Source organism: Aedes aegypti, chromosome 2 (assembly GCF_002204515.2).
Source record: "Aedes aegypti strain LVP_AGWG chromosome 2, AaegL5.0 Primary Assembly, whole genome shotgun sequence".
NCBI lineage: Eukaryota > Metazoa > Arthropoda > Insecta > Diptera > Culicidae > Aedes > Aedes aegypti.
In genome coordinates this window covers 24,454,082-24,571,454 of record NC_035108.1, presented here as the reverse complement: position 1 = coordinate 24,571,454, position 117,373 = coordinate 24,454,082, and the positions used below count along the sequence as shown (strand labels likewise).

Genomic DNA, 117,373 nt, shown 5'->3' with positions numbered 1-117,373 from the left:
AATCATTTCAACTAACATAACTGAACAGAAGAAAATTCAAATGAAAAGAATAACATTTTCTTTGTTTACATGTTATTTATGTTATTGTTCATTGGGAAGCCTTAACAAATGTTAAAGCTAATAGAAATCGTGAATATAACTGTTTGTTTTTGAATTTATTGTTCAAAACGGTAAACTTTTCACTTGCCCCACTTTTGGAGCTCCGAGGCTCTAACTCCGAAACTGTTGATTTTAAAGAAAAATGTTCTATGGAGAAGTTGTAGTGAACCGTTTGGACTATAAGAAAAAAATATACACTGAAAAAATATTTTACTTATTTTCATAGAAAAATTAAAAAAAATGAATTTTTTATTACACACAAACCCCATTTTTATTATTTTTTCAATTTTCACCATAGAATCTTTATAATAAAATGATGGAGAAATTTTTAATATTTTTTTTTTCTAAGAACAACTTTTGGTCGATTTTTAAAATTTTGATTTTTTTTTTGTCAAAATAAATACGTTCTGATGATACTATAACAATCTTGATAGGATTATCGGTCATAATGATTATATGAATAATCTCTCTAGAAGTAGCCATTTTCGAATTATATCAAGTTTAATGCAAAAAATATTGTTTAATTATTAAAATAGGCCATTATCATTATTTATTCGCGTTTCTTCATTATTAATAATACGTTTACGAGAGTAAGGACCATATTTCTTACCATTTATTTGTTTTCCTTGATGGAGAATCACGAATAACTGAAAATGGCCTATTCTAATATTTAAACAATATTTTTTGCATTAAACTCGATATAATTCGAAAATGGCTACTTATAGAGAAATTATTCTTATAATCATTGTGGCTTAGAATCATTTCAAGATGCTTACTGTATCATCAGAACGTATTTATTTTGAAAAAAAAAAACAAAATTTTGAAAATCGATCAAAAGTTGTTCCACAGAGAAACAGACGTAACACTTAGAAAAAATCGCGATCAAAATCATAGTCGCGAAAACATGTACGCTCAATGCTAAAACCACTGTAGTTGGCCGATGGACCAACAGGTGGCGGTAGTGTGTAAACGTCAAACACGAACAAAAACGACGCGAGCGCTGCGGGTGGTCGATTAACCACCTACTATTTATTCGAATCGATCGTTCAAAAGTTGGTCGATGGACAGCGATGAGAGTGTGACGTCTGTTTGTCTGTGGTTGTTCATAGAAATACTTTTTTATTAAAAATTTCTCCATCATGAAACTTTGTTTCAAACATCTTTTTACTATCAAGATTCTATGGTGAAAATTAAAAAAATATTAAAAATGGGGTTTTTGTGTAATTTAAAATTCAAGTTTTATTTTTGATTTTTCTATGAGAATAAATAAAAAAAATGTTTCAGTGCATATTTTTTTCTTACACGCAAAAAAATTGTGCGGTAAAAACTACCATTTTAGGGGGTTAACTCAAGCGCTCGTACCGGCAATTTTCAGCATACCAGAAATGCGCTTGATTTTACCATGTCTGTAGTCGAAATCAGATTGTTTTAAATTATTTCTGTCAAATGTGCCAGTAATGTGGTGGGATGTACCGTAAACATAGTAAATTGGTCTGAAATTCCATGGTAGTTTCAAGAATGGGCATAGTCAGCTAAAATAGTAATTTTTACTACAGATTTTTTTTCCGTGTATTGTCCAAACGGCTCGCTACAACTTTTGAATAGAACATGTTTCTCTAAAATCAACAGTATTGGAGTTAGAATTTTTCAAATAAGGCCGGAACAAATTTGAAATTTTACTTTTGTCAAAAACCCCCCCACCCCACCCTTCAAATTTGACAAAAAGTCAGAGGGGGAAATAAATAAAATGTCTTATTTTCAGTACCGTAATTCGGGGTTCGTCTCTAAACAATCGACTTTTACTGAGCCCATATAAATACACCATTCAAATAAACTTTATCATAAATTCCAGATTTCTTTTCTGAACCCACTTTCGAATTTGAATTGAGTATAAAAATTTATTTCTAGAGAAAAACTATGTTCTTTTCGTGAGCAAGTCGCCAATTTCAAATAAAATTGCCTACACTTAGGCGTTCAATATGCTTCGTTCATTAATTCATGAACATCGATTCCAAAATTTACCGATTAATCAACAAGTTGTAAGATTTTTGAGAGTCGATTCGAATTCAGTGACCTCATATTTAATGAACAGCATGTCTTTTAATTTTTGGAAACCTATCAGAGTAAATGATCAACTTCACCCCAGAATCAAAAACTTCAGTTTTTGATTTCTAAAAATTATTTTTGTTATTTTTACAGCATTTGGTAAAAACTTACTCTACATAATTTGATGAACTTTCAACCAGTACTGGTTTTAAAAATATTTGGATGATAATATATGCATCCCACCAGATCTTATTGATTAAAATCGCTCAAAAGTGATCAACTTCACCCCATTTTACGGTATTGGATTTCATTTTCAGTAATTTGATTCAATAATTGGCTCTTAAAATTTATTTAAATTTAATACATGTTTTCCTAGTAGATTTTTCTTCTTCTGGATGTATAAATATTGAAAACGTAATCATCATCCACAGGCTGCGTATCAAATATCCTTGTCCGTGTCTTCATTGTGTTTGAATAAACTTTATGATTCATTTTTTTTTCGAAATTCAGGAAAACCCGCGAAATTCGTTTGATCGTTTTAATTCATATGAAAAGGCAGTAGTTTTCAGTTTCTTGCCTATGAAAGTGGTTTATTTATTTTGGGATTAGTGTCGCGGATCGCGAAGCAGGTTAGTTGTGTTTGATCCTTTGCTCGCGTCGCTTGCTCCTGCGGGGGCGGGTGATGTGAGCAGGATCAATCGTGTCGCGCGTCGCTCGCGTGGCATGATTTATTAGTGTCGCGGATCGCGAAGCAGGTTAGTTGTGTTTGATCCTTTGCTCGCGTCGCAGGATCAATCGTGTCGCGCGTCGCTCGCGTGGCATGATCTATTAGTGGCGCGGATCGCGAAGCAGGTTAGTTGTGTTTGATCCTTTGCTCGCGTCGCTTGCTCCTGCGGGGGCGGGTGATGTGAGCAGGATCAATCGTGTCGCGCGTCGCTCGCGTGGCATGATTTATTAGTGTCGCGGATCGCGAAGCAGGTTAGTTGTGTTTGATCCTTTGCTCGCGTCGCTTGCTCCTGCGGGGGCGGGTGATGTGAGCAGGATCAATCGTGTCGCGCGTCGCTCGCGTGGCATGATCTATTAGTGGCGCGGATCGCGAAGCAGGTTAGTTGTGTTTGATCCTTTGCTCGCGTCGCTTGCTCCTGCGGGGGCGGGTGATGTGAGCAGGATCAATCGTGTCGCGCGTCGCTCGCGTGGCATGATTTATTAGTGTCGCGGATCGCGAAGCAGGTTAGTTGTGTTTGATCCTTTGCTCGCGTCGCTTGCTCCTGCGGGGGCGGGTGATGTGAGCAGGATCAATCGTGTCGCGCGTCGCTCGCGTGGCATGATTTATTAGTGTCGCGGATCGCGAAGCAGGTTAGTAGTGTTTGATCCTTTGCTCGCGTCACTTGCTCCTGCGGGGGCGGGTGATGTGAGCAGGATCAATCGTGTCGCGCGTCGCTCGCGTGGCATGATCTATTAGTGGCGCGGTTCGCGAAGCAGGTTAGTTGTGTTTGATCCTTTGCTCGCGTCGCTTGCTCCTGCGGGGGCGGGTGATGTGAGCAGGATCAATCGTGTCGCGCGTCGCTCGCGTGGCATGATTTATTAGTGGCGCGGTTCGCGAAGCAGGTTGGTATTGTTCGATCCTTAGCTCGCGTCAAATAATTTATCATGGTCTAATCGCTTATCAAAGTGAACCCTGTGACCCAACGATCCTCCCCATTAACAAACATCCCTCCCAGTAACCTTTGTGGAGATGCAGAGGTAAACACGGTCTCCATATAGCAAAGGTTACACACTAACATTCCTTCCTCCAATCCCACCTGACTGCAAGGACGTGGCCGGCGCCGTTATTGACCCTGTATAAATAGAGTCACTGAATTATGCACACTGAAGAAGATTATGGCCAATCCCAGCCGAACTTCTAGTTGATTCTTTGTGCATTTTCACTGACTTCGGTCAATCACGGAATAGCAACCATTGATATGTGTAGTCAGTCTAAGCTAAGCTAAGCTATGAAAGTGGTTTATTTATTTTGGAGTCAAGGTTCCTCCAACAATTTTCGTATCTTTCAGATAATCTTGAACTTCTTCTGATTGCTTGTTTTGTTTTAAATTTTAAATTGCCACTCTGGTAATAAACTTATTATCTTGATCTGTAAAATACAAATTACAATTATTAATACACCGCTAGTTTAAATATTTAAAATGTATTTTTACTGTGTGCAAAATTGGACCAAAAGTATGGGGCCACGACAAAGCCGACAAATTTTAGTTTCATCACCTTCGTTACCCGTGAAATTTCAAGAATTATACTTCGAATTTCCATTGTCCCTACTTTTATGTTATTATCCTATGCATATGCGCTAAGGTATGCAAAGAACATGGCACAAGAGGGCATCGAAGGGCATTTCACAGAGCCAATTTTCTTCAAATTTATTCAAATCTAGTGGAATATATTTGTAAACAAAATGTTACATATATGTTAAATCGAATAAATATAATCTAAGGGGACTATTTTATAAGTCGAGTCAATCAAAATGACTCGACTGGAGTCACTGTCGACTGAAAAAATCGCTCAACTCAGCTTTGTCACTCGAGTTTTTCGACAGTTGTCACTCTATGTGACTGGAATCGACGGGTGACGTCTGAAATATGCATGCTTGCTTTGATCGACAATGAATACAGACGAGTCACATGAATCTGCTCGATTTACAAATTCAATTCAAAGTGCAACATTTCTGCAATGTTCCTAAAATTCTGATTAGCTTTAACCACAGACAAACAGACGTATCACTTAGAATAAATCTCGATCGAAATCATAGTCACGAGGACATGTACGCCCAATGCTAAAATCGGTTTGTTTGGCCGACAGGCCAACAGATGGCGGTAGTGCGTAAACGTCAAACGTGAACAAAAACGATGCAAGCGCTGCAGGTGGTGGATTGGCCACCTACCATATTTTTGAATCGACCGTTAAAAAGACGGTCGATGCACTATGATGAGAGTGTGACGTCTGTTTGTCTGTGCTTTAACCCAATTTAAAGGTTTAATATTTAAATTCAAGAAAAAAGACGGCAAGAAACCTGAGATTGTTGTTACGAAAAATGAAATAATGTTAGGCAAGATAGACAAATTGACATGATTATTGTTCAAAACATTTTGGTTTGACGGTTATATGTGGTAAAAACATGGTTTTGCAGCATATGAGTATAAAATAATGCTAAATTCACCTTAATTTCCATTTTATTATTTATTGTCCCCCCTTGACACATTTTGATGGAAGGTGACAAAAGAAGATTTTAAGATTTGTTTCGGCCTAAGTTGCAAGCAAAAATTTATAGGCCATTTTTAAAAGTTACACTTGAGTCAAAATGATTAATTTTTCTATGGAAAACACTTATTCTACCATACCAAAAACATGTGCAAAATTTAATTCAAATCGAAGACTATCGAGCACCTTTTTTTTGTAGCCTCGATTATTTTGGTCGAAACACAGACAAACAGACGTCACACTCTCACCGATGTCCATCGACCACCTTTTTAACGGCCGATTCAAATGTATGGTAGTTGGCCAATCCACCACCCGCAGCGCTCGCATCGTTTTTGTTCGCGTTTGACGTTTACACACTACCGCCATCTGTTGGTCCATCGGCCAAACACACCGATTTTAGCATTGGGCGTACATGCCATCGTGACTATGATTTTGATCAGGATTTGTCCTAAGTGTTACGTCTGTTTGTCTGTGGTCGAAATATTCAGCTGCTTGAAAACCAATCCTTTAGGCACAGCTATTAGTACACCTCCTTCTCTGCCGTCTTCATCACTTGATGGCCGATCGAGACGAACACAGGAGAAATTTGGATGAAGGAATGAAGTATACTTCAATTTGGGCGCAACCAGATTTCGGTGACTACAGCTACATCTATGCCATGACGTTGTACAAAATCAAAAAATTCTAGCAATTTGCTGTGAATGGATCTTCCGTTCCAATTAACTACGCGCAGGCAGGGTGGGCTAGCCATTATACACGCATTTGATAACTAGCTCGGATAGAGCTAGAAATTGTTGCTCCTTAGAACGGCAGCCTTGCAACCGATGAAAAAGATCCCTCGCCAGGTAAAGAAACTCGGTGATGGAAAAAAGATTTGCACATCGCTCTGGTTGGCCGGAACATTGCAGTACTTGCGAGAAAGAAAGTCCTTCAACGACGCTAGGATTGTTCAAACGATTTTGAACGCTGAAATTGATCCTAGGGGGAGAGGTCGGAGGTGCGCGGGTGTTCGGCATCGTAGTTTTCTTGGAGGCACGCTGACGATTTTCTTCGAGTTGCTGGATATACTTCAGCCGGCTGGGGCAACCTCGGAAGTTGGCTGTGTGATTACTAGAGTGTCCATCCCGGGACATCCCGGGACAAAAAATCCCGGGATTTGACAAATTTCGGGATTTCCCTTTTCCCGGGACTTTAGTTCTGACATCCCGGGAATCCCGGTATTCCCGAAATGTATGTGAAATTTGAAGAAAACCACTAAATTTTATTGGAAATAATGACATTTTTCCACACTATCAAGCCTTATTTGATAACATAGAAGAACATCATGAAATAGAGAATAAACGAGTAATTATTTTCATGAAAAGACCAATTTACCTAGTAAGAAACACATATTTTTATTTGTCTAGTTGCAAAGTTTCAATGCTTTTCTCTTCAACATTAGACGGTTTTATAATCTTAGGCTGACAAAGCAAATTTCAGTCAATAGTTTTGGATAGTTAACTTTTTGCATGATCTTCTACAATACCTTCAACCCAGTAAACCACGTGTCGTATAAGAATGTGCATCCAATATCACATATTCGTATGTCAAAAATCAGAATCGCACAAGATGCCAGATTAAGCGTTATCAATGTCAACATAATTTGTATATAAATCCCCAATACGATTCATAAACGACAATCTGTGTTGACAGCAAAACATGTCGTAAAATAAACATAATATCATGTTAAGTTGCTTAAACAGACAGATCATGTATCAATCCAGAAAGTATCATTTGAAATCGCAATAACTTAACAAAAATTGACACCCAAACTTGGTATCTGCTGACGATGGGCCAACAAACCAACCACAAAGCAAATGGTACATGAAACATGTGTTAATATTGGCAAATAATCAAGTATATGTTAAGTTGCCCTTGATGGTACAGTGTTAAGATGCCAGATTCCTAATCCAGAGGTCCTTCGTTCGAGGCTTGCTGGAAGCTATTTTTTAAATTTTCATCCAAATTTTGTGGCATCGTAATTCTGATCGCACAAAGTCTGAAAAACTCGTGTTAAGTATACATATAGCCTCCACTTTGGTAGGTATATAGCCTTTTCATGCATTCTATACGATTGAATCCATTCGTATATAATGATGTATAACAAAAGTTATACCACCCAAAATGTTGACTGGGAATGATCTTTAATCGTTTATTTAGAATAGTTCTGATGATTTTTCAAATGTTCTACCATACTTCTATTAATAAGTGATGTAGAGAATTTGAAAAATCCTTGCAATACCGTAATTAATCATGCTTAGTTTTGTTAAGTGACTTCATCAGAATAAGAAAGTCATACATAAAATGTGATTTGTTATAATTCACATATTATATTGGAAAGTTACATTATCTTTCTACCATTGGAAAAACATTGTATTTTTGAATTTTTACTTTTATTTCGATCAAAATATTAGTTTTATTGAAAATTTGAGAAATCCCGGGATCCCGGGATTTCCCGGGATAAGCTTACATTTTTGTCCCGAATCCCGGGATGAGCAAAATGACCGGGAAATGGACACTCTAGTGATTACCACTGCAGTTAGCGCATCAAATAAGACGAGACGGCAGCATCCTTGAGGTTGGCCTTCACAGTACCGTAGCTAGGGGGGTGCGGTCCGCACCGGGCCCCGAGTTTTTAGGGGCCCCGAAATCATGGTGAAAATTTCTCATATCACACAAAATTAATAAAATGTATAGAGGCAAGGTAAATCAGGTTTCAAGGGGACCTAAATTTGTAACAGGATAGGGCCCCTATATCTACAGTCTGTGTAGCTAAATGGCTGAAGACTATTTTTATCGCCTTAATCGATGAAATATGTAATCTGAATATGTTATTTGACGTTTTTGTTGTTTCAGAAGGGGTTATTCACAAATTACGTAACTTAAAAAAAAGATTTTTAAAAAAATATAATTGTTATCAAACTGTGCTGAAAGCACAAATTTTGTTTAAATTTGATCGAGTTTGATCTAAATGTGTATAAATAGTGGATAAATATATTTTAAATAAACTTTGTATGAAAAATATCGTTAAAATATATGTAAAATATTGAGTTATTCAAATAGCTCTAATTTGCAAATCAGCGAATTTCTGCAAACATTTTAAAGGTTTTTTGTAAGATCTAAGGATGCTTTTTGATGTGCAATATTCGAAATGGCGGCGATATGACACGACAAGAGTTGTTTTTCATGTTCAAAATCATCAAAATTACTAAAGTGTAATATTGAATAGTATTAAAACTTCTACCAAATATTTTTTTTCCATCCTCATGTTCGATAAAAGTGTTGAACCACAAGCTTTCAGATAGTGGGTAACTTTGGGGAAATATTGCATTCCTTAATTATAAATTTTGTGCTTTATTTTATTCTTACATTTTTCAATTTTTTGATTTCAGCCGGTTTGCCGTCATAGAAGTCATAGAAAATTTAAATTTTAGTTCAATTTTAATTAAGGATCATAATAATATAACAAATGAGGTATATTTATAAATTAAAAAAATCATAAAAATCTCAAAAAAGTTTTTGGTAGTTTTGGCCGCCCCTTTATATGAAGCCCGACCTTTGTGCGGTGTCCGTGTCTTTTTTTATATATTGATAAAGGTAGCGTATATCAATACTATAAAACAGTTCTTTTTAACAGAACTTCATGGTTTCAAATTCAAAATACATTGTTCTGTTAATCATCCTGTATCTGGGGGCACTCTATAACTTGAGCCTGAGAAGGCCAGAAGCTGGTTTGGGAACATTTTGTTATGAGCTATATCCTGAACCAAGTTGATGATGATGAATGAATGTTTGTACACAATATTTGATACATTCTTGAAAAGTATTAAAGCATTTTTCGATAATAAGACCAAAGGTCAAGGGTCTCCAAAGTATATTTTTTTGCATTGCTATAGATTTTGATGTCAATTCTTGGGTTCCAGAGTTTACTAAGCTTTTACTTTATAAGTTCATAGATTTTCATCTTTAGGGATTCTTCTAGGTTTTTTTTTCAGGAATAGGTACGAAAACTTCTCCTGGGATCACTTCAGAAATTGATATAAGCATGTCTCTAGCAGTTCTTCCATGAATTGGTCTCAAAAATCTATATAAATTAAAATGGATTGGTGTTTGCATGTCACGAAATGGTATGATAACGGGTTCATGGATTTTCACAATTCTTTCACTGTTATATTCGTCTCAGACTCCGATTCATCTTCCGTGTTTGTAAAGAAAAAAGAAAACACTCCCATAAATTCTTACAGGATTTCCTAAAAAGGTTTCTTCAGAAAATTTTATACCGATTTCTCCGAATATTACTCTGAGTTATGTAGAAAAATGAAATCTACACAAGTTCTTCCAGGAATATAACAAAGGTTTGTTTAGCATTGAAGAAATTCGTGTGAAAATGATTTCTAGAAATCATATAGGAATTACTCGAAAAGCTCTCATGGCAATTTTTCAGTAATACTTCCTGTTGTTTTCAGAGCCAATCTTTCGCAACTTTCTCCGCAGATTATCCCAGGAATTGCCTCATAAATGTTGTTAGGAATTATTCCACAAACAGATTGGAAATTCTTCCAGAAATTACACAGAAAATTCAACCAGGGATTCCTTTTTTTGGATTTTTTGTAAAGATTTCTGAATTTTTCTAAGTGCATTCTATATGCATTGTTTAAAATCACAAAATGTTACATCAATTATCAATTCCTCCAGGAGTTCCACTCAAGTTTTTCTGGAAACTCATCCAAGACTTTCTCAAGAATACAGAAGCGATCTGGAGATTTTTTTAAAGACTTCTCTCTGGTAGGCATTTATCATATATTTCATCAATGATATTTAGGATATCGTTTGGAAATATTTTCCGGATTTTTCTTTCCGGAATTTCCTCAAATAATTTCTAAAAAAAATCCTTGGCATTTTCTTGGAAAGAGAGAAATCTAGTAAGAATGCTTTTAAGACTTCTTTGGGTATCATTAGAAAAAAAACTGAGGGAATCGTTGGAAAAAAATCTGGTTGAATTCTTAAAGGAACCTCAAATGAGAGAATGTCATGAATTCTTTGGAAAGTATTTCTGAAGAAATCTTCTAATTAGTAGCTGAAGGAAATTTTAAGCAAATACCTGTTTTACATTCTGATGAAATTTATGAAGAAAATCATTAAATCCCACAGAAACTTTTGGGAACACGCTTTGAGAGATGTCTGGTCATATTATTTGAGGAATCCTAATTTTTGAGAAATCCTTATTTTTAAGGCTTGAGGTCTTTCAGAACCCTTGGCCGCTGTCAGCCTTGAAGTAGTGTGATCGGCATATTACTCTTCAATGACATTTAGATCACTGAACAAAAAAAAACGACTTCTACAATACATGAACACAAGGTCCATTATTCGATAGGTCCATTCAGTCACAAATTTTCATGTTGATTTTAAGTATATTCACCTTCCAGTCGTCACGTGGTTGGCCACCGTCAGAACCACCACGCTGCTTTTTTAAACGAAAAGCGAGCTTTTTCCATTATGTTGTACAAAATACAACAGCGCGACGACTGAAGTGTTAGGGTTTCGTTCTACTTCGTCGTAAGCGCTATTATTCGTCCTATAAAACTTAAAATGTTCCACGACGGCGGATATTCCAGCTTATTGGCAACATAGATTCATTTTCCAAGTGTATTTTTGTGAAAGTTGTTATGGTTTGTACACTTGTACACCAGAAATGCAATAAAACTACTGTATTTCGTTAAATAACTTCAGTTCAACTATCCACTTTGCACTTTTTTACCGAAATCGCGTGGACGAACACGATTTAAGAGAAATACTTAACGCTCCACACCAGTCACACCACTTTATGATACAAGTTTATTTCCGCACCATGTGTTACTTACTTTGCCGGGGACTTATTTTCACTATGGAAATCCTTCGTACTTCATCACTGAAGGATTTCATTCCAATCACACGCCGTAAAAGCTCTAAAATTCACGAAATTTTATGAAATTTTCTCACCGACCGCGGAAAATTGAGAATGTAAACAAAGTTCAATCAGTCGTACTGAGAAAAAAAGCTTGTGCGCATCAATGTGTGCGCGATGCTCGACGTAAAAATACGGTTTCTTTGATTGTGTTGTTTTCGCTGCACTGTGAGCAAATGCCATAATTATATGGTCGGAAGGAATTGTGTTCATATGTATGGGCTGAATTTTGATGACGAACCATGAATTTTAAAGATACATATCTTTAATGATGGCGATACAGACATAGATCTATATATTCTAGTAAAACATTTTAAAACATTACCGGTCGTTTGAGAACGTCGCGACCCATTGGAAGCCCACACAATAGAAACCTCAGCCAGCGCAGTTGCTGGCTAGTGTAGTGTGCTATTCCTATACCTAAAAAACAATGCGCTCTCGGGCTAGGCATTGGATATATATAGAAAGCGTTGTGTTTGGATGGGCATCTAATTCTTCCGAAAGAGGTGCACTTTGCGAAAGAGGACCACGTGATTATTGAGCTGAAATCGAATTCAGGTTAACTTCTGCGTTCATGAGTCCTCTCATGGCGTAGTGGTTAACGCGCCCCAACTAGAGATCGGGGAGTCGTGAGTTCGATTCTCACTGAGAAGACGTGTAACTTTTTCGCAAATCTTCACATCAATTTGTCCATCTAATCCAATTGCAAATTATATGTAATGTTTAGTTTTTCGGTAGTTGTTAAACTTCCACTCGGCTGGTTGGCCGTAAACCACGATTCATAATTAAAACAAGTATTTATCGAGCAACGGACTCATGTTCCGTAACCGGTCGTTTGAGAACGTCGCGACCCATTGGAAGCCCACACAATAGAAACCTCAGCCAGCGCAGTTGCTGGCTAGTGTAGTGTGCTATTCCTATACCTAAAAAACAATGCGCTCTCGGGCTAGGCATTGGATATATATAGAAAGCGTTGTGTTTGGATGGGCATCTAATTCTTCCGAAAGAGGTGCACTTTGCGAAAGAGGACCACGTGATTATTGAGCTGAAATCGAATTCAGGTTAACTTCTGCGTTCATGAGTCCTCTCATGGCGTAGTGGTTAACGCGCCCCAACTAGAGATCGGGGAGTCGTGAGTTCGATTCTCACTGAGAAGACGTGTAACTTTTTCGCAAATCTTCACATCAATTTGTCCATCTAATCCAATTGCAAATTATATGTAATGTTTAGTTTTTCGGTAGTTGTTAAACTTCCACTCGGCTGGTTGGCCGTAAACCACGATTCATAATTAAAACAAGTATTTATCGAGCAACGGACTCATGTTCCGTAACCGGTCGTTTGAGAACGTCGCGACCCATTGGAAGCCCACACAATAGAAACCTCAGCCAGCGCAGTTGCTGGCTAGTGTAGTGTGCTATTCCTATACCTAAAAAACAATGCGCTCTCGGGCTAGGCATTGGATATATATAGAAAGCGTTGTGTTTGGATGGGCATCTAATTCTTCCGAAAGAGGTGCACTTTGCGAAAGAGGACCACGTGATTATTGAGCTGAAATCGAATTCAGGTTAACTTCTGCGTTCATGAGTCCTCTCATGGCGTAGTGGTTAACGCGCCCCAACTAGAGATCGGGGAGTCGTGAGTTCGATTCTCACTGAGAAGACGTGTAACTTTTTCGCAAATCTTCACATCAATTTGTCCATCTAATCCAATTGCAAATTATATGTAATGTTTAGTTTTTCGGTAGTTGTTAAACTTCCACTCGGCTGGTTGGCCGTAAACCACGATTCATAATTAAAACAAGTATTTTAAAACATATTAAAATAATTTCAAACCTGTTTTTCCGTTAATTACAAGAAAAAATAAAAAAAAACAGAAAAAAAATTAGAAATTTATTATATTTAAAAGTACTGTATAAACTTAAATTTTTATTACTGCTAAAAATCAGTAACTAGAAGAGGCTTCAAGAAAAAATGAAAAAGGATAGGGATGTCCAAAAATAAAAATTGTAAAAAACCACAACCAATTTCATAGATTTGCGAAAAAAAATTCAATCATTGCCCAAAACGTGTTTAGAACGATTTCAAATACTTGAAAATGATATTTAGATCGAAAATAAAAAATTGGATATTAGAGGGATAATTGACTGGTCAATTGGCACCAATTTTTTGAAGGGTCCCCGAATTTGACTCCGCACTGGGCCCCGAAAACTCTGGCTACGCCACTGGGCCTTCACCGGGAGCTTGCAGTTTGCTGTGAGATGTTTCTTCCCGCATTTCACACAGGATGGAGAGATGTTACAAAAGCGCATTCCATGGCCGAAGCGTTGACATCGATGGAACTGGAACGAATCGTCAGGTTTTCTGGAGAAAAATCAGGATATCGCCAGATTCATCAGCTCGCGAGAGTGTTTGGTACCTTTGCTTTCGATTATGATGGGAGGAGGACGGCGATTCTTCTTCGGGGCATTGGGTGGCGATTGCGATTTGTTGTTTACGTTTCCATCTGGGTCGTCAGTGGACAGCGTTTCGAAGAGGTTCTGTGTAGCAACCATCGGTTGAATTGATTGTCCGATTTCCATCTGGAGAGAATTGTGGCCGTCGGCTGGGAAAGGCTGATAGTGGGTACGTTTTAGCCGCTTGGCATTGTTATGATCACCGGAGTCAACGATTGAGGTTACCGACGGAGTTTTTTCGTAGTCACGGCGAATAATTATATTGGATTGCGAACTTTGCACATTATTGCGTGGAGTATTACGGCCCAAGGTGTGATTATCCACTTTAGTGGCACAAAGTTATTTAATCGGCGAAAAAAATTAGCGGAATCAACGAAAAACAACGCATTAAATTTTGCTGCTTGTACATCAATTGCTTTGACAGCTCGAAACTGAATACGTTATTTTGAATACAGATTTTGCGATTGTTATCATTGGCACGGTAGATAGCTGGGCATGGCGTAGCATTGGTACCTCGCGTAACTGAAGGAATAAGATAGATTCCTTTGGTCCTTAGCCTCCTGCCAAGCAACTGCTATCACTACCTCCTCGTGGTACTGGCCGGAATACGAGTAACCTTAGGGAAGATCGCGCAACCAACCCCAATGGGAACTTTGATCGTATGCTGACAGGGAAAAGGGAAGCTTTTTGTACTTCACGTTAGGAGCGGCTCACAACAGCGTCTGTTCCCCATGTCAAGGGCGGCTGATCATAGTCCGAGTGCCAGAGAAGGACTGTGCATTATGGCCTTCCGAACATTAACGGGGAATGGTCCTCGGAAATCTAGGAGGTTGGTGTCAGGAGGAGCAAGCCAACCGAAAAATACACCAGCGCAGGAACGTTAACGAGAGAATACGGACCGGAACAATCAGCAAAAACCACAGCGACGGAAATCTCTCAACTTCATCGGAGGAACACGCATACTCTCCGATGTACTGAAGATTCACGGGTTCGACATCGTAGTGCTGCAGGCGGTGTACTGGATAGGATCAATGGTGCGAACGTTTAGAGGTAATTATACCATCTACCAGAGCTGTGGCATCACACGTGAGCTGGGAACAGCTTTCATAGTGATGGGTAATACACGGAGGCGCGTTATCGGCTGGTGCAAAAGAATGCAAGTTGAGGATCAAAGGCCGGTTCTCTAACTTCAGCATCATAATCGTGCGTAGCCCTCACTCCGGAAGCATTGATGATGACAAGGGCGCATTTTATGCGCAGCTCGAACGCGAGTACGACCGCTGCCCAAGCCACGAATCCAAGTTCATCATAGAAGATTTGAGCGCTCAGGTTCGCCAGGAGGAGAAGTTCAGACCGACGATTGGGAAGTTCAGCGCCCACCGGGTGACGAACGAGAACGGCCTACGACTGATAGATTTTGCCGCCTCCAAGAACATGGCCATTCGTTTCACCTACTTTCAGCACAGCCTCCCGTATCGGTACAACTGGAGATCACCGCAGCAGGCGGAATCCCACCACGTTTTGATAGATGAACGGCACTTCTCCGATATAACCGCCGTCAGAACCTATCATGGCGCTGACATTGACTTTGACCACTATCTAGTGATGGTTAAACTGCGCCCAAAACTATCCGTCATCAACAATGTACGGTACCGTCGCCCGCTTCGGTACAATCTAGCGTGACTGAAACAACCGGATGTCGCCAATGCGTACGCGCAGCATCTCGAGGTAGCGTTGCCTGAAGAGGGCGAGTATGACGAAGCCCCGCTTGAGGACTGCTGGAGTACCATGAAAGCAGCCATCAACAACGCAGCCGAGAGCATCTGTCGGGTACGTGAAAAGGAGGACTTGTAACGATTGATTCGACGAAGAATGCAAGCAGGTTTTGGAGGAGAAGCATGCAGCTCAGGCTGCAATGCTGCAGCAAGGAACGCGATAAAACATGGAGCGATATAAATTGAAACGAAGGCAGCAAACCCGTCTATTCCAGAATAAAAAGCTCCGCCTGGAAGAAGCGGAATGAGAAGAAATGGAGCAGCTGCATCGTTCACAAGAAACGCGAAAGTTCTACAAGAAGCTTAACGCATCCCGAAAAGGCTCGGAATGTGTAGAGATAAGGATGAAAGCATCTTGACGGACGGACATGAGGTGATTGAAAGGTGGAAGTAGCACTACGACGAACACCTGAATAACACGGAAAACACAGGTGCAGAGGGTCACGACAGCGGAGGAAGTGGCTATGTCAGCACGGCGGATGAAGGAAACCATTGAGCAAAATAGCGTGAAGATATCGGGCGAACATTCCAGTTCGTTCGAACCCGCCGGAGACTTTGACAGGGTGATGGACTTTCATGCCTGCTGTTCAACATCGCGCTAGTAGGTGTCATGCAGAGAGCCGGGTTTAATAAACAAAGAACGATTTTCACAAGATCAAGCCAATTGGTTTGGTTTGCGGATGATATGGACATTGCCGGCAGAACATTTGGAACAGTGGCAGATCTGTACACCCGCCGGAAACATGAAGCGACAAAAGTCGGTTTGGTGGTGAATGCGCCAAAAACAAAGTACATGCTGATAGGCGGAACCGAGCGCGACAAAGCCCGCCTAGGAAGCAGTGTTACGATAGACAGGGATACGAGGTGGTTGATGAGTTCGTCTACCTCGGATCCTTATTAACGGCTGATAACAGCGCCAGTCGTGAAATACGAAGACGCATCATCAGTGGAAGTCGCGCGTACTATGAGTTCCACAAGAAGCTGCGATAGAGAAAGATTCATTCCCGCACCAAATATACCATGTACGAAACGCTAATAAGACCGGTGGTCCTCTATGTACATGAAGCGTGGACCATGCTGGAAGAGCACCTGCAAGCACTTGTACTGTTAGATCTACGGGTGCTTAGGACTTTGGCGGTGTGCAGGAGAACGGTGTGTGGCGGCGGAGAATGAACCACAAGCTTACTAGGCTCTACGGCGAACCCTGTATCCAGAAGGTGACGAAAGCCAGAAGGGTGCGTTGGGCAGGGCATGTTGCAACTGTTTGGGCACGGCTGTTTGGGCACGTCAGGAGTTAATCATCAATGTTAACTTCCTTTTCCCGATCAGCCTAGATAGCCGCGTAGTGTCGGTAGCGGTTGTTTCAATTGGCTAAGAATTAACACTACGGACTGCCTGTTCCGGTGGTAAAAGTCCACCTAACAGGTGGCCCCTAATTCATGTGGCTTTAAGCTTACCGTGCCTAAGAATGAATGGTTAGGGGGGTCTAAATAAAACCTAACCGCAAACGGAGCCTGTGGAGTACCAGGGCGCCCTCTACAGTATTATGCCCTTCCTGTGCTACCCGGAGCAATGGTGCAGGTGACCTTGTGTTTCTCCGAGATAATCGGCTGCCCTTCTTCAGTCTCAAGCCTGAGGCTAAATAAGAGTGGGATTATTAATACGTTGTAACTTAGTTTAAATTTTCACCTCTATGGTTTCGCATTATGCGTATTACACAGTGTGTTCTGTGCTTTTCGCCTTTGGCGACTTTTAAGAGATACCGAAATGGTTTTTTTTCGCTGCTGGTCTTTTTCGTTCTGAGATTGCGAAAAGCTTAATCCTGCCTAGTTTGGGTAGTGGCTACGGTTAGGATAGCTTTGTTAGACCAATCTTCAGCATAAAATATCAGCAATGATCAATCTTTGTAGACTCATGCAAATGCTACAGCTCAAATGGCGCTTGTTCAAAAACCTTACTTTTGTGAACTTTTATCTAGGTAACCTTGTGGACCCAGTTTTTGCTACTTTCAGAAACATGAAATGGCAAACTCGCGTGCCATGCCTCGTGCATGCGTGCTCGTAAATAGCGCTATCGTTGCTACACTCATTTCTGAGTTAACAACCAGAGATGTATGTGCTGTCACAATTGATATTTCTGTTGGTGACCTCAATAGGAAATACGTCTTTCGTTATGATGTGTATTTACCACATGATGAACCATCCCCAATGGATGATTTCAAACGAGTTGTCGTTCACTGCCTATGAAAAGGCCTTCTGCTCATTGTGGGCAGTGATGCTGATACTCATCACATCATCTGGAGCAGTTCAGCTATCAATTTGAGAAGCTCCAGTCTGATAATGTGCTTAAGTAGTTCAAATCTTGGATTACTTATTTTAGGGAATCGCCCAACCTTCATGGTATCTGCTAGAGAAGAAGTGTTAGACATGATGCTCTGCTCGAACAGTCAGTCACAAGTTGACGAATTGGCATGTATCAGATGATGAATCATTATCTGATCATCGCTACATACACTGGGAATTGGTTGTGACCAAATTCCATGGATTCTCTCCGTTCATTGGAAATCCTAGTTTTTCGGATGTTTCCACTTCCGGTGAGTTGGGACATAATTGTCCTTGCTTCGAGTGATCTCATAATTGCTTGTCACTTTGCTCATAGGTAAATTTTCTACACAACTCCCTTCACAGGAGAAGTGGACGTCTGGCTGTTTGTAAAGTATGTCTGATAGTCAGGCTGCTATAAAAGCTCTTGCTTCGGCCAACTCAAGGTCGAAGCTTGTTATCGCATGTCGAACTCAAATTGAGGAACTGAATTCAGTCAACTCTGTAAACCTTGTATGGGTACCTGGCCATTCTTCCATCGCTGGAAATGAATTGGCTGATAACTAGCTCGCGATGGAGCATCGCATGATTTCATTGGCCCTGAGCCGGCAATTTCAATTTCGAAGTGCTGGGTGAAGCTTCAGATTAATTCTAGGGCGGCAACTCAGCACAAGCAATATTGGAATAGTTTGGAGTCGTGTCGTCAAACAAAATTGTACATAACTGAGCCACCTCCAAGGGTGGCGAAGTATTTAACAAATCTGTCAAAGCAGAATTGCAGTCTCTTGGTCAGAGCGTTGACAGGCCACTGCCGACTCAACTATCACATGGCAAATATTCAGCGTGTTGACTCATTTGTGTGTGATAGTTGTGACTCCGATTATGGAACTTCGTATCACCTGATATGTAACTGTCCAGTTTTTGCGCAAATGCGATTCCAATTACTTAGTAAACACTTATTAAGTGAAACTGAATTCAGAAGCCTGAATCTTCAGGACATTCTGTTATTCTTAACCCGCTGTGGCAATGAGCTATAGGCTCTCTTTACGCTCATGCGTTTTGCAGTGCCCTTTTTAGGGCGCTGTTCGTACCCATTGTGGTATGGAGCTACATGCTCTCCATTCGCTTATGCGATTTTCCCTCTTCAAGGGACCCCACTCCTATTTCCTCCCATCTTTCCCTTCCCTTTCCTCTCCCATCGGGTAGATGATGAAATAGGCTCAAATATGGCGACGGCACAAATCTCCCAAATGGCGGGGAACGTGCCTTTGGAGCCGGCCTTCTGATACCTGATACTAGGCTCTACGGCGAACCCTGTATCCAGAAGGTGACGAAAGCCAGAAGGGTGCGTTGGGCAGGGCATGTTGCAACACTACCGGACAACAACCCTGCGAAGATGGTATTCGCGTCGAATCCGGTTGGTACAAGAAGGCGTGGAGCACAGCGAGCGAGGTGGCATGATCAGATGCAACAAGATCTGGACCAAGCGTGGACCAAAATCGAACTTGGAGGGATTCAGCCATGGACCGAGTAAATTGACGTAACATCGTTAACGTGGGTTTATCAAAAAAATTGATGTAACACCAACTAAATGAATAAATAAGTACCGTTTTGATTCATATTACAGACAGCTTCAAATTCCGGACACTCTACTTTGTATGGGAAACATTTCACACGAAATGTTACAATTTTTTCCGTTCAAAAGTTCTCACTTTCGAGGCTTGTTCTAATAAGCATTTTCTATAGATATATATTTGAATTTATAATGTCCAACTGCCTTAGAGGTCTTTTTAGTGATTTGACCCATTCAATTGATCATTTGGCTTTTCTATCTATGATTCACTTGACCTGTCCGGAATGTGAATCAAAGTGTCCGGAATATGAGGCAAAAGTGAGGTGGCGTCCAGAATAAGAATCATGAAAGGTCCACAGATTTCTATTTATTTAAAATTATTCATGTGGCGGAATCAAAATCTTCACCCACCATTCAAAAGTTAAGTATTTCGAAGGATCGATAACGTGGAGGAATCGTACAGAATGATTTATTTTATATGCTTTATGATGAGTTTTACTTCACTGAGGCCTTAAATGTCCGTAATATGAATCAAAACAGTACATTCGCGTGCATATCAAATGGGAATCGCTTTTTCTTTTCTTATTACGAGTAACATTTCGTACATTTCCTCTGTGTTGTTCTTTTACGTCAGTTAAACGTACTGATTTTAACACTTGTTCTGTATTAGATACCATGAAGGTTGGACGATTTGCTATAATAAGTAATCCAAGATTTGAACTACTGAAGTATTCCATTAGACTGGAGCTTCTCAAATTGATATCTAAACTGCTCCAAATGATGTGATGAGTATTGGCATCACTGCCCACAATCAGCAGAAAGCCTTTTCATAGGCAGTTTACGACAACTCGTTTGAAATCATCCGTTGGGGATGGTTAATCATGTGGTAAATACTCCATAAAACGAAAGACGTATTTCCTATTGCAGTCACCAATCAATTGTGACAGCACATACATCTCTGGTAGTTAACTCAGAAATAAGTGTAGCAACGATTGCTTTATTAACGAGCACGCATCCGCGGGGCATGGAGCGCGAATTTGCCATTTCAAGTTTGCTGAAAGTATCAAAAACTGGGTCCACAAGGTTACCTAGATAAAAGTTCCCCTCACAAAGCTAAGGTTTTAGAACTAGCGCCACTTGAGCTGTACCATTTTTCATGAGTCTACAAAGATTGATCGTTGCTGATGTTTTATGCTGAAGTTGATCTGAGCTACCCTAACCGCTGCCGCTTCCCAAACTAGGCAGGATTAAGCTTTTCGCAATCTCAGCACGAAAAAGAGCAGCAGCGAAAAAACCAGACCTGTATCTCTTAAAAGTCACCAAAGGCGAAAAGCACAGAATACACTGTAGCGGGCGCCCTTGTACTCCACAGGCTCCGTTTGCAATTAGGTTTTATTTAGACCCCCCTAACCATTACTTCTTGGGCACGGTAAACTTTTTTTTTTGTTGTTGGGCACTCCGTGCACTTGGCCACTACTATGCCGAGTATCATATCTATTTATATACTAGTTCTTATTGCTATTTCTCTCATACCGAGCAGGTAGAGGAGAGTGCTGTCGTTGGCCCAATCCATATCCATATCGAAGTCCATTGGTGTGCGGTGGTTCATTTTGCCGTGTTTGTGTATCGTGTGAGGCAACAGCCTACAAAGAGGGTCAGTGTGTCTTAGTCACCATCTGATACTGACGAAGGATGGATGTGTTCCCCAACACACGGTCCTTCGTACGGCGTCTTCTGGTGGCTGGATGGAGTTTTTTGTGTGGGGGGGCTGGGAATCGAATCCATGACCTTCCGCTTACGAAGTGGAAGCGTTACCTCGAGGCTACGGGACCCCCCTCACGGTAAGCTTAAAGCCACATGAATTAGGGGTCACCTGTGAGGTGGACTTTTACTACCGGAACAGGCAGTCCGTAGTGTTAATTCTTAGCCAATTGAAACAACCGCTACCGACACTACGCGGCTATCTAGGTTGTTCGGAAAAGGGCAGTTAACATTGATGATTGATAGTGTGGGACAAAATTTATATCCTCGCTCCAGTCCACTTTTAAGATTGCATTTAGGTCCCATACCAACTGTGCAAAATTTCAGCTCGATCGGAGAAACTATATTTTAGCGCCAGCCGTTCAAAGTTTGTATGGGATTTACTATGAGAAAATTTACTATTGCAAAGAAAAATCGCCAGAGGTCGCCCATTGACCTCTATAAAACTTCTGAACACAGACCTCGATAATTATTTCTACGATGAAGAATATTGTTGAAGACCGCGAAACATTCCGACACTTGTAAAAAAAGTTAGTCTAGGAAAACCTATTGTCAAGGCGACGTTGATTAACACGTAAAGGAATATCAATAATAACAAAATCAGGCAAAATTTCCGAATAGCCTATGCTTAATAACTTTTTTCACAAGCTTTGCGATCTTCGGCAATGTTGTTCATCGTAGAAATACCAGCCTCCTGACACCGCCTATACAACCCCATTGGAAAATAACGAGCAAACATCTCTGGTTCCTACTGGGAAGTGGTTCCCACTGATAGCTCAATGTTTGTAAACAAATAACCGTTTGAGGAATAACAATCTATGATGGCGAAATCTTTTTCTCCGAAAAAATTCTTTTCCCGCATAACAAGGGTTGGGAAAAAATCTGAAATTCATTCTACAGTAGCCAAACAAAGCCAATCGCAGTCAACGAAGCCAGTAAAACTCACGCCTATCGCTGCTGTAGGCAAAGAGCCTTGAAAATCGCAAAACACCCGTTGCTAAGGGCAACCCAAAATTACTGTAGAAAAATGTTCTATTTCCCGCTGCATTTCCCGCATTTTAAGCCTTCAATGACACTAACGATTTAGAAAAATCATGCACCCAACATAGGCTACTTGATGAGATTCACTTTTTTGAACTACTGTACTGGGAAAGCCACGTGATTTTCGCGAAATTCAAGCCTACTACTATTACCATTCCCAGCACTGCGCATAACAACAGCTGTTCGAACAAACAAACGGTTGCAAACTATTGGATTGCAGTACAGCAAGTCAATTTGGGTTGATGTGATTAGCTAGAAACACATTTTAGTATTGGAGGAAAAAATCCCTAATACGATTAGGCCAATGTACGTTGTTGCTCTTGAGTTTGATGCTGACCACGAAAACATGGCTGCCTAGCACCGGGTTGAGAAATACCCATCGAGATCTGTGTTCAGAATTTTTATCCAGCTTTTTACGAGCGCTAATGGCTGCCGCCAATAGGCTCGCTTTCTGGTAGGGATCGGTCGATTTGACGTTTGGCTTGGGTCCGCTCAATATAAAACGACCCAAGCCAAACGTCAAATTGACTGATCCCTACTAGACAGCGAGCCTGTTTGCGGCAGCCATTAGCGCTTTTAAAAAGCTGGATAGAGATCAATGGGCGAGCTCTGGTGATTTTTCTTTGCAAAAGTAAGTTTTCCCATAGTAAATCCCATACAAACTTTGAACGGCTGGCGCTAAAATATAGTTTCTCCAATCGAGCTGAAATTTTGCACAATTGGTATGGGACCTAAATACAGCTTAGCTTAGCTTAGCTTAGCTTAGACTGACTACACATATCAATGGTTGCTATTCCGTGATTGACCGAAGTCAGTGAAAATGCACAAAGAATCAACTAGAAGTTCAGCTGGGATTGGCCATAATCTTCTTCAGTGTGCATAATTCAGTGCCTCTATTTATACAAGGTCAATAACGGCGCCGGCCACGTCCTTGCAGTCAGGTGGGATTGAGGGAAGGAATGTTAGTGTGTAACTTTTGCTATTTGGAGACCGTGTTTGCCTCTGCATCTCCACAAAGGTTACTGGGAGGGATGTTTGTCAATGGGGAGGATCGTTGGGTCAAAGGATTCACTTTGATAAGCGATTAGACCATGATAAACAATGATTTGTGAGATATATACATGCTTATACGTAAATATAATTGTTCATATAATTTCTATGTAGAGGAAAATTATGCCGACACTTGAGGTGACGAACCATTCAAAGTTTGTTGGACAAATACCTAAATGTAACATTGCTACAGCTGTCAGTACGAAAGCATGTGTTATTATATTTTACTCATTTGAAAAGAAACAAAAAACTTGATTGGGTGGGACATCATCAGAAGGCCGGCTCCAAAGGCACGTTCCCCACCAGTTGGGAGATTTGTGAATAAAGTGAACCTTTCGCAAGTCTACACTTGTAGTGTCGAACCATTCAAAGTTTTTTTAATTACAAAAATAAAGGTATATAAGGGGTGTTCTGACAAAAAAATGTTAAACATAAATAAATCATGAATCAGAGTTTGTGTCGACACTCACAGTGACGAACCATCCATAGTTTGTTGAAACATCATATTTACATCCCACCATTGTAACGATTAAATGTGCAGTCATACATTTTATAGATTAGAAATAGTAGCATGAAACGAGCTCACCAATTGATCCGTTATCCTTGACTGAGCAGCCACAATCCACTTTCAGCTTCACTCGTTTGCTCGGCTAGCACTCAGAAAAAAAAAAAAATAAAAAAATAGGCGCGTGACCCGAAAAAAAACACGGACGACAGCTCGGGCTTTCTTGACGCACTGCCCAGGAGCAAGCGTCAAGGTCGTCGAAAGATCAAAATGAACGAACCGATCGCGGCACTTTTTAACTTACTCCAACCGAACTCCCCGATCACGCCACTTTTTCACTTACGAGATCGACGCGCGACATGTTTGATCCTGCCCTCGTCGCTCGCTCCGGCAAAAGCAAGCGTCAATGTCGAAAGATCAAACAGAACTCCCCAGCAAAACGCGCGAAAACGAAACACAAACCCCGGCGTCCCGAGAACAAACTGTCTTGCTTGGGCTTTCCGAAACACTGCCCAGCAAAACGCGCGAGAACGAAATACAAACTCCCGGCGTCCCGCAAACGCGCGAAACTAAAAACAAAAACAAACTCCTGGCGTCCTGAAAACAAACTGTCTTGCTTTGGCTCTTCCAAGCACTGCCCAGCAAAACGTGCGAGAACGAAACACAAACTCCCGGCGTCCCGAAAACAAACTGTCTTGCTTGGGCTTTCCGAAACACTGCCCAGCAAAACGCGCGAGAACGAAATACAAACTCCCGGCGTCCCGCAAACGCGCGAAACTAAAAACAAAAACAAACTCCTGGCGTCCTGAAAACAAACTCAAGGACAATTGGTATGGGACCTAAATACAATCCAAAAAGTGGACTGGAGCGAGAATCTAAATTTTTCATATTACTGTGTCCCAGGCTAATGATTAACTCCTGACGTGCCCAAACAGCCCTGAATTGGGCACGTCAGGAAAGTGGTTCAGAAAGCAGTTTTATGCGGGAACATGCATTTTGAGCTTTGGAATGAAACATTAGATGAAAATGGTCTTCCATAAAGACCAGTCAGGTATATTTACAATCAAAGTAAATAATCAACAACTCCCAAATGGAAAAAGATAGAGAGTTTCTTCATTCCCTAAATTTTCAAAGCTCTAAAAGAGTTTTATAGTCTCACTTTGATGATTAGCTGAAGCCAAAAAATCAGTTTTCTTTGGATCACACTACGTCACCATAGGAAAAAAAGCTCTAAATCGGTCAATTCAAGAGCTATAAAAAACATTTCTGGCAAAGTTCCTTGAAATTGGATAGTCTACAACTTTGCTAAAGAATTCATAGGGTAGATGTACCAATGGTGGAGGTACTAAGCACTACTGAAGTTCATTAAACCGCCAAAATTCACGAAGCCCAATTAATGTACATGTTAATGTTGTAACGAGAAGTAACGACCAATGACTTAATGAGAAAAATGATTTCATCGCAGTTACCCATGGCATGTTAGTGAAAAATAATACCTCCACTATTGGTACACTGTTCCTTTAGTTGCGGTATATTTTTAATTTGTGTTCCTATAGTTGCGGTATCCAATGTTTTCTTATGGGATCCTCTACTAGGACCACTTTACCGCAACTATTGGTACAAGTAAGCAAAGTTTAAGCAATTTTAGTGTTATTTCATCAGTTTTAAGGAAATTTGAAAGCTTTTTTCAACTATTCCATGAATCAACAAGCCAATACATCGATTGACAGTGTCGGTTCTGTGGCTAGTTAAATTAAATCAGTGAAAAAGGCACTACCGCAACTATAAGAGCACCCACAACCAATGGATCACTTACCCTACTATAATTTCAAAAAAAAAAAAAAAAAAGAAAAATGTACCATCTCAAAGAAAATGTCGACCACCTCAATTTTCAATAACATCAAACATAGGGCCTAACTAAACAAACAACTTTGTGGAATTCCGTTTTCGTCTAATGTTTCATTCTGAAGCTCACAATATCTTTCCACGTGAAACTGCTTTCTGTGACATAGCGCATTTTTAGTATACGCATCCTACATCAAGATCTGTAGCTTCATTTATGAGTTAACGAAACGCTAAACTTTCGAATTTATTTCACGTTGCATTCTAAGAAACATTTCCAAATTTCGAGACTTATTTTACAAAACAATTCGAAAGGGAACTATATTACCAGTCTTAATAATCGCTAGGTGTGTAGCCCGAGCAGGCGTAGAAAGCTTAGCAATAGCAAATTTTGATATTGATAGCTAAAAGAGATATTGACTTGATAGATATAAGAGATAAAAGTTCTGGAAATGATATCTAAAATTTACTTCTGAAATACCATGAGCATTAATTTTTATCTCAAAATGAGCGAGCTTTCAGATCTGCGAATATCAAATTTTGCCATGGCTTGAAAATTCCACTATTACAATTTTGATATTATCATTAAATCTTTTGTCTCTCATGTCAATCATGTCAATAACACGTTTTGATTGTCAATACTTCACATCTGCTCGGGAATGCTTTCTATTGCGCTGGCGCGTGCTTCGTGTGTACGTACGATATCCTTTTGCTATCAGAATCAGAATCTGTCACCTATCAGCCGTTTTTCGCAGTTTCCTTCGTCATCTATTCCCGTCAGGAAGGAAGAAACTTTTACCACCCCTTCCAACCTCAGCAGGTTTTCCTTCTTATGCTGCTCTATGTTAGATTAATAATGCACAATTCGCGTAAAGTACCTGTAAGCAATGTTGTGACAGTCGCAACAGATTGTCATCAGTCACGATATCGCTCAGTAGAGAAACTGTTTTTCCGTCCCCAATAAGTAAGTGGTTCTTAACACATGGAATGTACGCAGGAAGGCAATTAGTAATAAAGTGTGCAATTAACACGTGCAGAAGAAAAACAAATCCGAATATACGCAGCGAGAAGAAAAAGTAGCACGCAGCGAGTTTGATTTGATTGATGTAGGTATAATAACTGGAAACAGAAAGCTGGCAAAACGTTTAGGTGAAACCGATGCATCGGAATATCGGAACCGTGTGTTATGTTTACGGCAGCGGTCGAAATCGTGATGGGAAACGTCGGCCAGGAAGGGTCCAGTTAGGAGCACAGTAGCTGTAGGTAGCAGATGCAAAGCGGAAGTTCTTGTTTTAGGCCCCATTCAAATGATGCAATACGGCTTCCCACGGCAGACGGCAAGGAATGCGTGATTGAGCGGTAAGTTGGATAAAACTGGCCGAAACGATCGGTACTCTGGCAAACACATATTTTTGATTCGAATCTTTATTTCATAATATGTAATAAAGGTTTCGAAAATATTTGTTTGGTGTATACATCAATGCTTTTTTTATTATTTATTTTTTATCTTCAGGAATCAAAGAAATTGTGTAAAAATTTTAGAGTAATTTGTGGTAAATCATTTGAAAACATAAAAATCCCAGCCAAAACAAGGCCTCATTTCATCACATCTTGTCAATACTTGTTAATACTTCGCGTCAAAGCTAATTTGTTACGAATCGAGAATATTTGAAGCTATAAATTTTGTATAAACTGTAACATCTTAATGACATCTACCTACGCCCTTCAGCGTTATGAAATTTGTGAATGGGCCCTTATATTCAAATATTGAAAATTGATGGGATTTTAGCATTTTTGCAACGCTTACAAACAATCGGTTCTACAATAAGTTTTTGATGAAATTTTAAAGAGTGTTTTTTATACATGACAGCCCAGTTATAGTAGAACTTGAATTCGGTCTAAAATCTTTTGGCGAATTACATTTTAACAGGAGCCATTTTTGTAATCACAGCCAGAAATTCACACATAACGTTAAACCCCTCCCCTGCAACTCTCATACTCTATGTACCGTAAAATGATTGAACTATTTCATAGAAACGTTGAACGTCAAGGAATCTGATACACTAAAACCTCAATTTAAGTCACTTTTTTTACGCAGTAAACTCAATTTACGTCACTTTTTTTTACGCAGTGCGTAAATTGAGTTTTGATAATTCTGTGGGAAATTATTGACCTCCGGTTGGGGAAAACCGTTGGAAACCCATACAATATGGGTATTTTCAGAATGGGCACGATAAGGGGATGACGAAAATCGATGTCCGACGCCTATTTGGAATTGAATCAACAAGGCTACAAAAACGAATGACGGGCTACTTAGCCTTAAGAGTTTAGATTTTATGCTATAAATAAGTATCATCAATGTACAACTACTTAAGTTTGTAGATACTCAGGCCCATATATCGTGGTTCTCGGAAGTACAAAAACATCGACACAACTCAATACAACACTTTGTTTGCAAATATGGACAGTAAGAGGCCTTTGTAATATTGAAGAACTATCTATTGATGATTGATTACGCTTGTATATCCTAATGCCCATATTCGATAGAAATCTTAGAGGACCCAGGACATCCGCACAAATTCATACAATACACCGTTTACCCACAGGAATGGTAAGGAGCCTTTGGAGTATTTGAAAATTATCTTCTAATCACTTATGATGGTCGTAGATCCAAAGGCTTTTATTCAATGGAGTCCTTGGAGCATCAAAAACATCCGTATAAATCAATAAATATTCCGTTGACTTGAATGAATGGTTAAAAAACTGTGCTATATTTGAAAAGTACCTGTAGACCATTGATCACGTTTGTAGATTCAAAGGCCTATATTCAATGAAGTCCTTGGAGGACCTAGGATTTCGGTACGAATTATAACAATACTCATTTTTCTGCTATATATAGATAAGGGCCTGTGCCGTATCGAAAAAAGCATCTATTGATAATTGGTTACGCTTGTAGATCCTAAGGCCTATTTTCGATATAGATTTTGGAGGACTTAGGACATCCGCACAAATTATTACATTACACCATTTACTCACATGAATGGTTGGGGGCCTGCGGAGTATTTGAAAAGTAACCTCTAATCTCTTATTACGGCTGTAGATTCCAAGGCTTATATTCAATGGGGTCCTTGGAAGACCTAGGACATCCACACATATTATTACAATACACCGTTTACTCACATGAATGGTTAGGGGCCTGTGGAGTAATTGCAAACTAACCTCTAATCTCTTATTACGGCCGTAGATCCCAAGGCCTATATTCAATGGGGTCCTTGGAGGACCTAGGACATCCACACATATTACTACAATACACCGTTTACTTACATGAATGGTTAGGGGCCTGCGGAGTATTCGAAAACTAACCTCTAATCTTTTATTACGGCCGTAGATCCCAAGGCCTTTATTCAATGGAGTCCTTGGAGGGCTTAGGACATCCGCACAAATTATTACATTACACTGTTTACTTACATTAATGGTTGGGGGACTGTGGAGTAATTGAAAACTACCCTCTAATCTCTTATTACGGCCGTAGATCCCAAGGCCTATATTCAATGAAGTCCTTGGAGGATCTAGGATATCGGCACAAATTATAAAAATACTCATTTTACTACTATGAATAGATAAGGGCCTGTGCCATATCAAAAAAACATCAAAGGATCGCTAAATATGCCAGTACATTGCAGGTATATATTCCAGGAAGTTTTGGATGAACTAGAAAACCTGTTGTACTCACTTAGTTACCAACACTTGGATCTGACAATACAAACACTTCTTAAAAATATAACAATCTTCTAGGGTTCAGTATTGTGACACATTCTTCTACATAGAAATGATAAATTGATCTCCATTAACTCATGTAGAATCATATGCCCAAACTCCAAAGAGTTCTTGGAAGACCTTAACTGCACACATTCTAGCCTGATTTAGAACCCAATGTATTAACTCTCAAACCCCCAACGTCTGACTTTTCATTAAAAATGAACTTTAAAAAATCATAACTTGGCCAATTATTAATCAATTTTGGATCTTTTGGTCTCAAACAAACCGCATACTCCTCAAGATTTATTGTGTTCCGGAAGAAATGGGATTGGCCACCTGATTCCGGAGTTATTCCGGATTCGAATGGGGTATATTCGTACCGGAAGTGATAGTTCCCTTAGATTTTTAAAGATTAGCGGTAAGAAAATTATTCATTGTGTACTTTCTATAAGTAAAAAGCTGCCAGAAGGTCGAATGACATTGGTTCTCATTGATTCTGGCCATTTCGGATACCCGGTCACCTGGCACCGGTTCCTGAATGTACCCAGAGAGGACATTCACTGAAACTCAAAGAATACTACCGTGCAACGGCTCAAAATTCCTGATTTTTTATCCTCAACATCATAGATATAATGCCAAAGACCAATATGAGGTTCTGGCCACATCCGGATACCCCGGAATCGGTTCCGGGAGGGCCTCAGTAGGACACTTTCGTATCGTTCTGGCCAAAGCCGTATAAATCTTCTCCTTCATATCGTGCGACGGCTCAAAATTCATGATATTTATGCTGCACATCATAGCTATTATGCCATGGATCAATATAATGTTCTGGTGACATGCGATTACTCCAGAATTGTTCTGATAAGACTCATATGCACTCTGTGTAATCTTCGTTGAACCCATTGAGATAGCTTTGGATCCATATCGATAAGTCCATGAGACATTTCTAGCTAACCGTTTTTGTCAACATAAAAAAACACGATAAAAACCGTGTTTTTATTTTATTTCTTTTATCGCGGATTTAAATATTGTTTTAGCGATCCGATTATCGAGTCCGACCTGTATTTGAATCTACAGACATATTAAGATTAGTTTGTTTTTCATTACACAATGCAACTATATTATCTATTGGTACTACAGATCAGACTCGAGTATCGATTGTTTTTCACTCCGGATAATCAAATCCTCCGGATAATCGAATCACAAAAAAAAGTTGAAATCAAATATTTTTCATTTGTTATTATATTTATATGATGCAGTGGCGTAGCAAGATATTATTTCTAGCAACATTTGGGGGTCTTGAGAAGAAAAAACATTTTTTGACCAACGTACACAAAAAACAAACATTTTCAAACCCCCTTTTCTTACCTACGTCCAAAACTGCTAAACCATTCATATTGTATAGTGCAATACTAAATTATCTCAAATTTGTGCACAAATACTGAAAAACAAAAATATCAAATATCGTACTCCGGATAATCGAGTCTAAAATTCCGGATAATCGAGTCCGACTTGTACTGAAATTTATATACAAAAAAAATACATCATGGGTTAGTCCCTTATCTTGGTTATCTTAATGTTTCTTTGTGTCTTTTTTTTATCTATGATGTTCCGGATAAAAAATCATGAATTTTAAGCCGTCGCACGATATGAGTGAGTAGGATTACGAAAGTGTCCTACTGAGGCCCTTCCGGAACCGATTCCAGCGTATCCGGATGTAGCCAGAACCTCATATTGGTCTTTGGCATTATATCTATGATGTTGAGGATAAAAAATCATGAATTTTGAGCCGTCGCACGGTACTATTCTTTGAGTTTCAGAAAATGTCCTCTCTGGGTACATTCAGGAACCGGTGCCAGGTGACCGGGTGGCCAGAATCAATGAGAACCAATGTCATTCGACCTTCTGGCAGCTTTTTACTTATAGAAAGTACACAATGAATAATTTTCTTACCGCTAATCTTTAAAAATCTAAGGGAACTATCACTTCCGGTACGAATATACCCCATTCGAATCCGGAATAACTCCGGAATCAGGTGGCCAATCCCATTTCTTCCGGAACACAATAAATCTTGAGGAGTATTGTTTGGATAAATTGTTTGGAAATAGGAATGATTCTCTTATTTTGAAACAGTTTTGGAAGTATTGATCGTATTAAGCACTACCTAGATAAACGATAATGATGCCATGTTATTTCTGAGATCTTTTTGACAAACATTTTACGCTTCGTAGCCATGTGTTTAGTGTTGCCGGGTAAGACTCCGTCATTGCACAGCGCGCATCGTACCTTCATGCTGTGCGTACACGAATTCTTTCTGCTCTTGGAAGTTTTCTTAAAAACTACCTAAAGAAATAAAACAGTACTTTTCAGTGTTACTAAAACATTACTTTTCAGTACAACTTTTTCTACTATTGATCCTTTGACGACCCATGTTTGGACCCATGGCTTCGATTTTGCGTTGGACCCGTTGGCGAAAGCTAGCGGTGGTAATCCTTCTTGGACACCGTCTTGGAAAAAAAAACTGTCGAAGGTCATGTCTTCTTTCGTTTATTCATTAAACATGATATCAACAAAAACAAAAGGAAGGGTGATTCTCTGAATTCACAACTTCCTTCCAAAAAAGTGGGATTTAAAACTGACACTAAACGTGTCAAGAATGGAAGAAAGGACGTTTCTCCGGAATGCGAACTTTCTTCCAAGAATGAAATGGATAATGTTGATAATTGCATCGAAATGAGCAATCAGTTTTCAATTTCCAAACACCAAATCAAAGCAGTATCTGGCCCAGGCTCTTTGATTCAAGTGAGGAAGCAAAGAGTGTCGCCTATCGTGGTCAGTTGTTCCGAATTTTGCGGGATTTAGGCAGGAGGTCTTGAACTCCATTAGGGGAATCAAGGTCTCACGCTATGTCTGAACCAAACGATTATAAAAATCGAATGTACATCGGATTTTTTCTCGCTAGAGTTTAGTATTTGGGTTATATTTTCATAATCGGAAAGTTTTAAAATATTCCATCGGTGAAATTTTGATTTTTTTTTTTCAATTTTTAGCCATTTTTCATACTAAATCCCATGAAAATCAAGTTTTCGACGCATTTCCGCCCATTCAAATTGTATGGAAACAAATTTACCGATAGAATATTTTGAAACCTTCCGATTATGAAAACATAGACCAAATACTGATCTTTAGCGAGAAAAAATCCGATGTACATAGCGTGGGTCTCCTTCCAAATAGCAAAGAAAGGAGACTGTCGCGTTTTGCCGGAAACTCTTAAAGATCGCGAACTTCTTCTCAAAAATCTTGAAGAGAAGAAGCACAAGTTTTTTACTTATGACGACAAAACTGAACGTTTGTTCAAAGTCGTCTTGAAAGGTCTCTCAAGTGGCTATAAGTCACCTGAAGCGATCAAAAATGGAATAAATGATTTACTTGGATTTTCCCCAGTCCAAGTAATCATTATGAAAAAGAGAATATTATTTAGTTCACTTGAACAAAAAAAGATCTAAATAATATCAAAGCTTTAGAAAAAGCTAGAGTTATGTTCGATGTCCATGTGACATGGGAACATTTCCAGAAACCTGGAGGAAATTAACAGTGCCGTCGGTGCCAAAAGTGGGGTCATGGTACAAAAAATTGTCGCATGGATGCTAAATGCATGATTTGCGGAGGTTCTTCTCACGCCAAGGACGTCTGTCCAGTGAAGGAAGATACCGATAATTTCTTATGCACCAATTGCAAGGGCAAACATAAGTCATATTTTTGGGCTTGCACTTCGCGCAAGAGAGTCGTTGAGGCTCGTGCCAGGCAGATGAAAGATAATATCCGTTACGATAACGGTCGTTTCGGGAATTTGCCTGGTAGAGTATCGAACAATCCTCTTTTTTCAGTTAACGATCACTTGATTAGGAATCATACCCATCAGGAAGATCATAATCATGCTCATTCACATATTAATTTCAATCCGTTGGGTAGCCGTTCGAATCTTTTAATTTTGAATGTATCTACCCACGGAAAATCCTTTGTCGACATCGTAGCAGGTAATTTGAACTCCTCCCCTATTCGTACTAAGAATACCCATTCTACTTGTTTCAAATCAAATGGAAAAAACCCTACCGCCACAGGTAACATCTACTCCGCCTCTTCGTCTACCGAAAATTCGTACGAATAATCATCAAATGTACCAACTTCAAGTGATATGTCTGCCTCTGATTTTAGTTTTGTAACTGAACAATTGAATTTAATGATTGATGCAATGTTCAAAGCCACCACTATGACTGAAGCAGTCCAAGTAGGTGTAAAATTTAGAAATCAAATTGTTATTGGATTACATTTTTCTAATGGATCCAAATAATAATTTAAATATTTTCAATTGGAATGATCGTTCTCTGAATAATAAAGAGAACGAGCTGTTTAATTTTCTTACAGTTAATAACGTGCATTAAGCAGTTATTACCGAAACCTTATTACCTTATTTGAAACCTTAATCCAAACTCAAAAGAGATCCTAACTTTTATGTTTATCGTAATGATCGACTTGATGGGGCATGTGGGGGAGTTGCAATTATTATTCATAGGCGTATAAAACATCAACTGTTTTCGTCATTTGAAACTAAAGTTTTTGAAACTGTAGGTGTTGCAGTTGAAACTCAGCTTGGTAAATATACTTTCATAGCTGCCTATTTGCCTTTTCAGTGCTCTGGGCAGCAAGTTAATTTGCTCCAAACTGACTTGCGAAAATTGACTCGCAATAAGTCAAAATTTTTTGTCATTGGTGACTTTAATGCCAAACATCGGTCATGGAATAATTCTCAAAGTAATTCCAACGACAGAATTTTATTTGATGAGTGCTCTTCAGGATATTTCTCCATTCAATACCCTGATAGCCCTACATGTTTTTCCTCTTCTAGAAATCCATCTACGATTGACTTGGTCTTAACCGACTCTAGTCATCTTTGTAGCCAACTGATTACTCATGCTGGTTTTGATTCTGATCATGTCCCTGTTACGTTTCAAATATCCCATGAAGCGATTCTCAATCGTATCAGCTCCACTTTCAATTATTTTCGAGCCGACTGGAATATATATTGACTCTAACCTTAATGTTAACATTTCTTTATAAACAAACAAATATGTTGACAATGCTCTTGAAACTTTAACAAATTCCATTGTTGAAGCCAGGAGCATTGCAATTCCAAAATTTGAATCCGTATTTATAGACGATGATCTTAAACTCTTGATCCGTCTCAAAAACGTGAGGAGAAGGCAATTTGAACGCACTCGCGATCCTGCTATGAAAATTATTTGGCAGGATTTGCAGAAATAAATCAAGAAACGTTTTGCTTAATTAGGAAACAATAATTTTGAAAATAAAATTTCTCAATTGAACCGTGGCTCTAAGCCCTTTTGGAAATTATCTAAAATTTTGAAAAACAATTTATTACTAACTAATTGCGAAAAAGCTCAAAAACTTGCTATGCAGTTTGAAAGCAAGCACAATTTTAATTTAGGACTTACTAGTCTAATTGAGAATAAAGTTTCTCAGGACTTCGAAAATATTCTCAATCAAGAGAATGTTTTCGAAAATTTCTGGGAGACTGATTTGGAAGAAGTGAGAACTATTATTTAAAAAATTCAAAAATATGAAAGCTTCTGGCGATGATGGAATTTTCTACATCCTCATCAAGAAACTTCCAGAAAGTAGCTTATCATTTTTAGTTGATATATTTAACACATGTTTTCAATTAGCATATTTTCCTGTCAAATGAAAAAATGCTAAGGTTGTTCCAATTTTAAAACCAGACAAAAGTCCTGCAGAAGCTCCTAGCTATCGTCCAATCAGTTTGCTTTCCTCCATCAGTAAACTTTTTGAAAAAGTCATTTTGAACAGAATGATGGCCCACATTAACGAAAATTCAATTTTTGCCAATGAACAGTTCGGCCATGGACATTCGACCACTCATCAACTTTTACGTGTAACAAATTTAATCCGTTCCAAAAAATCTGAAGGCTACTCTACTGGTCTTGCTCTTCTAGACATAGAAAAAGCATTCGACAGTGTTCGGCATGAAGGTTTGACTGTAAAATTAAAGAACTTTAATTTTCCAACATACATTGTTGGAATGATTCAAAGTTATCTGTCAAATCGTACACTTCAGGTTAATTATCAGAACTACAGGTCTGAAAGACTTCCTGTAAGAGCTGGTGTTGCTCATGGCAGCATTTTTGGACCAATATTGTACAATATTTTCCCATCTAACTTACCTGAGTTACCTCAGGGATGTCAAAAATCTTTGTTTGCGTATGACACAGGCCTCTCCGCCAAAGGACGAAGCATGCGTGTCATCTGTAGTCGATTACAAAAACAGTTTGGATATTTTTTCTTCATACTTGCAAAAATGGAAGATTTCTCCTAATGCTTCCAAAACTCAACTAATAATATTCCCACATAAACCAAAAGCTCTTTATTTGAAACCTTCAAGTAGACATGTTGTCACGATGAGAGGGGTTCCAATAAATTGGTCAGATGAGTTAAGTATCTAGGGCTCATGCTAGATAAGAATTTAACTTTCAAAAATCACATTGAGGGCATTCAAGCCAAATGTAATAAATATGTAAAATGTCTCTATCCCCTTATTAATAGAAAATCAAAACTTTGTCTTAAGATCAAACTTTTCATATTCAAACAAATTTTCAGGCCAGCCATGTTGTATGCTGTACCAATATGGACTAGCTGTTGTAATACCAGGAAGAAAGCTCTGCAGAGAATTCAAAATAAAATTTTGAAAATGATTCTGAGACTTCCTCCCTGGTATACATAGTACCAATGAGTTACATAGAATATCCAATGTTGAAACATTGGAACAAATGTCAAATAAAATGAATAATAATTTCAGGCAAAAATCGTTACAATCTTCTATTGCCACAATTAATGCGTTATATATTTAGGTTAAGTAAATTAAAAACGTGTTTTTTTCTCTTATAAGCAGGTGAAATCAACTCACCTTAGCTTAGCTTAGCTTAGCTTAGCTTAGACTGACTACACATATCAATGGTTGCTATTCCGTGATTGACCGAAGTCAGTGAAATTGCACAAAGAATCAACTAGAAGTTCGGCTGGGATTGGCCATAATCTTCTTCAGTGTGCATAATTCAGTGCCTCTATTTATACAGGGTCAATAACGGCGCCGGCCACGTCCTTGCAGTCAGGTGGGATTGGGGGAAGGAATGTTAGTGTGTAACCTTTGCTTTTTGGAGACCGTGTTTGCCTCTGCATCTCCACAAAGGCTACTGGGAGGGATGTTTGTTAATGGGGAGGATCGTTGGGTCATAGGATTCACTTTGATAAGCGATTAGACCATGATAAACAATGATTTGTGAGATATATACATACTTATACGTAAATATAATATTTTCATTTGATATGAACAATTTCTATGTAGAGGAAAATAATGCCGACACTTGAGGTGACGAACCATTCAAAGTTTGTTGAACAAATACCTAAATGTAACATTCCTACAGCTGTCAGGACGAAAGCATGTGTTATTATATTTTACTCATTTGAAAAGAAACAAAAAACTCGATTGGTTGGGACATCATAGAACACTCTTATTATTATGCCGACACTTACAGTGGCGAACCATCCAAAGTTTGTTGAATAAAGTGAACCTTTCGCAAGTCTACACTTGTAGTGTCGAACCATTCAAAGTTTTTTTAATTACAAAAATAAAGGTATATAAAAGGTGTTCTGAAAAAAAAAAAAATGTTAAACATAAATAAATCATGAATCAGAGTTTGTGTCGACACTCACAGTGACGAACCATCCATAGTTTGTTGATAAATCATATATTTTATAGATTAGAAATAGTAGCATGAAACGAGCTCACCAATTGATCCGTTATCCTTGACTGAGCAGCCACAATCCACTTTCGGCTTCACTCGTTTGCTCGGCTATAAAAAAGCACTCAGGAAAAAAAATAAGCGCGCGACCCAAAAAGAATAAAAAAAAACTGTTCGGGCTTTCTTGACGCACTGCCCAGGAGCAAGCGTCAAGGTCGAAGGATCAAACAGAACTAACCGATCGCGGCACTTTTTCAGTTACTCCAACCGAACTCACCGATCACGCCACTTTTTCACTTACGAGACCGACGCGCGACATGTTTGATCCTGCCCTCGTCGCTTGCCCCGGGAAAAGCAAGTGTCAAGGTCGAAAGATCAAACAGAACTAACCGATCGCAGCACTTTTTCACTTTCTTCAACCGAACTCCCGATCACGCCACTTTTTCACTTACGAGACCGACGCGCGACATGTTTGATCCTGCCCTCGTCGCTTGCCCCGGGAAAAGCAAGTGTCAAGGTCGAAAGATCAAACAGAACTAACCGATCGCGGCACTTTTTCACTTACGAGACCGACGCGCGACATGTTTGATCCTGCCCTCGTCGCTCGCCCCGGCAAAAGCAAGTGTCAAGGTCGAAAGATCAAACAGAACTAACCGATCGCGGCACTTTTTCACTTTCTTCAACCGAACTCACCGATCACGCCACTTTTTCACTTACGAGACCGACGCGCGACATGTTTGATCCTGCCCTCGTCGCTCGCCCCGGCAAAAGCAAGTGTCAAGGTCGAAAGATCAAACAGAACTAACCGATCGCGGCACTTTTTCACTTTCTTCAACCGAACTCACCGATCACGCCACTTTTTCACTTACGAGACCGACGCGCGACATGTTTGATCCTGCCCTCGTCGCTCGCCCCGGCAAAAGCAAGTGTCAAGGTCGAAAGATCAAACAGAACTAACCGATCGCAGCACTTTTTCACTTACGAGACCGACGCGCGACATGTTTGATCCTGCCCTCGTCGCTCGCCCCGGCAAAAGCAAGTGTCAAGGTCGAAAGATCAAACAGAACTAACCGATCGCGGCACTTTTTCACTTTCTTCAACCGAACTCACCGATCACGCCACTTTTTCACTTACGAGACCGACGCGCGACATGTTTGATCCTGCCCTCGTCGCTCGCCCCGGCAAAAGCAAGTGTCAAGGTCGAAAGATCAAACAGAACTAACCGATCGCGGCACTTTTTCACTTACGAGACCGACGCGCGACATGTTTGATCCTGCCCTCGTCGCTCGCCCCGGCAAAAGCAAGTGTCAAGGTCGAAAGATCAAACAGAACTAACCGATCGCGGCACTTTTTCACTTTCTTCAACCGAACTCACCGATCACGCCACTTTTTCACTTACGAGACCGACGCGCGACATGTTTGATCCTGCCCTCGTCGCTCGCCCCGGCAAAAGCAAGTGTCAAGGTCGAAAGATCAAACAGAACTAACCGATCGCAGCACTTTTTCACTTTCTTCAACCGAACTCCCGATCACGCCACTTTTTCACTTACGAGACCGACGCGCGACATGTTTGATCCTGCCCTCGTCGCTTGCCCCGGGAAAAGCAAGTGTCAAGGTCGAAAGATCAAACAGAACTAACCGATCGCGGCACTTTTTCACTTACGAGACCGACGCGCGACATGTTTGATCCTGCCCTCGTCGCTCGCCCCGGCAAAAGCAAGTGTCAAGGTCGAAAGATCAAACAGAACTAACCGATCGCGGCACTTTTTCACTTTCTTCAACCGAACTCACCGATCACGCCACTTTTTCACTTACGAGACCGACGCGCGACATGTTTGATCCTGCCCTCGTCGCTCGCCCCGGCAAAAGCAAGTGTCAAGGTCGAAAGATCAAACAGAACTAACCGATCGCGGCACTTTTTCACTTTCTTCAACCGAACTCACCGATCACGCCACTTTTTCACTTACGAGACCGACGCGCGACATGTTTGATCCTGCCCTCGTCGCTTGCCCCGGGAAAAGCAAGTGTCAAGGTCGAAAGATCAAACAGAACTCTATAAGCAGGTGAAATCAACTCACCTGTATAAAAACTGAACAAATGAAATGTAATGTGTTGTTAACAAAATGGTTATAAAATCTTAAATTTGTTTTACCAAATTAGGAGGATTGTTTTGTTTAATAACACAGAACACCTTGATAAAAGAAATCAATGTAATGTTTGGTATTTATTAAAAATAAGAATACTTGGGCAAATTCCTGTTTTTTTGTTGTTGAAAGATTCATAAAGGGATTCTAGTGAATACCTGATAAAATCGTGGAAAACAAATTTGTTTAGTGACTTTCCTATGGTCTTGTTGGATAAATTTATGATTCTTGTAAGCATTTTTCCGGAAAATTCCATGTTCAAAAGAGTTTTAAAAGAGCAATCTTTGCAATTCCCTGATGTAGTTTTTAAATTTGGAAATAACACTTAAAAAACAAAAAAAAAACAATTTTGAAGGGATTCTTCGAGGACTGAAGAAATTTATGCTAGGCGAAATCTTTGGAGGGTTGCATTTCCTGTTAACGCTTGGCTAAGTGCAGCTACGAATTCCATATGAATCAGAATCAAAATCACCTCGTAAATAAATTTTGTCCACCATTTGACACATTTGTTCCCTCCGTGCTTTCCGAGCGGCTCTTAATAACTTCTGTCGTGGTGGCCACACTTTCTTCCACTGATAAGCCGATTTCTCTGCTAGTGTGTGCCAATGTCCAAAACACTAGAACCACCGTCATCACGAACAGCACCAATTCTGAGTTGGTGAGTGAGCTCATCACGTCGTTTGGTCTACCGGCTAGTTCAATAACTCGTCTCTGTGACAGCCTAGAAACGTGTATAGTAGCTCACCCAACCTGATAAGATAGGAAGTAGCGAGAGTTCCTTTCGTTAACCTTCTCTTCCTGCTGTTGACACGTCTACTATAGCTACCTATACTTGCAACGCATTCGTAGATAACCGTGGAACTCACAGCTTATCCGCTGAACAGGATGGATGGTGATGACTCAAATGAGGGAAAAAAATCCTCCAAAAACGGTGGAAACGCGGCGAGTTCCCGGCTCTTATCAACCTCATCCATGCTGCTCATAGGTCTCCGGTCAGAGGTAGTTCGCGGTTCTCAGTTTGAGTAGTCAGTATTGCTAGTAAACGTATGCTTTCGCTGCTTATGTTGCTGCACTGGACCGCGGCTCGGGTCGTCCTCTTCTGTGTGTTCGTTGCATTTCATCCCAGTGTGTTTACCGAAAGAAACAGCTTTTCCCGTGTGTAGAGTGAAAAATATCGAGCATTGTTTATCGCTCTGTGTTCAAATAGTAGTAGGCTGGTGCGGAAAGCTAAGCAGGCTACGAGAGCGAAGTGTCGTCGTTAAAGATAAAGGAGAGCAGCAGGCGGTGGGGAAGCTAAATAAACGAGTTGAAGCGTTGCTGGCAGTAGGCGACGGCTGAGGTGGCGGCAAGAAGTAAGTTAAACATTCAAGATTGACTGATAAAAATTGTTGCACTAGGCAGCGCACGGCTTGCTCCCGAAGCTCTCCGGGCGCATTATTTATTACAACGACTGAAGAATCACACTCGGAGCATGGGGCCGGGAGCAGCCTTCAGTTACGTGTGAAATGTCCTCGCGGTATAATTCAATCTGAGATTTTTTTTTGAGTGTGGTCAAACAAAACGAAATTAAGAGTGCCATCGAGGGCAGAGAAGGATGACATTGTATAGTTGCACTTATCTGCCATCATAGTCGTAGTCTTCTGATTCGGGTAGCGATGGTCACAAGAGTTATCACGGTTGTGTCTTCGGTGGCCTCACGTACAAACGGTGGTGCAACAAGTGATCTGGAACTGGATCTGGGATCGGTGAAAAGTGCTGATATCAGTGGAACGCTTCGTAGGCGGTCGTCAATTTTGCGCGGTTGGATCAAACGGGGCGCGGAAAGTCGTGGCGGCAGTGTGACACATCAGCGGCAGCATCTGCAGCAGGGAAGAACAATGACTAAGGTACTGTAGTGTCAACAATCTGCAGTGTATTTCTGCTGATAGGGTGGTTGAAATGCAGAAATGCAAGAGATAAAATATATCGTTTTTTTTAAACGTTTGTTTCGCCATAGAAATCAAAGCAACCGAGATCACTGAAAAACTTTGTTTTAAACCTTGAGCAAAAACTTTTAGTGTTGATAATGACGCAATTATGATTTGAAAATCATGACATTCTTACCTAGAGAAAACTTCTCCATAACTCGATATTGAAGGGGCTATCGCGTTAGGGAGGTATCGAGTTACAGAACACAAAACCAGTGCAACTTCGATCCACGCGACCATCGAGGTAGTCATGAAAACCAACTGTTAATATGATTCAATAACTCGATATCGATATTCTAAATAACGAGTAAGGGAGAGTTGACTGTACAATTATTCATTAACTCATTATTATTCGTCCAAGGCATACCTTTTAAAGTTCTTGAATCAAACGTTAGCATTTTGAAGGAATGTATGGTTGATTGCATTATAGTGTTTGTTTTGATTTCTCAAACACTGTAAAAAATCAATTTCAATGTGAAGCTCTTGCTTTTACAACGGGATTAGTAGAATCATTTAAAAACTGAATTTCCAACGCAATTAATTTTTAAAATTCTGAATTGATTTTATTTTTTGGTACCATTCGTTTTGATTATAGAGTCGCCTCTCCACATTTCAATATCGAAGGGACCATCGAGATAGGGAGTGATCGAGACAAAGAACACATTTTTGTTGAATACTAGATTGAAAAACACTCCGTTGCCAAGACAGTAATACACAAACAGACGTCATTTTGCGCTCCTAATTTGTTTTGAATCCCAAAACTTTGGTCTAGTAACCTTCGATAGTGCTCATATCGACATACGGAAAGAAAATTTAGACCGAAAAATCAACAGAAACACATCGAGATATGGAGAGTGAAAATGTATGCAGACTGAAGGGACTTGATCGACATAGGGAGAGATATCAAGATGTAGAACATCGAGATGTGAAGAGTCGACTGTTTACAATTTTCCAACATTAACATGTTGCCAAAATTGAACGAATACTTAATTAGTGTTTGTTTATTTCAAGATTTTTATTTAATCGCGACAACAGCAGCATAAACCATACTGATCTAATCTAGTCAAGATATACTGTTACAACTCAAAATATTTACTGTAGATGTACGCAGTAATAGGGCACCGGAACCTATTCTTAAAGGTATCTTTTTGTTATCTACTGAGCTCATGTTTAGCTACAATTTGCATTGTATTAAAATGCTTCTATTTGCGAAATTTCAGATATTTTTGGCATGGAAAATGAACCCCATGCCAAAGTAAATGAAATGCCCAAAACTTTCTTAGAATAGAAATGCCGAAAAAGTTCTTTACCCTATAATGTAAGTTAATTATTTCCGACAACTCATTCTATCGTACTTGTTGATTAATCATTTATACAGTCAAAAGTTAATGAGTTTAAACTTTTGAAGGGACCATCGACTCATGGAAATATTGGGTAATGGAACAGAAATGCTTTGGAAAGCGTTTTGCTGCGACCAATTTTGTTTTAAGTGTGGTTCCTTGAGTCGATATCAAGTCATGGAACAGTCTTTTCAGTTACCCTTTGATCCATTTTTTTTTGTAATGTTAGAGTATATGGTTGAGGATTGTCTATTTTATAAAATGGACAACTTGGTAATGCTTGAAATTGCAATCAGTTTTCTATACGTTGTTCGATGTTATGTAGATATAAGAAAATGCTTTGGGTTGAAGACACTGTATGTTTGTGTGACTTAGAGCATTTCTTTATAGAAAACGATTTAATGAATCTATGACACAATTCGAAAACGAAACAACAGAATCAAATGATTTTTTTTTGCTGTTTTTGTCTCCTTGTCCGTCGTAGTTGGACAATGTTTATCTTTGGAAACAGACTAGTGTTTTTCATCTGAGAATACTAGCACAGCGTAATGAACATGACATTTTTGCGTGTCTCAAAAATACGTGCCTCTAGTAGATTTGGAGTAGCTGGATCTGATACCCTTCTCAGAAATGTTCTAGTACGTCACAATTTTGAGCCAAAGTTCAGGTCCCCAAAGTTGTATGAAACACTGGTTTCATAGTTGTTCACATGAAATTAAAAATGTGATATATTAAACTTTTTAGTGATCTTAGCATACAGAATACGACTTTTAGTACGAAACTATTAAATTGCACGAATAAACTTACGTTAAATAAAATTTTCCAACATACTAGCAGCCTTCATGCGGAATTCTACGCATCTCTTATATGGCATCATTAGGGCAGTTCCAAATTTTAAAGTGTTACCTTAAAAACATACATAAAAATTACCTTAAAAACATACATAAAAATAGTGCTCTGTGTAATTTTCAGCTTTCTAGGTGGTGATTTAAAGGTGGCCCAATAACAATGTAGGTTTATATGGAAATTAGTATGGAGAAATTTTGAGAAAAGTTCCAAGCATGCTAGTACAGTACAGTACAGTGTAATTACAAACTTATCATCCCATAGTATTTCTCATTCTTCAAACCATAACAAAAAAAAATGCTGAAGAGAGAAATTAAATCCAACGGATAGCAAAAGAGCTATTCATGAGTTTGTTTGCTATTATTTAGCTTAATATGGGATTATAGTCCTGCAAACATGTACAAAAATCCCAAACATAATTAGCTCAAAAGGGATTTGTTTCTTCAGCAACATCCTTCATTGAAGTTTGGACAATGAGTTTTCAATATGAAATAATAAGTTTGGATTTTCAAACATTTTTGAAATTAGAATCGCCCTAGGCATCATACAATACTGTTCTAAACCATAAAAAATAGCTTTTGCGTATCGAAAACATTATGAACTTTGTTTATAAGTAATGTTCGACACATGAAATTTGAATTCAGTGGCAAATTTAGCAAAACCATACAAGCTGTCAAACTTGCATGTAAGTTCACTGAAATCGTCATATTCTGCATTTTCAACAATCAATATCTTAAAAACTAGAAGTGCTATTATATTTTTAAATGCAAGAATTAAGTAAGTAGTGGTATTTTGGTTCTGTTGTTCAAACGAATTTTTGTCATGCTAACCGTAGTTCAAATAGTTTTAGCGATTTGTAGTTGAAAGATTGTATTTTTTTAAATGCATTTGCAAATATAAAAAAGCAGACAAAAACATAAACAGAAATCTTCTGTTATGAATAATTGTATGACTGAGTCAAAGTATTGTTACAAAATAGTATTAAAGTGATGTTTAAAATATTGCTTTGAATCACATTTATTATGACTTTTAAAATATCGATTTTTTTAATGTGATTTACCTACAGATACTTTACAAGACACTACCCCGAACGCCATTACCCCGAAAGTCATTACGTCGAATGGGTCATTACTCCGAACGCCTGTCCCTCAAATGCATAACATTTCTAAATTAATTCTGTTTTGAAGGTAATTGTACGGGAAGTAATGGTACGGTTCCTTATGAGCATTAAACGACTTGCCCACGATTTGCTTGTTCGGTAATTTTTAATACTGGGTACGAATTGTAAATCATAAAAAATACCGAACTTTCAGTTTTGATTGAAAACTTTGGATGTTCAGTAATAATTTTTACTTTTTACTGAACTACGGTAGCTGTCAGACCCAATTTTGCTACATTACCGAGCAGGCCGAAAAGTCAGTAAAATTAATCACCGACTATTCAGTAGTTGATGTTTTTTACTGACTTGTCGTTAAAATCAAATCAAAACAAACAGATGCGCATGCGGGAAAGTGTCAAATGAGAATCTCCTGCTGCAAAATCGTCCGGCGCCGGGAGACACGGCTATGGCAACCAAACTGTTCCTGCACCTATTTTGCGCTCTCTTGTGGTAAGTAGTCGAAATTTAGTGAGAAACTTAATCATTTTAAGCAACCAACAAGCTCCGCTAAGGACGATTTAACTGCTTACGTTGGTAAATTCGGTTGGTTTCCATACAAGAGGTAAATTCATCTGCATTATTGAGTTTGCTTCTTGTATGCAAACCAATCAAATAATGATTTTGTCACACATTTTTCGATTGCTTCCACAGAGATATGAGCATACCGTAGATGTTTATTCGCACGAAAAATGCATGTCAATGTCCATGTTCATGTCGATTGGGTTTTAACAGAATCCGGAGAAGCAAAGCATGAAGCAATGGAAACTGGAAAGCCAGTAAAAACGCTCTACAATTTTACTGACTAAGTCAGTAATTTCCATCAATCAAAACATATTTTGGTTTACTGGGTTTTTTCGGTAATCGTAAAAATTACCGAAAAAACCGTAGTTCCAAAACCCAGTAAAATTTTACTGGGGTCGGTAATCTGAATTGGCTGTGCATTAATTACGTAAGACAATTTTCGGGATTTTTCAACCACCCCCCCCTCCCCCCATGGTAAGATTTTTTGCATGAAAACTAAAAATAAATTGTATGGCGCGTAAGAAATCTCAATGAGAAATGTGTAACGGAAAGAGAACCACCATTCACGTATCTTTGAACAAATTGTACTCTCCAAAACAATGTTACGCAAAATCGGGCTTTTCTGGACCAATTTTCAAACATTATTTTGACAATTGATTGTGTGCTAATTTTTGCTTCATTTTCTCAAATTTCACGACACACGGAGATCTTTAGTAGAGCAATTCTCGCTGAAACCAGGCCGCCATCGGCGTCCATCGTTATAATTACAATTTTATGTCTCTGATCGCTAGTTTTCGATAAAATTTAAAAGTGGTCCTTTCGGTTTTCTCAAATTAGTGGACCCCTCGTACGCCAACTAGCTAAATTGTTTGCGAAAAAGCCCATTTTTGGATAATACTTGGATATTTCTTCACGTGATATGTATCATATTTCCCTTGGAACACATAGAAAACTTAGTAGCATAGTATAGAGAAAAGACATAGCTTACATTTGAAGTTAAAAAAAATTAGCGACCATTTTGAATTTTGTTAGAAAAATCATTTTTTCACCATTAGTGCACCGCTCGTTTTGAATTCTGAGTCACCATCAGAAATCTAGGAAAATATTGCGTAAGATAGGCTACAAAAACTAGGTGAGCAATGGTATTTACCCTATGAAATGAACGATTTTCTACAAGGTGATTACTAATTCCTGTCAGTAAAGTAAATGTTCATAGATAAAAGATGTATGTATGAATTTTAATTTCCGGTGTACATCCTGTTTTGCACATCTATAAAGTTTGTTTTGACAAAGTAAAGATTAAATCATTTTTTTTTCATTTACCTTAGTTTTTAGTCATATGTGTTGTTTTAAAGGCATTGCACCTGGCACGCACGTTTTCCACAGATATGTATTTTTGACTAAACTTCGCTGAAAAAATTGCCTGATTGAAACAGCATATTACCACAATCTTTTAGACTTACTAGGGAATAGAATGAGACTGATTATGGAAAATTTTAGCGAAAAAAAATGTAATTTTTGGTTAAAATATATGCTTTTGAATAACGTGCGTGTTAACTGTAATGCTTCTGAAACAATGCTTGTGGCTGGAAATTGAGGTAAAAAAAATAATTTGTTATCTATGTATAGCAAAGACAAATGTTATAGATGTCCTAAACTGGATATGCACTGGTAATTAAAATTCATTTAACCATTTTTTTCTATGATTACTTATTTTACTGACAGGATATAGTAATCACCCTGTAAATCATGTTCTACGATTTTTGAGGAAATGGCGAGTGCAATCAATGCAAACATCATTTTTGTACAACAAAGAAACAAGTTCTCAACCGTTGATGTATCATTCGAGTCAGGTGAAGAATAGGAGTATTATTTTGAGTGAAAAAATCTGGCGGCCATATTGGATTTTGACGCCATCTTGGTTTTAAGTAGTAGAATGAGTTTTCACCTTGTTAGCACCCAACATTTTGAATTTTAATGTTACCGTTACACTTTCTCTTCTTCTTGTTCTTCTTTTCCTGACGTCACGTCCCTACTGCAACAGAGTCAGCCCATCAGCTCAACTAGCTCTAAAAACAAATTATCAAAGAAGATTTTTAATGCTTATTTGCTAGCTGAATGAATCTTCTGTATGTCTTCGAGTTGAGGAATCACATAAATTCTTTCATTTATTTGGTCTAAGACCATTGATAGAAATGAACAGTCAGTTAAACAGCTGAGACAAGTTTAGTAAGAAAGAAACTGATTGTTTTATTTTTACCGGAGGCTCCATAATTCAACATGATGAGATGGTAAAAAATCATTCAACTGCTAAAAACCAAGATGGCGTCGAAATCCAATATGGCCGCCAGATTTTTTCACTCAAAATTATACTCTTATTCTTCACTCGACTCGAATGAAACCCCAACGATTGAAAACTTGTTTCTTTGTTGTACAAAAAATAATGTTTGCATTGATTGCACTCGCCATACACGTCAAAATTGTAGAACATGATTTAGAAAATCGTTCATTTCATAGGTTAAATGTCATTGCTCACCTAGTTTGTGTAGCCAATCTTACGCAATTTTTCTCAGTTTTCTGATGGTGATCTCAGAATTCAAAACAAGCGGTGCGCTAATGATGAAAAAACGATTTTTCTAACAAAATTCAAGATGGCAGCCAAATTCAAAATGGCAGCCAAATTCAAAATGGCTGCCAAAAATGTTTTAACTATAAATGAAAGCTATATTCTTTTTCTATACGATGCCACTAAGTCTGCTATGTGTTCCATGGGAAATATGATACATGTCACGTGAGGAAATATCCAAGATTTATCAAAAATGGCCTTTTTCGCAAACCGTTTAGCTAGCTGGCGTACGAGGGGTCCACCAATTTGAGAAAAACGAAAGGCCCACTCTTAAGTTGGAGTTGGAATTATAACGATGGGTGCCGATAGTGGCCTGGTTTCAGCGAGAATTCTCGCTTAACATTACTAAAAAAAAATTACCTATGTACAAATGAGAGATTCTCTCCTCTCTCGCTCTCTTTCGATTATAACAGTAGAATACTAAAGCTTCTGGGAAGTTTTTCATTACAGATCGAAAGACAATTTCCTTGACTAGCGTTTCACACAAAAAACGCAACAGAAGAGATTCATGTGACTGAGTTATTGATTAAAGAGAAAGTAAACAAAGAGAGCCTCTCTATGTTAGATAGGTCCTTTAGAAACGTTGCGCGAGAATTGGTCAGTTTTGACAAATTTCTTTATGTCTCATATATTTCTGCGAAAAAGGAGAAAAAATCATCCAACGAGTACTTTTTTTCAGAATTACACATGGGGATTTTTTTTTTATTTCCGTACAAAGTGGGCCGAAGGTTCTCAGATTTTCATGAATTTTTTTTCCACAGGCAGGGCTCATCAATATATGAATAAAAAAAATTGAGAAAAATTCAGGGTCGCTTATTTTCCCGGAAAACTCAGTTGGATTTTTTTTGTTTTCCTCTGACACTACTTACTTTGAAAAATCATAACTCAAGAAAGAAGCATCGTAGAAACAAAGTTTTTTTTTATGAAAATGAAAGCAAATTTTCTCAGGAATAAAAAAAATAACTGGAAACAGTTTTCCACAAAATTTTCCACCGTTGAGAAAATTTGTAAATAAAAGCCGGAAAATCTATGTTTCAATTAGTGGAAAACTTTCAAAAATATATTTTTGAGAAGGTACTTTCATAAGCTTAAATCGCTGAAATTTTTGAAAAGTACTTTTTTTTTCTTTTTTGAGTTATGGCCAATTTTGTGGAAAATGACCATATAAGCCTTTTCTTTGAAAACCCATATTTCAATCGAAGCATCGGAAAAACCAAGATTTTTTATCAAAGCAATTGCAAATTTTCTAAAACATCTGAAAAAAAGATATGGGATTGGTTTTAATGAAGTCGGAATGGGTGATATTTTTCATGAAAAATACACCGCTAAGAAAAACTGAAAAAAAAACTGTTTCTGTCTCAATTTTTCATTACACTAAAAAGCAGAGATGCATTTGAACGCGTTCTGTTCAAAGCTAGTGCTCACGAGAGCCGTGTTCAAGTTCAAACAATTTTCGATGTTTGATCACAGTGCGCTGTTCATCTCTTGGCAACTGTTGCCGTCATTATTTGTGTGCCTATGGACCTATGCACGAGTTCACTATTTGACGTTTTAGCGGTGCCTTGTTATTTATGTGACCATGGAAACTAGTGAATTCGGCACCGCTCAAACGTCAAATTAGTGAACTCGTGCATCGATCCATTATGTGGAGCACTACAAACACAGAAAAATATTTCAATTCATCTTTGGATTTCTACAAGTAAGAATTCATTGTTTGTAATAAATTAAAAGATATTTTAAACTATGATTTCTGTTTCAGCATCATATCTTTGAAATACGACGAAATTACTGGCAGAACAATTGCGGTGGTTGAGAAGTATGAGCCTGAAAGTTTCGGGAATTCATGCGCAGTTTCCCTTGACTCGATGTATTCGATTGGAAGTCAGTGCAGTCTGTCAAGGCGCAAAATATAATCAATATTGTATTATAATTATAATCTCTTACGGACAAATTTTAATCCCATTATGAAGAAAACGTAAGCTATACAGATTTGAAAATTGCGTTTTAAGAGCTCGCTAAGAGTTTTACTCGTCATTTACTGCAATACAAATAATAAACGCTATGAGAATGTTGATTTGTCCTGTGATAGAAATTGATGTTCATCTCACTTTTTAGTTAAACTACGCTTCATCCACACCGGTACTCATCCTACGACTGTCATCCGATTTTTAACAGTGTTTCGTTAATAGGCATAAGCTCAGTTTACTAAGTACTTGAGTGTTCTGAAATTATTGTCGCTTCATAGTGAGATTCCAGATAATTTTTCCCAGTTTTAAGTTGTCAATGATCGCTAATGGTGTAGTGGGGCTAGTGGGGCTAGTGGTCATAACCCAAACATCGAATGCTGTATCAAAATCTTGGTTAATGACATGGTGGAACTCTAAGGCCGATAAACGTAATTCCACGCTCGTCGAAAATTTTGGAGATCACAACTCCATGATCAATCTAGTCATCGTGTGTGTGTTCAAGAAGCTGAACATGAACACGAGAGCAATCGAAGGATCATTTTAGAACGCTCACAGAACATGAGCGTTCAAAATGCGTCTCTGCTAAAAAGGGATTGTTTCTTTTCTATGGAACAAATAAGATTATTATTATTTTTTTAAATTTAATTTATTCAATTATTCAGTATATTCATTTTCATAAAAAAACTTTGTTTCTATGATGCTTCGTTCTTGAGTTATGATTTTTCAAAGTAAGTAGTGTCAGGAGAAAACAAAAAAATCCAACTGAGTTTTCCGGGAAAATAGGCGACCCTGAATTTTTCTCAATTTTTTTTTATTCATATATATTTGTGAGCCCTGCCTGTAGAAAAAGTTTCATGAAAATCTGTGACCTAAACCCGTACGGAAATAAAAAAAAATCCCCACATTTAACTTGTAGGTCCAGAAGAGCTTGACTATTCTAATACTACATAGTAAAATACATACAAAATTATTCTAATACTACATAGATTTTACTTTCAAATAAAGTTACTTTTTAGTTACAGGAACTAGTATTCTACGGATTGATCACATGATTCTACTCCATCATCCCGAATGCCATTGTCCCTAATGTTATCTCCATGAATTTCACATCCCAAATGCCCCATCACCCGAAGGATATTAACCCGAATAACTATATATGGGGCAATGTCATTCAAGATAAATGTACATTCTGCTATGTAAAATAGTTTCACTTTCAGAAACTGTTACCAGTAACCAGGCTTGACAGAAACTCCTCTGCGATTCAAAAATGAAGCGATTTTCTGAGGAGTCAAAATTGCACTCAACATTTTCAACACAGATCCTAAAACGATTCGAGTGAGAGTGCGAAATAATTATGCTCACTTTTACTCACTTTTGAAAAAAAAAACTCTTGAGTGTGCCGCCCGAACAAAGCAGGCCTAGCGGAGTTGTGATGGAATTCTTTTTTGATAGAATATTGCATTTGTTGTATCTTTCTCTCTTTTTTTGTTGCCTCTCTGCTTAGTTTTTTTGACCACCTGCCAAACAAGCAGGAATTTCTATTTTTGACAATACTTTTTTTTGATTAGGTACACAATTAAAAAATGACCCCCTGTATAAGGACTGTTCATAAAAGAAAGTGGACACCTGATTGTTAACATTTTGGTGTGAAAATTCCAAGGAACAAATTCAAATTTTGTTTCAGTGTGTACTCAAGTGTTTATTTTGACAGCAGAAGAAAGTTGACATCAAACAGTTGTAAATTCCAAGCGAAAGGTCGGTTTAACATGGCGACACGTAGATTTATTCTGCACAAATGGTGTTCAGAAAAGCTGTCGTTCTGAGATTTGGCTTAAATCGCGAAGTGTCCAAATTCCAACACAGTATCAAAAACAGATGCTTATGACGACGTTCAATACATCCGAACAGAAAAATTTGGGAAAAAAGTTTTTTTTATAGCAAGCAATTTGCTCCTGCGGTATGAAAAGTACTACATTTTTCACAACGGGTTCAATCAACGGCGAAAATTACAGATCTGAATGCATTTAAAAACGTCTTCTGCCCATCTACCGAAAGTATAACAAGCCTCCATTGTTTTGGCCAGGCCTGGCATCGACTCACTATACTTCAGCTACTTTGGAGATGATCAAGAAGGAAAAAGTCGAATTTGTTGAAACATGGCAGATTCTACCGAATTGCCCATAACTACGCCCCATTTGGAAATATTGGGCAATAATCAAACAACATCTTAAGAAGGATGGAAAATGTGGTAAGCAACACAAAGAAAAGTTACGAAGAAAGTTGTGCAGAATCCGATGGGAGGCATCAAGAGAAAAGTCAGAGCATTATTCAGGAATGCTCAATAAATGTTCAAAATTATGTGAATTTGGTCGAGATTACTTTGATTCCCATGTATTTCAAGATAACTCATGAATGTGTTCGAAAATAAACAGTTTGCTTTAAAAAATACGTGTCGACTTTCTTAAATGAACAGCCCTTACGATTACAGGTAGAATCTAGTTCTAACATACCTGTTAGGATTAGAACTTTTTCCAAATAATTTGAATTTAAATTGCAATGCAGAATCCATCTCTCAATTCGCCAACGAGCAGAAACGCACCTTTGCTCATTTCGCACTGCTATTATTATATATTTTTGGCGATTTTGAGCTTCCTCCTCTTTGCTAGTATCGCTCAGGTCGACCGGTCACCAGTTAGCCATAGTGAATAAAACCATCAAAGTGAACTGACCACATGCAATAAAGTGCTCCTTATTTTGCTAATAAAATCGGTTTTTGTAAAGTATTCGCGTCGTTACCAAGTTATCAGTGATCATCCGAGAATTACGCCCGTGATTTAAACCCCGTTCAGAACAATACCCACACCCTTCTTTTCTAGTATAAATAATAGATCCATGCGATGTTCTCTTCAAGTCGAGCACTCGACACTGAATAAGTCTGTAAGTCGTAGACGAAATAGGCCTATCTGTCAAGATGAGCAACACATATAAGATTTTAAAGATATTTGCTCGCCTTACTTGTGATTTTAGTATTTTATTTTTTGCAAAAGTGAAGTGTTAAAATTAAATTTGTAACACAACACTCCTTTACTTAACCTTTAACCCCTTGTTTGATCTCGCATCAGCATCTCCCTGGCTGTGCAGATCACACCTAGCGTGTGATCCCATTCAATTGATCCCCTTTGCGCCCAGCATCAGTAGCAGCCTAATTTTATTATTTCTGCTAAATTAGGCATCGTGGTGACACACCGCAAGCGTAGCATTGCTTTGTGCCATTGCGATGCCTAATTTAGCAGAAATAATAAAATCAGGCTGCTACTGATGCTGGGCGCAAAGGGGATCAATTGAATGGAATCACACGCTAGGTGTGATCTGCACAGCCAGGGAGATGCTGATGCGAGATCAAACACCCCTCTATCGAAAGCTTCATTTTTTATCGCTAAAAAATAATCAAATCGCGATAACTTTTTTGTTTCTTGATATTTTTGCACCATTTTTTCACAAGATCTCAAAAAACTCTTCTAGTTTAACAATCCGTGTCGATATTAATCATTGGTGATCTTGTTTTGTAGATATTTCGATGTTCCTTGGGGGACAGACATTTTGCATATGAAATGTCTTTGGCGGCCATTTTGTTTTTGATCAATCTATCAAAAAAATAAAATGTGTACTATTCAATACCAGGTAATAAGGAGCTACTATGAAAAAATCATACAAATCCGTTAAGTATTCTTGGAGAAATCTGAAAATTTCGATATGGGTTTTTTTAGAGTTTTCAAGATCTTTATTTGACCAGCGTTGTACTAGAAACATAAATGCTCATTACTCAAAGACGGCTGCACCAAATTGCTTCATTTTTTCACAACATACTCGCATTAATGTATTTCCGAGGAGTGAATATCCTAATACGGTAAAAATTCTGAAGCCTGAGATATTTACGTGGGTTATGGCTACGCGTCGGTCCCCCAAGCAATTTCGGAATATTTGCGGATTCAGATGACCAATTATCAATATCAGCACAGATTTTAAAACTAGAAGAGTTTCTTGAGAGGTTGTGAAAAAATGGTGCAAACATATTAAGGAACAAAAAAGTTATCGCGATTTGAATATTTTTTTAGCGGTAAAAACTGAAGCTGTCGGTAGAGGGGATAATGCATCACATTTGAACAAATTTATTGTTTTTCAGAATTATGCCAACTGGATATTATGCCAAATGATAATTATGCGAACAATCGTTATGCCAAATGGGTGTATGCCAAACGACTAATTTTCCAACCGGCATTTTGCCAAATAGCCCGCTTGTTTGATTTCTTCAAGTTCGAACATCATCAGAGTCACAGTTTTTGTCAAAATCGACAGCATTCAAATAATTCCTTGTTTTGAAAACACGGTCAAATCTCCCTTACTCGATATTTCGTTTCTTGATATCGAGGTAGAGAAATAGTAAAAGTTGGTTTTCATGGCTACCTCATTGATCCCTAGGATCGCAGTTGCAGTGTGTTCTGTTACTCGATACCTCTCTAACTCTATGGTTCCTTCAATATCATCGACTGTTCAATTTGTGTGTAATTAAAAAAAATTCTATAAAATTTTCAAATTCACTTCATCCTGCCCTGTTGTTTTAGACTTTGGGACTGTCCTGATTATATTTTATATAGACAGTACGTATCGACTTAAAATTATCTTCTTCATTATTATCGTTATCTTCGACATAAAATTTATCTCAACTAAGACGAAGGAGCATTGATATAAGTTAGTTTAAAATTTGAAAAAAAGGCAACGTGATTTATAGACAGGCTCTGAAAAGTCCTGAAGTAGACATTGAATATGGACTTTAAATTTGAAAATGAAAATAACACCGATAAACGCAAGGAGGTATTCAAATCAAGTAAATACTTTTCCACGGCTGATTGGTACAAGACATTCTGATTGTGAAGCTGATAACATCTTTGAAGAAATCTTCTATTTTCCTTGAACTAAAGTCGCGAATTTTCGATCCGCATACAGAAAGTAGTACGCAATCATAGCTTGCGTTATCACGAATGATTTAATAATTTTGACAAACAAATTGAGCAATGAACAAAAAACGTCATCTCAGTAACAAATTATAATGACAAAGCTAGTGAATGAACCAATCATGCAGGAGTCCGTTTATTTGTTTTATTGCTGCTCAGCCTCAGCTTAACCTTTGCCATTGTCGTCATCATCCAAACTGCTGTGAAGGGAAGATTGCTTTCTTAATGTCCTAAAAAACGAAACAAATTGACGACTTCGGGGCGATAAGCGGTTTAAAAACTGTGCGTCGTTTGGTCGTCCATCAAAGGCATAGGTTATTTTTTCCTTTGAAAGTGGATGAGTGAAAGCAACCCGCCAAAGACATCGAAGTTTGGAAGTTATAAATGGACAGAAGGTTTACATGCGGCCGGGCGTTTCGGTTTTCTTTGGAACATGGAATTTACGTTATTTGGCTTCCCATTTCGGGCTCCAGGGCTGATTCGAAGTGCAACGCAAATGAAATGGAAATTTTCGCTACAGGCTCGTTGTCCTTTGTATCGACACCTATTCCGAAACGCACGACTGACTCCCCAAGAGGAGTCGGCCATAAAAGTGTGTAACTTCAATGTAAGTGAATAGGTAAGTGGCATGTAGTCTTGGAAGAATGGCGACAAGTTTGAGGTGTATCGCTTGTCGAGCCGGATCGAAAGGCCAATCCAATGCACATTCTGAAGGGTATCGAATTTCCTCCGAGGATAGCCCGAGACGTGCCACGTGAAGGTGGGGCAAAAACAGTGGAAATGATTGTAATTCATCGCTTGTATGTAAACAATGATCAATACCCAAGTACTTAGTATTGAATAAACAGTATTGGACAGTATGTTTACAACTTTGTCGATTTTTCATTCAAAATTATCAGCTTCGGTAGTCCAGATCTCAGTTATTTATGGACCAAATTTAATGATATTTGCACAGTACTTCAGACAACTTGATTTTCACCAAATATGTTTCATTATTTTCTCATTCACGCATTCAAGATGGTTTAACTGAAGTTATTTTCTGACAAATTATAATAATTGACATTAAAAAAAATAACATATTTAAATAAAACAAGTTTGCTGAGGACACTCCTGGCGTTGGGCTCAATAGTTTTCAGACAACTCTCCCTTACTCGATATTCTGTATTTCGATTCTCGATATTTCCCCGAACTCGATTTATTGCGCGGTCCCTTCGGTCTTTGATCCTTCTGTAAGTCGGTTCACCTCTAACTCGATGTTCCTTAACTCGAAGCTATCAGTTTCCTACGCAAGTTTACCTCCTTATCTAGAAATTTTCATGAAAAGTTACAAATATACTCCAATTTTCAATAAATTCCCTATAATTGAATATTATGATTATATTGATAGTTGAAACCCATTTAAGGGTGATAAAATGTTAAATTTTTGATAGTCATTTAAAAACTGTCACGTAGGAAAATATGTTGAAAATTAACTGTTTTTTCACGTTCAAATTTCTGTTTCAAATGTGTTTTTCACAAAATAATTAAAATTTCCGAAATCGAAAAACATGTGTTCTGTATCTAAATATCTCCCTTACTCGATGATTCCTTCAATATCGAGTAAGGGAGAGTTTACTGTGCTTTTGAAGCGATGAATGGAAACATTACTCAAAAATGTGTGTTGAAATTCTAATTATGTCTTCGTACTGTAAACATTTTATCCAAATTGGGCAATAACAGAGATCTAATCTTCCAAAATTGACCTTTGTGTATGGAAAATCGAAAAAGTCGCAAATGTATTGTCCAATACTGTACCTCTGTAAATCCTTGTGGTGTGGGAACACGATCAACTTTGCGAACGCTCTCTCACAATCATCTGCGTTGAAATGGGTTTCAACTGGATTGGAACCAATCTGGTTCTGAGTGGCTTTTGCGGAGATTGCACAAGCTTCTTCGCGATTGAAATCTGAGGTAAAGACGACCTGTCCCCGACGACGACGGATATACGATATCCCATTTGCACTTGACTGCGTTCGCCAATAATGCGTTTGGCTCCACGGATTCAGCAGCCAGGCGACGAGCTGTCGTATGTATTTGCCGTGGGCTTCGATGGGTTCGTCGAGGCCCTCATTACTTTTAACGCTAAGAAACAAATAATCATCACTGACCGCATTCCAGGAAGCCAAAAATGTAAGTGAAGAATTGATGGCAATGTAAGTGAATTTTACTTTATTTCTTAAGAATCGATACGTGAATAAATCTTTGAGCTGTTCAGGGGAATACCTACAAATAAATGAAAACAGATTTTAGTACTACAGGTCGGACTCGATTATCCGGAGTATCGATTTTTTTTCACTCCGGATAATCGAATCACTAAGAAAAAAATTGAAATCTTTGATAAAAGAACTTACACTCCCGTGCATAAGTTTGGGTTCACCCCCCAAAAAACATGCAAAAATGTTCAGTCCATATCTCTGTGATAACACGTCCAATTGAAACTCTCCAAGCCGCATTCGAAAGGCAAAGAGTTATTCTTGCTTTGTATGTATTTTCCAAATTACATTCTTAGAATTTTGTATACTAAATTTTTACTTAAAGTTGTTACACTTTTCAAAAAACACACTGAAAAATCATATCTAATTTCCTCAGCATTGGATCGACCAAAATTTTAAATCAAAGTGTTATTGGAACCGTAATCTTACATTCTTTGAAGAGACCCCACGAAATTTTTGCATAAATATCTGAAAAATATTCAAAATCAATGAAACAGTCAGTCAAGTGCAAAAGTTTGGGTTCACCCCTCAGTATGGTGTATCGTGCAAAAGTTTGGGTTCACCTGAACTTACTTAAATCTGTGAAATCACAAACCATGTACGTGCCATTATTTGCGCTCAAAATAGCTTTAAACTATTAAAATCGGATGAAAAATGGCAGAGATATTGACCAAAATGATGAGCGTGTGGCTCAGGTGAACCCAAACTTTTGCACGATGACTTGACTGACTGTTTAATTGATTTTGAATACTTTCCAGATTTTTCCGTAAAAATTTCGTGGGGTCTCTACAAAGAATTTAAGATTACGATTCTAATGACACTTTGATTTAAAATTTTGGTCGATCCAATGCTGAGGAAATTAGATATGATTTTTCAGTGTGTTTTTTGAAAAATGTAACAACTTTAAATAAAAACTTAGTATACAAAATTCGAAAAATGTTTTTGGAAAATACGAAACATACGAAGTAAGAATAACTCTTTGCCTTTCGTATGCGGCTTAAAGAGTTTCAATTGGACGTGTAATCACAGAGATATGGACTGAAAACTTTTGTATGTTTTTGAGGGTGTGAACCCAAACTTTTGCACGGGAGTGTAAATATCATCTTCGTTATTCTATTTTTATAATGCGGTAGCGTAGCAGGAATTTTTTTATAGCAACGGTAGGGGCCTTTACAAGAATAAAGAAATTTTGACCAGCATACACAAAAAACACTTTTTCAAACCCCCCTTTTCTTGAATACGTTTTAAACTGCAAAACCATTCATATTGTATATTGCAATACCAAATTATTTCAGATTTATGCATGAAAATTGAAAAACAAGAACATAATAAAACAAATTCCGGATAATCCAATCCCGGATAATCGAGTCTCCGGATCAGTGCTGAGAATGGTAATAGTAGTAGGCTTGAATTTCACGAAAATCACGTGGCTTTCCCAGTACAGTAGTTCAAAAACGTGAATCTCATCAAGTAGCCTATGTTGGGTGCATGAATTTTCTAGATCGTTAGTGTCGTTGAAGGCTCCAAATTCAGGAAATAGAACATTTTTCTACAATAATTTTGGGTTGCCTATAGCAACGGGTGTTTTGCAATTTTCAAGGCTCTTTGCATACAGCAGCGATAGGCGTGAGTTTCACTGGCTTCGCTGACTGTGATTGGCTTTGTTTGACTACTGTAGAATGAATTTCAGATTTTTTCCCAATCCTGCTCCGGATAATCGAGTCCGACCTGTATACCATTTATTTCCACAAGCGTTTGTATCCTTTGACAAATACGCGTAGTTCGACCTCAACTGTAAGGCCGTCTTTAGTGTCGTGTACTAGACTCGACTTGAAAAAAATCCATCGTATTCACTCACTATATCATCTAGTTTTATGTTGCAGTACAAAATATGTGGCAATATTCAGACTTTGAATGATTTGATTTTCATGCTATAGTGCAATCGGTTTAATTGTTTTAGTGTACCATTCACCTTTACACACTGTGAATTATTATTCTGTGTATTCCAAGCCAAACTAGAGACAATAATAAGTTCAAGATCGGACACATGATCAACAAAACCAATAGATTCCTTTCCAAGGGACAATTCAGATGTTCGGGGAGGTGATCTTGGTTTACATATTAGAAGTGTTTACGCTGTAGTTGGATTTGCACTGAATAAATTTCGGCTGGACCAATCATAAAGTTTTTGTAAATCATGATTTACTTTCCATGCCATTTCATTTATTTTAACATTCTTACCACGATCAACCCTCCATAAATCGATATTCTGTATCTCGATATCGAGTTTTAGATAGACCAAAAGTTGCATTAATTTTGTGTTCTCTAATTAGATACCTCCCCAGCTCGATGGTCACTTCAATATCGAGCTATAGACGAATTCCATGTCAAATCGGTCAGTCGCAGAACTCGACCATCTTCGATTTGCAGTAAATTTTGGTATGATACAATAAGTGTTTTCCATAGAAAAAATGATCATTTTTCCTCGAGAATAACTTTTGAAAATGGCCTATAAGTTTTTGCATGTAACTTATTTGAAAAATTCTTGCTCCGAAACTGTTGATTTTACAAAAAAAAATGAAGAAGTTGTAGTGAACCGTTTGACTAACAAGAAAAAAATATACACTGAAAACATACTTGATGAAAAATTTCAAAAATTAAACCTAAATTTTAAATTACATAAAAACCCTTTTTTAATATTTATTTTTTTTCACCATATAATCTTGATAGTAAACAGATGTTAAGGACAAAGTTTCATGATGTAGAAACGTTTAATAAAAACGTTTATTCAAGGTTTTCAAAGAACAACTTTTAGTCGATTTTCAAAATTTTGTTTTTTTTTTTCAAAATAAATTCGTTTTGATGATACCGTCGGACGGGGCTACTTTGGACACTCACGTTTTGTATTTATTAGCAGCGAAAATATTAATCTGAGCAATTTTGTGTCTTCAGCACTTTTATTAACCGATATATGCTCTAACACTAGGCATGATTTTTTTCTTGTAACAACATCAACAATAACAGGATAAACAAGAAAACGTTTCAAAAAAGCCCGAATAAATATTCACAAGGTATAAAACATTGGCTATACAAACATTGTTTGAATTTTTCCCATGTCGTGGAAACTTATTGGGAGCATCACAAAACTATCAAATCGTCATGTTTCATGAAAATCTTGTGATTTGTTTTGCTTAAAATTGTTGTTTTATTAAAATAATTGATCAAAGGTCTTATGTTTGCGACTTTTATTATATTATGATGTTTTAGTTTGTGTACTTCACAACATAAAAAAAATAAATGTTTGTAAAAGTGAATGGACATAAAACACACATATTTCAATACGTACCAATGCCAAATTCACAAAATAATCTCTTAAAACTATTTTTCGTCATATTTTACATGAATTTGTAGTACAGAACAGTTGCATCCTTCAAACGCTTAAATTAAACCAGTTCTAAACTGCTAAGAAGCTACAAGCATATTACAAAAGCAAACCTACTTCTTTACGATCTTGCTAAACTTCTCTTTATAGATTGCGTTTTTAATGAAAATTACTTACTGGTATTAAATTAGTTATCGGTATTGATGTGATCCTTCAACATATCGTTCATATAACAGTAAGAAAAAAAAAGAGTTTTTGTACATAACTCATTTATTATCGCAGTACCTAGTAGTTACGTCGTTCGTTTATGTCAACTTGAATATCGAGCATTTGTAATTGATAGTTCCATTTAAGAGGAAGTTGAAAATTTAAGTTTCATACTGCAAACTGAGAATAGTGAATGGCATGTTTCGTTGAAATTTGTTATATATGTGTAATTGATTCTAGCTTTGCAATTTTCTACATTAAAGGGGGGTCTGTAGCCTTGAGGTTACGCTTCCGCTTCATAAGCGGAAGGTCATGGGTTAGATTCCCAGCCCCTCCACAAAAAAAACCCGTCCAGCCCCCAGAAGACGCCTCACGGAGCACATCCATCCTCCGTCAGTATCAGATGGTGACTGAGACAAACTGACCCTCTTCGTAGGCAGCTAGCCTCACTAATAGCAGAGCTCTCTCCTACCTGCTCGGTGTGAGAGTAAAAGAGTAGGAGAGAGTGAAACTAGATGTAAATATAGATAAGTTAAAAATAGATCTGTACCGATAAAGCAGCTACAGATCAACTGAGTCCGGCACAGTAGTGGCCACGAGCACGGAGTGTCTTAAAAAAAAAAAAAAATTCTACATTAAGTTTGTCCATGAAAAACGTTCAATAACATCACAGTGGACGACAATCTATTGAATCAGTTTGAAAGCTATAAGGAAAAAGTAGCCCCTATTTTGTCCTGAAGGACACACTTTTTTCGCTATTCAAGCATTTTTGTTATTTCTTGATGGATTTGCCTCATCTTTTGCACTTTTGTTACGTACATAGAGTAAGGTGGGGCAAAAGTTCGACCTTAGTGGTATAATCAAAGTTTCCAGGAAAACAATAGCAGTTGAAACAAAACAAATACCATACATTGAATCTTCAACGTATTGGCTATAATTTTGTTGAACAAACTTGTGTCAAAATATTTACCCATTTTTCGTTATTACAGTTTCAAAATCAATTGTTTTATTCGAACTTTTGCCCCACCGGTGGGGCAAGAGTTCGAATTTAGCGTGGGGCAAAAGTTCGCTGGCTAAAACACAAAATATCGATCATTTTATGATAGGCATACTTTACACCAGCCGTAAACTTAAGTTTGACGAAAAATACACACTAAATTTTCATCAAAAAATTGCCCAAAACCGGGTTAATTGTAATATACTCAAAAATAGCAGTTTTTCACAAAACTATGTGGAAATGAAAAATTTTGGTGACAATTTTCACACGATCAGACAAATTTAACTTAATTTGAAGATAATATGTGGATTTTAGGCAATTTGCAAATTTTTCCATGATTTTATACATGGGTCGAACTTTTGCCCCGCTGTTTCGAACTTTTGCCCCACTATGGGCCAAAAATTGTTTTCAAGCATCTATGCAAAAACTAATACACCTCAAAGCATCCTTATGATAGGCCTAGAAACGCCCTTATATAAAATATTGAAAAAGATTTTATCTTCAATTGGTTCCATGCAACGCAAGTTTGACCAAAAATTACAATATTCACGTCGAAAAACAACAAATAGCCATAACTTTTCCAAATCTCAATTGATTTTTATGATATTTGGATTGAAAGTCTCTTACTTGAATAGCATTCGAACCACCATGACATTTATAAGATTTGTTTTGAATTGAGCTGGAAATCTTAAAAAGAAACTCTTACCCCACTCGAACTTCTGCCCCACTTTACTCTATACAACTTAAATATAGGCAAAAATTATCAACATCTATCCATATTTCTAAGAGTTACAAATCCTCAAAGTTAAAGAATGTGGAAATAATGTCAAAAGAAGCCCCGTTTGACGGTACATTAAAAATTATGAAATGATTCTAAACCATAATCCATAACTAGCCATTTTCGAGTTATTTCGTTGTTCAGTTGTACTTAGAGTGTCCCGGAACATCCCATGCAAAGAAAAAATAAGTCTGTCAGTTACTCACAATAGCTTTGGCGAAGTATTTAAAAATGAACAAAATGGGGGATTGTTAACCAACATAAAAAGAACTGCTAAATGACATGATCTAGATTCTTTTACCCTTTCGTTAAAATACATATATTGCCGAGATAAATGTTGTCTTATTTAGAAATATAAGCAGTATAGTCATTTATGATTTACCTTTTTTGTATAATCATAGCGTTGCGCCACACATTGTATTGTAAAGCTGTATTGTAGGATGTATTGTAAAGCTCCATCTTCGGCGATCTTGGGCGATACTAGTTGCCCCGAACGTTTACGGTCGCCTCTTCCACTGTGTACAGCCAGAGTATTCGTGGCCCTCCACGTAGTCGTTTACCTCTACCCGGTTTTCTGCTGAATATTATTTTTGCAATTCCTTCTTCCGACATTCGCACTAAGAGACCAGCTCACTGAAGTTTGCCGTATTTCGAACGCATCTTTATACACTTGATATAACTCGTGATTCATACGTCTACGCCACACAGCAGCACTTTACACTTAAAACCACCGAAGGCTTTCGGTCTTCCTCTTTCAACGTGCCCTACTAAAACTATCTATTGAAAAAAAAAACGCATTCAAATTATATGCACCACTTGATCATAAAAGTATGACCTTAAACGGCGCGCACTACTAGGCACTTGGGTAGTCGAATGCAAAAGAGACCAAACCAATGTTCTTCAAATTCCAACTTTGATCTGACAAATCTTCGTGAAGAGCCGAAGTTTGACAACATGTCCCTTCTTAATGGTAGACATGTGAAGGCGCGGAGCAGGTTTTAAGTGCTTATTAGGGGGTGCGGTTTTAGGAAAAGAAGACTTGGCAAGCAACAAATTAGAACCAACGGTTACAAATTCCTGTGATAGTCTGTGGGGTAATTGTTTATCGATAGAGTGATTCAAAGCATTACTCAAAAAATTAGATGAGAGCCTTTCAAGGAATTCTTGTACGGTTTCTCGCAAAATTTTCTCCGCTAATTTCTGCAACCTTAGAATAAACCGTTGTATTGTTTCCCGGAAGCCTTTCTGTAGGAGTGTTTCTCTAGTTATCATTTTAAAATATAAATAACTGAAAAAAATGGGTGGCTGGATTTCTGAAATAATCTTCCTTGGAAACTCTGTAAGAATTTCTGGGAAAATTTGCGGAGTATTCCCATTGTTGAACTGGTGAACTATTACCCGGAGCAAATTCTGAAGAAACCCCTATTAGCATAGCCTGAGAAATCATTTAGAGATTTTCAAGCCGGATGCTCGTGAGACTCGCTAAGGAAATCTTTAAAATAATTATAATTATAATTTATGATAATCTTTATTATAATGGAGGAATCCCTGTAACAGCCTTTGTTCCTGAAGATAGCTCTGGACGAATCACTAGAAGAATTCCTGCAACTTTTATAAAGTGCAAAAAGAATCTGCGATTCCAGCTTCTTAAAGATAAAAAGGCAAGTGACTTATTTCTCCAAGCCTCTCAACAAGGAACCAATAAAATTTAGAAATTTTCCAATAAAAGCTACAATTATCAAATAGTAAGACTGGAACATATTTTTCAAATAAAGCTGTCAATCTTAAATTCGAAACAGCTGTTTTAAGCTAGGATGGTGGACGGTACCTTGTTCCTTAAATTGATAGTATACAATTTTGATTACTTGTCTACATTTGGGCTATCGAAAAACACCAATCAGTCCAAAGATATAAATGCCCAACTGAGAATTACATACTGTAGTACTGAAAAACACCAGTTTCTAACCAAGAGACCGGAAAAGATTTAGGTGAAGGATTCTCAACTTACGCCAGACAAATATTGTGATTTTACAAGCATACTTTTTTTATATTTGGAGTTAGTTCTACAAGATTTTCTCACACTTGCATTCAAAATACAGATTATATAGAAATGTTACATTTTAACCTGTAATATTTAAAACTGGTTTAAAAATGATTCTAGATGCGAAACTGATCCTGATCATTGACCAAAATACCGTTGTTCGTGGAACTGCTAATTGAAGGTGATATACAGGCTATGTCTCAGTAGAAACGTAATGTCAAGAAGAAAAAGAAGATTGCTTTGCACGGCATTGTGAAGCTGATATGATCGATTAATTCGGTGGTTGATTCAAGTGGGGCAAATGTACTATTAGTGGTGTAACAAAAGGAAAGGAGCTGAAACATGCCGATAAAATAATAAAATAATGTGAATTCAACTTATCAGTCGATAGGTTTCATATCCTTCTAATATTCAAATGTATGAAAATCACAATTTATATGAAATTTCCCTGCAAAAATCCTTGCACCAATAATAGGAACACTGTTCCTTTAGCGGCGGTATGTTTTTTGAATGATTTCTTTTATGGCGCAACCCATCGATTTCTAATGGAAGTCTCCACTATGGGTACTGATGGACCACTAAAGGTGCAAATGAGCACAAATTTTAAACAAAATTATTGTTGCAAATAGCTTAACGATTAAATATCGTTGATATCATTCGATAACTTATATCATTTTCGCAGCCTACGTCATAGAAAACTCACATAGTCATTTATTCGAGCGAAACTTCTCAAAACACACTACCTCCACTATTGGAGGTACCTCCACTAAGGGAGCGTTTTCGCTACCTACCTATATTATCAGAAATATCAATATTTTCAAAAAAAAAGGAGACGCATAGTACATGAATTAATTTGAATCGTTTATTGAAGGTTCATATCTTAAACTGTACCGCTTATTTTATAACCGCAAGTATTTCGAATCATTGCTTCAGATAGATAATACTTTCTTAACGAAAGACGCACAATTTGACCAAGCATCATTTTAACAGCTCAATTGTCAGTAGACGTTTATAAATATTTCATGCTATGCATAATCGCATTTCGATCTGTTAGCAGTTCTTCATTGAAGCGCATAGATAGTTGATAGGTACTACACAGTGTAGAATGAAAACAATCTTGATCTAAATTCTACTCTTCTGCCAGACAAACAGTAATCCATTAATGATACAAGTCGTCCGAGAACCTCAAGCAGCAAAAACAACATCAATGCAAAATAGTTGTTGGTCGTATCAATAGTGGCTTATCTGCTTCCTAATCAAAATCCCTTTGAAGCATAGAACGCAAATTTGTTCTAACTCCGTTCCCGTTATCGCAACAATTCACATATTTTCGCTCCGATCGCAAAAAGAATGCCTTGGAATAAGATGATTAAATTTTCGGCAAGCAGCAACAGTCTCAGCGACAAGTCAACGACAAAAAAACTGATAGCCTTTCCCTCCGAGATCGACAATTTTTGCGGCAACCGCACATCGAAAATATTTATTCCAATTACCCGGACCTCTTCCAGTTCATTGATTTTAATCACTCCAAGCAGGGCAGTGTAGTTAAAGTTTTGCTCGGGAACAGGACGCTAATTAGTTAGTATAAGGTTTGTCAAGTGCGCGGATTGGAAACGTGGATTGCCGACAAAGTTGAATACCTTGATTTGCGTGAGGAAAGTTTGTGGCGCAGGAGAGGAGAAGTTGTTGTTTCGGAAATTTGATACCTTGCATTAGTAGTGCATGAAGAGCAGCAGTGCTTGTTCTGAGAAGAATACCCCTCCTTGGGTAGGTTGTCGAGCTGTGTGCAAAAATAAGCTCATAGCACACGATACGAAGGGTCTAGTTGTTCGGTCGACCGACTGACGGTTGTTACTCTATTGGTGTGTGATTTTATGTAACACATTGCAAGTTTCAAAACGAGGAGACATCGTCGCCGTCGTTCACTGGTAATCGAATTAGGTTCTACCAGTGAGTCTTGCGGAGTGCGCCGTTTCGTTGTTCGTCGTTCCTCAAAACAAAAACATTATCGGGCGGGAGTTAGTGCTTTTTGGCGTTTGAATCGGTCGGTATCCTTATCGAAGTGTGCGTCTTTTGGTTGGGTAGTAGGTGTTGGATAAACGAGAGGACGTGATGAATCAGGCGGATTCAGAGGAAAGTCCGGTAGAAATGGTCGTGGAAACCATTTCACCCACGGCCTCCGATATGGGATCGATGTCGGATTCACCAGTGCGCCAACCAGAGAGAAAGAAAAAGAAACGTGGGATATCATTCAAAAAGATTAGAAACAATGCACAAAAGTTGATGCCGGGTAAGAAGAAGGAAGAAAAAACAGAGGAGGCTGCGTCCCAGACAGAAGAAGGCCCACCTCCATCACCGCCTCCTACGCCGGTTCTGAAAGACATGAAGTCAACTGAAAGTCTACCAGCGATCAAGGAAGAACCTCCAATGCTTCCAACGACCAAGTCCATCGATGAAATCCCCGGAGATAAGAAAGCCAAAAAAGGTCGCAAACCAAGTCGCGCAGCAAGTTTCGTAAAGAAAATTGCCGGCCGCAAAAGCAAAGTAGCTCCGAACCCAAAGAATGCCATCTCGCTTGAAGATGAAAACTCCGCTTCTACGACGGAGACTCCGCTGAGTATCAAGAGGCGAACCCCAGAAGGAGCCAACCTGAGTGTGTCCGAGACCAGTCTGTACGAAGGGGACAAACCCAGTGACAGTTTCAAAATCGAACAACTCGAAAGCGAACCCAAAGTGGTGCGAACGATTTCACCGAAAAAGACCGAAATGAAAATCACATTGGTCAACGAACAGCCAGAAAGTGTCGCCACGGCAGGCGAAGGGAGTTCTAGGGCTTCTTCCGGTGTTCAGTTACCAGCATCGGCTTCGACTGACACCGAGTCGCCTTCATCGGCTTCGTCAACATCGACGAGCGGCATTGATAAAGCGAACCTCGTCTCAGTCGCAAGTGTTAGTGATTCGAAGACAGTCGCACCCGGAACCGCAGCCGTCTCGGTTGATTCTAATAAACCAATTAGTGTCCCCAGCTCATCAAAAGTGGTCACAACCGCTATCCAGGACAACGTCGCCATTTCTTCCAACAAAGAAATCACAATTAGCACTCTTCTCAGCGGAGACTACATAGCGGAAATTAATAAAATATCGATCGACAAAATCAGTACCGTTGCCAACAGTGATCAATCCCCGCTTACTACGCGGGAGAAATTTTTCCAATCTAATCCAGTCGCAGTAGCCACCGACAAGAACGGCTCTCTGCCCCGGGAAGAAACGGACAACGTGATCGAAACACTCGAGGTTAATGACAACGTGGTGACATCTCCCGTCGTCGCGCCAAAATCACATTCCGAATCAACCGCTGAAAAGCTGAAAAATATTTTTATGAAGAAGGACAATCAGAAGAAATCCTCCGCTGCCACCACCCCTTCGTCAGAACCATCTACCACCACTTCGGGCACTCCGGTTCTGACCACCGTTCGCACGCAGGAAGCCGCCAAACCGTACCAAATCGGAAACAACATCAAGAACCCCAATCTCTCGGGCTTCAAGGAAGCTCCCGCCGAGGAACCGAAGCCATCGACCTCTACCGATACGAGCAGCGGAGGTGACGGTGGAGGTGATGCAATAGCCTTCAAAGTCGGAAGCCAAGTTCGACCGAATCGTACGTCCAGTGCCGCCAAGTCCGCGAAATCCACCCTCCTGTCACCGGTAACGCCCGTCATCGACAGTGGAGTCCCGTCCGGCAATTTCAATCAGTCTAAATCACTCGAAGAGTACGGTTCACTCGAGGCACGAGGATCATCGTCGTTCGACGAGAGCCCACTCAGTGAGAACTCACGCCGGAGGATCGCATACGTAGCGCAGCCAACGCTGTTCACACCGGAAGAGGAGGAACTGGTCAGCGGAAGGCCATCGTTGTTGTCCAGTATCGTCGGAGGAAGTTCGCTGGATTCGGAAGATTTCCTCGAGAGCAAAATGTCTCCCCACGGAGATTTACTGCTGGAGAAGAGCGATAATTTGGTGAGTGTAGTGGTGATCTGTGGTTGATAATTTGGAGGGATGAGTGTGTTTACGAAATTATGTGATGCCGGATTAGTGTGATAACGGTGTAGACAGTCTATGAATGTTTAGCTGAATCTCGAGAATGTATTATGGGAAGCTGGGCATAAGAAATGATTGAAGATAGTGGAATCATATTGTTGGAACGAAAATGCAAATTCGAGCTGAATTTGGTTGACCATGAACTGTTCAGCGACTGTAGCTTTCGATTTATTTGAATGAAATGGGAAACGATCGCATTGGAATCAGTTTTGATTTAATAGCGTGTGCAGAAGGATAAGCCATCAAGTTTGCCGGTTTGATGATATTTGATTAGATTGTGAGTGGTGACTAACTGATTTGTGTTGTTTAGTTTGTTAAAGATCGATTTACTATTGCAGTTGCATTGCAGAACTAGAGCAGTGTTTTCCAAACTTTTTTGACTTTCACTTCCTTGCGGTTACTATATTCTAGAATTGCTCTCTGATATGTCATTTATATTTTTGTACTAAATGATCGTTTTATTGTGTTGATATTCCGATCTTTATCTTGTGTACCAAACATTTATAAAATTATTAAATTAACTGGCGGTAGACGTGTGCGCCGAAATATTTTTAATCGGCAGCGGCTTCAGGGCATTTTTGTACCGGCGGTGGCGGCGTCATCGGCGTCACGCCGTAGACCATTTTCGGCGGCGGTGGCGTACATCGGCGTGGGGAAAATTGAACATACAAATTTTCATATAGGTAAGGTACACCGGGACGGGTCTACCCCGTTTGGCATAATGCCGTTTGGAAAGTTGTTTGGCATAATAGTCGTTTGGTATAACAGTTGTTTGGCATAATAGTAAGGGTATGCGATATGGATTTTTTCCATGTCGATACGAAACGAAACGATACGCGGAGTATCTTGCGCTGATAATGACGAAACGAAACGAAATTTAAAAATGTTTCGTGTAACTCGATACGAAATCAAATATCTCACGGAATTTTTCGAAACGAAACGAAATTTTTGAATTTGTTTCGCGGAATACACGTTTAAGTTGTTTTATTCTTGTCAAAAGCTGAAAATTTGACAATAGGCATAAAAAACGTCTTTTTAAATTCTTTACCATATGGAAACCTTAGCGTTGCTCAGCGGAATCCTTACATGTTTTGGTAAGACCCTTTTCTGTTTGTTTGAATTCTTCTTAATAACTTTATAAGGTTTCATTTCAACATATCTGACATTCACACACAAGGCAATGAGTGGGTTTAATTTAAATGTTACAACTAAGAAGTGGGTCAAAAAGCAGCAAACATTTAAAACAATCTCAAAAATATTGAGAGGAGCCCAAAATTAATTTGATTTTTAGAAACGCCTTACAATTTTTTTAATCATGTGGATGTGATGTTATGCTAATATATACTATAAAACATAGAATAATAATACCTATTCATTTTTTTTTGCTGTACTTTATGCTTTGTAGATTGAATGAATGTGATTGGGGACACAATTCGATAAGTGATCATGACAACACTAAACTGAGAAACAGACTCTGTCCCAGATGGAACATAATGCCAGAAAGAAGAAGAAAAATAAGTAGAACGGAGGAATCACTGGAATATTTGCTTTAGTATTTGCTGGAGTATTGAATTAAATTAAATTTAAAAAAAATCCATCAACACATACCTAAGAAATCACTCAAGATAAATTTAAAAGAACTGCAAAAGTAATAAACTCCAAGAGATATTGCGACAGCAACTTAACCAGGATTGCCTGTTGGGGTTAATTTAGGAATTCCTAATAAATTTTCTGGAAAAGTTTTGCATAAACTGTGAATTAATTCTTAAAGGGAACAAATCAGGATGAATGCAAACTTTTAGAGTAAACCTTGTAGAAAATACTGAAGGTATTTCTGTTATTTTGTAGAGCAAATACTGAAGAAATGATCCTATTCCAAAATCTGTGAAGGAATTTCTGGACGATTTCTGGAAGAATTAAGGATTGTTGATATTATCTCATTTTCAGATTATTTGTATAAACCTGACTACAAAATCACATTTTCACTCAATTTTGAGCCTCGAGAGTATTTAAAAAAAAAAACATTTGAAAATTTCGAAAAAAAAGTTTTGAACCTGGACTACATAGCATAGAGGAACCGCAAATAAGATTGACAAGTTCATACAATCCGTCTTTCAATGAGATAAATTTAATGTTTGGCTTTTTTTTTCTCGAGATTCAGATGTGCGAAAATCGAAAAAAAAAATTTTTTTTTGAGCTTTTCTGTTGTGAAATACCGTAATCCGGGGTAACATTGATCAGCGGGGTACCATTGATCGGGATGACTCATCTTGTTAAACGTTCAAATAAAGATTTATTGATAAGCATTTTCGAACCATGAATGGTGCCTCTCTTTCGTATATTCATAAGCTAATGATAGTTAAGGTTTTTGCCAAAATTGCGTTTAGTTCATGCGCAAATTTGTCAACTTTTTGAAACAATGATTTCTATCATTTTCACTGACACTACCGAAAATTCATGTCTCACATGAGTTCTGCAGACGATGTGATCAAGGAAAATGCGGGTGTTACTAAAAATGGCATCGCCGAAAACGATTCCGTTGTCAAATCTTTCATAAGTTTATTCATTTAGGCAACATTAACTAAATACTATTACGAATGTAGAATTTCCTGAGAAAATTGCCTACTTTTAGGCGTATTACGCGGTTCAAGGTGTTTTCAATTTTGAAATAACTCAAAAAGTAAATGACTTGTAAGAGTTTGGTCTTCATATTCGGCTTCAGGGGCCCTGATTTTAGTAAGTAACGACATTTCCAATATTAGCGAACGTTGTTTACTTGGGTGATCAATGTTACCCCATATCAGCTGAATCAAAAAATCACTTAAAACATTTATTTAAACATGTTTAAATCTTTCGAAAAACAAAATAAACTACATAGCTAGGAGCGGTGGGTGCCAGTACTGGTTTTAAAAATATGAAACTGTAACATTTGTATTGTGAAATGAAAAATTTTAGAAAAACTAAAAAAAATGATCAATGTTACCCCGGATTACGGTACCCTAGTTACCCCACCAAACTTGAAACTAAATCCGGAACCAATTTTGATGGTGCATGCAATGCATGAATCAAATTTATAACTGATTTGTGATTTTACTAAAACAAATCATCAAAATCGATCGAACGATGGCGAAACAAGAGAATTTTGAAACTTGATGTCGGTATTGAAAAGGTCAAGACCTTTGCCTTGCGGCCAAATTTCAATACTTGTAATAATATATTATCAATATTCGCATTTTTTTTAATTGGGGTCGTGAGGAAATTATGTCACGTTATAAGAGGAGAGAGGAGTAGGTGGTGTGGTACAGCGTGAATAAACCTAGATTCATTTTTTGATATAAAATAATGTATGAATCTTCCTTGTTTAAGGTGGCATACCTCAGAATTTCAAGAGCACAAATCTTACGAACCCAACAGCGGTCCAAGCTGAACACTTGATCGATTGGCCATCGAGTAACCAATCGATAGAGTTTTCAGCTTGAATGGAATCTGGTTCTTTAGATGTGTGCTCTTGAAGATTTGAGGTGTGGCTTTCACCCAAATCAACGCGATTTTTACGGCGACAGCGACAAACAATCGCTGCGATTTCGCTGCTACATGTAGAGTTTTATGACACAACAACGAAATCGCGGAGAGCCTTTACTCATTGATGCGTGATATTAGTTTTATCTTCTATTCTCCTGCTGTTCTTATGCAGAGTTGAAAGTGACGTCATAGCGGGAAAGCAAGAGAGAGAAGTAATGCGCGCATCAATAATCTGCACCACCTGAGCAAATTCATAACATCAGGGACTCACGCTCCGCAGCTTTTTTTTGACATTTGTGTACAAACAATTTTTGCGATATAGTAACGGATTTGCTCAAAAGGACACGCGATGTTCCCCGGAGGAAACCGTGGTTTTGCTCTCTTCATTCTTATGGAAGATAACATTGCAGTAGTTCATCAAACGTAGTTGTTCCTTTCCTGGGCTATTAGCCGCGAGGAATTTAGGGCAAATGGACGTTTTTGGAAACTTTACAACGGCATGCAGTTTATCATGTCCTGCGGACCAGTCAATACTACAGTCATCCCACAGTTATGGATAGCACACAGATATGGATCAAAGTTGGATTAAACGGAGAATATCTCATCAAATAGAGTAGCCATTACGTAGAACCCATTATACCTACGCGAACCATAAATCAATACAGCATCGTAATCAACAATAACATGCTTAAGCACATTTGTTCCATTCGTAGGAAATAAAATGTCTTACATATGCCTAGAAGCGTTGATTCATATTTGTGGGGCATTGAAACCCATATCACAGTAACTATTATGAATCTAAGATAAGACGATTCCTACACACTTAGATTTTTTTCACGAGCTCGGCTGTGCGAATCTCGGTTTCCCGATTTTAACCGATACTCAGCTAACAAATTGTCCGGTTGCTTAGCAACGAAGCACGATTTACTGATACAGTGGGATTCCGTTTTTGGCATGCTCCGTTTTTGGCATGCTCCGATTTTGGCATCCCCCGATTTTGGCAACAAAATGGATCCGTTTTTGGCAACATTTTTCAATACCATTAAAATTTGTAAATTTTTGTAAATATTATCGTGTCTGTTGCTTTAGTCACTTGAATAGCATGTCAACTCCACACCGATTACATTCCAGATCTCCATTTTCGTCGATGTTTCCCCAAATCTCACCAACTACTAAGGACTCGCGTACGCGCTTATTTACTTCATAATGGTCATTGGTCATACATAGGCAACGTTTCATGAGTTCAATAATCTCCATCAGTATCTCAACTTAAGACCATACTTTTTTCATAGGCATTCATATTGAGTGACCAGCCCACTTGAGTCTGCCAGTACACAGTTCGAACGAAACGTGTAAATTTCTGAGACATATAATGCACATAATCGGAGCGTGGTATAAAATGGACATTTACATGATATGTCATGTAAACTTCAATTATATGTCATGTAATCCGGCAGGATTCTATGTGGTTCGGTGACATATAACACAAATTTACATGATTCAAGACTATTTACATGACGTCGTGTTTACTTCGCATAAATAATGTTTACATGACGTGTAATCTTCATTATTTTTAACTGTGTAGGTGATACAATGAACACTGTTCTTCAGATTTGGAACAGCTTGTTCGAACAAAGCACCAGCACCGACATAAGAGCAACGAAAAATCTATGACTCACACAGAGCAATCATAAATTTTGTCTCGCTGTCTTTATTATTATGGATTTATATACATAGCGTATGTAAAAACACACCGCAATAATAGATACAAATATGTACAGAAAAATGTCGTGTATCATAACTTTTTTAAATTTCATTAAATAACATGACAAATGCGACTACAGTCCAAACTATAATTTATTTTCAATAATACCATTGGAGCGTGCGATAAATACGACTGAGAGTGTTTTTACTTTTTGTCTGTGGTATTGGTGTGTATATTGCATCTTTCTGCGTCAACTATTTAAAGCTACGTTCTCTCTTTTCTAAAGACTCTATAAGGCGTTAGATTTGTTAAAAGACGATCTAGAATTCTGTACAAGATTGTTAATCAAGGATACGGGTCTCAACATCATCAAAATGTTCCTTACGAGCTGAGTCTATGAGTTTCCTAACTGTACCCTGGAGAATCCTTAAGGGATTCTTCATTCTTGTGGGACTTTTCAGAAATTTCAACGAATTCATGAGGATATCTGCAGATTCCAAGTGGACACTGAGAGCTTCTTGAGGGATGGTTAGAGTGTATAACTGGTTATGGAGGATTATGTCCAAAATCTGGTTATTCCTAATAAACTCTAGAGCGTCTTGTAAATTTTAAGTGGGATAATGTGAATTTCTAGTAATATTTTTTATATTTTCGGCGAAATCTTGAGGATTTTGAAAAGGTTCCCAGAGGAATTTGAGGTGTGCTAGTGGTAGCCTAATAATAATAAACTTTTAATTTTTTTCATCGGAGACTTGAGAATTTACGGCAACATCGCAGCGGAATTCCAAGATGTTAACTCATTGCAAAATCCTTAGCAAGATCCTGAGAACTCTATGCGAGATCCTACGCTTGGCCAGATGCTTCAGAGCTCAAGGGTTTTTTTTCTGCAGATTTCTTATGAGAACCTGAAGATTCCTATAAGGTTCTTGAGGTTTCATAACAGGATCCTGTAAATTTCAGTTGATTTCATAAGGCAGGTGGAAAACATATATCAAGCTGAATTAAAAATTATTTCAAGTAAAAATTAAATTCTACACAATTACAAGACATTTATGCATCTTCTCACGATTATGTTTGCCCTTTTGATACAGTCAACCATTCATTATAAAATGCTTTACTTTATCAGAAACATAAATTGAAGGAGCAATTCTAAACTTACCGAATGTTTCAGATTTTATACTAAAGTCCAAAAGTTAAACTGATTTTAAATGTTCATTTAATTAGAAAAAAAAAGGTCATGCCGTTTTGCAATACCCAGCGCTTTTGATTCGCAAATACGTCTTTAAAGGAAAACATTTTTGTTTTCGTTTTCTCTCATAGTTCAATAAAATAAAAGTCACTTATGCGATTATTGGTTTTACAAGGCCCTCTTATACAAAAATTATGCATGAAGCTTCTAAAAAATAGCTGAAGACGTTGAGGCGTTAAAAAGCGACCAGGAAATCGTTTGCCAGATTTAATATTACGGAGCTATAGATTCATAGCATAGTATAACCCTTCGGGAAAATGCTTCGAAGTGAACCTTTTCGAAGTCTCAACGCCTTACGATTCCATAAAAATGATGTATTAACATTGTAATGATGCTTTCAAAACCAATAGTTGTAAAATAAAATTTGAAATATGGGTTCCGATTTTGGCACGGTTCCGTTTTTGGCAACTGAAAATTTCAACTTTGTTGCCAAAAACGGAATCCCACTGTACTCGGCTTTTATTTGCTGAGATCCCAGGAAATTAGTTTGCCGACTACTCGGCTGTGCGGATCTCGGTTAAAATTAGCCGAGGCTCGGCATTCTAAATTAAGTGTGTAAAGAAACGCCAAAACGTATGCTTTCACTAGCACACCATTCGTTTGCCTCGCAGATGATTTGCTGTTAGTGTTCTGATCCATGATATGAGTCGATTTGATCCATGATGCGGATCCATTTTTTACTGTAGCTGCTAGGAGTAGAAGCGAACGCTTTGCTTTTTTTTTTGTTCGAAATTAAACTCGAATTTTGCGAAATTCCGTTTATTCCGTTTGTTTTCAATTTTCCGTGGAAATATTTTAACAATTTGGCGAAACGAAACGAAATAGCAAAATATAAATTTCGCCTGTGCGAGTTCCGTGGAATTCCGCGGAATTTCGTTTCGAATTGTATTTGACGGAATCATTCGGTATTTCGCATACCCTTACATAATAGTCGTTTGACATAATGGTCGTTTGGCATAATTTGAAAAAGGGAGATACTGCAGTGGTATAGTAACATGCGAGACCATAAGATGCGTCATAAAGTACCATGTTCCTTTTTTTTCAATTGGCATGAAAAAAGTTAGGCGTTTGATACATTTTTGTTAGAAATGCGCTATAATATTACGGACACAATTCTCGCTCCAGTCCACTTTTTGGATTGCATTTAGGTCCCATAACAATTGTGCAAAATTTCAGCTCGATCGGAGAAACTATATTTTAGGGCCAGCCGTTCAAAGTTTGTATGGGATTAACTATGGCAACACTTACTTTTGCAAAGAAAAATCACTAGAGGTCGTCCATATTGCTCTATAAAAATTCTGAACACATATCTCGATAGGTATTTCTACGATGAACAACATTGCCGAAGACCGCAAAGCAATCCAATGCTTGTGAAAAAAGTTTTTAAGCATAGAATATTCGGAAATATTGAACATCTTCGCTGTTATCAGTCTCGTGAGCTTCCCGGGAAAGCTGTTCTCGTCCATAATTTTCCATAGCTCTACGCGGTCTATACTATCGTATGCCGCCTTGAAAGCGATGAAAAGGTAATGCGTTGGGACCTGGTATTCACGACATTTTTGGAGGATTTGCCGTACAGTAAAGATCTGGTCCGTTGTCGATCGGCCGTCAACGAAGCCGGCTTGATAACATCCCACGAACTCGTTTACTATTGGTGACAGACGACGGAGGATGATCTGGGATAATACTTTGTAGGCCGCATTTAGAAAGGTGATCGCTCGAAAGTTCTCATAATCTAACTTGTAGCCTTGCTTGTAGATGGGGCATATTACCCCTTCCTTCCACTCCTCCGGTAGCTGTTCTGTTTCCCAGATTGTGCCCATCAGCCGGTGCAGACAAATGGCCAGCTTCTCCGGGCTCATTTTTATGAGATCAGCTCCGATACCATCCTTGCCAGCAGCATTATTGTTCTTGAGCTAGTGAATGGCATTGAACCTCCCTCAAAGTGGGGGCTTGTTGGTTTTCATCCTCCGCAGTACTGACGAAGGCGTTGTCTCGACCTTCATTGCCTGTGCTTTCAGCGCCATTCAGGTGCACGTTGAATTGCTGCTTCCACCTTTCGATCACCTCACGCTCGTCCTTCAAAACGCTCCCATCCTTATCCCTGCACATCTCGGCTCGCGGCACGAAGCCGTTGCGGGATGCGTTGAGCTTCTGATAGAACTTACGTGTTTCTTGAGAACGGCACAGTTGTTCCATCTCTTCGCACTCCGTTTCCTCCAGGCGGTGTTTTTTTTCTCTCGAAAGATATTAAAGATATTGTCTGCCGTTGCCGTTTCCATCTATAACGTTCCACGTTCTGCCGGGTGCCTTGCTGCAGCATGACCGCCCGCGCTACATTCTTCTCTTCCAGAATATGTCTACATTCCTTGTCGAACCAATCGTACAGTCGACTCCGTCCCACGTACCCGACGTTGCTCTTAGCAGCATTGTTGATGACTGCTTTCACTGTTCTCCAGCAGTCCTCAAGAAGGGCTGAAGCCCTTTTTTCAGCTCACCCTCTTCCGGTAATGCAGCCTCGAGGTGCTGCGCGTACGCAGTTGCGACATCCGGTTGCTTAAGCCGCTCTAGGTCATACCGGGGCGGCCGTCGGTACTGTACGTTGTTAACGACAGAGAGTTTTGGGCGCAGTTTAACCATCACCTGATAGTGATCAGAGTCCTGATGTCGACAATGTCGTAGAAGTGCCGTCCATCAATCAGAACGTGGTTAATTTGTGATTCTCTCTGCTGTGGTGATCTTCAGATGTATCGGTATGGAAGGCTGTGCTGTAAATAGGTGCTACGAATGGCCATATTCTTGGAGGCAGCGAAATCAATTAGTCGTAAGCCGATTCCGTTCGTCAGCTGGTGGGCGCTGAACTTTCCGATAGTCGGTCTGAACTCCGCCTCGTGGCTAACCTGATGGAAGGTCCCACTTACCCCGAATTCTCACATGCCCCAGGGTACCTTATAGCTATTTTTAGTTGTCTCTACGGGTACAGCGAGATTTATCGTTTTTCGTCTTCCAGGAAGGCAAAACACGCAAGTGAAGAATTAATGATAAGAGGACATGCATGCTGATAAAAAGTTGCAGTCGCAAAGAAGGTATGGCATTTGTCCGAATTAGTTTTCATGGTGCCTTTCTCTTGAAATCGATTCAGTTACTGTAAAACGGGGTATCTTTGATAATGCGGGTAAAGGTAAATGAAAACTAGAGTTTGTACCCTCTGAAGGATACGCGTATCTTGAACTCAACTGTAAGATCGTCTTCAGTGTCGTGTACTAGACTCGAATGGTATTGTACTAAATTCGGCTGACAGCTTGCCAGCTTAGTTTCGGTAGAACTTAAATTTAGTCTCAAATATCATAACAAAAACCTCTTTTTATTAATTGGTGCCATTTTGTTATTGAACTCAGATATTTCCATATTACTTTCCGCAATTCATTCGATTTTGTGCGAAGTATACTTATTTATATTACAAAAACGATTGTTTTGTGATGAATTATTTAAATTTTTTTTATTTATAAAATGACAGAATAATGTACTCAATAACTTTCTCTTTTGTTTTGTTTCCATCACATGAATAATCCAATTATATTCTTTTTAAAACCCCTTTTTGCAAATTATTATCATGAAGCGTTTTGAGCTGATCAACAAATAACCGTCTTAAATCAACAAGTGAATTTGGAGTAGGTGCAAGTAATAATGTAATCCTGATCAGCTATGTAATGAAATTTTGTTGCATTCTGCAGTGTTCCTGATGTAGATTCGTGCCGTTGTTTTGGTTGTTCTTTAATATTGAGTCAATCTTATCTACGGCTGATTCACAAAATTTTTAGGTGTTCAAGGTTGAAGTGTCCTATTATTAGCCATCGGATTTTGAAGGATATCAGAGACAAAACCACCGAATTATTATTTAATCGTTATCCAACCGAAATTTCTTCGAAGGACGGAGAACAAATTTCTTCCAAATCCGTTCCCGTTATCGCAACAGATAACGCACAAATTTCCTCACTACGATAACGCAAGAATGCCTTCGTATCACTTGCAAAATTTGATTGAAACCAAACCGCTTCCGATTAATAAATTTGAATCACTTCAAGCAGTAAAGTTCAAGTTCTGCTCGGGAACAGGACGCTAATTAATTAGTATAATGTTTGTCAAGTGCGCGGATTGTGATCCTGGATTGCTGTAAATGCCGACAAAGTTGAACACCTTGATTTGCATGAGGAAATTAATGAAGCTAAAATAAAAATCTACTTCGGCGACCAAATTAACCGACAGTCAAAGATACCCGAAAGCCGAAAACTGACTTCCACCATAGTGCTTTTCGGTCGAATCAGTTGGTATCCTTATCGAAGTGTTCTTTTTTGCTTGTTTAATACGCGTTGAAAGGACGGGAGTACGTGATGAATCGGGCAGACTCAGAGGAAAGTCCAAGGGAAACCAAGTCAACGACCTCCGATATAAAATCGACGTCGGATTCTCCAGTGAGTCAACCGGAGAAAAAGAAAAAGAAGCATATAAAAAAGTTCAGAAAATTTGTTAAAAAATTGATTAAGGAAAAGAAAAAGGACAGAAACTCAGAGGAGGCTGAACATGAGTCAGAGGGAGGTCCATCAACGTCTTCGCCGGTGTTGAAAAATTTGAAGTTGACAAAAAGTCTGACGTCAATCGAGGAAGAGCCTTCGGTGCTTCCAACGACCAAGTCCATCGATGAAATCACCGGAGATAAGAAAAGCAAAAGAGTGAACGCTATTGCTGCAAGTTTCGTGAAGAAAGTCACTAGCCGTAAAAGCAAAGTGACTCTTAACCCAACAAATGCCATTGTACTTGATGATGAAAACTCCGCTTCTACCTCAGAGACTCCGCCGAGTATCGAGGCGCGAACGCCAGATGAAGCCAGTCTAAGTGTGCCCGAGATAAGTTCATCCGCTGAATCCATCATTCTGTCATCGGGAGTTCCCGTCATTGACAGCGAAATTCTGTCCGACAACTCCGATCAGTCGAAATCATTTGAAGAGTATGGTTCACGCGAGGCACCGGAATCAACGTCGTACGACGAGAGCTCATTGAACGAGTACTTATGCCGGAGAGCTTCTAACGTAGAGCAACCAATGCTGTTCACACCGGAAGAGGCGGAAATGGTCAGCGGAAGGCCATCGCTGTTGTTTAGTATCGCAGGAAAAAGCCCGTTAGTTTCGGAAGAATTTCTCGAGAGCAATGTCTCCCGAAGAGTTAAGTGGTTTCCAACAAACGTTTGAGTGAAAAAAACAATGATTACGTTTAATTTCTTTGAATAATCAAGTAACCAGTGGTTGACTTATTGATTATCAAAAAAACAATTATTTGAAAGCTTTATGAAAAGAAATGCAAAATCACGTCTTGAACAATAATCATGTAGTCTTCTTGTAATTATAAGTAATTAGAATAATCAAAATACTTAAAATAGTATTCATATATAATCAATACTGATCCATAGACAAACATAGATTATCAGTAATCAAAACTCAATGAATAAAAATCAATAGTATTTATTCAAAATTTTAAGTAACCAACAGTAATTAGTAATATTCGACAAGCATTGCTTATCGAGCAAGCAATCAAATGATTTGAAGTATTCAAGTAATCACTAGTAATCTTGGTAATCATTGAGCGATCAACTCAGTTGGAAACTCCATGCCACGGATATTTACTGCTGGAGAAAAGTGATAATTTGGTAAGTTTCTTTAGTGATGATGTGTGGTGGACAATTCGGAGAGATGGAGATGGATGTGTTTACTGAATGATGATTTGTGTGATGACGGTAGACAGTTCAGTGAATAATAATTGGTTAACTGAATCCCAAGAAAGTATTATGAGAAGCTGAACTTGAGAAAATTTCCTTTTTATTTTATTTAGAGATGGAATTTTAATGTTTGAATGAAACTGTTCATTTGAGCAGAATTTAGGGTGACCATGAATTGTCAACGATAGTTGCTTTTGAATTATTTGTGTTAAATGGGATACGTTCAACTTAGATTCAGTTTTGATTTTATTTTCAGAATTTTTATTTCTCAATTCAGAAACAGGTTTTTCAAATATTTTTATATGACATCTTTGAGCTGTTGAGTGGAATACCTGTAAATAATTCCATCAAAAATTCAAATTCAAAAACATCCAAATTTTCAAATACTTTGTTGCAAAAGATGAAAAAATATCAATTTTTGTGATAATAAAATTGAGTATAAATGTAGTTCTCTGTCAAAATTTCATGCTGATTGCTTATAGGGAAACAAAGTAACAGCATGCCAAAATTGAGCATTTTGTATGAAAATCGGTTTTCACAACTATTATTCCGAACACAACTGTAGTTTTATTTGTGACTGATCTATTTTTAGTTTGCCTATTTTGGGCCTTGCCAACAGAATCATTGCTTACTAAGAATAAAATAATCTATCGTGCCTACTTCGTACGGCGCAAGCCAAGTTGGACGTCGGCTATGTCTAAATTTCTCGTTCAGCTGTTGTTCTGGAGAATTTTCAACACTGGGCACATCCGAGTCGTCGTTCGTCATTTCATCTTTGTGTCCGCAATCTGGAATAGCAGGGCTCCGCTCGAAGTCTGCAATCAACAAGGCTATCGGAAACGATTCATGTGCTTCTTCTGGTTAATCAACCTAGAATCAAGCTAGAATTCATCGACCAGGAAGGACAATTATCGGTTGAGTCGCGGTTGTGGACCTTAGAGTAGATCAGGTCTTCGGGATCGAAGTTTTTCTCCACTGCACCGTATCGTCTGTTGAACTGCCCAAGTAACCAATAAGCATTTGAATAAGCAGCCCAGTAGACTGCTTACAGCTTTTGAGCTGCTTTCTGTCCTATCAAAGCAGTTTGATTGCTTAGCCGTCTCAAATCAGCAGAAGCACTGCTATTTAAAAGCACTCTGTTCTTTAAAAGCATTTTCACTGCAAGCGCTGGTTTATTTCCTGAGCAACCAAGATGCCTGTTTGTAGCTATACAACTGCCAAAAAGAAAGAGTAAATGATATCCCGACCAGAAGGAAGAAACAAGATTATAACAGAATGTGTTCCCATGATATGATTTTTTTATATCACCAGTTGTTATAAAACATGTACCGTTAGTAGTTAAAATAACAAAAATTCTAACAAAATTTGCACCATACTAAACTAAAATATAACTAACCCTGTAATAATAACAAAATTATTACAGAATGTGTTGCAAGGATGTTACAAAATAACAAAATTATTGCAAAGTACGTTACTGTTTATGACATCGGATGTTATTTGCAACAAACTTATAAATGCGATGTCAAAAATATAATAAATGTTGCTATAAATGTGTTACAAAAAATGTAACAAGATGAGAACAAAGCCATCTCGATAACAAAATCATATCAATTTCTGTTATTTTTAACTGCTGCTGATAGGAATGTGTTATAATCTTGTTACGTGGTTCTGGTCGGGATACGTTATGATTTGACAGAGCGTTTCCTCTCTCTCATACCAATCACTCGTTTGTGTATGCTGTTTCGGTCATCTGACGCCATTATTTGTGACTACGAAGTAATAAAAGATTTCAATTATGGAAAACCTCACAGAAAACCGAAAGAACATCGACAGCGTCAAAGTCGCGAATAGTTCTCGAGATTTTGTAGAGTTCTGCTCATGTATGGCATACTTTCCAGACTCCTATTTTGCCAGAAGCTGGGAACAAATATGGATAAATACAAAGTCCATTCTCTTTCCTCTATCAAATTAAATTTGCTTAACCAATACTGGATCATGTGCTGGTTTATTTGGCACTGGTCATGCAGGCGTATTTTTTACGAACCTGAATAGTCTAGCTTAACTAGGGCACAATTTCATTGCTCGACATCCAACCTTCTGTGGCATATTCTGCTGTGTGGAGCATCAAATGTCTTCCAATCGTCAGGCCTTCGTTTCGAATCGGTCCCCGGGATATACACTGAGCTGAATCTCCCACTAGATTATATGTGCAGCGCACATATATTTTTGCAATCAAGCTTCGCATTTGGACTGTATTAATTCTGCACATAAAATTAAATGCTCCGTAACCCTTAGATTTTAAATGGAGCGCCTTTATAAATTATATGCACTTGCATGTAATTTCTATAAATCTCGCCAATATATTTAATTTGCAATCAAATGTTTATTTCCCTCTCTTATTTTTTCAAATAAAACAATAATTTAAAAGCTAATAAAACACTTCATACGGTTAACGGAACTCAATCTCATGTTTATTTGCACTTCAATGAAATCATTTTGGTGGACTTAGTGGATTTTCGGCAGCCTTGGTTATGGTGAAGTGAGCAGCGGTAGGGTTGAAGAGAATATCTTCATTTATGCCGCAGTACGGGTAGAGCTAGATCATGTGGGAGTTTGTGCTGGTATCTGGTCGGAATAGGCAAATCCTTGAACGTAGGAACCTAGGAGCGTAGCACTGTTTTTACTGCAGTCTATGTCGTCCACCGTCACAGAATTTGAATCCGGTACAGTCAGATTCTCGGTCAGATTCAGAATCTCTGGAAAGAAATTAATGTCTGATTCGTCAATATATTGTTTTCAAACATTTTCACTTTAAGGAACATACCTTCTTCTAGTCAAACAAAACTCCATAACCCGTCGAGTCAGTCGTTGCAATAGAACTTGAAATCATATTTTTAAACAAAAGAGCAATTAATTTCAAAAACACAAATCGTGCTAGCAGGATGATGCAAAAGGTGACATCTTTACTTCCCGTTACTCTACGAGTGTTCTAGAATTTAATAAGAAACATAAACAACAACCTGGCATTTATAATACATTAGAACGCAAGTAAAGATTATGTGCATTGACATTGTAATTTATTGTTATCAACTAGAATTTACATGCGGGCACATAAAATCAAATTTGAGGCAAAAATCAACATCTATCTGTTTTCTGCACATAAAATATAATGGAGATTTGATTTCAGTGTAAGCAAAAAACTTCACAACAAGAACAAAAAGCTCCAATGACAGAGACGACGACAAGAGAGAAAGAGAACAGAACAGAACAACAGGTCAACTTTTTGTTTTTACTTTGCTCTCCACCAAGGCGTTACACTTTTTGACAGTTAAATACAACGTTTCTGAAGGTGTAGCATTGAAGCAGCCCGTTATTTCGCCAAAACCTGCCTTGGAAAAGCACTAATGGCAGCTATACGCTCGATAAGCATTTAAAGCGTTGCTGTACCAACGCATATAATGCTGGATGTATGCTATTTTAAGTGCTTAATGGTTACTTGGGTGATCATTCTGCTTCTCGTTAACCAGGGTTAGGCTTGGAGAGCACAGCTTCAACAGATCCTATGTTGTTCGCATCGGTCGGCCTAGAATAGATGTGCAGGTGTCTTACCATCAAGAGCGGTTCTATTTGGTGTTGATCGATAAACGGAGAGGAATGTCTGGAGGTGCTGGAACTTCACCGTCTTTTCCCCTTCGACGAGTTTCCTGAGTGCAGCGTACGAGTAAAAATCGTCGGTGTCGTTTTTGACATATTGAAGACACTAGTAGCGAGCGTTGAAGAGGGACTTTTACGTTCGATCAGCTCTTTCAGCTTCTTGACGGTGTATACGAAGTCAAAACCACGTAGGTGATTCGGCAGAAAAATGTTCACGTAGCATTCGTTGAATTGCGTTCTGATTTTCTGCAGAAGCAACCTGACTTTCGCTTTGTCGTCTAGCTGCCTAGGGTAAATTGGTATAATGCGCCTCAACCGGGCAATACACTGAAAACATCTCTTCGTATTTTATCCAAAACCCATTTCGTAAATCAAGATTTCGTACATATAACGCTATTTTCATTCATTGTACGAATTATTTGTACTTGACAGAATTTCCCGATTCAGTGACGAAATAATCGTTAGATGTACGATATACAATTCGTAAATGTGCGTTTTCGTGTTGTTCGTATTACGAATTGTTTAGTATTACGAAACTGATCGTTTAATCTACGAAATCATTCGTTGTTTTCTGCAACGAAAGGTTTCGTAGACACATTTCGTAAAATACAACATGACACGACCGCAGCCGAGGGAGGTAAGAAGAAGCGCGTATAAATGTTTGTTCTGAATACGAAACAAACGAATTCCGATTACGAAATGTTTAGTACATTATAACAATCAAGGTTTGTTTTGATTTCGAGCTTGAACCATATTACGAAGCTGGTTGCATACATTTTACGAAACTGTTTCGTTGCAGAAAACAACGAATAATTTCGTAGTTCAAACGAACGATTTCGTAATATAAAATAATATATATTTTCAGTGTACGCCCCTTATCATTTTCAAGGGATTGAGACTTCTTTAACACGTTAATATGATTACATATCTTAAATATCCGCGAAAAATGATGTTGCGCATATAAGATCGTTGGGAAGTATAAACAACCAATAGGCTGTCTTGGTAGTGTCATTCTCAAAACACACCCAAGCCGTTCCCATAGGGGACGTTAGCCACAAGGAAGTGACGTTTCAAGTAATACTGTTTCATATGGTATGCCCTCTTCAACATCTTATCCAATTTCTCTCGCCGTTCCCTTACGGTACCTATCCATCTAGTATTCATTGCTTTCTTCTCCATGCTCCCTCTTACTTCGAGCAATATAGACCGATATGCCGATAAACAATTTCAAAAAAAAAAAAAAAAAAAAAATACAACCAATAGAAAAACCAAAAATATTAAAAATCAGCTTTTTGGCGTGAAATGTTGGGTCCGATTGGCAAGCCTCGTTGTAAATGAAGCCCATCCTTTACTATTGTACTTAGAGATGGGCAAATCGACTCATTTCAGTAAACGGATCCGATTCGAATCACTCCCCAAGTAATCACGAAGATGTATATGAATACTTTATGTTTTATGTTTGCTCTATAGTGTGCTATCACGGCATAAAAAAATAACAAGGCAGGCTCTTCACTGATGTAAACATCAAGTTTGGTTGAAAACATGTGACGTCACTCCTATCGTACCATATACCATCCGGACCACTAGATCAATTTTTTTGAAAATTTGTTCGAGGTGGATAGAAATGACGTCGTCAAGTAGCTGTCAGTTTTCGGAATATATCACCTTCTTGAATATAGTACACCGTGGTGTGCTATCATATTTTGTTTTTAAGTAAGAGATCGTAGTAAGCTCTGCTTGCGACAAGTCGATTTTTTTTCCTGTCACGGATTTTCTCACTAGCATAAATTCAATAGTTTGATGTTTCGGCTGATCAATTTTCATATTAGGTTTTATGAAAGCAACTTAGTTGAAGTGATCAAATGTGGATAGTGTTCAAAATGAATGAAAAATGTGTACAACAGTCAAGACCGAAGCTGAAGGGTTAACAGTGTGTTGGAAGTATCAAGCTTGGTGACTTAAAGCAGTAGGACAGCTACTAAGGTCTCGATGAATGGAGCAGTGTACCCCTAGCGGACATTCAATTCCTGTTCAGACACTTCAAAGTGTTCGGTGAGAGCTTTCCATTTACCATCCTTCAATTTAGTAGAAGACTAGTGATAATGGTTTTAAGTTGATGATCGATGGTCTTGGCTTACTAATGTAAATTTCTATATAATGGGAGAGAACAATTTGTTTTTTTCGTTTCAGAGAGCGAGTAACGGCGCTTTAGCCGAGGCTATAATGCCAGGACATAAGAAAGAAATATCTTTGTTCCTTCCCAGGAAACCGATCTCAACAATGGAGTGTGCATTAACTTTCTTAGCAACGCCACTTCCAACGATTCGATCTATCTCTCCCTGAATGAAACGGTTGGTACGGTTGTCCCCGTTTCTTCTTTCCCTTAATTGAAAAAATTTCGTCTATCACGTTATTCATTCGTGGATAATTTGATCGCCGTGAATTTCGCAATTACCTTCAAACCCTAGTCTGCACAGTGGGCCTGGCCATTTTAATACTTGTATCATATTTTCGATATGCTGCAAATATAAATGCTGACAAGAAAACACTAGAAGAAATTATGGTTTTTCCAGGATGCTTTTCATTATTGGCTGTGCAAGCACTTAGATTAGATTAGATTAGATTAGATTAGATTAAGTAACATAATCTTTAAGAGCTTCATAAAGCATAATTAAAGTGGGAAAGGGCCCCACAACAACCAAATTAATGCAATACTTGGTAAAGCAGTTTAAATGCACAAGCTCTACTAAAGCATTTATGGTTGTATTTTTAGGGTTTATGATGTATATTAGCTTAAAATAATGTATATTTAGGGCATGCGTTAAAAGTAAACAAAATAATGAGTCCATTGGCTACCTCTCAATGGTTCTCTTTACCATCTCAATGTTTTTTTTTATTGGAATCAGGATTCGAACCCACAACTAGGGATGATGGTGTGCTGGATGCCTGGCGCGTTGGTGTCCTATGCTAAAGCTGCTGATGTGACAGGTCCCAGACAACCACAAGTCGCATGAAAATTCACGTAATGACTCGTTAATTCATACAAATTGCATCAAATCCGCAAAACCCGATGAATAAAATCGTGAGATGGACGAGTTTCCTCGCATAAAACTCTTTTTTCTGAGTTCATTTGTACATTTTGTTTCGTCCCGTACACTCGTACAAAGTAAGTCGGACCAATCCGTAGCAGCTGTCAAATCAACATTTGTTATCATTAGTGAAGTCGCATAAGATCGCAGGTTAATTCGGTAGAAAATTTATACAATCGCATTGTATGCCATTTTCCATCACATAATATATGCACGTACAGTTACCCCACGCAGTTGAATCACCCACAATTTATGAATCAGCTGATTTCAAAAGACAAAATTATCATCAAACTTATCACAAAATCATTTTTACTGACAAGCAACACATAGTGTTCAGCTATTTCAAGGCTTTTTATCTCAGTAAAATAGTTCTCGATCGCGGTATGAACCAAAAAAATAACTAAATTCATTTTGTAGCTATTTGGGCTGTATTTTTGGCCATCTTTGTAAGCCGTGTGCCTATTGACGCCTAGCTAAAAACGACGTTTTAAATTTGTTTCATAGATTTTTTATGAAATATTGAGCGTCAGACAACATTTACAGGTTCGATAAACATAACTATGAGAGATAAATGTGTATTTATAAGGATTTGGATAAGATTTTTGAGTAAAATACTTGATCAATAAATTGTGGGATATATACACACCAGTCACATTTTATGAATCAGCGTTCAAATTACTAGTACTTTGTATTTTTAAAAATGATTCTAAGTTTCAAATAATTGTCAATGTAAAATTTTGTTACGGGAGAGCAAAAGTGCAAAGGGACCGATCATAAACTACGAACATTTATTTTTTTTTTTTGAAAGAAAAGAACTGGTTTGCATTCCCAGGCTAAACTGTTGGCCCTTCTATCAGACGCATGGATAAGTAAAAGGTATTCACACTTTTGAAAAATCCAAAAAGCAGAGGTCATTGAGTATCGTTTATATTCCGATTCGTCCGATCGTCATATAATATTGGAATCCTCACACTGAGAAAAATCTACCCGTCAAAGTCATGTGTTTTACTTATAGATTTGCGCAATGAGGAGACCACATGACTTGAGTGGGGTAGCCATATGGATTTTGTCATTGACTTCACATGTGTATTAAAATTAAGTTGTCATGTGAAGCAAACATGAATGTCCAAATATTAAATCATGAAAACCGACTGATTTGCTTATTGAATTCGAAATGTAGTGACTTTAGTTAGCCATGTGTGACAGGATATGAAGGTCATAAGAATGAAAGAAGAAATTTGGTAGAAGAACTCTTACTCCCCTAAATATGGATTCAAGGCTCCTCTGCTTGTGGCAAGCTCACTTGAATGCGAAAGGTAGAATCCTCTTATATCGGATGGTCGGATGGTTGATCACAAACAATTTAGCAATTTTGAACATGGTAATCGATAGCAATGCTCATCGATTTCATTATAACAAACTCATTGCGCAAATCTATGAATTGACCAACTTGAACATGATGATCATGACACAAGCTAACCATAAGCAAAACACACTGAATCCGTGTTGGGTGATGATCTATGCGTCCATAGGTTAACGCATACGAATCTTTTCCTTCAGATCCTTCGGGAACTTATGTGGAAAATTTATGAAATCCCTGTTATCGGTTGACGAATCAATCCATGAAGCAAAACAAAGGAATTTAATGTGTAACACACACGAAGTTTGCAAGAAAATTACAGTAAATCGATATGCACGTTCATGAATCGATCCACAATTTTAAACACATAGATCGAACGTGTGGATTTTTACCAGTGCAGTAAAGGCAGTCGAAGAGTCAAGCATTTACGAGTTCTGCCATCTACATTTAATGATTGTCTAATTACACTACCTGCCATCATCCTCCAAATAAACATGCTCCAGAAGCATACAAATCCACAAATTCAATGGTCACTAGGCCCGCTCAGTAGCAAAATTAAAAGTCAAGCAATTTCATGCAGATTCTTGAAATTCTTGGTTCAGGTTCACCCCCGGATATAATTAACGTAGTCTGAGGCAGTGTTTTAATAAATATAAGAACTATATAGCATTTAATTGCAAAATAATTGAAAGTAAACAACTGATTCATAAATCGTGTTCACACTGATTCATATTTGTGGACAACTTTTTCGCCGATTCATAAATTGTGGTTTTAGACAATGTTTAAATAAGTGAAAATTTCAAATGTTTTCAAAAATTTTAATGACAACATTGTGCATGAACTGTAGGTATATACCCCACTTTACCATTCGGCATCGATTTCATCAAAAAATATTGTTTATTTTGCTACCTATAATTTAAATTTCAGCTGAGCCTTAAATGATTCATAACTGTGGGACCAGTGTATATCGCCTCCACTTAGAAAGCCTATTCGCGATATCTTACAAGTGAAGTGTTGCACACGTACAAAGCCTCCAGGTGATTTTGTTATACGTTCATTTTGGTTGTCTGGGGTAGGATAAAAGTTCCTTATAAACGAAGCTACTGAGTGTTTTAACCATTACTATTCGCCCAGTCATTTACGAATAGAAAGAATTCTCTTTGGCGATTGAACAACATTGATTTCTTTTCCTCACCAAATGAAACATCAATAGAAAGAATTTGATCACCATTCTTTCTTGTAGAGGAAATAACAGGACTCAACTCACAAAACAAAACCCTAGTGCATTGAAAAGATTTCAGGTGAGAGAAATTGATCGACATTTCTTCTCGTTCCATATGAATAAAATAGTCTAATAGATGAAATACAACATAATTCTTAATGAATAGATATATATTTAGACCATGAAATGGGAGTTCGAGATGGAAACATTTTTTGCTTTAATAATGTTATCATGCATTTATTCAATAACTGTCAAGCAATTTAATTATGCTTTATAAAGCTCTTAAAGATTATGTTACTTTAAAACAAAATCTGATAGCACACTATAGAGCAAACATAAAGTATTCATATACAGCTTCGTGGTTACTTGGGACAGGCCTCTCCGCCAAAGGACGAAGCCTGTTTGTCATCTATAATAGATTACAAAAAAGTTAAGATATTTTTTCTTAATACTTGCAAAAATGGAAGGTTATCCCTGATTAAGGATGGAAAAAAATCGCCACTAGCGACTAACAACATAGTATTTTAATGGTCTAAGAGGGCCGACGCTCTTTCAGAAACATGATTTGAAGAGCTCATCACGCGTGCATAGTCCCTTATTTTCTAAAATCCGAAATGTTATAAGTTCGTTTTTGTAAAGTGCTCGTTTTGGTAAGAAAAAAAAATCAGGTAAAATTTTGAAGTCCTTACGTGGCCGCTAAGTGATCTCCCAACGACCCTAAAGGTATTAGGTGTAGATGACCCCCGTGCGCCAAATCGAGCTCGCTGCTCTAGTGTATGCAAAATGAGTACAAAAAGCCACTGGTAACAAATTGATAATCAGCATACAATTTTAATTAAAATAATATTTTATACTGTGGCAGAGGCGTCGCGTGGTCTTATTATCAGCCTGTGCACTTCTAATTTAGTGTCATTTTATTTTTGTCATTATTTGGTACCTTGAGTTCAAACTATTTAAGTTAATATTACGGTTCTTTCGAAAATTTTCCGTTCTGCGGTAGCCGCCAAGTTCTACCGCAGCTGTCAAAGTTCTACCGCAGGCTTGAAAATCATTGTATCATTCAACGGAACCATCTAATCGAAGTGTGCTAGTAGAGTGCAAAGCTTTGAAAAAACAGCAGAAAACAACAGTCATTAGCGTGGTTTCCAAGGTATCATCGCAGCCGATCGATGATGCTTTGTGCAAATCAGTAATATGACTGCTGCGGTAACTTTCTGTTCAACCGTAGAACGGAAAAATATCCCTAAAATTGCAATAAACCAATAGTTACTAACCGCCGTTTTCAAATATAGTTTTCTTCTGATCTTTCAATTGATTCAAAATATTTAAGATTTCATAGTTGTTCAGTTTGATTTATGAATTCAACCAGCAATTTTTCAATTTTAACGATTAGTGATCATTATGGGAAAATTGAATATGAAAATAATTCTAATAATTCTAAACGATTTATAATGAACTGGATTCTAGCAAATATTGCTGTAATCATAGTTAACATATCTTAACATAGAATTAAAAGATCGGTAGCATCGTGTACTGAGTGCACGCATCATGAAACATGCTCGCATTTAAAACACACCACAAGCGTCAAGATACTGGCTATGACGGAGGGTACGACCGCTCTTGAGTTAATTTTCAGGTTGTCATATGATTGACCATCGCAAGCACCACCGCGCTAATACTGTATGTAAAAAGCGAGGTTTTTACCAGTAGTGTACAGAAAACAGCAACGCGTGTACTAAGTGCCAAGCTTGACAAATTTTTCTACCGTCAGCCGCCTGAAAAATCGGAAAAATCGCACCTGACCGACCTTCATACCCCAAGCGCCAGGGTAAAAAAAGAGCAAGCGAAATCTCTCCCGTAGATTGATTTCTCTCTTATCTCTCTCATCCGCACGCTCCCACTGATCGAATTGCTTGATGTAGCAAGACTGTGCACCGGCCAGAGTTGACGCTTTGGCTACTTACACACTCGCATTTGCAGTTCAATATACTTTCTACCTCATAGACAGAACTGCGTGTACGATACAAAACAGCACGTTTCCCGATGAGAGTGCACGCGTTGGTTTGCATCGTCACATCAGAGAAGTGTATAAGCGCGAAGAAAAAAATAGGTCTCATATCGTTTTTTGGTTGATTTGCATAGCAAAAATTTAACAACAGATATTTTGCTAGATGAAAATTCCGTTGCAAGCTATCAATGATAGAGATATTTGAAATAGGATAAATTTAATTTTATTAAGAAAATTATCGAATTCAGTAATCGAATGTATTGTACATATTGACTAGGATGTGCAGTGCACATGTTGCACATGTGGACGCGACGCCTCTGTACTGTGGATATCTTCATAACACTGCACGCTGATATAAAATTCAGAACTTCAAAAAGATCGTTCAAATATTACGTAACGCAACCGGGGGATAGAGGTGGTCTTCCGTAGTGTTACACTTCATACAAAAATTTTAAATTTTTAATACAGAATAATAGATAATAGAATAATAATAGAAGTTGTTACGTGGGGGAGGGAGGGGGTCTTAAATTGGCAAACTTTGCATTACATAATATTTGAATCATCCCAAAGAAAACGCGCGCAGGACGATTTGTTACTGGTGGCTTTTCGTAATCATACTGCGTGCACTAGAGCAGCGAGATCGATTTCGCGTACGGGATCATCTATGCCTAATACCTTCAGGGCCATTGGGGAACCATTTAGCGTCCACGAGCGGAAATCAAATTTTTACCTGTTTGTTTTTCTTACCAAAACGAGCACTTTACAATGACGAACTTATAACATTTCGAATTTTCGAGAAATAAGGGACGGCCTAGTATACATGTTATTACGATGAGATGGGTTCCAATGAATTGGTCTGAAAATCTTAAGTATCTTAGGCTCATGCTACGTACAAGTTCAACTATCAAAATCACATTAACTGCAATGCCTAATGTCTGTGTCTACTTATGAACTAAAAGTCGATACTTTGTGTTAAGCTAAAAGCTAGTGATCTAGAATAAATGTCGTATGCTGTACCAATATGTATTAGCTGTTGTAGTACCAGGAAGAAAGCTCTGTTCTTCAAATTATACTATTAAAAATTCACAGAACCTGCTTGACAATATAATATCAATCATTTTATATTTCGATCTTTTTATATAATCGTTTTTATTATGTAATATTCTATTATCTCATTTTCTTGAATCAAATTTATTCCTAACTTTCCTTTACTATTCTGATATATCTTCCAGTCAAACATGTCCACGGCACCAACGGAAAAACGTGAGCACCTGTACAAAATTCTGGTGATTGGCGAGCTGGGCACAGGCAAAACGTCCTTCATCAAGCGGTACGTTCACCAGTTTTTCAGCCAAAACTATCGAGCCACCATCGGGGTGGATTTTGCCCTCAAAGTTCTTAACTGGGACCAGAACACAATCATCCGGTTGCAGCTATGGGACATTGCCGGTAGGTAATCTGATTATCTCCTTTAACAGAAAAATCTCTAATTGATCGATCGATTTCCAATTTGGCAGGTCAGGAACGGTTCGGAAACATGACCCGCGTCTACTACAAGGAAGCCGTCGGTGCGTTTATCGTATTTGACGTGACGCGGAACGCCACCTTCGAAGCGGTCATCAAATGGAAGCAGGATCTCGACTCGAAAGTGCAACTACCGAATGGAAAGCCCATTCCGTGTATATTGTTGGCGAATAAGGTGAGTCTTTATTGGAAAGTACAAAAAGTAGAGTTCTAGACAAACATACGGAATACTGACCCAATACTTATCGATCACACTATGAACGATTATTTCAAATTCCCTTAGTAACAGGCGGCGTGCATCGTTTTCCTTCGCATTTAACATTTCACGCTAGCGCTATCTGTAGGTCTGTTTGCTCATTATCGTATTTCGTATAACAAGGCTGATGATAGTGTGAAGTGGGCGATGTAAATCAATGAAATTTATTCCAAATTTTACTTTTGTTTGTCTGTGGTCTAAGGATTTTTATGACATTCCTTCAAATTTCAGAGCGACCAACCGAAGCAAGGTATTGTCACGACACCGGCCAAGTTGGATGAATATGTGAAAGAGCACGGTTTTGCCGGATGGTTCGAAACTTCCGCCAAGGAGAATGTGAACATTGAAGAAGCTGCCAAATCTTTAGTCAATAAGGTATTAAACTTGATTTTGAACCTACCGAAATTCCATGTTATGACCATTTTCCCCGAAAAATTTCAGATCCTGATGAATGACAAGCAGACGAACGCGGGTGAAATAGTGGACTCGGACCGGTTTGCTCTGGCAGGCGGGAGCAAGGATTCACATCAGAAGAAAAACTGTGCCTGCTGACCGTATGCCGCCCCCATATGTCTCAGTGTCTTCTTTACTCGATTTTATGTTTTTTTTTATGTTATGGATTATTTTATGCGTCTAATATATACAACAAACCAGTACAGAAGGCAGAAGTGGCCCGCAAATGCAAATGATCCAGCCAAATATTAAAGAAAAGCGATTACAAATGCTAAGCTGATAAATGTCCAGTGGAAACAACTATACCAAATATAACTAGCGCGCACCTTCCAAATCACAAACGAAGGTGAAGGTCGAAATCGATGTATTCTAAATGTCCGGAACGTTGATACAAATTGAGTCCCCATTTACTGGAACCGTCTCGAGCCGTAGCTTTATACATTTGAAATATTGTTAATATAAGCAAAAGAAATGCCTGCTGAATAAAAGTAACAACCTGTTGGATATATTATACATTGCATGGCCGTTTGTGTTTTACTGGGTCAAATTTAATTGAATCGTACAGTTCAAAAGTTTGAAATCAGATCGTTTTCTTGGGAGAATCAAGTATCATACACAGGCTTTGCAGAATTCGCTCTCATTTGAGTATGAAGCACGATCAAAGCAAGCAAAGAAAAACATCCCATCTGTTGCGGTCCACGATCGTCATTGTATCGCAAGGTGTAACAAGACTGATAAATGGAAGCAGCGAGCGAGAGCCCCAAAGAGTGAGCGATGATAAAACCCATTTTACTCGCTTGTTTACCGTTGGGGATAGGTGTTTTTCTTTACTGGCACGATAAACAATCCACGAACTTCCAGTAGCAATAGTGTCTCCCAGGCTTGGAGCATGTTTAGAGGGGTTTTATCATACACTACTATCCCCCAAATCTGATCAAAGTTGTAGCAGATAAACAGTCTCTCATAATGTGCAGCATGTTATGATAGTTACAGAGAACGATACGTGAGCGATTCTCTCAATTTTCTCAGGATTCAATCCCTGATCATACATGTGCCGGTTGTACATACAATTAGCGAGAATTTCGTATTCGTTTTGTTACCATTATATTTCCTGAATTCATATTTTAGATTGAAGTTTGAGCTCAGTTTGTTATTCATTTTTCGACTCAATATGAAAAGCTGCTCCCGCAAGATGGAAGTGTAATTCCTAATACAGCAGAAAAGGGACTTATGTTCAACTATCTACCTCTCGATTTTTCTCAAATTCCAAACAGTTTTCAGTGAAATGAAGGACGCGTGATCGGGTGGTAGCTTATCAGCTAGGAATAGAAGAAAACTGAAAGTTGTAGCAATAAACGTGTGAAGATCACATTCCGGAAGTATCGATGATGGCAAGAATGAATTTTACACGCAGTTCGTGTATGCTGATTGCTGTCCATGATCGAATCGTCCAAACAACCGTCAACAACGATTCCGACTCAGCAAAAAAAAAATGAACCCATCTATTCTGGGGGAGAAATTACCACATAGAAGAATCTATGCGTTTGCTATGAACGACTACCCAAGGAGGAAAAAATAACTCGCAATAACTTATACATACCTTATTTTGGTATCATACCGTAATTAGGTATTGTTCAGTTGTCAATATCCCATTTTGGTATTATAATGGTATTGGAGAAAAAAATGTTTAAAACAATTAAAAATACTTCATTTTGGTATTCGATAGCTGTTGAGGTCTGCTGGAGGTATTGAACTACTATTGAAAAATTTCACTTTTATATGAAAACACATCATGTATTAATTAGGTATTACAATACCTGATCTAATTATCAGTTGGGTGTTTGTAGAATATGCAGAAGGTATTATTTGAGGTATTTTACCTCTTCTGCAGGGCTGATTCATACCTCATTCAGGTTGTAAGTATTGGAAACTGTCAACTAAGGTATTTGGTATTCAGAAGTCATTTTCTTTTGCTCGGGTAGTAATGGACCAAAAATGGACACAACTACAAATTACGAGGAAGGAGGAACAGGCCTGGAATTTAACTCATGACCTTCTACAACGGAAGCGATAGCCGTTAGTTCACCAACTCAGTCTTCACAAATGATGTGCCTTAGTGTTTCATGATTACCGGTATTATCAGCCATCAGCAAGGATCTAAGATAGACAAAGTAATCGACCATCATGAAAGTATCTCAGTCTGATGCTTCCTAAGGAACCCTATCAACAGTTCGATGTTTCAGGTTTGGTATACATATGGTTTCATATGTACGGCCAACAATGTCTATATCATCTGCAGAGCAAACACATTGGCACAAAGGTCCATCGCTTTGCCGTAGCTTCCTATGGGATACAAATAAACCAGAGTGTTCGCCTGAAATATTCACACAAATTTGCACATTTTCCATCGTCACTCATATTAGTCTTGTGAGTTCACCGTGAAAGCTCTTATCGTCCATGACTTTCCATAACTCTACGCGTTTGACACTGTCGTATGCCACCTTGATGATATTGAAAAGGTGATGTGTTGAGGCCTGATATCTACGAAATTTTTGAGGGATTTCCGAACAGTAAAGATTTGGTCCGTTGTCGATCGGCTGTCTTCGATTACTTCCTCCCAGATTCTGACTATCAGCCGATGCAGATAAGTGATAAACTTCTGCTATTCCATTGTTATAACTATTATAAGTTGGTTGTTATTGTCCAATATTTCTGTCATAGAGTCTTTTTTTCTCACTGCCCTAAATCTCCGTGTCTGTGTCATCAGTGCCATTCGGATGTTCGTCGTACTACTGCTACCACCTTTCGGTCGCCTCGTGTTTGTACGAAAAAAAAAATACATATATTGTTAACATCTAAACAGATAGCACTGAATTAAAAAAATCACGCCACAATGCTCGGAGCGTGGTCACACCTCTCTTTTGTTCTGCCCCACTTTGAAGCGTTGGGTACTTGATTCGCTCATCCAATACTCCTTCTTGTACCAACAGGATCTGAAGCAAACACCATCGTTGCAAGGTTGCTGTCCGGCATTATTGCCGGCATGCCCTGCCTGTCGTATCCTTCCAACTTTTGCCGCCTTTTGTATACTGTTAGTTATCCTTATATCGTTATTGAAGTCCATATTATCCTCAAAGCATATACATTTATTGGATCTGTTGAAATTTGTTCCCAGGTCTGATGAAATGCTTTTATCTTTAACCCTACTCATTTCAACTCGTGTCACAAAGCTTTCGCGGGAAGCGTTAAGTTTTTTAGTAGAACTTTCATGATTATAAATCGTTTACTTAGACTTTCATGTTTTTTGTTTGTGGTACATCAGGGTAATATTATTATTGTTTTATGGCTACATCGGTCATGCGACTCAAAGGTAAAGGGAGTCTGTAGAAGCAAATGATGGAAACGAATAGATGCATAGGCGTCGCAAGGGAGCGACAAGATTGAAATTTAATTAGGTGGTGAAAATTGAGCAAGCCATTTTAAAGTCAGTAAGCATCGAAGCGTCCTGTATTTTGCCTAGCTTCTCTAATGGAAAAGGGTTGGCTCAAAGCTTTGAGCTTTGCTACCAACACAGTCAAAGTCATGAGAACAAAAGAATTTATGGCACGTACAGAGGCTCATACTATTTCGAGAAAGGTTTAGGGACAAAATGTCAAAAGACAAAACGTCGTTTGGATAGCTAGCGTTGCTAAAGCCTGATTTGCTGCTGAACCGGAATCGCTAAAGAAATTTCTCACCGATTCCTTGCAGAAATTTTCTACATCGACTCCCGTTTGAACTGACATCTCTTTTCAACTGCGTACTGCGATCAGAAAAAAAAAACGCTTCCTTGATCGATTCCTTGCAGGAATTTTCCATGCATCAATATAGACCAAGAAATTACTTGTCAGCAGCGAATCAGGCTTACTCAAGTAACCAGTAAGCACGATAATGCGGCACGGTAACAGCATTATATGCGCATATAGGGTAATCATTTGATGCATGTCAGTTTTATATACGCATATAATGCTATTATAATGTCAGAAAAGGCAAAATAGCGTGCCATTATAGTGCCAAGATATAACCGTGCTTCTCTGTACCACTAATGCTGATATAAGACCACGTGAGAAACGTCAGTTGTTTCCGCCAGGTTTTTAGGGCGAATATACGCAGCCAGAGAGCTTTCGCGTATGCGGCCAAGCAACTGGTACACGAGGTAAATAAATGAAGGAATGAAAACGGAAACCTCTAATAGTATGCGAAAAATGTAATGAAATGATACAGATAGTACTTCTCCGTATCAGACATATTCGTTTAGGTAGTTTTCATCCTTTTGAGGACTTGCAATTGCCACATTTTGATCCTCGTTTTATGATGATGAAATTCCTCATTTTGCGTCTCGAACCTGCGACACCCGTATTGTTGAGTTGTTGTCCTGCTCCTTTGCTCCTACGGCTGCATAAGATGAATAGTATTGGAAAGAAAAGTGACCAATTTAAACCATCACTTTTCCCCGTCATAAAACCTGCAATTGTAGTAGTGAGAAGATTTATGTTTGACTCCCTCTTACCACTATATGCAAACACAAAGCACGTGGTATATCTGTCAAAACACTGGATGGCATTTAAACATGCCCTGTATTCGAATGTAGAGCCAATATAGTGCTTATTTAATGCCTGTATGCATCAGGCTTAGAAGCATTAATGATGCTGTAATAGGGTTTCTATGCAGCGGAAGTGCTGTTGTAAGGTGTGTAAGAATTTGTGGTGCTATTATAATGCATGTACGCATCTATGATGCTGATTAAAGGCTTATTATTAGTGCTTATGGTTACTTGGGTAAAGCTAAGTATGCTGTTTCGCTCAAGAAAAGTAAAGAAATTCCTTGACGAAATGGGTCAAGAAATTTCCTACAGAGAGCCCCATTTGAAATGAAATTTCTTCTCAACTGCGAACAGAAAAATGTGATTTTCTGGACCATTTCTTGGAAGACATTTTCCACGCATCGAGATAGGCGATTCCTTTTCTTGTCAGTAGCAAACCAGCCTTTAAGGGAAAATGGTTGCGATGCGGATGGCGTTGGAAATAGCAAAATTTACAATTTTCATCACAATAAGCATGGAACAAATTTTCAGTAAAATGTCACTCTTACATCCCAATTCAGCCGAGGATAGACGCACTTTGTGAAGCAATTTTAAATTGAAGTCTTGGATATGCAGAAGTGATCAAACCAGTCAACCATGATGTTGGGGCGTATAGGTTCGTGGGTTGAGTTATTTAAGCAACGCATTCCGCAGAACCCCTCGTTGTGTAAAAAGTGTGTTCCTTTTCTTCCATAATGACAATCCCTTTTACAAATCTTTCGTTGCAAACGCTTTTTATTCAGGCATTAAAACTTCCATCAAACCATTTTTTTTCTTTCCTATAATAACGTTCAACGGTCACATTCAATTGAACCACTTTATTTTAGTAAAAAAACTAATCTATTGCAGTTGTACAAACTGATCGGTTTTCTCTATCGTTCCGTTAAAGTGTTATTACGCGATTGTTTCTTAAGTATTTGAAGTTCATGTTATTATACAATATAAATTAACATATAAATAAACGTATAATAATTTGTAGCAGTTGGTATGGTATTACTGTATGCGTGTTTAATTAATTCAATATGATGTGTACTCATTACTAACAAGTAACACATGATTTTGAACAATTTGTGAATTATTTATTCTTTAAAAACTTACTCATTCTTTTGTGGAATAAGTATGTAAAATTAAATAGATTGATTGATTTTATTTTCAGAATCACATATATAGAAGTCAAGATCTCCAGCATGTTCCATATATGTACAACTGAATTGAGTTTAAGGGCCCTATTTTATAAGTTGAGTCGATCAAAATGACACGACTGGAGTCACTGTCGACCAAAAATATCGCTCGACATGGCTCTGTCACCCGAGTTTTTCGACAGTTGTCACTCTATGTGACTGGATTATTATGGCAGTCGACGGGTGATATCTGAAATATGCATGCTTACTTTGATCGAAAGTGATTACAGGCGAGTCACATGAATCTGATCGATTTACAAAATAGACCCCTAAACATTGATTTACTTTTTGTATAATGAATTTTATTATTTTTACGGAGTTCTGTTGAACCTTCCAGTCGTCGCGCGATTTGCCACCGCCAAAACCACCACACCGCTGTTGTGAATGAAAAGCGAGGTTTTTTCAACAGTGTTGTACAAAATACAACAGCGCGACGACTGAAGTGTTAAGGGCCTTATTTTATAAGTCGAGTCGATCAAAAACGACTCGACTGGAGTTACTGTCGACCAAAAATTTTGCTCGACTTGGCTCTATCACTCGAGTTTATCGACAGTTGTCACTCTGACTGAATTTCTATGAACTAATCTACGATGACGTCACGCTGCAACTTCCAGCGGGAAGAAAACCTTTACTGCGGGCCGTGTTTATAAAAAATGAACGATTTCGTTGTACATTCATCCGCTTCGTGTTCATCCGGTGAACATTCGTTGTCCGGATGTTGGTCCGGATGTCATTTAATGTAAACATTGACCGCATTTAGAGCAGAAAAGAAAAAGAAAGTCGAGGATAGAAGAAGACCGTGGATAAGTCCATTGGAGTCGACGGGTGACATCTGAAATATGCATGCTTACTTTGATCGACAATGACTACAGACGAGTCACGTGAATTAGCTCAAATTACAAAATAGACCCCTAATCCTTCGACCTTGACGCTTGCTGCTACGGGGGTTGGTGATGAGGGCAGGATCAATCGTGTTGCGCGCCGCTCGCGTGGCACGGTGGTATAATGTTGCGGGTCGCGGAACGTGTTAGTAGTGTTTGATCCTTTGATCTTGTCGCTTGGTCCTATAGAGCGCTGCATATGACGAGCCTAACCTCACTTATTTGACAGCTGCTGGTCCTGTTGTTTACGTTTCGGACTTAGTCGTTTTTTCCATCATTTTTTCATCTTCGCATTTCTATCACCAGCATGCTGATGGTGACGATTTTCCACGGTAGGAAGATAGAATAATACGATCCGTGGGTATCTGCAGTGGATTTGACCTCTCCTTGCAGCAAACTGTCACGAAATTAAGAATGATTCGAAAAAAAGTACTAAGTCCAAACTGTAAACAACAGGACCAGTACCTGTCAACATTGATGCGTGACGTCACAGTGCAGTGGAGTATGGGAGCGAGTGACGAACACTTGTTTGTTTATCGATTAATTTCGCGAATCCGGTTAGGCGCATTCATTTCAACGTCAACATTTCCCTCCCATCCCCAAATTGACCTGCATTTGGGCGCAGCCGGCGCCGTTATTGTTTATTATAACAATGTTAGCACCAGTACTTACACATTGAGGATGCTATTGATCCCGAGTAGCGTCTGTTGGTTCCCTGTGTAAGTACAGCTGTTCTTGCAATAACGGAGTAGCATTTGCGGGCGGTCTATCATGCTCATGCTCAATGAATTTTATTATTTATACGATAGGGGAAATGCACCATTCAGTAAGAACAATATAAGTGTAAATAGATAAGTAAATAAAAACCGAATTAAGTACGATACTTTTATATTCAAAGTAGGGTTAATTGATATTTTTATCTAAAATCACGCCCTTCTCATCCTTCTTTCAATGTTCGTCTATAATTAACACTCTGATGAGAGTCTCTTATGATTTTGTAATTTAAAGATTAAAACATTGTCTTAAGCAATTCCAACAAATTTTGACAATTTTTTTTTGTGGGAGGGGAACGTTACATTTTAAACGATTTTTTCCGTATTCCTTCGATTAATATCGAACAGTTCGACGGGGCCTTCCTTAGTCGAGTGGTTAGAGTCCACGGCTACAAAGCAGGCCCTGCTGAAGGTGTCTGAGTTCAAATCCCGGTCGGCCTAGGATCTTTTCGTAAAGGAAATTTCCATGACTTCCCTGGGCATAGAGTAAAATCGTACCTGCCACACGATGTACGAATGCGAAAATGGCAACTTTGGCAAAGAAAACTCTCAGTTAATAACTGTGGAAATGCTCATAAGAACACTAAGCTGAGAAGAGAAGTAGGCTCTGTCCCAGTGGGAATGTAATGCCAAGAAGAAGAAGAAGATCGACGTTTTGTCAGACAGTCGCATTTTTTTTCTTTTCGACGTTTCGGCCTTCCGACGTTTTACCCTTTCGACATTTTGTTTTTCGACGTTTTGTCCCTTCGACGTTTTGTCCTTTCGACGTTTTGGCATTCGACATTTTGTCTTTCGACGATTTGTCTTTCGACGTTTTGTCACCTCCGAGAAAGACACTGGATGTGTATCAGTAGACTTGATTAGACCTGGGAGGGAGAAACCGATACGAAATTTGTGTATGTCAGAGTTAGTCAAGGTTCTGCTGTCACGAACTGTCAGTGTGCGCCATCTTATAAAACATCTGCTACCTACATCGGCTAGGTATCTGCTACTGGAATTTTGGTGCATATTGTTAAAAAATGCATCCCGTCCCGGCTGTAGCAGAATTGTTATTAGAAATAAAATGATTTTTTCCTGTGTTATATTATCCTTAATTTTGCATGGGTGAAGACGTCAATGGTGTTCAAATCAAATTAATATTGTTCTGTCTTAACTGCATAGGAGGCATATCAACTGAACGCAGCAGACTCCAGATATCCTTGACCGATTATTTTCAGTTTTTTTTTCACGACCTATTGTACTTATTCTACGCGTCGTGTGAGTCGAGACGAATCACTCTCACCTCGAGTGACGCGAGACGAATAATGTAAACTGAATGGGAGCAAGACGGCAATTGTCACCTCATTCTACTTGTCTCACCTCATACGTCGCACAGAATAATCACAAATAAATTTTCTTTGTACATATGTAAACCCGTAGTATTTCAAAGACTGACTAATTGACTCCCGGAACAACTAAAGCCTTGTTCTAACCTGAGACGAGACTCGCGGAGACGGTCTACTTTTTCTGCGATTGCTGAGTTTTTTCTTATTCCACTCAGTGTCTATATCAATCTTGCGCAAGCCGTTCAAAAAACTATTGCGTTTGCATCACACCGAAGCATAAACGGCATTTTGAGTGAAATTTCATGCCAGCAAACGTAGCAGACATTATAAATAACTAGCCTTGTGTTTAGATTTATCGCCATCTTTGGAAAAACTGCTCCTCTGACTGAGGTTTTAAATAATAGTTTATTTTAAATACAATACTTTTCACTTTTTCAGTCATAAAAACGACGGGCTGCATCTGACGTTTCGTGACAGCGGAATCTGGGCTGCATATGACGTTGATATTCTTCCTCTTCGCGAGTCTCTCTCAGGTTCTAACCTTCAAAGCGTTCGATTTATCTCGGAAGCCTGCTAGCACACAATTAACAATGCTAGAGATCTTCTTACATGAGATTTTACCTAGTGCATTTGATCACTTGTCATTACGCTATGATGATTCCAGACACTTATGTCTATGTTTGACGTTCACTCTGCCGACAAAAATGTCACAGGGCTTTAAGTTTTAACACTGGGGTTGTTCCTATCTGACATTTTGGAAGGAACACAGCAAACAAAATATTACCCAAAATTTATTTTCAAGCCAAGGGGTGTGAAAAAATCTCAAAAACCGTGATAAAATGATTTTTGAACTTAAACCAACGAAAATCATTTAAAAATTTAGTAAACATGCGTTTTTGGCCTAAACTTGAGCATTTGGTACTAAAATTGGGACAAAGCCTTAGGGCCCTATTGAATTTTCGATTCGGATCATCCAACGAATGTAGATTTAAAAGCTAGTTGACTGTGGGGGATCCTGAGTTGGTAAAGGTTCGTCTTGCGGACGAATAGGAGGCACTGCGAGACAGTAGGGTTTATTGGTTCACTCTTAGAAAAAAATCGGAAGCTTTATGCGATGGTTGATGTAAACAATTCAGCACATGAAAAATAATTGAAAATATGTATAGTTGAAAATAATATGCATTGATTACTTGGCCGTCGTTGAAAATAAAAATCAGCAAAGGAATTGTTATACATTGTATTCTCTTAAAAATAATCCAACTATAAAAGCATTTATCGTAATAGCAAAAATGTTGTACACTCCCGTGCAAAAGTTTGAGTTCATCCCCTTAAAAAAACATACAAAGGTGTTTTGTCTATATTCTGGAATTACACGTCCATTTGGAATTATCTTTTACTCTTTTGAAAAGGTAAATCTTACTTCATAGGTATTTCGACAAAAAAAAATTCTCTTGAAGTTGTGATATTTTACAAAAATTCCACTGAAAAAACAGCATTCGTCTTATTTATCCAACTCGGCAAGATTCGTTGGTTAAACGTACGACTCGTGCTGACAAAATCATCGTTTTGCAACTGTTGTAATATTTCCCTCAAAGTTAAATTATCAAAATACATGCGCACAAAAGACTTAGTAGTACCTTTTTTCCTTTTGAAGAAATCAATATTTTTTTGGGGCCGAATTCGAAGTCGAAGAGACTTTCTTCTTCTTCTTCTTTCTGGCGTTACGTCCCCACTGGGACAGAGCCTGCTTCTCAGCTTAGTGTTCTTATGAGCACTTCCACAGTTATTAACTGAGAGCTTACTATGCCAATGACCATTTTTGCATGCGTATATCGTGTGGCAGGTACGATGATACTTTATGCCCTGGGAAGTCGAGAAAATTTCCAACCCGGAAAGATCCTCGACCGGTGGGATTCGAGCCCACGACCCTCAGCTTGGTCTTGCTGAATAGCTGCGCGTTTACCGCTACGGCTATCTGGGCCCCAATTCGAACAGACTTTATAGTGTTTGAAATATGTTTGGCAAATTTAAATCTCTTCTGGAGCAGATCAGGATAAATTCTATTGTTTCGTCAGTGAATATAGAAATCACACAACTGTTCAATGGTATTTTGATAAGGGAACCATGTTTAAGAGATATATCTGTTAAAACGTGAATAAAAATGAAGTAAAATGCTAATGGGATGTATCACTGATAACCCCATCTCCTACCTTTTCCAGTTGGTTATTCTGGTGGGAAAAAAATACATATACAACTTTTGTTCCAGGCGTATGGTCATCGAATCTGCGTCCACCAGACCCGTAACAATGCAATGGGTGGCCCTCCGCACATAACGGACTCATAACTGACCTTGCACGATCCCACCATGACCTCCCTCCATGGAAGCCAGTCGGCTACCGTGCCCTTCATCTTAGTTCCCACAAGGCAAGGCATGGTAGCAATCCAAGGCAACGGTCAACGTAATTAGAGAGCCCTTGCCAACAGCCGACCTAGCGGCCCCGAAAGCTAACCACCCCTTAAAATGCCGTGTGGCAGGTTAGCTCGGAACGCAGTGCTGTAACCCCCTAATGGCCATTGTAATACTGCAGTTATGTTTCGGCAATTAAAACCGCTGGACAATTATCTCTGAAGGATCGAACAGTTTGGTGAAATATGCAAAACACGGTTTTTTTTCTTCGTTTCCCCACTCGTACCTATATCGTTTAGGAATCTACGCAAAACTGCAGCCACTGAACCGAGATCTGAAATTCCCAACCAGCCGGCCTACCAACAACATCAGCGTTTCATAATTTGCAGCCAATAAACTCGCGCTGGCATATTTTACAGCTTCAATCTAAAAGCTCCAGTTCGCTAATTACCCCAAGTACAGTGCACTTCCGGTTCCGTCAATACGTCCGTTTCACCCCTTGGATAAGCAGCCGTTTTGGCCCCCTCTCTGCTATAGGAGGTTTAATGAGCAATTATAACATACTCAGCGCTTACGGTAGTCGACCGATCTATTCCGACCCGGGCTAAAGGAGGAGCTTCCGAACTCCCAGAAAGAGAAAAAAATCGGGTGCAAGATTGCCTCTCCTCTTGGTCCCTCCACCCAATCGCTCGTAGTCTGAAACAAATAGAAAAACACTAGTTAATTTCCCCTCGTTTGCGATCGCTGATCGATCGTTCAATCGAGCTCGATATATTCCAGCCTTTTCATTCATGGGCATAGCCAGGATTTCCATCGGGGGCGGGCGAATGATCTAAACCTACGAAAATGTACTGAACACTGGTTAGTGTTTCCCAAACTTTTTCAACTTTCGCCCCCATGAGATCAATATTTATCTGGAATCGCAACCTGATATGTAATTTAAATATTTTAACTAAGCGCTGTACAGATCAGTATTTTTTCATAGGCGTACCGAAAACCGATCAATTTTGAAATATAAGTTTAAGGAACAAGAAGAATGATGATTTTTACAGCACGAATCGTAAATTTATCCTATTAGGCTTGCCGAGTAGGATAATTACGACGAGTGCTGTAAAACTACAGTTCTGCAACGAGTTACGTACATTCATCAATGTATTCATCATTATTTTACAATTTCTGAAAAATTGTTGTGTTATGATTCATTACGCAACTCAAAACAGTTCCGTAATGAGAAAGCATTGCGTAATGAATCATTACAGCTCTGTTTTCAGTTGCGTTTCAGGAAAGTAGGCCATTTCATGACAGATTGGCGTGATGAAACCCAGCTTATTACGATGAGAAATTGCAAAAAGAGTTATAAATATCAAAGACTTTGAATCGCATATATACGCCAAATGTCCTCGAATCGCATATCCATAAAATCATAATACAATAACATTTATGTACATTTAAAAATATTTCCTTATATATCGGTAACCGACAATTATTAGGAATGATCTACAGGACTGGAAATCATAATAACTATTTTTGCAATTTTTTGCGTGTAGCCTATAATAAGTCCAGTTTTTTATACAAATTTGGCCCACTATTCAAATGCAATATATGCATAGGCACAACTATTCAAACTTGTGACGAAGTTGGGTGTCGAAGCTCTCCAAAATAAAACCAAATGTACTTTTTTTCACATAAACGTATCATATTTAGGTGAACCGCATCCTTTTTCGCCCCATATCTGAACTTTTCGATACTTAAGATGACTGACATAGACTATACCCAAATCAATTGTCGCCCAACTTTCTCTGATTTCAGCACCCAACTCCGTCAAATTTTAAAGTAATTAAGTATTTAAAGCGCTCGTGGGCTTTTTCACTGGTAGCTCAAACAATTTATTAAAAATTTTACGATAACTAATATTTCTCATTTAATTGAGCATATGTATATGCAGCTAGGGAAATGGGTATATTATATGTGTGTTTATATGAAGTTATTCACGTGCGTTGTAAAGCAAATATGTGAATGCTTGAAGAATTGAAATCACATTGGTGTAGAGAAAATTAATGATGGCTATGAAAAGTCGCGACAATCAGAAGCTTTGTGTGTTTAAAAAAACGATGGTATTGCTGATTTTACAATAATCTGTTACATTTTCCATTTGCTTCAGCAAAGTTTTAGACCATCCAATTTTAAGCAACTTTGCTAAAAGAAGTTTTTTTTATGTATCTCTTCCATTGACCAATTTAGAGATTTTTTCCTACGGTGACATAGGGTGGTCCAAACAAAACTGGTTTTCTGGTTCTAGCGTTTTCAATTTCAATATCCCATCAAAGTACAGCTTAAAGAGCTTTAAAGAATGCATATTTTGTTGAGTATAGAAGCTCGCTATCTCTTTCCGTTTGGTAGATATTGTTATTTTTCTTGCAAAGACTTAATTTGACTGCGAATATCTCTGATTGGGGCAAACATAATAAATATCTTTTGACGGCATTTAATAACGACATACAATTGTATATGATATCAAAAAATAAAATAAAGGTGTTTTTTTGTAACTCTAATAAAGCGCATACATAAACACATAATTTTTAACTCATTACGCGTGGTAAAGATGTACAAATTATGGGTGAAATTATGAAATAAAGTCCAAAAAATTCACCCATAATTTGTCCATCTTTACCACGCGTAATGAGTCAATTAATTTAATAACCATGCGGATTGGATTACCGAACAGCTCAATATAAGCGTCAATTTATATTAGATTGTTACTGCCCCTCTGTAGTAGTCATGTCGTCACTTGAGTGAGAACGACACGTTGATAGCCTTCCCACATCTTTACTCTTCCACAATACAGTTGTTGTGCAAGCGATGTAGGTACGATAGGCAAACAGTTTCTACACTAAACAAATCGCATTCACTCTGCCCGCGTGTGTAGTAACATGAGATGGATGGATATGGGTTATGAAAGGGGTCTGCGTGATCTGTAGGGATTTGAATTCTAAAATTGTAATCAACTCAGTTATTTGGGTCACCAAGTGGCTCGGTAGCTTAGTTGGTAAAGCGCTCGTCTAGCATACAAGAGTCCTGGGTTCAAATTCCAGCCGAGCCCGTGGATATTTTTTTTTCATAGTTTCACTCATAATTTGTCCGTCTCTACCACGCGAAGGGTGATGTGCTAGTATCCATCGTATTAAGCATTGATCAGTGAGAACTGCAATTTTTCCAGTATTGCAGTGAATGATGCTGATACAAACCGATGCCAAACAATTCTTTCTCAAAACGGCTTTAGCATTGTACAATAACATTTTGATAAATCTTGATCTCTTTTTGGAAATAATGCAAAGAAAATGCATCTTACCGTATTCTCAATCCGTCGTATCGTTTTCAACTCCGTCGCAATCAGTTTCCAGATTCGTCTCACAACTTACGGCTCACTGTGATGTATTGAGTGGTTAAAACACAATACATCAACGCTATAATAAAATATTTTACTAGAATATATAGATCTACGGGCATCTCCCTCCATTCCTTCAGCATGATGGAATATACTTATTTCCTTTAAAACGTCATCAAAATTCAGCCCAAACATTTGAACACTATTCCTTTTGACCGTACAATTATGGCATTTGCTCACAGTACAGCGAAAACAACACAATCAAAGGAACCGTATTTTTACGTCGAGCGTCGCGCACACATTGATGCGCACCAGCTTTTTTTTCTCAGTGCGACGGATTGAACGTTGTTTACATTCTCAATTATACGCGGCGGTTGAGGAAATTTCGTAAAATTTGGTGATTTATTGAAGTTTTACGGCGTGTGATTGGAATGAAATCCTTCAGTGAAGAAGTACGAAGGTTTTCCATAGTGAAAGTAAGTGCCCGGCGAAGTAAGTCACCCACGGGGGCGGGAAGAAACTTGTGTTGGAAAGTGGTGTGCCTGATGTCGATCGCTAAGCATTTCTCTCAAATCGTGTTCGTCCATGCGATTTTCGGTGTACAGATGGACGAATCATAAAAGCTTTCACAAATTAACATTTGGAAAATGAATCTTTGTTGCAGGTAAGTTGGAATATCCGCCGTAGTGGAACATTTTAAGTTTGATACGACGAATAGTAGCTCTTACGACGAAGTAGAACGAAACCCCAATGATTTAATTAATTCAATAACCATGCGGATTGGATTACCGAACAGCTCAATAAAAGCGTCAATTTAAAGAATTTTTATCAGACAAACTTCAATCACTTTTAAAGATATCAACACTTTTTTTGCATGAAAATTTGCGTTTTTTTTTTCTTAATTCTCAAAGTCGTCTATAGACTACTTTGCGAGAAGTTACTATAAAAAAATTGAAGCTAAAAAACACATATTTTTCATGATTGTGAAAAAATGCTTCAAATCGGTCAAATTCTGAGCTACAGAACAACTTTTTTAGCAAAGTTTATTAAAATTTAAACTTTTCCTAGGAGTAAATACTATTATTTTTGCAAATAAGAAAGTTGATTATATATTAAATAACACTTACATTTTTATAAATAATTTTATATAAAATTGTTTTTGTATTCATAAAGTATTTTTAAATAGGTGACTTTTCATCGTATTCATAACGTATTTTCAATATTAAACGTTGTTCTGCGCAAACATTGTTTTGCATTATAGTCTTCTTTGATGCACCGTCTTAATTGGACCATGATTTTTCCAATTTTGGACAATGTGTACTGTGGGATTGACCCATATTTTGAAATTCATTACAGTTATGTCCTATTCCTAATATAATGTATCTATCTTCTATATAAATAAAAATGGAATTGTGTTTGCATGTCACGAAATGACGTGAAAACGGGTCAACAGATCACACAATTAGTTCATTATTACCTTCGTTAAGGGATGCGACGTGTTTGTGCATAGAAAAAGTTAAGGAAAGTCTCCAGAAAAGTCGGAAAACCGGAAGAAAACTAATCTGGCATTTTGTAAGAAAGATAGCGTGCCATCTTTCAAGAGCCTACTTGATGGCAAGACGACGTTTGCCGGGACAACTAGTGGAAAGAAATACATCTTGTTTGAATTATGTGTGGGATCACTTAAAAAAAGATATTTTTTCCTATGGAAAAGTTAGGATTGATTCATGAAGAAATTCTTGCATAATTTAAGCGTTGTAAAAATGTTGGCCATTGGTAATCAAGTGTACCTCTTTGTTTATGTGTATAGAAACTTTTTTCGACGGAATAGGTACATATAATTTATTCAGGGGTTATTCTGTCATTTTTTCGCAAGAAACAACTTTGAAAAACTACCACGAGTGTCTTAGGATTAGACCCAATTTTTTTTTTCAATATTATTTTTAATAATGCTTACAATACATTCTTGGGCAATAGCTTTGAACTGTATTGAAAAAAAAAATCCGTAACGTTTTGCTGAGAGTTATAAGTAGGTTTCCCTGTAAGATATTTTTTTCAGAATCTTCATGATTTTTTTCAGGGATTCTATCGAGAGTTTCTTCAAACATTATGGAATGGATCTCAAAAGGGTTCTTTTCAGAAAGTTTTGCATGCGTCTTCGTATTTCACGACTAACGTTGTTTTCAGCCGTTAACAAGGATCCGAGGTAGACGAACTCATCAACCACCTCAAAAGTATCCCCGTCTATCGTAACACTGCTTCTCAGGCGGGCTCTGTCGCGCTCGGTTCCGCCTATTAGCATGTACTTTGTTTTTGACGCATTCACCACCAGGCCGACTTTTCTTGCTTCACGTTTCAGGCGGGTGTAGAGGTCTGCCACCGTTCCAAATGTTCTGCCGACAATATCCATATCATCCGCGAAGCAAACAAATTGGCTGGATCTTGTGAAAATCGTACCTCGGTTATTGCACCCGGCTCTCCGCATGACACCTTCTAGCGTGATGTTGAACAGCAGGCACGAAAGTCCATCACCCTGTCGAAGTCCCCGGCGGGATTCGAACAAACTGGAATGTTCACCCGAAATCTTCACGCTATTCTGCACACCGTCCATCGTTGCTCTTATTAGTCTTGTGAGCTTCCCGGGAAAGCTGTACTCGTCCATGATTTTCCATAGCTCTTCGCGGTCGATGCTATCATAAGCCGCTTTGAAATCGATGAACAGGTGATGCGTTGGGACTTGGTATTCACGGCATTTCTGGAGGATTTGCCGAACAGTGAAGATTTGGTCCGTTGTCGAGCGGCCGTTGATGAAACCAGCTTGATAACCTCCCACAAACTCATTTGTTATTGGTGATAGACGACGGAAGATAATCTGGGATAGCACTTTGTAGGCGACATTCAGGATAGTGATCGCACGATAGTTTTCACATTCCAGTTTGTCGCCCTTCTTGTAGATGGGGCATATGACCCCTTGCTTCCACTCCTCCGGCAGCTGTTCGGTTTCCCAGATTCTGACAATCAGCCGGTGCAGACAGGCGGCCAACCTCTCTGGGCCCATTTTGATGAGTTCAGCTCCAATACCATCTTTATCAGCGGCCTTATTATTCTTGAGCTGGCTGATGGCATCCTTAACTTCCCTCAATGTGGGGGCAGGTTTGTTTCCTTCATCCGCCGTGCTGACGTAGTCACTTCCTCCGCTGTCGTGACCCTCGTCGCCTGTGTTCTCCGTGCCATTCAGGTGTTCATCGTAGTGCTGCTTCCACTTTTCAATCACCTCACGTCCGTCCGTCAAGATGCTTCCGTCCTTATCCCTGCACATTTCGGCTCGCGGCACGAAGCCTTTTCGGGATGCGTTTAGCTTCTCGTAGAACATACGCGTTTCTTGAGAACGATGCAGCTGTTCCATTTCTTCACATTCCGCTTCTTCCAGGCGGCGCTTTTTGTCCCGGAATAGGCGGGTTTGCTGCTTCCGTTTTCTTTTATAGCGCTCCACGTTTTGTCGCGTTCCTTGCTGCAGCATTGCAGCCCGCGCTGCATCCTTCTCCTCCATAACCTGCCTGCATTCTTCGTCGAACCAATCGTTACATGTCCTCCTTTCCACGTACCCGACGATGCTCTCGGCTGCGTTGTTGATGGCTGCTTTTATGTTGCTCCAGCAGTCCTCAAGAGGGGCTTCGTCAAGCTCGCCCTCTTCCGGCAACGCTACCTCGAGATGCTGCGCGTATGCGGCAGCGACGTTCGGTTGGGCCAGTCGCGCTAGGTTATACCGAGGCGGGCGTCGATACCGTACATTGTTGATGACGGATAGTTTTTGGCGCAGTTTCACCATTACTAGATAGTGATCAGAGTCGATGTTAGCGCCACGATAGGTTCTGACGTCGGTAATATCGGAGAAGTGCCGTCCATCGATCAGAACGTGGTCGATTTGTTTTTCCGTCTGCAGTGGTGATCTCCAGGTGTATCGATACGGGAGGCTGTGCTGGAAGTAGGTGCTGCGAATGGCCATGTTCTTGGAGGCGGCAAAATCTATCAGTCGTAGGCCGTTCTCGTTCGTCAGCCGGTGGGCGCTGAACCTTCCAATCGTCGGTCTGAACTCCTCCTCCTGGCCAACCTGAGCGTTCAAATCTCCTATGATGATCTTGACGTCGTGGCTTGGACAGCGGTCGTACTCGCTTTCGAGCTGCGCGCAAAATGCGTCCTTGTCATCATCAGTGCTTCCGGAGTGAGGGCTATGCACGTTTATGATGCTGAAGTTGAAGAACCGGCCTTTGAGCCTCAACTTGCACATTCTTTCGTTGATCGGCCACCACCCGATCACACGCTTTTGCATATCACCCATCACTATAAAAGCTGTTCCCAGCTCACGTGTGTTGACGCAGCTCTGGTAGATTACCATTACCTCTAAAAGTTCGCATCATCGAACTTGTCCAGCACACCTCCTGCAGCGCTACGATGTCGAAACCGCGGATCTTCAGTAAATCTGAGAGTATGCGTGTGCTTCCGATGAAGTTGAGAGATTTGCAGTTGCACGTACCGAGTTTCCAATCGCTAGTCCATTTCCGTCGCTGTGGTCTTTGCCGATTGTTCCGGTCCGTATTCTCTCGTTGACGTTCCTGTGCTGATGTGTTTTTACGGTTGGCTTGCACTGCCCATAAAGGCATAACTGTCCCATATGGAATTAGTAGGCATTGAGAAAATAGCGATCAAAGTTTGAAGTTCGCATTCTCATACAAATGTTTATAATTTTCTAGTAAATTTTTGAAAGCCATATTCATTTAGCTGCACCCCACAGAATACTCATTTTCCTTATATTGATCAGTAAAAATTATAAAGTTGAACATAATTCCAGTTTAGTAGTTGCTATTGGGGTTCAAAGTTCATATAGAGACTGTTATGCCTTTATTTTTCAATATGGGACTGCACCAACTTCATATTTTTCCAGAACATTTTCAAACAAAGTGTATAAATGTTCATATGCGTAGTGAAGTGTATATTAAAACATGAATGTTGCGATGAAAAGAGCTGTTGGTTCGAAAATCAATATGGGACAGTTATGCTTTTATGGGCAGTGCAGGGCCTGACACCAACCCCCTAGATTTCCGGAGGGCCATTCCCCCTAAATGTTCGGAGGGCCATAGTGCGCAGTTTAGCTTAGAGTCCTTCTCTGGCACTCGGACGATGATCAGCCGCCCCTGACATGGGGAACAGACGCTGTTGTGAGCCCCTCCTAACATGGAGTACAGACGCTCAAGGTTTGCAGAAGCAAAAGCAAAAGCAAACCCCCCCTTCCCAGTCAGCATACGACCAAAGCTCCCACCGGGGATTGGTTACCCGATCTTCCCTAAGGTTACTCGTACCCCGGCCAGTACCGCGAGGAGGTAGGGATAGGAGTTGCTGGGCAAGAGGCTAAGGACCGCACAGAGGGGTCTATTTTATTCATTCAGGTACGCGAGGTACCAATGGTACGCCATGCCCAGCCATTTACCAACCGAATAGCACTTAAATGACAAATTATTCAAAACCATTTTGACTAGACAGTAATAGTAATGACACTACTACACTACTATTTCAAAAATTCTGGTGGAGCTGCTGATTTTCACAATGCTTCCTTTTCTCAGAAGCAAGGGAATATGGGTATTTTTCAAAAACTACCCCGTCACAATACGAATAAAAAATCAGTGTTCATGTGGGCACCATAGCCTAGTCCGTCTGAGTATTGGTCCTGGTAGAGGGGAAACTTGGCAAAAGCCAGACAGAGGGTTCAGCCTTGACAAGTTAAGCTGTCAGACAGCTCCAACTGATTACCATACAAAAAAAAAATGCCGAAGCATAAATCCTAATGTAATCTACCATATATTCACAGATCATGCGCGTTTGATTCAAAGTAATCAAGTCAAAGATTACTTTTCAATCATATTACCTGTGATTATCCTACTAAGAGAAAATTTGCTAGAGTGATAATTAGAGGAAATCCTGGGTAAACCTCTAGACAAATTTAGGAAGGGAAATCTGGAAAATTTCATCATCCAAGGCTTGCCTGAAACTTTTTGGTGGCAAGATCTTTGACAGAATTCTGGGTGAATTTTATTATGATTATTTTTGGGCAGATTCCTTACCAGATCCTTTACCAGATCCCTTGTGAATTCATGACTTAATTTTAGAGTCACTTTTGGCAAATGTTTGATTTCAATATGAACTCCAAGAAATTGGTTATACCGCATTTTTTACGAATAAATGAAAGAAGAAGCTAAAGCTCAATTTCTTGGGGTTTGTGCTAACGTAAGAACCTCGACACCACTTATAAGACGCGACGTGAGACAGGACACAACACTTATTGTTCTTACAACGATTAGAAGGAGTTAAAATTAAATCCCGAAACCGGTCGACTAAAAAGGTAATTTTAACTCCTTTTAATCGTTGTAAGAACAATAAGTGTTGTGTCCTGTCTCACGTCGCGTCTTATAAGTGGTGAAGAAGCTAAAGAAATTCAAATAACATATACACCTTTGAAAAATATGTTTATAATAAGTTTTTTTTGTCGGCCATGGTGCTTTCAACAGCCCTTCCCTCTTCAATACCCCAAGGTACGCCCACGTTTCCATCCATTCATAGATTCACGTTCATTCATGGATTGAACTTCCCCCCTCCGGGGTCGTTTCTGCTTTCGGGCGCTCGGATTGTGGTGGTTGGCAACGCAAAAAGGTATTTATAAATTTTGACTAATTCCCGTTTTCCTCTGCGGAAAACATAAATCGATCGATCGAGCTAGCTGACTGTGAGCATCGTATCCATCATTCCACACGTATGTATGCTAAGATGCTCTTTTAGAGCACCTCGATCGATCGCCCCTCAATTCCAAGCCCCAAATGGAGATCCCTCTGCATAGTTGCCCGGCTGTCCGTGTTCAGTTTTAAATAAGAGCAGAGCAGTTTGAGGTGTAATTAATTCATCCAGAGCGGGCTGCTGACGGAGAGTACTTCACCGAGCGAAAAACGGAGAGAGCGCTAAAAGGAGCCATGCTAGTCGAAAATTACAGGGTTTTACAATAATTTTTGGCAGAATGTTTAATAATTATAATCGTAAGTGTGTGTATAATTGTATTATAAACTATGTGGCCAACAAATATCCCCAAAGCATGTAGTGAATGGATCGTTGAACCGAACGGTACGGTCAGACAGGTCGCTCAGCATGAATGACGGCAGCATACGTATGTGTAGTGTGGCCTGCTTTGCATGCGGTGAGTAGGTTAAAACATGATTCATAGATGGGTGGGCCAAGTTTAGCACCGTGTGGTTCGTTCATCAGTTATCGTCGATCAGCGAATAGGATAAGTAATATGTGAGGGGAAACTATCAGGTTTTTAGAGTTGAACTAAGCAACGCTCAGCAGATAAGATCATCTCGACAACACTTTTGCGTCCATAGATGGAACAGTTGCAATACAAAGATCTACAGTAAACTTTCAAAATATACTATGGCTTTGTTGTTTAGTACTGACGTGAAATTTGAATTACGACCCTCTGCTATTATTTATGATCAGGAAGCATGACATCACTTAGGAGGCATTTTTCATTTGGAGACAAAGTATGTAAACCCATAAGAAATTTGCTATATATTGAGACCTAACAAAACACTCTGGAATTTGGATAACAAATCTACGTGTGCATTGATGTATAAGAAATAAAAATGTTCTGTAACACATTTGAAAGTCCTTTAATACTCTTTGAACTATCGGAACTTGAAGTTCTACAAAGTCATCAAAGATTTACATAATATATTCACCTCTGTTAGAGGTTCTTAACAGCCGGGGTACGATTTTTACGAGATCCAGTCAATTTGTTTGCTTCGCGGATGATATGGACAATGTCGGCCGAATATTTGAAAAAGTGACAGACCTGTACACTCGCCTGAAACGCGAGGCAGCAAAAGTTGGACTGGTGGTGAATGCGGCCAACACAAAGTACATGTTAGCTGGTTGGGCCGAGAGCGACAGGGCTCGCCTAGGTAGCAGTGTTACGATAGTCGGGGATACGTTTGAGGTGGTCAACGAGTTCATCTACCTTGGATCCTTGCTAACGGCTGACAATAACGTTAGCCGTGAGATACGGAGGCGCATCATCAACGGAAGTTGAGCCCACTATGGCCTTCACAAGAAGCTACCGTCGAAATAGAGTCACACCCGCACAAAACGCTCATAAGTCCGGTAGTCCTATACGGGCATGAAACGTGGACGATGCTCGAGGAGGACTTGCAAGTACTTGGAGTCTTCAAACGTCGGGTACTTAGGACGATCTTTGGCGGTGTGTAGGAAAACGGTGTGTGGCGGCGAAGGATGAATCACGAGCTCGCCCAACTCT

General features: G+C 38.6%; 1 protein-coding gene and 1 non-coding gene across 6 annotated transcripts; both read left to right on the top strand.

Annotated features, from left to right (window-relative positions):
- The first annotated feature begins 26,556 nt into the window (after positions 1-26,556).
- On the top strand, positions 26,557-94,957 carry LOC5568482 (ras-related protein Rab-32). 5 transcript variants are annotated; one of them, XM_021840287.1, is made up of 5 exons: positions 26,557-27,059; positions 93,444-93,660; positions 93,729-93,910; positions 94,223-94,366; positions 94,433-94,957. In XM_021840287.1, exons 2-5 carry the CDS (start codon positions 93,450-93,452, stop codon positions 94,541-94,543), a joined length of 648 nt encoding a protein of 215 aa, XP_021695979.1. In that variant the 5' UTR covers positions 26,557-27,059; positions 93,444-93,449; the 3' UTR covers positions 94,544-94,957. The 5 variants fall into 5 exon arrangements, with proteins under 5 accessions (XP_021695979.1, XP_021695978.1, XP_001652317.1 ...); XM_021840286.1 differs by lacking the exon at positions 26,557-27,059 and adding an exon at positions 40,354-40,790; XM_001652267.2 differs by lacking the exon at positions 26,557-27,059 and adding an exon at positions 40,806-41,324.
- Positions 94,958-108,660: 13,703 nt separating this feature from the next.
- Positions 108,661-108,732, top strand: Trnaa-agc. Its single transcript has one exon. It is a non-coding gene; the product is annotated as a tRNA-Ala (tRNA).
- Positions 108,733-117,373: the final 8,641 nt, after the last annotated feature.

Bases quoted from the DNA above. Each gene is read 5' to 3' on its own strand.
- LOC5568482 (XM_011495055.2), top strand. From the start codon at position 66,647: ATGAATCAGGCGGATTCAGAGGAAAGTCCGGTAGAAATGGTCGTGGAA. The intron at 93,661-93,728 runs GTAGGTAATCTG...CCAATTTGGCAG, and splicing joins GCAGCTATGGGACATTGCCG to GTCAGGAACGGTTCGGAAAC. The intron at 94,367-94,432 runs GTATTAAACTTG...GAAAAATTTCAG, and splicing joins CCAAATCTTTAGTCAATAAG to ATCCTGATGAATGACAAGCA.